Here is a 137,760-nt window from a genome sequence, read left to right on the forward strand (position 1 = left end):
ACCGTCTGCCAGCCCTGGGGTCCTGCCTTCTGTAAGTCATGTGTTAGAGGAACCTTCTGCTGTCCTCCTACAAGTGAGCACGAAAGTATCAGGGTGAGTTTAGTGTCAGTGGTGGCTGTTGCTAAGGACCCTGGCTGCAGCGGAAGGAGTCCAGCAAGATGGATCCCTCGGTCCTAAGAAAGATTCACGCTGCAATTTCCACTCCATGGAGCGCCTTTTCATTGGTGACTGACACCAAACCCCATGGCAACCGCCAGCAGTGTTGATTAAAGCGAATATCCCTGTGCCTGAGGTTGCTGAGCTCTGCTTACTCTAAAAGGATCTTTTTAAGAATTGCTAATGTTTCTCTTGTAGTATAAGTCACAGCCACTTTTTTTTTTTGCTACATTGTTTTAAAAACTATTTTTAAAATCACCTACAATTTCACCATCCAGGGAAAATCACTGTTACTTGGCTATGTGGTCTTCCAGATTCTTCTATGCAATTATCCATTTTTTTTTTCATATTGGGAATGAACTCATGATCATGCTCACTAAGCAAGCACTTATACCACTGAGCTAAATCCTGGGCCCATTATCCGTGTTTGTGATGGGATCAAATTGTGCATGCTGTATTATGACTTTCTCACTCAACAGTACAACTATCCCACTGTGTCATACATGCCACCTTTTATTAAACTACTGTTGAGGCTCCGGTGGCCCAGGACAGGAGCCACTAGCATTTACTGAGACTCGTGCCATGCCAGGACCTGGAGCACCGGGAAAACAAGCAACACTCCCCCTCTGCCGGTTTTGTTTTGCTGAAAGTCAATATACATGAAAGTATGGACAGCTATTTGAAGAGAATGAGAGACTCTACCACAGCCATTAGTGACTTCCTATTGTCTGGTTTTAAAGACCTAAAATGCCTTCCTCATTCTGTTCGGATCAGTTTTATACTATGTTGTTTTGCATGAATTCTTTGTATGCGAAGACATGGACAACTATTTGGAAGAAAACAAGAGACAATATGATAGATAGTGAAGATCTTAGGTTGTCTAGCTTTGAAATTTATATCCCTTACATTGCTTTCTTATGTCCTATTTTGTTCTGTTTTGTTGTGTTTAATTTTACCTCCTTTAAAATAAAAAAAATAATAAACTGTTGAATTTTTAGGTTTCCACTAATGAAGTGCTTTAAAGAAAATTTTCTTCAAAAAGTGAAGCCAAAATAAAAATAACCCTACATAAAAATTGAAAATAATTCTGAAACTGTCTAATGAGAACTATTTCTTGCTCAACATTAATTTTGCCAAATGTTAACTTGGATTCATGAGTGAGAATGAAAGTACCAGGAACGGCAAATGTGTATGTGTGTGAAGACTAGTGTGTGCAGTTATACAACAAGGACGCCTGGATGTGGTCTGCGTGCCACCCAGGACCCCTGTGTCAGAGGCTGGGATCCCCACCAGTGGTGCTGGAAGATGGTGGAAGATGGCCTTGGGCCCTGCTGGCATTGTGCTCTGGAAAGGGACCAACAGCGCCTCCTTGCCCCTGGTAGTTCTCTGGAGAGGGTTACCACAGAAGGAGCACCCTGGTCCTTCCAGGATCTCAGCATGAACGTCCCTCCTCCTGCTCTACGTGCAATGTACGCCATGATGGAATGGCACCCACCACCACCCACAGCCACTCGTGAGCCTGCCCGATCTTGGACTTCAATCTTCAAAACTGTGAGCTAAACACACCTCTTTTCTTTATTAGTGAGCCTGTGTCAGGTATTTCATTATAGTGTCAAGAAGGTAATGTATGCAGTATATAAGACAATAACATTATGGGAGAAGGAGGCAGGAAGTGGATGCATATTGGGGTAAAGTTGTATGGTTTACCAGAATTAAATCAGCATTAACTTTAAGTGGGTTGTGGTAAGTTAAAAAACACTTTATTTATTTATTTTTACGTTTTTGAAACAGAGTTTCACTACGCAGTTCAGGCTGGCCTTAAATTTACTTTGTAGCCCAGGCTGGCCTTGAACTCACAGAAATCCTCGTGCCTTAGCCTCCCAAGTGCTGAGATTGCAGGCACGTGCCACCACACCTGGCTTAAAAACACACTGAATGCCTACAGCAACCACTGGAAGGAATCTTTTTTAAAAAGCCAGAAAACCATTAGGATAGTTAGAATGATACAGCAGAATAAATTTGTTCAACACAAAGTAAGATGGTAAGGGAGAAATAGAGGAGCAAAAGGCCATGACACGACCAAAAACACATGGTACCAATAAATAAATAAATAATGAAAGAAAGAAAGCCAGACAGCCAGACAGCCAGGTGTGGTGGTGCACACCTGTAATCCCAGTACTCAGGAGGCTGAGGCAAGAGGATTGCTGTAAGTTCGAGGCCAGCCTGGGCTACAAAGCGAGTCAAGGACTAGCCTGAACTATATGGCAAGACCTTGTATTGGGAAAAAAAAGTGTGTGGAAAGAAAAACTTTGGCAACCTAGCAATTATATACCCAGCAAAAATACTGTCCCCAAAACAAGGCAGATTTCTCAGCACATAAAAGCTGAGAGAAATCACCAGCAAAACTTGCTGTACTTAAAATGGTAAATGAAGTCTGTGATACAGAAAATAGGATACCAGATGAAAAACTGGATCTATATAAAAACATAAAACACTATAAATTGCTAATAATTGGGTATAAAAAATACTGTAAAATTTAATAGTCTTAAAAGAAAATCAAAGTGCTTAAAGCAAAATGAAAGTATCACGGGTTTAATAAACATGGACATCACAGGCAGGGTGACAATCTCATCCAACAGACAGTTTTGGGGGAGCCCTGCAGTGAGTCTCCAATTTTTTTTTTTTTTTTTGTCTTTTTGAGACAGGGTCTCACTGTACAGTTCAGGCTGGCCTTGTGCTCACTTTGTAGCCCAGGATGGTCTCGAACTCACAATGATCCTCCTGCCTCAGCCTCCTGAGTGCTGGGATTGCAGGCGTGAGCCACCATGCCCGGCTAAATCTCCAGTTTTCTGCAAGGTATCATGGCTGAGGAAGAAAGAGTAAGAGACAAACAGCAATGCAAAGGGGATGTGGGATGGCCCAGTGCTCACAGGGAATAAAAGGCCACGAAGCAGCCAGAACCCTGGTATTTAATGATCACAGGAGACCGGTGAGGGGATTACGGCTGGATGTTGTGGACAAGTGGTTAGGCAGGCAAGGCTCGTAACTGCTGGAAGAGAGTGTTCTTGCAAAAGTGAAGCAATGGCCAGATGGAGGCTGTGGTTAACGAGTAACCTGCTTTTTAGCCAGTTCTGAGAAGGAATTTTCTCTGGGGTCTCGTAGGCCTCAGTGGAGACCTTATCTCCTATCTTAGCCCCACAGTCTCACGGGCTCAACTGTAGCCACTGGCAAGGTGCCACCCCCACCCAATGCCACCGGCTTGCTGTGATGGAGACTCGTACACAGCCTTGGCCAGACTCACTGTTCACACCAAAAGCCAATTCAGGGAGTGGCCTCCAGATAGCCCACATTGCATGGGAGCAGGCACAGTCAAACTCCCGTCTGGGAGGATGGTGTGGTGTCCCCCACGGGAGCACAGTTCCATAGCTGCAGTGTTCTGTGTGAAACGGTGCAGTACTGTGAAGGGTGGGCTTACAGATGGAGACTCCAAGCCCCTCCCCGAGCGCTACCAGCCTGTGTCACACACAGACAGCTCCCCTTCCTGCTCAGGAAACAGAGATACAGATCTGGGGGTCTGTTCCTCCCCAGCTAAGTTACTCCTGGGAGCACAGCCCCACATTTCAGTACATCATGTGTGATGCTCTTTGTCTCATGCTTCGTTTAGCTTTGAGATGGCCTCTCACTCTGCAGTTCAGGCTGGCCTTGAATGCGTGCTCGCCCAGTGAAGATGAGGAGGCTCTGGACAGTGCTGTGGCCAGGAGGAGGTGAGCAGTGACCACATGTGACCCATCCATCCTACAGGCTGTAGAAGATGATCTGGGCACTGCTTCTGGAATGCAGAACGACGGCTTCGGCTTTAGTTAGAGTGAGTCCTGTCTCCATGTCCTGAGACACACAGAGCTAGCTATGCCATTTCCTTCTATCGTCAATTGGCTCTAAGCAATGCAAGTAAGGCTCGCTGAGGTACTGATATGCAATCCTCAATACTAGCCAATGCATCATGTTCCCTGTAAGTGGTTGAGCACAATGGAAAGACAGAGCCAAACAGCTCCAGGAATGTCCACTGGGTATAAGCCTCAAAATAAGAGACTATGACTTCTCAGGGCACAAACGTTTATGTATCAGCAACTGAAGCAACAGCCTCCTAAATTCTTCTATGCAATCCCAGCTGAGTTATGCAGCCTGGTCTTTCTGCACAAACCTTTCCCTGCATATTGTAGAGGTACATTCCTCTTCACTTGGCCAGCTCAGCTCACGTTGCTCATATAGTTCCTACCTCACTGAGTGTCACCCATCCTTGGGCCACTCCCTTCTTCTCGAGATAATAAATTCTAGATGAGACTTTGGATCAAGGCTTTTGTTCCATGTATCCTCTCCTGGACTGGACTCAGGACCCCTTGACTGCTCTAACTAGAAATATATCTCAGTGTCTTTATTCTCACCATGGGTTGCCCTGGAGGTGGTAGATTGGAATTAATTCACCAGGATTACAATAATGTATCAATGGAATTAAAAGTACAACTTTCTGGACAGCAAGGTGAATGGGAAAGGGATGGTGGTATTTGAATTACAGAACTGTAAGAGATGACAACAGACAGCAGTACTCCGGGGCCTGGGGAGATGCTCCCGAGGAGGAGCTATGTGACTCAGACTCTGTCCTGTTCATGGACAGGAAACCATGGGGCCAGATCACATGGGGTGCACAGGCATGACTGACCCTCCCCAGGGTGTCAGTGTCCCGAGATAGCATGTGGTGTGTTAACCTTGGGGTGAGGCGTGTGCATGGGAAAACCCAGGTCTTCGTCCGGTTGTGTTGTTTTGTTTTTCTTTTTGGTGCCAGGGATCAAACTCACGACCTCGTGTTTGCCAAGCAGGCAGTTACACTGTTGAGCTAAACCCCCCGCCTTTTGTTTTTGTTTTGAGGCAGGTTCTCAATATGTAACCGAGGTTGGCCTTGAACTCACAGCAATCCTTTTGCTTTAGCCTCCTGAGTCAGGGTAATCGCAGGTAAGAACCGCCGCACCCGGCTCCTATAGCATGTTTTGTTGAGACAGGGTTTTACTATGCAGTTCAGGATGGCCTTAAATTCACTTTGTAGCCCAAACTGGTCTTGAACACACAGCAATCCTCCTGCCTCAGCCTCCCAAGTACTGGGATTATAGGTGTGTGCCACCACATCTGTAGCACTAATTTTTTTTGGGGGGGGGATGTTTTTGAGGTAGGGTCTCATTGTGCAGTTCAGGCTGCCCTTGAACTGACTTTGTAGCCCAGATTAGTCTAGAATTTACAACAATCCTTCTGGAACCTCAACCTCCCAAATGCTGGGACTACAGGGGTGTGCCACCATGTTCGGCTTGTAGCACCAATCTCAACAGTTCGGGTAACGGTAAAAACACTGTTTAACACCCCAGAGCATGTAGATCTGCGATACTATGAAGGCCCACATTAACAAAATGCTCATTTATAAAAGCTCTAAACAGAGGTAAAGCAACAGTGATTTGTTTTCCTCAAATTTGGGAATTAGATGCCTTTTTTTTTTCCTTTTTATCTTTTTCCTTTTTATTGGTACTGGGGATCGAACTCACAACTGCCTGCTTGCAAGGCAGGCGCTTATGCCGCGGAGCTAAATCCCCAGCCTAGATGCCTTGTTATTAGGCTTCTTACTAAACTCTAACTGGGCTTGAATAGCCTGAAGTCAGTACTCAGTGTGTCTCTGGTGATCAGCTTTGCTACACAAACCAGCAGCTAGCTCCCACAGGTTAGCAGTGGTGATTCTTTCTCCCAGCAGCTTTTTGAAACGTCATTTACCTGCCATATAATCCATCCCTAAGAGCACGGCTCAGGGGTTTCCGGTCTACTTACAGAGCTGTCCCATTTCACTGAAGGTGACAGCCAGGACACAGGGAAAGACGGAACTGGAGGAGTGGGGAGCACAGAATGACCTCTTCCAAGCCTCAGCCCATGCTGGAGCCCAGCACCTCCACACGTCCCATTGTGATGGACCCATCCTGGGTTAGCACCATGTCCAATCACCTTCCAAAGCCCCACACTGAACACACAAGCTTTTGGGAACATTTTGGATCCAAGCCATAAGAATATACAAAGATGGGCAGGATATGGTGACAGAGGTTATTGGCTTTTCAGTTCTGCTTTTTATTTATTATTTATCTATTTATTTACTTGTCTTTTTGAGACAAGGTTTCACTATAGAATTTGGGCTGGCCTTGAATTCACTGTAGTGCAGGCTGTAGTGCAAACTCTGCAGGATCCTCCCGCCTCAGCCTCTGAAGTGCATGGATTACAGGTGTGTACCACCATGTATGCTTTATTTTTCAATTTCAGTGTTATGGTTTGAGTCTGGATGTCCCTCCAAAGCCTGACTGGGTTGCAGGGGAAAGGCTTCTAGTTGGTGACTGATTCGTGGTCCAATGCTGGGATTATGGTGTGAGTGTTACACCCAAGGGTATGTGGTCCACATACAACAGAAGGGACACAAAGAAGTTTAGCATATGCTCCTCCCTTCTTTGTTCTTGTTGCTTTTGCTGTCATGAACTGTTGCCCCAGTGCCACACTACCATACCTTGGAGCTAGTGTACTATGGACTAAAACCTCAACAAACTGTGAGCTAAATAAACCCCTCCTTCCTTCATTTCGGGTGTCAGATATTTTATTCCTTCCAAGGGAGGAAGTCACTGTAAATTTACAGGAAGTTACAAAAATAAAAGCAAAAAAACAAAGGTCACCTGTATATTTTTTTTAACTTGGATTCACCTGCTACCATTTTACACCCAACACACACACACACACACACACACACACACACAGTTTTCCTTCTAACCCATCTGAGAGAGTCATATGCACCATGGCAACTCACTCCCAATGCTTCTGGGCACTTCTAAAGCATGGAGGCCTTTATTACATCAGCAGGGCACAGCCTGCACCTGGAGCCCATTAGAACAGCACCAAGTCTGTTTATGGTCCCTAGAGGATTCAAGTAGATGGTAGAGACACAAGGAAATTCCCCAGAGACTCATATCTAAATAAACTGTGGAGGGGGCTGGGGTATAGCTCAGTAGAATGTCACCTACCTGGCAGGTGCGAAGTCCTGAGCTTGATTCCTGGTTCCAGAATAAATAAATTAACTTACTAGATCAAAATGGAAGTCACAAGAGAATATTTTGACAGTATTGTGCCTACCAAGTCTTTTTTTTTTTTGGTACCGGGGATGGAACTCATGACCTCGAGTTTGCCAGGCAAGCACTTATACGCTGAGCTAAATCCCCGGCACCTTTGACAGTATTGTGAATTCTACAATGTTAAGCAATTAAATAGCCAGATGCAGTGTGGTGGTGCATGCTTGTAATCCCAGCAATCAGCTGAGGCAGGACCACCCAGAGTTTGAGGCCAGCCTGAGTGACGTAGTGAATTCAAGGTCAATACATAGCAAGACTCTGTCTGAAAAAAACAAATGATAATGCCTAACTCTGGCAGTTTTGAGGTGAGGCCCCCCCAATACATTTGTGATGATACTGGCAACAACAGAAGAGGATGAAAATGATCCCATCTTCTGACCTAAGAGTTCCACTTTTGGGGATCTATCCAGAAAATAAAACAGAATGCTGTCCACAGTGAAAATTTTATAACAGTGGGTTTGGTGGTACACACCTATAGTCTCAGCACTCAGAAGGCTGAGGCAGGAGAATCGCCATGAGTTTGAGGCCAGCCTGGCTACAAAGAAAGACCCTGTCCCAGAAGAAACGTCACTACATTCTGGATCAGAGCTGAGCATGGGTGGTGCAGCCCTGGGTCAGCGCCAGGCATGATGGGGGCCGCGGTTGCACCATCCTCAGTCTACACATGAATGAAAGTGTTCAGACCTTACAAACATGAACCTAGGAGTTGGGGAGCACAGGCACAGCCTCACATCCAGGGGGTGAAGACTCTCAAGACACTTGTAGCAACCAAGTCAACCTCCATGGGCACGGTTGCTGGCTCGCTGCTGGGCTCTGGATTTTATTTTTTGGCTCGAACAAAAACTAAAAAGCCGAAAACCTGGAAGAAGGGAGAGGGAGAAACAAAGAGCCAGGGGATGGCACACGAGGGACACGGGGCCCAGGCTGTTGCCAGTGCCAGGGTGACCCTCACCTGCCAGCCATATGGCTGTGCTTCTACTCAGGGTGCAGGCCTCCACTGACCCTGCACTCACACCAGTGTGGACTGTACTTCTAGAAGTAACAGACTTCTAGAAATGCTCCTAGGGTACACACCTCCCCTGCCCTGGCACTGCGATGCAGGTCCTCAGATAGGGCCACCCTGGCCTCCACCTGCTCTCCTGGGAAAGCAGAAGCCCACTTGGCCGCTCGGCTCCCAAGATGGCTTCCAACACAGGGAGAAGGAACCCTTGGGTCCTCACCAAGGCCAAGTTAAGAATGCAGACAGGGAAAGCAACATGGACATTTATTCTTTCAGGCTGTGACCAAGGTCAGCAAAAGAGATACAGGACTCCAGGGTCCTGGAAGCCTCCAGGACTCAGTGACAACATAGCATCTATTAAGGACAGGTCAGCAGCCACTTCTGGACCCACCTGTTACTGGGGCAACTGGGTACCTCTTGGCCACCACTTTCACCCTGGATGGGAAAAGGTGGGCTCTGTCTGAGCGCCTGGGGATGGCAGCCACTTGCAGCAGCACCGCTGATGGAGGTGACATTTGGCTGGCGAAGCCACCCCAGAGAGGATGGAGTGATGGTGGTGAGGCCGCCCCACTGCTGCCTCAGGGGCTGCACCCATGGGGTACACTGGTCACTTGTGGGTTCTTATGCAGAGCTGTCCCCACACACGTATACAGGGAGCGCTGCATCAGCGCCGCAGCCGCAGGAAGAAGGCGTGCTTGCACTCGGTGCTCTCTAGTGGGTAGTACTTATCGTAGAAGTCCAGCACATACTCCTCGGTCTTGAACCCGAACTTCTGGTACAGCAGCATGGCAGGGTTGCTTGCAGAGACATGCAGGGTCACGTCCTTGCCCATGCAGGTCTGCAGGGGAGGGCGAGCACATGAGTGAGCCAGAGCAGCCCTTCCCCAGCAGGAACTTGGTGTACACACAGGGAGACCTAGCGCCTCTCAAGCCACAGGACGCTTTGCTGTGATCTATGCGTCCTGAGACCTGGGCATCGCTCCCCCGTCTAAGGCAAAGGACCAAGAGGCACGTTTAGTCAATTTCACTGTTTGACTGTAATTCAATCGCACTCTACCTGAGGCCTCTAAGTCATCAGGGTTCTGGCGCAGGTCACTGACAGGGTCCTTTCTCCACCCCCTCCCACCCAAAGGCATTTGTGCTCTAGGATGAAAGACAGAATACCAGCCTATACCAGGATCACCACCCACCAGCCTGGGCTCCATAGCAAGCTCAAGGCCAACCTGAACTAGACAGCAGCACCCTGTTACGGTTTGTGTCTGGATGTCCCCCTAAAACCTCACGTAGTCACAGGAGGCAGGCTTTGCGGAGGTGGCTAAGCTTAGAGTTTGTGACTGATTCACAGCCCAATGCTGGGAGTAACGGTGTGAGGGCTGCTTTAGGGCAGGTGGCCTGTGTACAATATAAGGGATGGAAAGAGGCTCTCCCTTCCCTCTCCTCTGGTTGCTTTCGCTGTCTTCCTCTGCCATGACCTGCTGTCCCTCTGCTGTAACACTCTGCCTTGGAGCCAGCTGATTATGGAGTGAAACCTTCAAAAAAACTGTAAGCTACATAGACCTTGCCTTCCTTCATTTTGGGCGTCAAGTATTTGGTCTCACTAATGAGAAAAGTAACTAAGACAGACACTGTCTCAAAAAAACAAAATAAATAAACAAAATAAAGTGAATCTTGCCCACCTCAGGACTCTACAGAATCCTCCATAGCTATCAGCTCCTAAGTCAAAGTTTCCAGAAAAGTTCTAGGGAGCAAATTTCCCCACACTGTTTTACATTAGTAACAAACACACAGCATGTTTTCTCCACAGGTGAAAGGCAGAGGTTGAAGGACAAGCTCGGTCTTAGAACTCAGCCTCAGCAAGGTCACACCTACACTCATGAAGGTGAAAACAGGAACCCAGCTCAGCTCAGCTCTGAGTGGCAGACTGGGGCCACAGTGGGCAGCAGGCCCAGCGCACCCCTGTCAGCATCGTGGAACACAGGTGTTCTGGAACTGCTCTCCCTGCACCCTGGGCCGAACAGCAACCTCACCATGGGGTTGGAGCCCCACAGTGTTGACCACTGCCCCCCTTTTTGCCCCCAGGCTCTACCCTGCCAATGCTTGGAAGGACTAGCTAGGCCTCTTGGCCTCCTTTAAGCCCCCAGGCGCCCCAAGAGGTAAGTGCACAGCCCATGCGAAGGCACGTGCGAAGCCAACTCGCCTGGATCAGGTGATAGATCATGAAGGTTGCAATGCCTGCTCTTCTCCATTCGGGGTGGACGAGCAGGAACGAAATGTAAGCTTCATTGTACTTCACGTCGGGAACCATGAAGCCAAAGGCGATGATGACTTTCTTATAGAGGACCACCACGCTGAAGTCAGGGTACTGTAGGCACTCGGACAGGTCAATGCCTGAGAGAAGGGAGGACAGAGATGGAGGCTTGCTCTCTCCAGGACTCAGCAAGGCCAAGTCTGCACTTAGAGCAAAAAAATCCCCAAACCGATGCTGCCATAAATTCCACAAAGATATTGCCACAGACACCACACACTCAACTCATCACAAGAACTTCAGGAAATATCATAGTCAGCAGCCTCTTCCAAGCACATGCCTTGGCAAGAGAGGCAGGGCTGCAAGGCAGCAGTGCACTTGGGGCCTCTGGCCTCTCCACTGCATGTGACAGGGCCACTGAGAATGTCTTGGGGCGTCGTGCCTGCACACCCCGCCACAGACAGTGCAGAAGGCCCTCAGCAGGAAGCCCCTAGCTCACAACAGAGCAGCGACAAAAACACATCCTGGTGAAAAGCAAGAAATATGCTGGGCAAAAAGGCAGAGGTCACAGGTGTTCCCAGAATCCCACTCTGGGCCCCAGAACCAGTCAGTCCAGAGGAGAATGTCCAGCTGCTACCACTCTGCCATCACACAACTACAGATAGATGGCATGATGCGCCTCTGCGGGGCTCACCCTGGACGTCTGAGGAAGAGAGCTATTCCTCCTCAGGTTCCTAAGCACCCAGCAGAAACCTGTTCTGCTCAGCACAAAACCTGTGCCTTTAGCTGATGGCCTGGGAGACAGCTAAAATAGCAAAGCCCACGGTCTTATCCTATCTGCAATCTGGGATCAGCGGATTTGCCTTTTTAAAAATGCCCTTGGGCTGTGCTGCCGATAGGGATCAGGAAAACACACAGAGCATATGGAGTTGTTAAGATACACCCCAGTGTCCGTACATGCCCAAGCTGCCAGTCTGTGCTCTGTGGTAGACACACATCACCTCATTCTTACACAAGGGCAGAAGCAGGGCAGGAGAACCTTTTATGCTGGAAGCAGGAACAACCGGGAAGAGGAACAACAAGGACGCTGTTTATTACTGTAACTCTGGGCTTCCTCTCCATCTCAGGATAGTGAGAATCATTTAATTTCACTATTTCTACGTCAGCAGAGACAAACTGCATGAAATCACAGGAGGAAGCTGGGTGTGGTGGGGCACACCTGTAATCCTAGCACTTGGGAGACTGAAGCAGGAAGACTGCTGTGAGTGCAAGGCCAGCCTGCGCTACAGAGCAAGACTGTCTCAAAAAGGAAAAAGGGGTCGAGGATAGAGGTCAGTGGCACAGCACCTGCCTGGTAAGTGCAAGATCCTGAGCTCGATTCCTGGTACCCTCCCCCTCCAAAAAAAATCCCATGAGGAAAGGTTGTAAGGATCGGTCACATGGCATACACTGATTTAAAAACTTCCAGGGTGAAGTCTACTAAAATCCATCTGCCTGGGTTTGAGGGAGAACATACCAGGCCAGAAAAATTCCTGGCACATGGAGTTGATTGTTGGGATGTGATTTGGCCGGACATAGCAGTAATCAAGGGGTGCATCAGGCTCAGGTGTCCAGTGAGGGTCACTTCTGTGCAGGTAGGAACGAATCTGGGATAGAAGCTGTAGCTTGGGTGGCTTTGTCTCATAGTCACGCCTACAGAACATAGAAAATAAACAAAGTCAAGAAAACCCCCAGGGTTATTTCCAGTTAGATGACTGAAATACACTTTGATATATCCGAAATCTTAAACTAATTTGCACCACTTTCTGTGGTAACTAGTGTGATTACAGTTAGAACACTTCTTTGGCACGAAACCTGAAATTCATGGGCCAAACCCCTCATTGCCCTCTGGGGGCGGCATGAGGCAAAGAAATGCAACAGCTCAAGGTTCGCTCCCCATGTTGGCGAGCTCACCACAGGTCTGTCAGGAAGCAGGGCTAAGTAGGGAGGACCAGGGCCCACAGACACTGGGCCTACGCCACAGTGCCAGCACCATGCACTGTGGGCCTCTCCAGGGAGTTCTGCTTCCAGTTTATTGCCTGGACCCATGCTTAGAGAGGTCCCAACGTCCAGGCCAGATACTGAGACACTGTTCCTGCTTTACTCCATTCCACAGAGTAATAAATATATACAACTTTAATATTTAAAACAAATGATAAATTATGATAATCACAAAGAAACATCAAGTTAACATGTTTTTGTATGTCTTTCAAAGGATCATCTTGTCTGTAACTGGGTTTGAGCACTAATGCCCCCACCAGCACATACCCTGGCTCTCTTGTCCTCCTGCAGGCACACCCTGACCAAGAATGGCCTCGCATTCTCTCTTCGTACCTGATGTAGGGCTTCAGGATCCGGGAAGTATAGGGGCTGACAATGCTCTGGTCCAAAGCCAAGTCCTCCGAGCCCACCAAGCGATACAAGAATTTGCTGGTCTGGTGCCGAAAGCCCTTTCTGGATGGCAAGGCCGTCTACTCAAGGAAACAGCGGTTACAGAAAGATCAGCTCCATATGGAAGTGACGCTTATCACCATTCTATGTAGCAGGAAGTAGGCCTTTTGGCCTTACCGGGACAATTCAAATTTTAATGCAAACCTTGCAGGCACCTTGACCTAAAGTGAGATATAGAAACCTATCCCTGGTTTTAAAAGTTTAAAGGCAAAATATTTTTTAAAACTCTAAAGTTATTTATAAATCCTGTCATTTCAATGAGTGAAACACAGGACTCGTGGCCTCTCCTGGCTCCTGTTGGCCATGTCAGGCACCTTCCACCGCTTGCTAATAGCCACCGACACCAGGCCTAAGGAGCTCACAGCCCAGGTCCCACTACAGGACCACCTTGTTATCCTGAGAGCAGGAGCAACTACAGCTGTCCGTGTGTCTGGATTTTTAAAAATACTTTTCATCAATAAGAGTCACACAGAGGTGGCTGTTGGTAGGGACTATACCTGGGGCTGTAGCTGTGCACTAACAGAATGTGTACATAATATCAGCGTTTTATAGCAGAGGGTGCAGACAGGAGATGAAGAGGCGCATTCATGCAGTCATTCAGTGCCAAGAGGTAAATGATGTTTACAAACCCGAGTTCTTTTTGTAGAATCAGTTTGCTCTTAGCTTAGAAAATAACTTTGTTGAAAGAAGAGCAAGATTTCTTCCTTTGTTCTCATACTTTCTCAACCTGGACACCAACATTTTCAAAGGCCAACCCTGAAATCCTTCCAGGGCTTAGAGCTTCAAAGTAATAGTTAAAACAGTGGTGAAGGTTTCCAAACACACCCACAAAGGATGCCTCCCAGCCCTAGAGGAGGGAGCGGCTCCCCAGGTCCAGGGCAGAGAGGATCTCTCCACCTCAGGAGTCTGGATGGCTTTGTGAACGGCTGTGACCCATCAGAGAAACCAGCAGGAGCAATGGCCTGGGACAGGAGCCACTGGCATCCAAGACCCAAGAGACCCAGCTGTGGCCAGTCTGCCACAGCTGCTGAGGAAACTGTAAACTCACCAAGCTCCAGGTGGTTCCTGACATAGCACAGGACACTGGAAGCCCAGCCACAAACCACAGGGCCACAGAATATGCTCAGCACCTGCTTAGTCTCTCCATGAGACCTCTGGGCCCATGCTTGTCCCCTGCACTAAGCTATCCTTCCCTCTGCCTGGCCACCACTGTGGCTGCCTGCTGTCCATCTCTGCACCATCACCTCACATGACCACAGAGGCATGCATTCGTGCTGGGCGTGGGGGGTGTACCTGGAACCTCAACATTTGGAAGGCTGAGGCAGGAGGATCACTGTAAGTTGGAGGCCAGCCTGGGTTACACATACGTAATAAGACCCTATATCAAAATTCCAAAATTAATAACAAAATACAAACTTACACACATCTGTTCCACAGGCCCTGACACCTCTGCAGCTCCTCTGGAGCTTGCTGGGTCCTGCAGGACCAGGTGCTGCCACCCCCTTTCTCTGCCATCCCCGTGTCCTCACCACACCAGCCTCATTGTTCCTGGCTGACTCCTGGCTGTCTCAGTTAAAAGCAGCCCTCAGAGCATCCAGCTGCCCAGCCTAGCCCCATTAGGCCGGGAGACCTGGGGCACAGTGAGCTATCACTGCTACCTCCCTCCCTAGGTGTCAGCGCCAGGGGCACAAGGATCCTACCAAGCAGAGTGCTTGATACGGACTAAGGAGCCAATCTACACTCGCTGAATAACAAGTTGATGGGGACAAACTAAAGGCAGGAGCCTGGGTCCTGACATGGTGGAGGAGAGGGCAGCCAGGCTCCTTCCTGGACCTGCTGGGAAGCTGGGATGCAATATGGAGAAGCGGCACTTCTCTGGGGAAGCAAGAGTTGATGTAGCTGCTGAGTGGATGCCAGAGGCAACATGAGCGCAGGTGAGGGGACACCACTGCGACAGCTGAGCCATCACTGGCAGTGACAGAGCCTCTGGGAGAAAAGGCCATGCCAGAGCCAGCAGTCACAGTGACACAGGAGGCAGTGGCCCACACCCCTGCGTCTTACCAGGAGGGGCTCCGACAGGCGAAGGAAGACCAAGGGGCAGAGCAGGGTGCACTCCCAGGAAAAATCAAGACACATAAATGAGCGCAAGGGAAAAAATGGTGCCCACATAAACTCTGGTCCAGGAAGGCAGGATGATCCACCGAACAGACAAGAATGCTCAAAGGCAGGACACACAGCCCTCAGGGAAGCTCTGACCCCAACTGCTGGATGACTGCACTACACACCAATGGTGCTATCACCAGAGAGAGTGATACAGGGGGCACAGGCACCAGAGCCCCACAATGTGCTGCGGTGGGCACAGCCTGGCTGGCTTTCTGGGTGTTTACCAGCAGGACCCTGACTCAGGAAGCCCCTTCCCCAGCTAAAGCAGCATCACTCCCAATGGTCACAGACAAGAGACAATGCGCATTCACCTAACAGGGACTGTGTGTGCTGAGGAGGGTTACTGGGTCACACTTGGTGTGCTTGTGGAGTCACAAGCACAAACAGCAGGGCAGCACCATGAAGTGAGCTGCAACATGGGCGGATGCTGCTATCTTCATGCCTTGGGGAATATGTGGACCAGAAAAGACCTTGAGTCATTGATGCACAAGGCCAGGGGAGACAGGCCTGAGAGGGAGGTGAGCGGGTGGTCCGATGGGCTCAGGCTTCCAAGTTAGGAAGCCCTGAGTAGTGTGGATGCTGCTCTGATACTTGAGGGGCCGCTAAGCTGTAAGCTTTCAGGGGTGAATTATTTGGTAAATGAATTGCATCCCAGTGAGAAAACACCTGACAAACAGGCCCCAGGGTCAGGAGAAAGCTGGGCAGGAAGGAGTTGGGGGCGTCTCTTCCTCATGACTGAACGCTACATACTCAGTGTTGGGGACGGAAACTAAGTGTGCAGCAGCTGTGAGGGAGGCTAAGGGCTTCCTGGGAAAGCCAAAGGCAACACTGGCTAGAACAAAGGACGGCAGTGAGCACAGTATGAACCCCGAAGGAGAGGTAGAAGGTACAGAGGGGTTAGTATGTTTAAGAGAATGCAACGAGGGTATCTGGGATTCAAGCAGCACATCTGAGGATGCCTGGTTTCCAGTCTGGATGCAAGGAGTCACTCTGTCCTAGCTAGCACAACCGGAACAGCTGGGCGTGATGGCACATGCCTGTAATCCTAGAACTCGGGAGGCTGAGGTAGGGGGATCACCATGAGTTCAAGGCCAGCCTGGGATGCATAGTGAGTTTCAAGGCCAGCCTGCATTATATAGCAAGACCCTGCCTCAAAAAACCAAAACAATAAAAAAGCTGAACAAACTGCAAAAGGCTATCTTCCAGACCTGGACCAGAGTGGAGGGACAGAGAGGATAGAGAGAAAGGTGACCCACTGGAGGACCAGTGGAACCAGTTCCCACCTAGTCCCAGAGCACTTCCATCTTTGGTCGGGGGAAGCAGGGTGCCAGAGCCCTGGCAGGCAGCCTCATACCCTTCCCTGGGCTCCCTTCCCAGCCAGGGCTCCTTCCCCTCCTCCACCCCACACCCCCAACCCCCCAGTCTTCCCAGCAGGGCAGGAGACAAAAGGCTCAGGTAGGACGGAGCACTTTCCAGTCCTCCAGAAAAGCTTCCCTAGTGCTGTTGTCTTCAGGGACAGGAGCCCCACCCCAGCCCACTGTCACTCTCCAAGTCACTCTCCCACCTGGGCTGAAGGGAGACAGAGTGATAGGCTCCCAGGTCCCAGGACTAAGCACCCAGCCCCACATGACCCAGCCCATCGCACCACAGCAACAGAGGGCAACAGAGGGCAAGGGAGCTGGGCTGAGGCAGACGGTGTGGCCTCTCCCTGCCCACGCGATACCTTCTTTGGGGTACGCAGCGCTTTCAGCTCCTCCTAAGGAACCATTTCACGCCTCTTTTTTAAAAATCAGTTTGAGGAAACAGAACAAGTCTCAGAAGGATGCCTTGACTCAGAGATGTTGAGACCACTAGGCGGGAATTTAAAATAACTGTGACTCATATGTTAAGCATGCAATGGGCAAAGGAGACGATGGGCAAAAAGACAAAACACACACACACACACAAAACAATAGGCATTTTTTTTTCTTTTCTTTTGGTTTTTTGAGACAGTCTTAGTTCATACTGAGTCCAAGGCCAGCCTGCACTACAAAGCAAAATCCTGTCTCAAAAAAGAAAGAAAAGGAATCAATTAAACAAATCACCAAAGGATAGCTTAAAACTCACACATATCCAAAAGCAAAAAAAAAAAAAAGAAGCACTAAGCCTTGAGTTAAGGAAACAAGGAGGAAAATGACAGAGCAGAGGGCGCTTCCCTCCCCAGGATACTGAAGTCCCCAGGAGTAGATGGCGGTGCACCTGCCCAGGACCTAAGCCCTGCCTGCCACGCACCCCAGATCATGACTAAGGCACTGCTAAGGCCTGCTCGGCAGGCTGGGCTTCTCAGGACTTGCCACGTGGTCTCCAGGGCACAGAGCCGAGGCATCAGTGTAGGGGCAGTGCGGGGGCCCCCATTGTGCAGTGTGCCATGCCCTCTTTCAATGTTGGAATAAAGAATTTTAAAAGGGAACTTTGTTACTGCTACACGTGAATCATCTTACATACTTTACATGCAGCCCAAGGCAATTCCTCTGCAACATGGCCCAGTAAGCCAAAGGCTGGTCAGCTGTGGCTTAGAGAATAAGAAAAAGCCCGCACACGTTCACAGCTTCCCTCAGTACATTTGATTTGTGGTTTTCTAGGTTATACCTGGAATGTCTAATATAAAGAAAACATTTAGCTATATTAAGAGGTATTTATACTCAACAGTTTGAAAACATATTCCTCCCAAAATTTTGATTTTTTTTCTTTTTTTTTTGTCTTTTTCCTTTTTATCGGTGCTGGTGATCGAACTCACGACTGCCTGCTTGCCAGGCAGGGGCTTATGCCGCTGAGCTAAATCCTCAGCCCCAAAATTTTGATTTTTTTGAGACATGGTTTTGCTATGCAATTTACCCTGGCCTCAAACTTGAAAGGATCCTCCCGCCTCAGCCTCCCAAAAGCTGGGACTACAGGTGTGGGCCATCATGCCCGGTTAAAACTGCTGATGACTTCAATACTCTCAGCATCACAGCATCCACTGTGCGATGCCCATCTCTCCACACAGCCCCCAACAGCTCACCTGGTAGCGGTCAAGGATTCTAAAATCCTGGCAGGTGGTCCGGTAGGTGGCCTGTCCAGCCGGGAGCCGGGACAGGCCCCCATCCTTAGCTCCATAGATTCCATCCACAAGCAGCAGGGCAGCGCTGACCATCTGGTCCAGGTCGAAGAGTGGCAGCCCCCGGTCCCGCTTGGCCTGCCGGACGAGGAGCTTGCGCTTCAGCCTGCGTGCCTCGGGTGTCATGGCCACAGCGCCGGGACAGGCCTCCAGCCGGCGCAGCAGCAGCTTCTCCTCATAGATGCTGGCGGGCATGCACCGGGGTCCCTGGGGCCGCGTGTCCTTCTGAAGGGGTGGCCTCCGCTTGTCCCGCACCCGGGGCTGCAGGGATGCGCTGGAGTCCGTGTCCTCACTGTCCAGATCGGCCCTGTCTGGCTTCTCCTCCTCACTGTCCACCTCCTGCTTGATGTGCTCGGGGGCTCGCACCTTCTTCCTGCCTGCGGACCCCTGGCCCAAAGCCACGGGCCCCAGGGATGGCGGCGGGTCCTCTACTCCAGGGTCAATGTCACCATCGCCATCCAGCTCGTCATCATCTGCACATGGCACAAGCAGTGTCACCAAGGCCCACAGATACCCCTGCCCTGGAAAGGCTGGCCGTGCCCCCTTACCATGGAACAATGCCTGCGGGGGCATAGCATCAGGAATCAGGTCGGCCTCCGACAGCAGGCTTGGTGTGGCTGAGTGCGATGCCGGTGTCCCAGGCGCAGAGAAGTCCAGCGAGGGAGATGGCGAGGGGCTGGTCAGCGGCGTGCGGTCTGAGGAGCTCAGCGATGCGAAGTCAATCACCTCGCCCCGCTCCAGGACCACATCCGGCCGGCGGGCCCGGCTTGCAAACTTGACTGGGGTGGATGCTGGGCTGCGGTCCAGAAAGCTGGCCGCTTCCTTCTGGGCCCGCCGGATGTCCTTGGCCTCCTGCGTGCGAGAGCGCTTCTCCTTCAGCTCCATGGCTGACTCCACAGGGTTCCGGCCAGCTCGCTTCCTGAGCCCCTCCACTGTGATGATGGGGTCCAGCACAGGCTTTGAGGCTGCCGCAAAAGCACAGGGGCAATGTCTTAGAACGCCATTCCCCCCAACTCTCTTCCCAGGAGTGCCACCATGTGTCACACCGGGCTCTGCATGAAGAAATATCCCCCAAACACCCTAAACTACAGGCTTAGACATCGCTTAAGAGAACAGTTATAGGGCTAGGGGAATAGCTGGGGGGCACAGTGTCTGCCTGACATGTGCAAGGTCCTGAGCCTGATTCCCTGCACCAAAAAAAGAACAAAACAGTTACAAAGCAAATTTAAACTTCTAACTACTGTTGTTTTTCACCTATTGGAATTGGTAAAACGAGAGGTTTCGCAGTGGCCATTGTGGTAGCACAGACCTATAATCCCAGCACAGGGCAGGTCTGTGAGTTCCAGACCACCCTGGGCTACACCTCGAGGTACTGTCTCAAAATATAAAAAACAAAAACCCAGCGTTTGAGAATGATGAGCAAGAGTATGGGGAAAGGAGTGTTCTCATGACTTGTTACTGTGGTAGACATTTTATTACAGCTTTCAAAAGGGTAACTTGGCAAAAATAATAAAAATTTTGACTGAATATGCTGTTGGATATGGCACAACTGCTTCCAGAAATTTACAATTTGCACATGCATACAAATTTGAATAATTCTAGCACTGCATAAAATAACAGAAAAGGGCATAAGAATCAAAGTGCCCATGAACATAGAATCATTTAATATGCTACCAAAAATCTATGTAATGGGTAGGGCATATCCAGATGGATTAGAATGGGAAGATGAACAGATACATGAGGAAAAATGGGGAATATTAAGAGATTTTTAAAATGTTTTTTCTAAAAAACAAAAATAACAACAACAAAAAACCACTTAAAATGCAACCATCTCTAAAGCATGCATAAGTGGCAACAGCGGCCCCTCTGTGGAGTAAACTCCAGGAGGGAACAGGAGCAGGGACTTTCAAATTTCCTGTTTCTGAGTTTTCCAGTTAAGTATTTTTAAAATGCACAAGCTTGCCAGGGCCGGTGGTGTATGTCTGTATTCCCAGCACTTTGGGGATGACACAGATTCTAGACAAGTTGCCCAGCCTAGACGAGGACTTTTGCTCCTCCTGTCTCAGCATCCCAGCTAGGTAGGATTACAGGCATGCACCACCTCGACCTACTGAAAACTTCTTAGGAAAAGCATCAGGTCAGTGTGAGAAAACATGCTTACTGCTGATTTTTTAAGAATGTAAAACAGGGGCTGGGGATTTAGCTCAGTGGCATAAGTACCTGCCTTGTAAGCAGGGAGTCGTGAGTTTGATCCCTGGTACTGAAAGTTAAAAAAAAAAAAGAATGTAAAACAGCATGATGGTTAGGCTGTAAGAATGAAAGTATTTCTATCTCTTAGAAGATAACTACTAATTGGGCTGGGGATTTAGCTCAGTGGCTTAAGTGTCTGCACCTACTTGGCATGTGCAAGGTTGTGAGTTTGATTCCCCACAACAAACAAACAAAAAAAGGTAACTACTGAAAAATATTTAAGAAAAAAGTAGCCACTGAGGAGGTTGAAGCAGGATACTACAAATTCAAGGCCTGTCGGAACAGTTTATGGAGACTTGGAATAATCTGAGGGTGAGGAGCGGTGCCAGGCTGGGGGAAGATCCAGGAATGGAGACAAGTGAGACGGCTATACCCGGGAACTCAACACATCATTCTCCCTGCCTCTGCACTGCATGTTTTAAATTTCCCTAACAGAGCTAGGCATGGTGGCTCACCCTGTAATCCCAGCACTTGAGAGACTGAAGGAGGAGGATTGCTTGGAGTTTGAGGCCAACCTGGGCTACATAATGAAGTCAAGGCCAGCCTGAACTGCACAATGAGACCTTGTCTCAAAAAATTAAACTAAATCAGCCAGTGTGGTGATGCACTCCTATAATCCCAGCACTCAGGAGGCTGAGGCAGGTGGATTGTTGCAAGTTCAAGACCAGCCTGGGTTACAAAAGTGAGCCCAAGGCCAGCCTGAACTGCATAGCGAGACCCTGTCTCAAAAAGACCAAAAAAAAAAAAAAAAAAAAAAATTCCATAGTAATTTTTTAAAAATCAGATTGAAAATCTTGGCTCTTTCAAATGCCAGAGGAAATTTATAAACTGGTAACTTGATTAGGAAATAACAAATATGTTTCACTTACTACTTAGGACAGCTCACAAGGCAAATATGTCCCCAAGACATTGCCGTCTGGGACCGGCTTGGGAGGGCAGACCCCAGCTCTGCACCCCCGCCCAGCACTTCAGGGTGCCCCACACTACCTCTGGCCTTCAGCGAGGAGCTGGACAGCTTCTCCCCTTCGGGCTTCAGAGTGGGTGGCTTGTTGTGCACCAGTCTCCACCAGCCCGGCTCCCCGAACTCCTGTGCCCCCGAGCGGAAGTACATGGGGCTCCCCACACTTAGGCAGCCGGCCACAGTGCTCCACCAGGTGGAGGTCTTCTTCCTGGAGCCCGAGAAAAGCAAGTGGCACTCAATCCACTCTGTGTGGACACATGAAGGGCCCAACACCCTCTCTGACAGCAGGCTGTGGATGGAAAGGACACAGTGGAGGGATCCTGGGGCAAGCCTGGGTCTGCCTGGCTTCAAATCTTGGCTCCACCTCAGTTTCTTCCTCTCAGAGGCTGGAAGAGGAAGTAATTCAGGCAAAGCACACACGGCATCCCAGCACTCTGCCTCCCTGCCTCCCTCCCGGGGCCCTCCCTCTCCCTGCCCAGGAAGCACAGCTCTCAAGAAACACAAAGAACCAGAAACCCAACTCCAAGACCGCACATTTGAGTTTTGGTTTGTTGTTTGTTTGTCCCTCTATGTAGCCCAGGCTGGCCTCAGACTCACAGCAATCCTCCTGCCTCAGCCTCGAGAATGGTGGAATTATAGGCGTGTACCACCATACCCAGCAGGATTGCAAATTAAAAACTGGTCTGAACAAGGAGACCCTGTCTCCAAAAAAAGAAGGAGAATGGGGCTAGGAACAAGGCTCAGGGGAGAATGGGCCTGGCAGGCCCAGGCCTCTAGTTTGGCTCCCCCAGACCAGGGGAAAACAAAAGACAGACAGACAGACACACAGACAGATGGCCTTCCAGAGGTAACGAGAACGGACAGACTCCAAGAGAGCAATCTAAATGGGTGCCGCCAGCAGCAGCCATTACCTTTTCTCCTCTGACCTCCTGTAATCTACTTTCAAGGACACAGTTCTGTGTCTTCAATGAATTGCTCACCCACCCGCCCCTAGGGCCACCCTACTTAATCACACTCTTGCTCAATTTTTAACACTCTCTTCAAAAACACCATGCCACGCCTTCCTCTGGAAGGAGAAAATTATAGAAGCTGGGTGTGGTGGCATACACCTGAAATCCCAGCAGTTAGAAGGCTGAGCCAGGCAGATTGCAGGGAATCCAAACCAAACCTGGGCTACATAGTGAGTTCAAAGACAGCCCGAATTATAGTAAGACTTTGTCTCCAAAAAAACAAAATTACAAAAACTCACAATTTTGTAATATAAACTTGCATTCTAATTTTTCATTTTTTTTTTTTCCTTTTTGAGACAGGGTCTCACTGTACAGTTCAGACTGGCCTTGAGTTCACTCTGTAGCCCAGGCTGGACTTGAACTTGCAAAGATGCTCCTGCCTCAGCCTCCCAAGTGCTGGAATTACAATGCATGCTCTTTTTTAACTCTTAGTTTTAAAAAACTTGAATTCTTTCTAGGTTTAGAAAGCCACATAATGAAATCCTGTCTCAAAATATAAAGCAAAACAACAACAGAAAGTAAGAAAGCTGGAATTCAAAACTTTCAGTGACTGCCCCAAGTGAAGCCAGTCTCCCGCCATGCAAGGAGGCTGCAGACTGTGCTACCTGCTGCCCAGCAGGAAGGCCCAGTGCTTCTCGATGAAGGCGCAGATGTCCTCTTTCCAACGGAAGTAGCCCTGCCGCCCGCTGCCTTCCAGGGACAAATTGTACATAGCCAACATGACGACCTGAAACACATATAGAATGGGGCAGTCTTGGGGGCGGAGCTCAGTCCCATCTGAGTACAGCGGGGAGGGGCCAGGGTGGGAAGGGGCCAGGGCGTGGGGGTGTGGGGTGTGGGTCCTTCCCCGCAGTGCCTGTGAGCCGCATTCTAGCATTCTACGCTCAGTTCTGTACAGTTTCCCTGTCACCTACAGAGGCCTGCTGGCGTCTGAGGACATTAGGACTGAAGGTGGACCAGGCCACCATCACAACACACACACTCACGGCTTATGCGGCCTATAGGATGGCGCCCACCCTTTCAGTCTGCTCAGGGTCTGAGCTTCACCCATGCACACAGGATGTGAGGCTGGGGCTCCAGCTCCCCACCTGAGCCAGCACCTCTACTCCTTACAGGTAAGGGTTCAGAGCCCTATGTGGAGAGATGACCTCCTGAAATAACACACAGTCTTGCTGCAAAAGACTCTTAAAAACAGAAAAACAACAAAGGAGATGTAAAGATCACTCAACATCCACCATGGAGAAAAAACATTTTCTGGGTGTGATGGTGCACGCCTACAATCCCAGCACTCTGGGAGGCGGAGGCAGGATTGCAAATTTGAGGCCAGCCTGTGTAATTCGGTGACTTAGCAAACTCTGTTTCAAAATGAATAAACACACAGTTGGGGATGTAGCTCCATGCAGAGGCCTTAGGTTCAATCCCTAGTTCCAGAAGGACAAGCAGAAGAAGAAAGCAGAGACAGGAGAAAGAAACAAAAACAGAAGGAAAAGCTGGGGTTTAGCTCAGTGGCATAAGTGCCTGCTTGGCAAATGCAAAGTCATGAGTTCAATCCCCTGTACAAAAAAAAAAAGGAATAAAATAACTTTTAGCATTTTGATAATTGTCTTTGCATACATTTCTTTCCATCTGCATTTACATAGTTTTTTGGGCTTTGTTTTGGGCACTGAAGCTGAACCTTTGCACTAACTATGACCCTAAACGTTTTGAACTTTTATCCTGAGATAGGGTCTCACCAAGTTGTCCAAGCTGGATCTGAACTTCTGACCCTCCTGCCTCCACTTCCAGATGCTGGGATCACAGGTGTGCACCACCATGCCCAACTTCAGAGGATAATTCTTAAAAAGCTCTTCTTCTTCCAAGGAGTACCCCGAAGCTTTAAAAGTCTGCTAGGCTGCAAGGAATGTCCCTGGCACCTGTGTCACCAGCATTCAATCCCAGCGACCCTTGGGAAGGGCTGTGTCTATGCCGCATGGGTCCATTTGCCCCCTTAACCAGGGAACACGATCGGCTCCATGATCAGAGTTCTCAAAAGCACTGCTCTGTTTGTATCAGGTCCACAGAGGCCAACAGACATGACCCAGTGTGGGTGAAGCTAAGGACAGGAGGAGAAGCCCAAAGCTGGACTGCGGCACACAGTTACACACATGGTTAAGTATACAGAACACGGCTGCCCAACTGCCCCCCGAGTAATGGTGCAGTTCATGTGTATCATACTCAATTTAAAGAACAAGTCATCGCTCTTTTTTTTTTTTGAGACAGAGTCTTGTTTCATAGTTCAGGCTGGCTTTGAACTCCTGCCTCAGCCTCCAAGACTGCCAGGGTTACAGGCATGTGCTTCCACACCTGACTCTACCTATATTTATTTACAAATCAAAAAAAGACTTCCTGTGTCTACCACTGACAGAACTCATGAGTGGCCTGATAAAGTACTGATAATTAAGATAACAATAGGGGTTGCTATAGCCACTACAATTTACAAAAAACATCAGAGTGGCCAGAACAGCAAATCTAAAATTTTTCTCTTAACTGTTTTTTTTTTTTTTTTTTAAGTCACTAACTTGAAATAAATCTCTCAACTGTTTATGTTCTTCAAAGCATGGTGCACTATGAGTACTCACCATGTACACAGGTGCTGGCTACAGGCACTCAGTGTGGCTGCAGAACAGCACCCAGGTCGGGGTCTCCCAGGCCCCTGCCAACATCAGCAAGAGCTGAGTGTGAGCCCCAGCACAAAACCCACAAAAACCAAGGGAGTCTGCATAACTCAGCTTTTTCAGGACTTTAAGACTATAGGATTGTTTTTCTTTTTTTTCTTTTTTTTATGGATTTCTTGACATGGTCTCACTGTGTATCCCAGGCTAGTCTGCCACTGGCAGTGATCTACCAGCCTCAGCTTCCATAGTGCAGGGATTATAGGTGTGGGCCACTAGGCCCAGCTCACATATAAATACTGATATAGTCGGGGATTTAGCTTAGCTGTATAAGCGCCTGCCTGGCAAGCTTAAGGTCGTGAGTTCAATTCCCGGTACTAAATAAATAAATACTGATATAAAAACAAAGCCAAAAATATTAATACAACCAAGAAGTCAGTGGGAAGCTGCTGCTGAGAGCACAGTTGGCTCAGACTTGTGTGGGCACCAGAGGCAGAAGTGGATTTAAGTATTCTCCAAGGAAAAAATACTCAAACATCTAAGTTGAAACAAAGCAGGCTGAGCTCCACATACTCTCACTCTCAACACATATTTGGCTCACATCTAGTTTCAGTGTGATGTTGTGTGGTTTATTCTAAAGTGGCTGCCAAAACATGTGAACTTCATTTCCTATTTGCTGTCCATGGCGGGTGAACACCTGTAATCCCAGCTTCTGGGAGGCTGAGGCAAAAAGGTCACATGTTCAATTTTGGCCTGGGCAATTAAAAAGAAAAATTAGAACTGGAGATGTAGCTCAGAGTGACAGCCCTGAGTTCAAACTCCAACATGGCAAAAATTAATTCACTAATTAAAATCAGAATTTGGCATTACATATTAACAAAGCATATGAGATTTCCAAGAATCTCAAACCCAGTTCACTGGGTTAGCAGTTGAGTACTTTTTCCAAAAACATATCTCCAAATATTCCATATTGTCTTTTCACTGTGAAATAAAGTCCCCAGTCAGGTGTGGTGGCACAGACTTGTAATCCCAGCACTCGGGAGGCTGAGGCAAGAGAATAGCCTTGAATTTGAGGCCAGCCTTGCCTATGCAGGGAGTTAACAACCACCCTGAAGTACATAGTGAGACCTCCGCTCTAACAAACGACAGTCAATCCAAAAGCTCCCACAGGCCCCTCCAACCTGAACCCCTCTGCTTACCTGCTGCCATGTCAGCTTCAGCCGCTCGTACTGCTCCTTGCCATCTGCAGAGCAGTCAGCACAAGTGAACCTGAAAAAGTTATCACCCTTAAGGTAACTGAGCTGTTCCCTCAGCTGACCTAGGAGAAAAACAGAAGTCACATCACAGGCGGCTCCAGAGTGGCTGCTACCCAAACGCTGCTGCTCAGCCCTTATAGGGCCATCCAGTGCACATGCCCAGGGACTCCTTTGTTCAGAGGCTGTGGCTCCACTAAGGCCAGACCTATAGGAGAATGGGGTGTCCCCACTGCTCTGTCCTGGGCCGACACAGGGGAAAACAAGCCACATTACACCCTGCGGTTTTCGGACACCTGGAACCACTGGGACAGGGACTCTGCTCCAGTGGAGCCTGGAGTGCCCGCACAGAACCACAGGGTCTAAGGGGAGCTTGGCAGTGGCCAGAAGCGAAAGGGGCAGAATGAAGGCCTAGGAGCTGGATACCCACCCCAAAGGAGGGAGACAGGAGAAGCAGGGGACATGGGTGAGTGGCAATCAATGGGGAGCAGGGTCCAAGGAGGGCGGGGTAGCCTTGGGGGCCAGAGAGATGTAGCTGCAGGGAATACACAGGGTGCGGAGACCCGGGCTGAGAGTGGCTTTGCATCTGTGTAGGGACAGAGGTCAGCAGGTACCAGGCCACACAGGGCAGGTGAACATTGACCCTGGGAGGATGGAGGGACAACCGCTGAGACTGGGCAGAACCTCTCACAGACTCAGGCACAGGCTACCCAGAAACAGGAAGCAGTCCATCCCATGCTTTCTGGGAAAACATTACTCTTTCTTTCTTTGGATTTTTTTTTTTTTTTGAGACAGGGTCTCATTCTGTGGTTCAGGCTGGCCTTGAACTCATGGAGATCCTCCTGCCTCCGCTGGAATTATAGGCATGCACCACTATGCCCAGCCTTAGTCTTACATTAGTCTTTTTTTTTTTTTTTTTTTTTTGTCTTTTTCGTTTTTATCGGTACCAGGGATCGAACTCACGACTGCCTGCTTGCAAGGCAGGCACTTATGCCGCTGAGCTAAATCCCCAGCCCCTCTTACATTAGTCTTACTAAATTAGTATTAATCTGATTAGTTGAACGCACTTCACCAAAAACGTCTACAGAAAACATCCCATTTCATACAGCTCTGTTCTCTCTGAGGAATCCTCTGGCACAAAGCACTTCCCATAGCCCTTGCTATTCTTGCCTGGAGAGAGCCTGAGCTGCTGGCGATCACATGGCGGCTGGCAAAGCAAGCTCGAGGGCTAAGCAGGGGTAGCTGGAAACTCCAGAGGGTGATTCTTGTCACCAGGTAAGGGAGGACACACACACCACACCACACCCCCCAACCCTGAGTGGGAAACAAGAGGGGCCCCCCAGGCAGGGCTTCAACATCTTTAAGCAAATTCCAACCCTGGCTCAACAGACTGTGGGATTTCCCACATGAGCTGAGTGGAGCAGGGGAATTTTTTTTTTTTTTCCTTTTGTCAGGGTCTCACTCTGCAGTTCAGGCTGGTCTTGAGCTCACTTTGTAGCCCAGGCTGGTCTTGAACTTACTACAATTCTCCTGCCTCAGCCTCCCAAGTGCTGGGATTACAGGCATGGGCCACCATGCCCAGCTCAAAATGCAGGAATCTTTAAGAGCTTTAATTCTAAACTGGGGCTAGAATTCGGCCCCCAATCTATAAAATACTCTTGCTAAGAAAAATGTGGTCGGGGCTGGGGATTTAGCTCAGCGGCATAAGTGCCTGCCTTGCAAGTGTACAGTCGTGAGTTCGATCCCCGGTTCCAAAAAAAAAATAAAAGAAAAATGCGGTTAATTCCTTAAGTAACACAGGATTTCGAATTTTCTAATTTTTATTGGGTTACCATCAGGAATGTTAATTTAACAATGGGATAGAGATTGACAATAATTTTTATCAGTACAAATGTATCTTATAGAAACTTGAATTTGATCAACTAAACTAACAATGAATATAAAGCCGACTGTTTCATTTGGGTCTAGTGGACACCCACGTTTCCTTTATGGCTGGAAGAGCAAACCTTCACCCAGGGACTGACAGAACAAAGGACTGAGAAGCTCCTTACTGGCTGGGATCCACTTTTGGCACTTGTCACAGAAGTAGGACAGCTGCTCCTCCAGCCACGACACGTCGCCCTCGTCGCTGTTGAGAGAGTCCCCGCTCTGGTCGTGTGACAAGTCCACAGAGGCCTGATCCTCTGACTCGACGATGAGGAGGGTCTCACCTTCCACCTCGCCCTCCTCTAGCCCTTCGGAGGTGGATGTCCTGGTGGCCTCGTCATCATGGCGGCTCAGCAGGCCGCTCAGGTGGACGCTGCTCTCCATCACACTGGGCAGAAGTACAGGGAGCAGCTGGGGGCCTCCTCCCTTGGACAGCAGCCTGCACGGAGCATCCACCTCGCAGTCTCCCCGCTCAGACGCACGGGTTCTTAAAGGAGGGCCCGAAGACACAGGGTCCCCTGCTTCACTCCATCAAGCCTAAAAGGACAGTGAGGAAAGGAGGGCAGGGGTCCCACAGAGCTCCTCTGCCCTGATACACACACTCGATTCACAGAGCAGTCTGTCCCAGAAACAGGTCACGCTCACTAAAAATCACGTTTTCTGAGATCCTTTTTCTAACAAGATCTTCTTTCTTTCTGCTTCAAGTTGCTCAGTCAAAATAATCTGCTCGCCTAAAAGACGAATGTTTTCCTTTTTCCGGTTTTGCCTCTCAATGTCTCGGATCACTCCGTCACGAAGTCTCTAAAAGCGTAAGAAACAGATTTCAGTAACGCCCTGAGCAGGTGGTTCCCATCCTGTGCCATTCAACTCCAAATACCAGCACTACCAAAATACACTTCAGATGCCCGGATTCCAAATACCCGATTACTATTTCAACTCTCTGTCCAAATGTGAAATGTAATAAAGAAACCAGAAGGCAAATGTGGTTGTGTGCTATGTTATCACCGAGATGACTTCTTAGCACAGCTTAAGAAATTCCTGAACATGGAATATAGAAAACATCACAGGAAATAACAAAAAGGAAAAAAAAAAAAAAAAACTGGCCCTACATTGAATTTCAAAACCTTTAACTGCTGGTGCACAGCTGCAGGCCCAATACTTTGGGAGGTTGAGGGAGGAGGATCAAAAGTTCCAGTCCTGCCATGGCAACCTGATGAAACTCTATCCCTAAGAAACAGGGACACAGTGAAGGATTTGGCTTTGATCCACATTGCTGCATGTGGCAGCAGCACAGGTATGTGTGTGTAAAAATACTATAGTAAAACTGTGAACTATTTTCCTGTTAGCAGTTACCGGAGATGAATAAACATCAACTGTAGGCACGATGGTGCACACCTGTAATCCCAGCAACCTGGGAGGCTGAGGCAGGAAAATCACAAGTTTGAGCCCAGCTTGAACAATTTAGTGATTTAGCAGAACTCTGTTTGAAGATATAACAAAACAGGCTGGAGGAACCAAGATATATCCTTTTTTTTTTTTTTTTTTTTAAATCAGTATCAGGGATTGAACTCCCCACCGTGCTCTTGCAAGGCAGGTGCTTATGCCACTGAGCTAAATCCCCAGCCCCAGGACATATCATCTATAGGTGCAAATTCCTTATGATGAATGTGATCAGTGTATACCTAAATTGTACCAATAAACTTAATTAGAAAAAATAAAGTAAAAAGGGCTGGGGATGTAGCTCAGTATGATAGCCTTCAGTTCAATCCCTAGTGTGCAAAATAACAACTATTAAATAATAAAGATAGAGTGCATGGCAGGAAAAAATTACCGAAATCTTAAAAACTATTAAGAATACAAGAAAATAAGCCAGAAAATAAGTCAGGAATGGTGGCACACACCTGTAATCCCAGCACTCAGGAAGCTAAGGCAGGAGGATCACTCCTGAGTTCGAGGCCACCTAGGCTACAAAATAAGTTCAAAGCCTGGCTGAACTACATAGCAAGACCCTGCCTTAACAACAACAAAAATTACAAACAAGCCAGGCATGGTGGCTCATGCCTATAATCCCAGCACTCAGGAGGCTGAAGCAGAAGGATCATTGCGAGTTCGAAACCAGCCTGGGCTACAAAGTGAGGTCAAGGACAGCCTGAACTGCACAGAGATACCCTATCTAAAAAAAAAAAAAAAAATTTACAAACAAAACTCACTGATCAGTCACAAACAGAACATGAGACTACTAGTAGCAGAGGGAAAATATGACCCATCAAATTATCTTGACAGGCACTATAAGACGGAAGTTCAGAACAGTGGCCTGATAATGAGAAATACCAACTCAGTCTTTAGGGGTAACTGACATGTTATCTTTCACAGAATTAAGCTTTTAACAACAGCCTCAGCAGGCAGAATTAATGGGGGTGGGCCCTGAGGTCTGGGTATGTTTGCTTTAAAACTTTTTAATATTTTTTTTGTGTGTGTGTGTGTGGAACCATCCTAAGTTGAGATCCATCTGTACTTGGTTTCTTTAGGGTTGGATGGGCTAAAAGGGAGGTAAACAAAGAGCTTACCACTGTGCCTGGTGGGTGGCAGCCAGTCAGGAAATAATGGTCATTAAAAGATTTTGTGCCATCTTTCAAACCTCTGGACACTCGTGGTGCCAATCTCATCCCACCTTTTGCTTTTGGGAAAGGAAGTCCCTAAGGAAGGTCTACAGGTGACATAAACGCTGGTTACACTAGTCAACCTTTTCTTCATTTCCAATCACCAAACTACTAAACCTTTCTGTTTTCTATTTTCCCAGTCTCTAACAGTGATTCCCAACCCTGACTATGTGCGCATCCTCTAGGATTTGGATACAGATCCACACCACATGGAGCCCCCATACTCAACACATCTTAGTTTAATGGGAGGCGTCTTAGTCACACTGTTGCAAACTTCGCAGGACACAGGATTTGGAGCCAGGGCTCTTCACACAACTCCAGTCCACCCCTACCAAAATCACTGACTTTAGAACTGCGCCCAAATCCGCTCTCTACTTCAAGCTTCCGCGGGACTAGGACCTCCTCCTCCTCCTCCTTTAGGCAGGGAATCTTCCTCCATTCCTAAAACTGAACCCCCTCAAATCTCTCATTCTTTTTTTTTTTTTTTTTAAGTCTTTTTCCTTTTTATCGGTACCGGGGATCAAACTCACGACTGCCTGCTTGCAAGGCAGGCGATTATGTCGCTGAGCTAAATCCCCAGCCCAAAATCTCTCATTCTTGCTCTTGATCCTAACTTCAAATCTCTGGTCTCAGCTTGCTCTCGACTCCTCCCATTCATTATTTTCCCTCTTCCGCAAACCAGGTTCAACCCCTACACCTGAGGAGGTGTCCCGTCGCGGCTCGAGGACGACACGCTCTCTACACTACCACTGCCGCGGGCTACAGGCGCAGGGCGGCCCCGGTCCCATTCCCGTACCGACTCCCAGGCTGCCCCGCGCCAGCCGCTCACGCCCGGCCCCACACGCCGCCGGGCTCGACGGAGAACGCGGGCTCGGGGCGCACGGTTGGACGCCGATCGCCAAGAAAAGCATATTTCCGCAAACACGAGTGCCCTGGGGCAAACCTTGAACGGAACCCTGACCCTCCAGAACCTGCGACCTGTACGGTGCAGGAGCCGACAGCGACCTCTGCCAAGGACCCCGGCTGCAGCGAGGGCTGCGAGCAGCGGACCCGGAATTCGGGGCGGGGGCCCTGACACAACGCATCCCGGAACCCCGCTCTACTTCACAGGAGACCGAACCCCGAGAACGCGCTCAGGGCCGGGAAAGACCCACGGGACCTCAGGCCCAGGCCCGACGAGGGCGGGCCCGGCGGGGGCAGCCATGCGCCACAGACCTGCCGGTCCTGCCGCTGCCTGAGGTGCACGCCAGCCACTGTGGCCGCGGTGAGCAGCACGGACAGGCCCAGCGCCACCTTGGAGGCCCGCGACATCCCGCGCCACCACGTCCCCACCTGCCGAGGTCATGGAGCATGCGCAAATGCCGCCAGGCGGGACCCTTCGAGCGCAGAGCCCTCGAGCCACAGACGCGCCAAGTGCGAGCAATCGAGAGCCGAACACCGAACGCCCTGCCTATTCCACAGGCAGGTAGACCCCTCCAGTTCTAAAGTGCTCCACAGCTGAGCCGAGTGTGCCCGCCGTCCCGTCCGCACCTCGATACCTCCAGGGTGAAAATTGGCAAATTCAAGCCCAACCTGGGCATTTTACTGACTCAACGAGATCCTGCCATAAGATAAATTTTATGGGTGAAATTTTAAGGGCAGGTGAAGTTGCACAGTGCAGAGACCGTAGGTTCAATCACCATTATTGCAGGAGAAGGAGATCGAAATCCTTCCAGTTAAAAAGCAGACTGCTGAAAGTGGGTCTCATTGTGTTACCCAGGCTGGCCTCTAACTCCTGGTTTCGAGGGATTCTCCTGTCACAGCCTCCTGAATTTCCCACTGCCGAGATTACAGGTGCACACCACCGCGCCCCCCTCGCCTGTGTACTTCACCTCCTTTGGTCCTGGGAATGGAACTTTGCACCTTCTACAGGCCATGCAATCTGCCACCACTGAGCTATGCTCCCAGCCCCTACCCAGGCAAACTTCAAGAGGTGCCTTTGTAGCCTTAGAGCCTCAGTTTCTGCACCAGTAATGCAGGATTCCTTACCCTATTACCTAAAAAAAGAAATGATAGGCGGGATCAGTGCATTGTGTGAGGTGTCACACTGTGCAGGGTGTCACCGTGAGCATAAGTGCTATGAGGCAAATATTACTCTTAAGAAATGCAATAAAATAAGCCAGGCGTGGTGGTGCACACCTGTAAACCCAGCGCTTGGGTAGCCTGAGACAAGAGGATCGATGCAAGTTTCAGGCCATCTGGGGCTGCGTGGTGCTTTTCACCACTTGATGGTATGCTGATACTTTCACAACTCAGTAACCTCTGCAACCATAATCATATAAAATCATAAAAATATCCCACTTAAGCTTATGAATGTTTAAACAGATATTCCACCTTTTAAAAAATCTGACACAGTTAACACATGGAAGATTTTTTAAAAGTAGAATACACTTCAAGAAGATGAGCTGAAAAATTAGTCATAGTAGGAAAACGGCCCTCTAACTCCCTGATGTGCATTCTAAAGACTCGAGTCTGGAAAGTCACCCCTGTACAGTGATAAAAATACCTGGTGCCTGCCACAAGTAAAAAGCAGTCTAATATAATTGTTGTTTCTGTAAAGAAATATGCAAATAAGCCCTGATTGCTTCTTATTTCAAAGTTCTATTTAGGGCTGGCACTCTTTTCCAATTCAATGACCCGTCCTCTTCAGGACACAAACAAATGCTGTAAATTGGAATGACACTTGGAAAAATTTCTTCTTTTTTATTTTATTACTTTCCTTTGTTTGACATGTTTGTAGCCTCTATGTTAATTTATTTGTTTTTTGTTTTGTTTTTTGAAGACCTCACTATGTTGCCTAGGCTGGGTTCTAACTCCTAGTCTCAAGGGATCCTCCTGTCTCAGCCTTCTGAATTTCCCACTGCCAGGATTACAGGCGCACACCAACCTGCTCCACTTGCTTGTGCACTTCACCCTTTTCAGAATTGGGGATGGAACTTTGCATGGGCCATGCAATCTACAACCACTGAGCTATGCTCCCAGCCCCTACCCTGACTACCTGTGTAGCCCAAAATGCCCTTGAATTCGTGGTGATCTTCTTGCCTCAGCCTCCAGTGTGCTGGGATTACAGGAATATGCCACCACACCCAGCTGTCAGAACATTTTTAGGCATGTACAGTGTCTTAGAATAACAGCAATTTTCTGGGACAGCTTGAAGAGTTTCTACTAATGAACACATTTTCAAAAAGGAAATTCAAGACTTGCCAGTCAGTTTTTTTCTGGTGTGGATCAGGCTGATCATTCCAGTAAACCTTGAGGATTCAGAGTAACTCTCCGCCCCTCAAACCAGCCCCAAGAAGGGAGACAGACTGTTATGTCCATCCACCGCTATGAAAAAGGCAAGAGCAACTGTTGACAAGTATCAAATGCTTTGTGTCTTCTAGAATTCATGTGTTTTGAATGCTCTGTAGAATGGCATTCCAAAAATGACTGCTGTTAGGGTTTCTGTCGAGATTTCCAGTCTCATGCAGGGATGTGCTCATAGGCAGGGGCTCTGGGAGATGACTAGATCCTGGGGGCCTGATATTCACCCATGCATCAGTCCACTGATGGGCATATAGCAGGCTGTGGTGCTGGGAGGCAAAGCCTGGTGGAAGAGGGGGTTTCTGGAGGCATAACAGGAAGGGTTTTCTCTCTTCTCCCTTGACCCTTCTCTCTGCTTCCCACTACCGCTCCATGAGCTGCTTCTCCTCTACCATGTACCACCCTGCCTTGGAGCCGGCTGATCATGGACTGAAAGCTCTATAAACTGAGCTAAATAAACCTTTCCCCTTTTAACATTGGGTGTGGGATACTTTGTCTCAACAATGAGAGAGAAGTAACTTTCATGAAGAGAAGTAACTGTTGGTGAATTTAAATCCAGCTAAATTGCATCAGTATGGTGCTGAGCATGGATGGCTCACCTGAGGACAGTTGCCAGCATAAAAAGATGTGGCAAGAAAGAGAGAGATGTTGTGAGTTTTCCTAAGTGTTGTTGTTCGGAGCTGTTGGTTCTCCTGGAGGAGCTTGTCATGCTGGCCTCCCTGATAGGAACTCAGCTGTTATCATCTCAGGAGCTCAGGACCTGTTGCTGAGGATGGCTGTGGTACTTTTTGGGGGAGCCCTGGTCCTTATTTTGAGCATTGTTTCTTGGCTCCAGTGTAGAACCCTCAATGTACTGGCACAGATCCTTCACCCGACTAGGGTAGAGTTTTTTAGCGTCTGCCACTGACCTTTGGGCCTTACCAGCACAGATCTGTAAAACACACTTGTATGAGTCCTTGTCGTGGGCTCTAGGCTTCCAGCTGGACTCATGGGAGGCACTGTCATGGGCTCTAGGTCTTCAGTGGGACTCATAAAGGATATTGCTGTGGGATTCAGGCCCTTGGCTAGATTTTCTAGGTCTTTAGCATTGTGGACAGATTTCCGGAACTTTGTTGTGCTTAACTCTGGTTGACCATCATAAAATAGCATTATAAATTCTGTGTCCTGTATATAATGGTTCTCCTTACAACCCCTGACTACAATAGTAACAAACACAGAATTTGGTACCAGAGAAATGGGGTCATTTCTGTGACTGTATCTGACCATGTGGTCCAAGAGCCTTTGAAAATGTCTTATGGGAGGAGTTGGGAAAGGTTCAAAGATGTCACCTGAAAGTATAAAGTAAAACCCTTAGATTGTTCTGTATGAGAGATTCTGGTCAGAGCTCAGAAAACCAGTAAACACCAGGCTCAGAAGGTTTCTGCTGAGAAGGACTGCATTGGCTGTTGGAGTCCAGACAATGTGTGTTATGGCTTAGCAGAAAGGTTCTGCATTTTGCATGTGTCCAGAGATTAAGGTGAGTGGTATAATTAAACTGGTAGAAGAAATTTCAAGGCTGTCTAATATTGAGGCTGTGGCATGATTGCTGTTGGGGGTTTTTAGCCAGATTTTGTGTTGAGAATCAAGAGCAAAAAGCCCAGCAGATGATTCAGAACATTGTGTTGGGGCTGGGGATTTAGCTCAGCGGCATAAGACCTGCCTTGCAAGCAGGCAGTCATGAGTTCGATCCCTGGTACCTATAAAAAGGAAAAAACAAAAAAAGAACATTGTAAATTTGGCCAGAAAAGAAGCTCTAGCAAAGATGTGGACTGCAAAATTAGAGCAGAGGAGATCATGATTGCTGAAAAGGAACAGGAGAATAGGACAGATGGCCTGAAGGCATCACAAAAATCTACAGGACTCTATCCTTTGTAGCCTTAAAACTGCAAAAGTGAGACTGCTTTGAGAAAAAAGCCCTAGAGCACCATATTCCAGAATGGTTGCAGCACAGAGAATTTGTTCCCCAGAATTAGATTCAGAGTGCTCAGTGATCCAGGTGCTTGACCCCTACAGCTAATATAAAAAGAAGCTTGGCTACTACTCCAGTTGGTAGCAGACCTTGGCATTATCCACATGGCACAAGCTGAAGGTTTCCACCCAGATTTCAGAAGGCCTGGGAGACAGGGAGTGTGCCCCTAAGAGGGCAGTGTGTGAAGCTGTGAGTGTGAAGCCAAATGTGCACTGGAGACCCTAAAAGTTTAGAGAAGCCAGGAACATGGATTTTCTGAGGAAAAGTGAAAGGAAGGAGCTGAGTGGGCCCAACACAGAAGCCATGGGAGTTACAGTCACAGCAGCCTTAGTGGTGGAGCCATCTGAGCCCTTTGGAGCTCACAATTTGCTATGGATTGTCTTTGATGCTGCATATGGAACCACAGGACATCGCATTTGCCCTGCTGGAATTTGGACTTGCTTTGGTCCCATTCATTTGTACGCCACTGTTTGTAATGTCTATCTTGTGCTATTGAATGCCAGAAGTGTTTAACTTTCTTTTCATTTCATTTGCACAGGGTCTCACAGCTAAGAGCTTACCTTAAATCTCAGAGACTTGGGACTTGGGCCCTTCTGCAATGCTGAAACTATTAGGACTTCACCAACTCTTAGAAATAGACTACATGCAGAAAGGAATTTATATGAGTCTTTGCGGGGCCAGCGGTGGAATGTATATGGTTTGTATCTAGATGTCTCCACAAAGCCTCATGCCATCTGGAGGCAGGCTTCTAGAGATTGCTTCATGGTCCAGTGCTGGGATTAAGGGTGTCAGTGTTATGCCTACGGTGGAGTGGGAAACTTGCACGCAGTACAAGGGACAGAAAGGGCTGATCTCTGTCTCTGTCTCTGTCTCTGATTCTGTCTCCCTCCCTTCCTTCCTCCTTCCCTTTCTCTCTCTCATTGCTTTTGCTGTCTTCCAATACCATGAGCTGTTGCCCCTGTCAAGTGCCACCCTTCCTTGGAACCAGTAGATTACGGACTGAAACCTCTACAAACTGTGAACTAAGTAAACCTTTCCTCAAAATAAATTAAAATAAAGTAAAATAAAATAAAACCTGCTGGACTTCTTGAGAGAAGTGCACATGCAGGGTTTGTGTCCAGGATTTTGTAATTAACAGGTCACACCTATTTCCTCAGCCAGATTTTCAATGCCCTAATCCCCTATGTCAGTGTGTGTGTGTGTGTGTGTGTGTGTGTGTGTGTGTGTGTGTGTGTATTTAGTGCTGGGTAATGAACCCAGAGTCCCAGAACTAAGCTACATCCAACCCAGTTTTTTCACTTTAATATAGGCTCTCACTAAATCTCTAGGTTGGGCTCTAACTTGTCCTCCTGCCTCAGCCTCCAAAGTGGTAGGCTAAACAACTTTTTTATGCTTATTAACTATTCATATATTTTATTTGGGGAACATTTGAGGGTTTGTTTGTTTGTTTTGTCTTTTTTGAGACAAGATCTCACTATGCAGTTAAGGCTACCTTGAACTCACTTTGTAGCCCAGACTGACCTCAAACTCACAGTGATCCTCCTGCTTCAGCCTCCCAAGTGCTGGGTCATTTTTTGTTTGTTTGGTATTTTGAGACAGGGTCTTGATAGGGTAGTTCAGGCTGGCCTTGAACTGACTATTGTAGCTCAGGCTGGCCTCAGGTAGCAATCCTCCTGAGGTGACCATATGCCACCATGCCCTGAGTTCCTTTCTAACTGTTGTAGGAATTCATATTTATATATTCTGTATATTAATCTTATCAGATACATGGTTTGCAAACATTTTCTTTCATTCTATGGGCTTTTTTTTATTTTTCTTTTTTTGTTTGGTTGATTGAGTGTTTGTTTGTTTGTTTGTTTTGGCTGATTTTTGAGACAACTCTCACTATGTAGTCCAAGCAGGCACTGAACTCGCAATGATCCTCCTGCCTCAACCTCCTTAATGCTGGGATAATAGTCATGTGATACCACACCTATCCCTTGAGCTGTTTCATTCTCAATCCACAAGAGAGTTTAATTTTTTGTTTGTAGTTTTTCTGAGACAGGTTCTCGATGCATGGTTCACACTGGGTTTGAACTCATGGAAAGGGAACTCAACAGGCCTTTTACCAAAGAAAACATACACTTAGCCAGTAAGAATATGAAATGATGCTCTTTTTCCTTCAGGGAAGTACAAACTACTACAAAAATAATTTTCCAATACACACATGCTATGGTGGCCCAAGTACACATCCCCGGTCCACTGAGTGCCTTGAGGACGGAGCCACAGGAGCATCCTGCTTTGAGGCAAGAAGGGAGTTTGGATCCCAGCATTGCATTAAGGCTCCTCCTGAGTCCGATGCCCCCAAGGCAGGATCCCTGGCCCTACACAGCTGGGGGAGAATGGCCAGGGGCCAAGGCTCTGACTCTTCCCTTACCCAGATGTGGGAAACTTGCCCTTCTTTTATTCCCTGCTGCAAATGTTTCCACCAAGGCCACTCCACTGCATATCCCATCTCACTGCTGCTTCCTGCAAACTGATATTGACAGATGGGGTCTCTGTTCCCTTCTGCCAACCCAGGTGAGCAAGAGAACACCGCAGAATGATGCCCTGTGGCCTCCTGGCTGGACTGCGGGCAGCAGACTGGCTTCATCATGGTCCCATCTTGGTTCTGAAGAGCTCACAGGGAGCCTGGCCTGAGGATCCCAGGACATGTGGAGAAGTCACAGTGAGTGTCCTGGTCACCCCAGCTTGGGTTCTAGGCAACAGCCAGTGTCAACACCAGACCTGTGCAAATGAGCCTTCACCTGAACCCACCCTCACCTCTGAGTTGAGACATGACAGGGCAGAAACTAAGCATTTTCAAGAGCCCTGTACAAGTTCTTATCCCACACAATCAGGACAATGTCACATTTGTTTTAAGTCACTACGCTTTGGAGTAATTTGTTATGCAGCAATAGGTAACTAATACATCCTGATCTCCAGTAGGCTCTGGGGTCTCTGTTCTTCAAGCTTTTTCACTATTTTGCTGCAAAAATCCATTTCCTTCATTTGCTCCCTGTCCACCGCAACCTTTGGACTCCCCCTTCCCCAATCTATGACGTCTGCTGCTGCTGTCACCATGCACTGTCTTCTGAACTGCGTGGGCGCCTTTCATCCACACATCATCACTTTTGTTCTCTGTGTTCCAATATGCTTTGCTTATATTGTTTTCAATGCTGTGTTGTTATTTTTGTAGACTCAGGGACTCATAAGAATGAATGCATGTGCTTAATTTGTTATTTTTCCCAGGCATGGTGCACACATCTATAAACCCAGCACTCAGGAGGCTGAGACAGGTGGTTTGCTGAGTTTGAGGACAGCCTGGGCTACATAAGTGAGTTCAAGGCAATATAGTGAGATCCTACCTTAAAACAAACAAAAACTAATAATTGTCATTTTTCCTATATAGTCAAGATGACTTAGTCCTATGAAATAATTTTGTGGCAAAAAATAGAAATGACCTTTAGCTTATTTATAGACACACACATACATGAAGCACTCTGTGGTTCTCAAATAATTGAAGGAGCTCTGGAATGACCAAGTCATGAGAAGGGGAAGAAGATAGACAACATTAACCAAATAGCTACTCCTATTCTGGAGCTCTCCAAGAGACAGAGGTGAGCTACAGACATCATTTTACATCTTCTAGAAGATATTCAAAAAGAAAGAAAAGGAAATGAAAGAAAAGGGAGGAGAGTCTGGGCATGATAGTGCATGCCTACTATCTAGCACTTGGAAGCTGAGGCAGGAGGATTGCCATGAGTTGGAAGCCAGCCTGGGTTACATAGCAAGACCCTGTCTGAAGATGAAAGAAAGAAAAAGAAAAAGAGAAACAAAGAAAGAAAGAAGAAAAGAAGTGAGAGGAAGAGAAACAGGGAAGGGGAAGGGAAGAAAAAGGAAAGGAAGAAAAAAAGGGGAAGGGATGGGGAGGAAAGGTTAAATGCATTTTCATATATTTTATCTTACCCAATATACTCAGAATAACCTTTCAATGTATAATCAATTTAATTTGGGGGCTGGGAATATAGTGCAAGGTCTGAGTTTCATTCCCAGTACCAAATTTTTTTTTTAACTTATTAATGAGGTTTGGGGCTGGGGATTTAGCTCAGTGGCATAAGTGCTTGCCTTGCAAGTATGTGGTCGTGAGTTCGATCCCAGGTACCGATAAAAAAAAAAAAGAAAAAGACCAAAAAAACCGCAAAAAACTTATGAATGAGATTTGTCTTGATTTTTGAGATTGGGTTTCACTACTTAGCTCAGATTGCTCTTGAACTCACGCTGTAACCGAGGCTGGCCTCTAACTCATGGTGATCCTCCTGCCTCAGCCTCCCAGGTGCAGGGGTTACGTTATAGGTGTGTGCTACTATCCCTGATGAGATTTTTTTTTTGTTTTTAGTACTGGGGACTGAACCTGGGGCCTTGTGCACACTGAACAAGGGCTGTGCTGCTGAGCCACATCCCCAGCCATTTATTAATATTTCACATCTTGTTCTCACTTTTCAGAATAGTGTGTTGTTCATACTCACAGCACACCTCAGGTCAGACTAGCCGTGTTTCAAAGGCTCAGTGGCCACGTGTGCTTCATGGCACCACATTGGACAGTCAGATGTAGAAAACAATCGCCACTGCCCCGAAGAAACTCAGTCCCCTCACCAAATTTCCATTGTTATTCTGTTTTGCCTCTGTCTTATGTTGCAAGCATTCAGGCCTGCAGGAGAGAGAAATCCCATTGGTCCATCTTGAGCCTCACCTGGGCCACAGCCAAAAGCCACCATCCAACACTGAAGACCAGGCTACAGCTGTGACCTCCCATTCTGAGCTGAGAAGCTGCTCACCAAGCAGCCACCCCTAGCTAATGGTTAATCATTCTGTGTGTAGTATCATGTTAATTCTGCATTTCCTGGTTCTTAGATCTCTTGAAGGCCTGGCTAGTGTGGGGAGATGGCCCCGCCCAGGCCTGGCCAGTACAGAAAGCCAGTGAAGGACTGGCCTGCAAAGGTCCCCTTGTGTGCCAGCCGCCCCAGGCCCCTCCTCTATCAGGCTGTCCCCGCCCTATTCACCAAGCATGGCCCCCAGGTCCTGGAGCCCACTGCAATCACTCTACTGAGTCAGTCCTACGCCTGCTCGGCCTGCCTCACCCATCCGTCCCAGGGAAATGTCAGTAAGACTGTCTGTGCTCTCACCCTGCTGGGCTTTTGACCAGCCCTGGAGCTTATGGGGGTCCCTGTATGGCCTGCTGTGTCCCCTAGACCTGCAGTCCAACCATTTGGCCAGGGACCAGTTCCATGGAAGACAGTTTGCCGGGGGTGGGATTGGGGGTTGGGAGGATAATTTTGAGCTTAGATTCGCACGAGAATCCCACAACCTACATTCCTGGCCTGGCAGCTACCAGCACATTTTGAGCTCCTATGAGAATCAAACTCCAATGCTGATCCAACGACACAGATAGGGCTCAGGTGGTGATGGGAGTCCAGGAACAACTGCAAGTGCACACAGCTCGCATTGCTGGCCTCCTGCCGTGTGGCCTGGACCCTCGAGGGCCCCAGACCTGTTCCAGGCCCTGGTCCAGAGCATGAAGAATCCCTCTACCTGGGCTTCCCAGGTGTCCCTGGTTTCACTGGTTTCTGGGACCCATGTGTATAATAAGCTTCTTCCTTCATGATTTTTCACTTCTGGCTCATTTCACCACACCCAGTTAAACAAATGCTAGGCATGCTTTAAGATAAAGATTGTATCCATCCCAAGGGTACCAGGTACCAGACGGTTCTCAGGGACAACTCCTTTCCTGCACCCTGTCCAGGATAACCCCTGCTTGGTTTCCCATGGATCTTTCTAGGGTTTCTTTACCTTTAAGCAAACAGAAATATTTTCTCTCTCTACACGGAAAGGGCAGCACAATATACCAACTGCAATGCTTTCAATCCTGTGGCTTCTACTGGTGTCATTGTTCCTATTCTCAAGGTCTTTTTTATTTTTTTAAGACAAGGTCTCACCATGTAGTTGAAGCTGCCTTCACAGTGACCTCTTGCCTGGCTGGCCTGGAACTCATGGTGACTCTCCTGCCTCAGCCTTCCAAGCGCTGGGATTACAAATGTATGCCACCTTGCCTGGCTTCACACCATATTTAAATCAACATACACTTGACTCAGGTTCTGTTTGGAGTGCTTCTTGGCATTTTAAGTATGGCTTAGAGTATCTTGAAAGCTTGGAAAAAGAGTAAAAATTCAAAGCAGAAGTTTATTCGGACCTAATATGTAAATCACTTCCTTGAATACATGAATGAAGCTCTTGTTTTGTGTTGTTGCTTTTTTATCTTTTATCAAAACTTTACTTATGAGAAGTAACACTAATTGAAATGGAAAGAGGCCTGACACAGAAAGAGGAGAGAAGGGAGGGAGGACAGTGCTGTTCACAGAAATGGGCTTCCAGTGTTATCTGGAGATGGAGAAACATGAGGGCACCAAACAGGAATAAGAAGGCTTGTGAGGCAGGGCAAGGGCAGCCTGTTTCAGAAGGCAGAGCCAGGCACAGCAGCCAGCCGCTCTGAGGTCGCTGTCGTGGTCGTGCCCTGCTTTTCCGCTTTCCGGTGGATGTGCCGCGTGGCCGGGAGGGGTGGGGTCTGCACCTCTCCCCATGCTGCGGCAGGGTCTAGGGGCCTCGGGAAACCCACGTTGTTCTCGGCGTTGTGAAGTCTCACCCCGAAGCCACTAGATTCCAAGGGCCGTCACCCTGTTGTCACCAGCGCAGGGAGGGACTGCGTCTTTGTTCTCGTGGTCCTGGGCTCAGCACTGTGCCCTGTCTATCGGGTGGGTATAGGTCAGCAGTATGCTGAAAAGAAACGAGTCACCCACTGGGATTTGGGGCCCTTTATGCAACATTTCCTAAACATGCACGAATCAGAGGAAAATAATTTATATTTGTAAGCATTTTAAAGCACTGAGATATTATTTATACAAGTAAAAGTACAAATCTTAAGTGCATAGCTTAGTAAACTTTTTTGCTTTGTTTTGTTTCTTTTGAGATGGGGTCTCACTATGTAGCCCAGGCTGGCCTCAAACTCAAGGCGATACTCCTGTCTCAGCCTCCCAAATTATAGGCATGTAGTGCCACATCTGGCTGAACAAACTACAATCTGCGTGTCTATTCTGTGGTAATGAATGTTTGGAAAGTTCTCAGTTTAGGAAGTCATAAATAAAGCTGCTAAAATATTCAAATCCATATCTTTTTGAAAAAAAAATTTTTGAGACAGGGTCTCACTATGTAGTTCAGAGTGGCCATAAACTCACTGTGTAGCCCAAGATGGCCTTAAATTCAGAGATCCTCCAGTCTCAGCCTCCCAAGTGCTGGGATTACAAGCATTTGTCACCACTGGCTAATTTCTTTTCCTTTTTTTTTGGTTCGGTTTTATTGTTTTCTGAGGGTCTTACTCTGTAATTCAGAGACTAGTATTGAACTTACTATGTGGCCAAGGTGGGTCCTGAACTTGAGGTGATCCTCCTGCCTCAGCTTCCCAGGGCTCTGCCATTATACTACACCTGGCCACATTCCTTTCTTACTGCTGCTCGTGTGGGACACAGATGTCCACTTCCATTGGGTGTGCTGGCTGGCAGGGAGCTGCCTCTGCATGGGGACTGCAGAGACTGGCCTCTAGCAGGACACTCTGGTCAAGTTCCAGGGTGGTGGAGCTGGTGACACTGGGGGTCCATGTGGTGGGTCATCCTCTGGTGTCAGAGGTATTTCGGTGAGTGTGTGTGTGACATTCCAGCCTCTCTTGTAGGTGCCAATGTAAATGAGGTTGCCAGGTTTGTCCTAGCTCAGGGGAGGAATTAGTCATCATCTGTGGGGTTAGGGTTATGCCTGGTCCCCAGGGAACCTTTCACTCCCACAGCTGGCACCAAGACTCACACCTGCTCCTCACACCTGCACTTCCACCTGTACTTGGCCTCAAGTAACAGAAACTGTGTGTGTGTGTGTGCATGTGTGTAGCTTACTAGGAGGGCTGCAGCAGGCCCAGCTGGCTGTCACAGGGTGTAAAAGCTTGTCCCCAAGCTGACAGACCCAGGGTTGCAGTTTGTTGCTCAGAGCTCCCCTCAGTTGGGCTGGCTGAGACAGGGCCACCCGAGGGGTGGCTCTGCCCCCTGGTCCTCCTGCGCCCCCACCGCGAGGCTCTCTGGCCACCACCCTCATCCCTGCCCCAATGCCTGTGCCACCCCAGGGTCCTGACCCACGAGATCTGCAGAGCCAGAATGCTTGTGAGCTTTGCCAAGTGGATGCACAGCTCCCTCTCCAGCCCTTCCACACCCAGCTTGCTGAGCTGTACAGCAGTTCCAGGCTCCAGGCAGGATAGGGATCAAGGGAGTGTGCCCTTTGACCTTCCTCATGACCTCTGGGGTTTCCCAAAACACATGCACACAGTGGCTAGTCTTCCAGACAGGAGAGACTGTCCCACCACAGCCCCCTTCCTGGGGGCTGCTCTTCGGTCTCAACACTAGAATCTGCCTGTTGCTGCCCCCTCTCTGTTTGGCTGAGGATGGAGGAACCCTCTGGCTGGGACGTACTGCCTTCATGCACCTGGCCACATCCTTCTTTACAGATCCTCTCCCAGGTGGGTGTGGTGGTGCATGCCTGTAATTCTAGCATCCAGGAGGCTGAGGCAGGAGAATCGATACAAGTTTGAGGCCAGCCTGGGCTACACGGTGAGACCCTGTCTCAGAAAAAGCAAATGCCTCTAGCAGGACCTCTGCAGCCAGACCACAGGGACTCCTGAGCAGCTGGCCAGGTCCTGTTGATGTTCTGATGAAACCTCCTCCTAGTCTCCATGTCCCCTCTTGGAGAGTGACAGTGTCTGTGCACCTGTGCAGGACATCTGTGCATGTGGCAACCGGCCCAGGGCTTCCCAGGGGCTGTGCACACCACGATCCTTCCCTGTGTGATTTTGGGCTTATCTTGGACTCACCTGGTCACAGGCAGATGGCGCCAGCTGCAGCTGGTCAGGCACCTGTCGGCCTGCCTGTCTGTCTATCTCCTTTTAGCTTGGGCTTCTTTGCAGGCTTCTCAGGCTTACTCTGAGACAGGAAGTGAGCTGTCTGCTGTGGTGTATGCCTCCAATCCCAGCACTCTGGTGGCTGAGGCAGTAGCATTGCCTGGAATTCCAGGCCAGCATGGGCTACTCAGTGAGACAGCCAGAGCCTGTCCCGTCATCCTGTCCCTGACATGTGGCGACACTGTCACAGACCCTGCAGAGGTCACAAAGGAGAGAACCTGGTGGGAAGTCCAGCAATATCTGCTTTTTCATTATTTATTTACTGTCAGGGTCTTGCTATACAGTCCAGGCTGGTTTTGAACTCATCATACAACTGGGGCTGGTCTTGAACTCAAAGAATTCCTCCTGCCTCAGCCTCCCAAATCCTGGAATTATAGGTGTGTGCCACCATGCCTGGTTGAAATCCTGACTTTTTTTTTCCAGTACTGGGAATCCAACTCATGACCTGACGCTTGTCTGTGCTGCTGAGCTATATTTCTGGCCCCCTGCATTTTTAAGGAAAAAAATTAGGAAATAAAGTATTTAGGCATTCCTGGTATTTACATGCATGTGTAGAAGTTAAGTACATACATGTACATAACTAATAAATGTTGAAACTGCTTGGAGCTAAAAGCTCTCCATCTCTCCCTCTCCCACATTGTCCCCCAAAGTCAGGTAGCTCAGAGCCTCACAACTATCAGCACATGGGGCACTCAGGGGCAAAAAGCACCACTGGCCTAAACCATAGATGCTGTTTTTCTCTCACTCTACAGAGTTTGAGACCAGGCCTTGGCAGGCCATGTCTCAGCAGTTTTTGGTCAGTCCCGAGGGCCCACCCTTCTTTCAGCTCTACCACCATTAGCCTCTGGGCTTTAGCATCCTGCTGAGGTCCTCACGGTCACAAGGTGGCTGCCACACCTGCAGACCCTAGCTGAGCAGGGTTCCGCATAGCACATGACTCATTGGATGAAGCAATATCACACAGCACAACTTGCTGGAGGGGATGGGGATGGGTAAATCAGTTTGCCAAGTAAAATTGGAGTTCTTGGTTAAGGGCAGTGGGGAGTGCATGTTCCATGGGCAGAAAACTATTTGCCACTCATGTCAGGCACATGTCTATGAGTAGCACATTGGTCGGTCCTGGGTAGGAGAAGGATACACGTTTGGGGGTGGCCACCTTTGAGGGCTGGGAAGTCAGATCTCAAAATCACCTCTGCTAGCTGGACTCAGTGGTGCATTCCTGTAATCCCAGCACTCAGGAGGCTGAGGCAGGAGGATTGCCATGAGTTCAAGGACAGCCTGGGCTACATAGTGAGACCCTGTCTTAAGAAATCAAAATGGACAAATGCAACCCCCCCACACACACACACAAAGTAGAAACAAAGGAAAAGACACAAAAGAAGAGAAAAAGGGAGGGGAAAGGGGGAAGAGATCTGTCTAGGCTGCCTTCCAGAGGCTACTACAACAAATTATACAGACCTGGTGGCTCAAGTTGCCTGAGCCCAGTCTCTCGGGGTTCTGGAGAGGAAGCATCAACATGAGCTTGCTAGGGTAGACCCAGACGGGGTGGGGTTACACACTCTCTCAAGTATCTGGGCAATTGCTTGGCCTTCTGGTGGTCACATGGCCTCCTCCCTTTGTCTGTGTGATCTCCTGTCTTGGTGTATCTGTCTCTCTGTCTCTTTTCTGAGACAGGGTCTCACTGTGTAGTTAACACTGGCCTTGAACTCACTATGTAGCCCAGGCTGACCTCAAAATCACAGCAATCTCCTGAGCTCTGGGATCACAAGTGTATGCCACCATGCCCAGCTTTTTTTGTCTCATGACACTGACAACTGCACCTAGGATTCTCAGAGAATCCAAAATCATCTCATCAGGAAGCCCAGGGATTTAGCTCAGTGGCAGTAAGTGCCTGCCTGGCAAATACAGGGTCATGAGTTCGATCCCTGGTACCAGAAAGTAAGAAAGAAAGAAAAAAACAAAGAAAGAAAAAAAGGTGCATTGTGACAGAGTATGCAAAACCCAATGCTGATACAAAATCATCTCATCTCAGAGTACTTAACTCAATTTCATATGCAAAGAGTCTTCTTCCAAATACGGTCACACAGTGTCTGGGAATCAGACTGTGGACATCTTTCTGAGGGGCGAGGAAGGAGTGAAGTTTTCCTCCTACCCCAGGGAGAGGGTCAGGAGGCAAAGTGCAGACACTGTTACCTTCCCTGCTTGAGGGTTGCCAGGCTGGGGGTGTAGCTCAAGGGCAGAGCAATTGTCTGGACCTGTGTTAACCCAATTTATCTCTTTGATGTTGTCTCCAAAGTTTAGCTCTGTGGATGCCTCCCCAGCTGCAACATGGCAGCCTTGTGAATGTGCCACTCACAAGTATGGTGACAGGCTAGGGTCTCAGCCACTGAGGAAAGAACTGGTTTCCAGGGTCACTCCAGACAGTGCCTGAGCTCAGTCAGGCATTGGCCAGCTATATCACTGTCACTCTGTGAGACCAAAGTTACTTTAAGGAGAAGATGGTTTTAGTTCATGGTTTCAGTCCCTGGCTGAAGCCAGACATGGTAGCACATGGCTGGCTTCCCGGCACCCAGAAGGATGATGTAGGAGCCTTGCTGACTTCGAGGCCAGCCTGGGCTTCATAGCCCTTGGACTTACTATAGAGCCCAGACTGGTCTTAAACTCAATGATCCTCCTTGCCTCAGCTTCTCTGTGCAGAGAGGCCGAGAATGGAAACAGAGGCTCATCCAAAGAGCAATCAGGGTCCTACTAGGGAACCTGACCTAGATGGGAAGGAGTTGAGAAAGGGCTTTGGTGACAAAGCCACACAACATAGGATGTGCCTGGAGTGTCAGACTGAAGAAAATAAAATGCGCTGGTCTTACTCACAAACCTGAGTTCACAAACACCAAGCCTATCGAATGGGCAAATCCCACAGGGACAGTCCACACAGTGACTGTCACACTTTCAGTGCCCAGATATCACAGATCTGTGCTCCATGCATATCCACCATCTAGTGAGCTCAAAGCTCAGTCTCGGAAGGGTCGGCCGAACTGTCTCTGTGGCCTGCGTCCTAGGAGAAGCAGCTGTGGCTCATTAGCAAGGGACATGGCCTTCTCTAAGTCACTGCGGAAACAGAAGAGAGCATGTGTCATTAGTGAGGGGGCTACAGAGGAACAGAAGCAACAGAGGGCAAGTGTATAATTTCACAAGGTTTTGTCATGTAGCAGACAAGATTGAGGTGGACAGTCAATGAACGCCCATACTGGAGAGCTAGGGGAATCCTGGAGTTGCTCATCCCAGGCAGATGGAAGCCACAGAATAGGAGCGATCAAAGATGCAGGGCCAGTTCCAGGTGAATGTCTGGAAGCTCGCGTAAAATCCCCCAGTGCAAGACCCCTGGGAGGCTGAAGAAACTGGAAACCAGGTCCGAAAAATAAAGACTGGAGCACTTCCAAAATGGCCACACTTCCTTCTCTCTCTTTTTTTAAAAAATTTCTTCAGGAGTACAAGGCTATTGGTCAGTACCAACCACATCTGGGGTGGGGCTTTCCTCCCAGTTGGCTGTTTTCATGTCAATCATTCTTCTAGCTCTGTGCTTGGCTCATCTGCTGAGTGGGTTTTAGTCTTTTTGAGATTGATCCAGCGAGATTAGCTGTCATGTGGCAAAAAGGGAGAAAGTACTTTTCCAGCTGGGTAGATAGGGGTAGACAGGGGAATAGAGGGACAGGGACAGGGGCAGGGTGAGGGAAGAGGATAGGAGTTGTTTGACATCTTCAGCATCCCAAGGAGTCATTTTTGCCTTCTCCGATCTCTTGGCCTCGTGGTCCTCTCTCAGCTCCTTCTCAAGGGCTGCTGGCAGCAGAAGCGGCCAGCTGTCCCAGGCCGTGTCACAGCTTCTCCTGGACATAGGGAAAGGAATAGCCACCTGCCCTTGAAGCCATCAATGAGGGTGTGGACAGGGCTCTTAGCGTCAGGCTGAAAGGAGTCACTGGTCTAGAAACAGAAGCTGAGGATGCAAGGAGCAGGGTACACTGTGGGGACACTGCAGACGCGAAGAGATACCACGGACACCAGACTGCAGGGCAAGTAGTGGGCATCTTAGCTGGACGATTCCAGGCAGCAAAGCTTCTCTGCTGCCCTTCCGGACTAGGAAGACCTGGACAATTCCCTCCAGGCTAAAGGGGACAACCCCACCACAAAACCCAGCACAGGCTGGGGGCAGTGTCAGTGGAGCTCAGGATGTTTGAACTCTTCTTTCATGAACATTTTTGAACAAGTACAAGTTTATGGGATCCTGCAGAAAGTCATTTTTCCAGGTTTGTTTTGAGACAGGGTCTTGCTTGATAGGTCAGGCTGGTCTTTAACTCACTATGTTGCCCAGGCTGGCTTTGGATACATGTGATCTTCCAGCCTCAGCTTCCGAAAAGCCTGGGATTACAGTTGCATGCCACCATGCCTGGCTCAAATTTTGTTTTGTTTTGTTTGTTTGTTGAGACAGAGTCTCTCTTTGTAGTGCATTCTACCTCAGCCTCCCGGGTGCTGGAATTATAGGCCTGCACCACCAGGCTTGGCCTTTCCAAGTATTTTAAAAAATTAAATCTACAAAGCTAGGTATTGTGGAACACACCTATAATCCTAGACTCAGGAAGCTAAAATGAGAATCCCTGTGAGTTTGAGGCCAGTCTGGGCTGCATAGAGAGACCTTGTCTCAACAACAACAACAATAATAATATAAGAATCCACAGAAGAATTTGGGAATTTTGGGCTTTTTGTTGTTGTTGAGACTTAGTCCTCTGATATGGACAAACTTTCCACTGATTAGTGTCTTCTCTAATGTCCAATAAAAATTTTTTTTAAGTTCATCTGCAATGAGAGTGACAACTTTCCTCCCTCCATCCCTCCCCTCTTTCCTTTCTTTTGCAATGCTGGAATGAAGGGCTTCAAGCCTTCTGGTGAGCTGGCTGCTGCTGAGCTACACCAAAGCCAATGTTTGTAAACATTTATTTCTAGAAGCTTTGTATTTTTGTTGGTGTCGAAAATGAATTTTATTGTACTGTTTATTTTCCTGGCATTTGGAAATGTGATTGCTACATGTGCTCATTCCCACCCAATGGTGTATGCCATAACCTTGCTGAATTCTCTTATTAATTCTAATAATTTTGAAAGTTTTTTTTTTTTTTTTTGTCTTTTTCCTTTTTATTGGTACCAGGGATCAAACTCACGACTGCCTGCTTGTAAGGCAGGAGCTTATGCCGTTGAGCTAAATCCCCAGCCCCTAATTCTAATAATTTTGAGTTTCCTCAATTGTACGGACTAAGGATTATGGTAGTCTCTGTTCTTCCTTTATAATCCTCTACCTCCGTTTCTTCTGTTTTGTCCTTTGGCACCTGCAGGATATCGACTTAATCTTGGATGGAGCTGTGCACGAAGCTCTATGGGGAATTCGGCTGCAAAATGTATATCAGGCTCTGTGACTTTGACCTGTCCACTTTCCTAGTTCTGTGCTTCAATAACAACCTTGCAAAATAATTTTAGGAATATTTCCTCAACATCCTAACCTCTTGTGACTGTTTGCACCTGTTTTTTCCTCATAGTATGCTGCAAGAGTGTTTCTTCCTGTTTTTTAAAATTCTTATTAGTACACATGTGTAGCACATAACACTTACGTTCCCTGTGTAGAATGAGCATGTGTTCCTAACACATCTTAATTTCGTTTTTTTTTTTTTACCTCTCTCTCTCTATCTCTCTCTTCTCTCCCCTTGGTTCATCTCTTCATCCTCTTCCCATTTCAGAAATATCTGTTTTGCTACTTTCTATTATCTATCTTATTTTGCTCTTGATACTTTGATTTCTCATGTAAGAAAAACCCTGTGCTACTTCAGCTTGTGTGACTGATTTATTTCACTTAGTGTTATGGTCACAAGGTGCACCCATTTTCCTGCAGATGACTCTTGGTGGCAGAGTAGTGCTCCTTTGTGTGCAGACACCTCATTTTCTGTATCCACTCATCTGGTGATGGACATACAGCCTGCTTCCAGTATTTAGCTATTAAGAATTGTGAACTAGGGGCTGGAGATTTAGCTCAAATGCCATAAGCGCCTCCTGACAAGTGCAAGGTCCTGAGTTCGATCCCTGGTACAAAAAAAAAAAAAAAAAAAAAAAAAAAAGAATTGTGAACTAGGACTGGGGATTTAGGTCAGTGGCACAAGCACCTGCCTGGCAAGCTTGAGGCTGTGAGTTCAATCCTTGGTAAAAAAAAAAAAAAAAAAAAATTGTGCTGCTAACCAGGTGTGGTGGCTCATGCCTATAACCCCAGCATTCAAGAGGCTGAGGCAAAAAGATAGCTATGAGATCAAGGCCAGCCTGCATTACATAGTGGGACCCTGCCTCAAAAAGTAAAATACATAAATAAAAAATAACCAAACCAATCCAAAAAACATTGTGCTTCTGAGACAGATGACTCCTCCTAAGAGGTGGAGATCTGTGGGGGAGGAGTGCGGGCATGGTCTGGGCAGCTCCCGGAGAAGTGAGGCCCAAGCACAGGACAGCAGAGCTCCACAAAGGAGAAAAGTGCAAGGTCAGCCTGACCAATCAGAGAATAAGCTGCTGTTTGAAATAGTGAGCTCCCCAGCAGCGGCACTGAAAGTATTCAAGCATGCTGGCTACGCATTCCACCGAGGCTACACAGGACCCTTAGCCCCACTATGGGGCGGAACCTGGATGTGTCCTGTCTCTAGTCCTGCCCAACTTCACGTTGGAGGTTTTGGGTTCATTTCACACTCAGTGTTGGAGGCGTCAAGGAAGACGAAGCCGGTTCTTTTTATATGTTAATAATCTTGATAGAAGACTTTAAGTGCTTGCTTTATTTCCTACTGACCAGACAACTAGAACTATCTGCATTATCTAGGCAGCAGAGAGTTTTTATTATTTTTGCCTAAAGATATCTCTTTAGAAAATGACAAGGTTTTTTTTTAAAGCCTGGCTTTTCTCAATACACTTTTAAAGGTTTTTAAATTGATTCAAGCTGACATTTTTAAGAGCTTCATTTTTAATTTGTATGAAAAGTTTTACAATTTGGTTTTTTCAAAAAAGTCAACAAGGGCCGGGGATGTAGTTCAGCAGCACAGCACCTGCCTGGCAAGGTGAGTTTGATTCTCAGTACAGAAAAAAAGTCAACAATCTGCGAGCACATGTTAGTAAACGTCTTAAATAATAATTTAAAAGTCTTGAAAACCCTTATTGAGTCTGATAAAAAAAAATGAAGTGCATTAGAATTTACTTCTCTCAAAGAAACAGCCAGCAAATACCACAGTCAAGCATGGTGGCATGGGCCTGTAATCCAGTCCTCGGGAGGCTCAGGCAGGAGGACTGCCATGAGTTCGAGGCCAGCCTGGGCTACACAGTGAGTTCAGAATCAGCCTGACCTGCATAGCAAGATCGTCTTTTAAAAAAGAAAAAAAAAAAAAAATCACAGTTGGTGCTTTTCAATGGTTTAAAATAAAAGCATAGTGATTGTGTTATTCTTCATCGTCAAGCCTTTAAATTTTGCATTGCTGAGGTTTCTCACTACTTGAGCCAGTGTGCTATAATCTCTTCAAATAACAGAAACCTATGAGGGATCCAGGTACCCATGGATTTAGAATCCAAAAATCCTGGGGAGAGGGTTAGAAATGGGATCGCCTGTCTTATAAAACAAAGTATTTTTAATGAAGTCTTGAAGACTTTGAAACATTAAGGATAATGGAGCGATTTCATAGCTGTACTATATTTTTACTCTTTCATTCAACCGAGCCCTTTCCTTCTAGAGACTCCATTTCCTTGGCAGATAAAAATACATCCGAGGATTCTCCCAGAAGCTGCACCACGAGCCTGCGAGCCAAGAAAGCAACCTCCTCTCTGCGCACCGCGAAGGAGATGTCCTCCTCCTGGCGAACCGGGATCAAAGTCTTTGTCTTTCTTAGGGGGCTTTTCTCCGACTAAACCCGAGGTTGAGTTCAGTCCGGAGGGGGTGAACCCTCCGGGCAGAGCTCGGGCCCTGGCGCTCTTCCCAGGCAGCCAGCCAGGCTGCGCCCCCAGTGCATCCGCCCGCCCATCCGAAACCCGTTACCAGGCTGCGGCCCTGAAGGCAGACGCCGGGCAAACGAGCCCAAGAGCTCCCCGTGGCCGTGTGGGTTCCCAGCCCGTGGGCTGGGCGCGCGGCGGGTCGGGTTACAGACAGGTGAGGCGGCTGCGGGGTTAGCCGCGGACACCCGGGCGCCTCAGGCCACACGCGCCCCGCACTCGCCCCTGGCGGGAGTCCGAGTGGCCCTCGAGGGGGCGCGCGCCGCACCAGGCTGTGCCTGGGGCCTGGGGTGCACGGGGGAACACGGGAAGATAGAGAATAAAAAATAAAACCAAACACCAGGCTTCCCCGCCACTTGGCCGGCCGAGCGAACGAGCGAGGGGTGCCTCCGACCCTCCAGGGCGGGCAGGCTTTGGGAGAGTATGTCCCGGCCTTGCGATGCAGGGCCCGAATAATGGGAGTGGGCGAGGCGTGGAGGCTTCGCTTCGGAGAAGCTATGTTTGCAAAACGCGCACTTGGCTTTTGTTCCCATTGTGTGACTGTTTGAGGGTGAGGGGCTCCTGTGTGGAAGCTGCTTTGGAGTGACAAGTTTTGTTTTTCTTAGGTTGACACGAATCAGTAAAACATGTTCTAAACGTACCAAACAAATGTATTATCCCTATAGTTATTTGGGGAGCTTACGCCACCAAATGACCAGCGAAGAGTCCTCAGGCGGCTTCTAGCAGTCTCCTTCTTCGGGCCACTGAGATTGTAGCACTCTCAGGGAACGACCCGCGAGGTCCAGAGGAAGAGCCCTTTTCTGGCTTGCTCGTCATGAACAGATACACTTGTGTGTGTGTGTTGGGGGGGGGGGGTAATTCGGGAGCTCCCACTTGCCGGAGAGGGATCCCAGGAAATGGACATGGGGTTTACCTTAGAGAGTTGGTCCCGAGGCGCCTGGAATGGGGGGAGGGGGCGAGGGTCGATTAAAAAATGTTCACTTTTTTTAAAAAAAAAGAGGAGGGGGAGCTGAGACGTTAAATTATTTTGCAAACATTCATGCCGCGGGAAGGGCTGGGACAGGCCGCGCGGCTGCCGGAACCGGTCGAACAGGTAGCGAGCTTGTTGACACCGTTATGTTGCAGGGCGCATGCTCGCTCCCAAGTTTCCTGGTGCCTTTTCTATTCCACCTTAGGAAACTTTTTTCTCCCGGCGTGGTCTCAGCCTCGATTTAAGGCACCAGAGTCGGCGAGCCGGGAGTAGTGGGCGCGTGGGGCGCAGGGAGGGCGGGGTCGCGGGGAGGAGCGGGGACGCGGCCGGGGACCCAGCGCCTAGCGGAGCAAGGCGGCGCGGGGGCCTCGCCATGCCCAAAGCCTTCCTGGTGAAGCGCAAGAGCACAGGGGCCGCGGCGCGCAGCTGGGCTGCGCTCCCGGACGAGAACCGCGCAGACGCCTACATCCCAGGTGGGCACCCGGGATAGGGAAAGGGCGGAGGGTCCTCTCAAGGAAGGGGCTAGGGTCCCTCCCCATGTCTCCTCCCGGTCGCCGGGAGTCTTTCAGAGTGGGAGAGCGGGAATAGAGGCCGGGAAGCCGAGGTGCCCCTTGCTCCTCCCCGTTGCGAACCTCTCCTTGCCCGGCCGGCTGGACCGTTGGCTGCGTGCTATCGTGGTGGCCCGGGGACGGGGCTGAAGGCCCGCAGCGGTACCCTGCCCCCAAGGGAGGGTATAAAAACCCCCTACCCCCCCCCCAGGAGATAGAGGAGGAGGAGGGAGACCAGACCAGCCTTCCTCGGCGAGAAGGAACTTAGCGTGCGCGTCTTGCGCAGCGCGTGGCTCTCAGTCCCTCGTGGGCGCCACGGTCGGGTCTGAGGGTGGGACCTTGGCACACCGGCTAGTGCGAGGCCGCGAGTCCCTGCTCCCTCGCCCACCTCCGCGCCGCCGCCCGCTTGGCGAGATGCCCGGGTCCGGGGCGGCGGGTTCTTGCCGCGGGCGCCCGGGCCTGACGCCGCTTGTGTCTCGGGGCACCGCCTCTACCCGCCCCTCCCCCTGCAGTGGCCCTGGGCCGCCTGCTCCACAGTCCTGAAGACAGTCGCAGCGACGGCGGTAGCAGCAGCAGCGCCGGCGAGCCCGGAGGCGCCGAGAGCAGCTCGTCCCCGCGCGCCCCGGACCGCGACACCCCCGAGTCCCGAGACAACGAGGGCGCAGATGGGCACCTGGCGCCGAAACAGCGCGTGGTTGCCAGGTCGAAAATCAAGGTAGGATGTCGACTCTGCCCTCGCCGCCACCTGCGCCACGCCCTGGCGTCGGGCTCCCAGGCCGGCGCCCTCCCCGCCCTCCTGTACCTGTCCCTGGGCGCCCGCCAGCCTCCTCCGCGCGCCCGGCCTGCGCCCGGGTCCCCACGCCCGCTCTGCGACGCCGAGCCTCGCGGAGGACCAGCATAGCCGCCTGCCTTCCGAGTCGCGGCGTGCTTAGCGGGACGCGTGCCAGAGACCCGGCGTCGTGAAGGAGACGGTGGCGACATCTTGGCACAGCCTGCGCCCCTCGTGATCCTGACCGTGGCCCGGGCCGGCTCCGGAGCGCGGGCGACACGGAGTCAGCGTGGGCGCTTTGGAGGTGTTTTCATCACACCTTAGTGAGTCAGCTTGGTAGGTAGAGATATTCACCAAGGTTAGCCAATGAATGAAGTATCGGTCGGCTCTGCGGTCGCGGTCGGCGCCCGGTTGAGAATTCTAAAATTGTCGGCGGCCGCTGCATGCGTTCTCCACCTGCGCTTCCGGGGTAGAAGTTCCAGCATTATCTGGGGGGTCGGAGGGATCAGCCACTCGCGGGTGAAGGAACCCCGTTCCGCCGCCCCACCCTTTCCCCTGGCAGCTAGAGTTTGTGGTGGGGATTTGAGTCGCGCGACCCCAGTGTCTTGCTTGGTGGGCGAGAGTGCGACCTGGAGAGCCAGGCCAGGATTCCCGGGCCACAAGGCGGAGGTTGGGGTGAGGTGGGGCGGAGAAGAAACTTCACTGCGACTGGGGAAGGCGGCCGTTACTTTCTGCACATTCCTGGCTTCTCGGCTGGCCTCTGGGTGGGCTGGGCACATTTGGTTATGAATTGTGGTTGGAAGCCCGAGCTGGCACTTTAAAGGATGTTGTCAATTGCCCCTGCGATTTACCAGTTAGGAGTGTGACTGAGGGCTGGAGTCACCTGGCCCCAGGCGGTTCTGGGCCAGGTAGGGTTAAGTAGGAGGAGACGGTTTGCTGGGGCTGGTGGCGCGCTCTGCCCTTGGGGAAATTCTACAAAGTGCCCTACTTGCATGTTTATCACCAGGCGGGAAGGACAATTGGAACGTTGTTTTGGGAGCCGCCGTAGCCAGTTTGCCCCTCAGTCCCCTACCTCCAGCCTAGATTTCCTTGGAGAGCAAGTGGCCTGGGGCGAGAGCCAGCCCCTAACCAACCCAGGGGGACGTTTTTCCTGCAGCGGGCGGATAGCGCTATTGGAACCCCGCCCTGAGGGGAGAAACTCGCTGATCGGCTCCAACCTCCGGCGAGCGGGGGAGGGGCGCTGCGCTCTCGGCGAAGGACCGTTATTGAAGCGCGTTCTCGCCGCCGCTTGCCTGGCTCTCTGCTTCTACTCCAAAAATGGAGGCATCTTGGTGTGAATGTGTTCCAACCAGCCAGCTGGGCTGCCTACGCATGACTGTGATCCCAGCGCTCTGGGAGGCTGAGGCAGGAGGATCACAAGTTCTACCTCAGTCTGGGCAACTTAGTGACTTGAAAAGACACTCCTGAAAATAATAAAATAAAATAAAAAGAGCTAGAGGTGTAGCTCAGCGCTGAGTCTCTGGACTGAGGTTGGGGTGTTGGCAGTTTTCATGAGCCCAATCAAGGCAGTGGAACTCTTACAGTTTCCCTAAGAGTTAGTGTCCTTACTGGAGGAGGGACAAAGTCCCCAAGCATGAGGCCTAGTCATGATGAGTGACATTGCCGTTTTCTTCTTTTTCTTTTTTTGCAGTGCTGGTCCTGAATGTGGGACCTGACCTCATGCATGCTAGGTGGGGCCAACCACTGAGCTACCTCTTCTCAGGGCGTTGCTTTAATGACTTGGTTGTTAAGATCCTCACTGGGTAGCAGGCTCTTGGCACCAGAGCAGGCTTGAGCAGGTGCCCATGGGATGGCAGCAAGTCATCCTCCTTGGGGCTCCCTGCTGAGGGCAGGCCAGGGAGATGAGCCTCTAGCAGTGGCAGTTAAGCTCTGTCAGCTGCTTAGCCTTGTGACTTTAAGCTGACTGTTCGATCCTCGGGGCCTCGGTTGCCATAGCTGTAGAATGGAGATAATGACAATCATTTCCTGATAGAGCCGAGAGGATGGAGGATATCAGGGTGGACCAAGATATGCATTCATGTAGCTGTTACCTGGGCTGGTAGAGAGACACAACTATTGTTAACTCTTCCAACCAGGAGCCCAAGCAAGGATGCAACCCTGTCCCACAGAGGCTGTGGAGACTGGAGAGGGTGAGCTCTAGGTTCTGGGGGCAGCTTGGGTGAGGAAACAACTCAGAGAGCTGGGACTGCGCTCAGAGCATCACAGGGCCATGCCGGGAAGTACGGGGGCGAGGGTGCTGCTGCGGGTGCAGAGGGGCTGCATGCCAGATGCACTTGTGCATCTGTAGTCTCCTTGGGGCCTCAGTCCTGCAGCTGTAAAATGGGAAGAGGATAGAGTGGGCCTCAGGAGTGTCAGGTAGGCTAAATAAGTAATGGATGGTGGTTAGCACTTTCGTGGATACCAAGTGTGGCCCAGCAGGAAGTCGACCAGGCAGTGACCATGACAGGTATGGATGCCCCATCCCATGTCCTCCAGCAGCCACCTGGCTTCAGGGTGGTGAGTGGGTCTGAGGAGAAGCTCTGGGGCAGCTTGGAGGCAGCCAGCCCTGCCCACCCCAGCCCTGCCACCACCTTGGACAGTGGGCCTCCCAGCAGGTTGTAAAAGGGGCCCATGATTTACAGAACAGATAGGAGAAAGACGATGCTATGTTCCAGAAAGGTTCTGTGCCACGTCCCCTGTGTGGCCCTTCTGCAATAGCAAGAGCTGCATTTGCAGATCTCTAGCTGCAGGGTGGAGGGGCCCTAGGAGTGCTGACTTCTGTCCCTCAGAGCCTGCCCAGAAATGAGGTCCAGAGCTGACTTGAGGCTGGCAGCACCCAGGGCAGGACAGCCTGGCCGGACAGCCTGGCGGTGCCTGTGCCTGCCTTCTCTGACCCCCACACCACTCTCGCTCTCCTCCCGTGGGTTCCTCAGAAGAAAGCACATTTGGATCCCCTGAAGCACTCTCTGCCTCTTACCTCTTCTCTGGTCAAGATGAGTGAACTTGGGTGGCCTCCCTGCAGTAGAGTCCAGAGGTGGCACAGTAGGCATCTGTCACCTGCCCAGTCACTTTTGCTTGCAGCCAGTCCTGTCCATCCGCACCTGCTCTGCTTTCCTGACTGCATCATGCATCTCAGAAGCATGGGCCATACACGTGGTGGTGGTCCCCGAAGATGCTCCCTCTGCCCGCACAGCACTTGTGTAAGCAGCTCCATGATGTCCTCACCATGGACCGAGGAGACACTGTGTGCTGTCAACACCCAGTGTGCACGACTATTTCAGTGCATGTCTCGGGGGCTAAGATTGAAGGGTGTGATTGCACCCGTGTGAACAGTGGCGTCCTCTTTGCTGACCACCTCACCAATCCCTACCACCTGCAGTTTGCTCAGTTGTCCCATCTGGTGTTCTAATTGATTTACTGGTTTTTCAGTTTCTGGGCCTCTGCCTTCCCTTTCTGTTCTGTGGCAGAGCAAGTTGATTTGTTTTGCAGTTAGAACCAGTCTGGGTTTGGCTGGACACCCTGCCACTGCGCTGAGCGTTCCTTGGGCACTGCATCTACTCCTGTGAGTGGTCAGGGTTATGCTGCATTGTCCATTGTGTTTCCCACAGGCACAGTGACTTTTTATTAGGATGGGAAAGTGAGCTCCTTGGGCTTGGGTGTGGCTCAGCGGTAGAGCACTTGCCTGTTGTACACAGGTCTAGGGTTCAAGTCTCAAAACCAGAAAAACAATTTCCAGTGAAGAGTGACTGTGTGCTCAGTGGCTCTTGTCCTGGACACACAGGACAGCACTGCTCTATGTGCTTGGTGAAATGGTATCATTTTGGCTGGAATATTTCACAGCGGAGATGTGTTTCCATCAAGAGGGACTGGATGTTATCTCTTTTTGTGTGATGCCAGCATCTGTGATGTTGAGAGTCTAAATGCTTTGGATTATTCAGTATTGTAAAATAGTGCTATTAAGCCAGACATAGTGGCTCTCACCTGTAATCCCAGCACTTGGGAGGATGAGGCAGGGAGATTGCTGCAAGCTGGCCCGGCTATATAGAGTAGAAGGCCAACCTGGAGTACTTTGCATGTGTATTGAGAAGGGAGGGACAGACAGTATTAGTGCTGCATTTCTCTTTTTTTGCTGATGTATATTTCCTTTCTGTTTTCATTTCTGGGGCGAGAATGCAGGACCTTGCTTGCGCTAAGCACATTTTCTGCCACTGAGCCACATACCACAGCCTGGGTGACATATAGTTCTATAGAGAGGTGCTTTTTTCACCTACCGTTTGATTCCCAGTGGGAAAGTTTATTTGGGAAAGTCAGAAGAATTGTTAATTCCCTGGGTTTACCTTTATTTATGAATGAAGATAATCAATGGATTGATCAGGATTCTCCATTGATGGCCAAAGAGTTTTTTCATTTGTTGTTAATTAGGGTTTTTTTGGGGGGTGGTACCAGGAATTAAACTCAGGACCACAAACTTGCCAGGCAGGTGCTACACCACTAGCTGTATCCCCAGCCCCCTAAATAGTTATTTCTAGGCATTGTTGTGAATTGTGACTTTTCCCCTGATACTGAGGATTGAACCCACAGTCTCAGCAGGCTTCATATGTGTTGTACCTCTAAGCTACTTCTCTAGCCTTCCCTCCACTTTTTAAAGTTTTCATTTGAGACAGGGTCTCACTAAGCTCCTGAGGCTGGCTTTGAACTTCTGACTTTCCCACTTTAGCCTCTGAGTGGCTGGGATGACAGGTGTGCACCATAGTACCTGGCTTTGTGAATTATGATTTTAAGTAGATTTTTTTTTTAAAAAGTGTTCATGTGACGTTTAGAAGGGAACAGAAGTCCTTACCTCTTGTTTCCTGTCTCCTGAGGCAAAATTAAATTCCCTCCTCTCCTCCGCAGTGAAACTTGCTGCCCACCCCGCTGTGTGTTTGGCCAACCAAACTCCACGTGAAGTGCTCCTGCCACAGCCAGAGAGCACTCCCTGTAGGGCTGCAAGACCCGTACTCGGTAGAACTGTGTCTCACAGGGGACACAAGTCCACACAGAGTAAGAATGCAGGCAGAAGAGAAGGCACAGGTGCTAGACACGCGTGAAGGAATGCCCAGGAAATGGGAAAAGCAAGATCTGGAGAGTTGCTTAAATGTGTGTGCTGGATAAAAGTTAACCTAACTAGCTGAGTGTCATGGTGCACGTCTGTAATCCTGGCAGTTGGGAGGCTGAGGCAGGAAGATCATTGTGAGTTCAAGATCAGCCTGGGCAGCTGGACGTGGTGGCGCAGCTGGACATGGTGGCTCATGCCTATAATCCCAGCACTCAGGAGGCTGAGGCAGGAGGATTGTTGCAAGTTCTAGACCAGCCTGGGCTACAAAGTAAGCTCAAAGCCAGCCTGAACTGCATAGTGAGACCCTGTCTCAAAAAGACAAAGAAAAAATAAGTTAACCTAATAGGAAGAAAAGGAGGAGTAGGAGAACACTGTATTAATAATGGCAGATTGACTGATTGATTGATTGATTACAGTTCTGGAGACTGAACCAAGGGCCTTAACCAAACTAGGGCAATGCTCCACAAGGCTGAGCGTGGAATACTCAGTAGGGGACCACTGAGTCACCTGCCCAACTCCTTGTACCAGCTTGGTGGTTGTTGTTGTTTGTGCTTTGAGACAAGTTCTTGCCCTTCTGTAGCCCGGGCTGGCTTGAACCTGCTGCAGTCCCTTGCCTTTGCCTCTCCAGCCCTAGAATAACAGACATGTACCGCCCTGTACCAATTTGAAATTTGAATCCTGGGGAGAAGGGTTTTTACTGTTGGAAGGGACCACATGGGTTTGGTTGCAGACAACAGAATCGATGGCAGCTATTTTAAGCAAAGAATGGCTGATTATGTGGGACCAGATGAACTAAGGAACCACCAAGCCCAGCTCCAGGCTGACTCAGAGCCACCTGGGTGGGTAGCCAGGAAGCCACTGCCTCCCTGGGGCCCCTGCATGCCTCTCAGGGCTTCTGCTAATGTGGGGTGTAAGGCTGCCGCCTCCCGCTGGCTTCTGCACAGTTAACTGAGGGCCTCCCTGGAGTCTCCTGACAACGTGTGTGGTTGGAAGCACAGGCCTGGGCCTCGGTTTAACCCCTGCTACAGGGGAGTCTGGATGCTACTGTTCATTGTTCTTAGCCATCTGGCAGCAGCCCTTCCTGGGCCTTTGAAGTTGGCCAGGTCTTCTGTGTTCAAGGTGCATCCTTCGTACCAGAGACCAAACCAAGGATCCAGCACGGGAATGGAAATTTAGAGGTGATTTTCACTGAGGCTCTCAGTTGTTTAGTGGCAAAGCCCAGCCCAAGGATCTTTGGTGTTGGCGTAGCATACTGTGCGACATCGGTGCATCTGATACGGTGGTCCTGTCATTGTACAGCTATGATGCTTTGGCCATACTGTGGGTGTGATAACTTGTGAGCCCCATCTTTGAGCCTCCATCTTTGGACTCACCAGATACATTCCCTTCCTCATCTCTACATTAAAAAGGGGAGCTGCGAAGCCTTGGGAAGTGGTCCATGGGGGGTCTGAATCCCAGAGGAAGTAGGAGATGTCCTAGGTGCCAGGGGAGAGCTTGTCCACGGGTGCTTTGGACCTAGCGTGCCCACCCACAGGACATGGACCTGCACTTGCTGCCCTGGTGCTGGCAGCAGTTATAGGAGCTCGGGGCTTGACCCCGTTTTCTGGGGGCTTCTTTCTTTCGGCGCTCTGACAGGTAAGTGATCCCAGACAGCTTTGAAGTTGGTCACAGAGGCCACCGAGGTCCCTGTTCCTCGGATGCTCCTGACCCTTGTGGCAGCCCAGGTACAATGCTGGGTTTGTTCTGCGGCAGGGATCTGGGTTTTAGCAGCGCTGGAGGAGGACTCTTAGTGTCTTCTAAAGGGCAAGCCAAGATCCTGCAGAGAAGCGCCAGGCTGGCTGCAGGAATCGCTTCCTCCAGTCTTTGTCTCCTGCCGTTGTTATTTCAGCACTGATGTTGTTTCCCATCCTCTGTGGTGGTCTCCCCACTTCATTTATAAGCTTTCGAAAAGTGTTACTTTTGGATGAAGGGGAAGACCAGACCTTTTTGGAAGGCTCCCTGCAGGGCAATGCAGAGATTTCTGTACAGAAACACACACATGCCACCGCCACCGCCACCGCCACCGCCACCAGGGATGAAGTCTGCATCTTCCTGCACTGACTCCAGGGCGTCTCACTGGCAGATATTTGGGGTACAGAGGCACTGGCAAAAGGCTAGGCTTGGACTCACACCAGAAGTTCCTGCTCTTTGCCTTGCATCACAGAGCAACTCAAAAGCAAACCGACAAACGGGATTCTGGTCCATTTGGCTTTACCTAGGATCCCAGAATTTTGAAGGTGGTCTAATCATGGTAAGATTACTGGTGCTGGGTCCTTTAAAGTAGGGCTTTTCTTTTCTTTTTATTTATTTTGAAGATAAAACAGAATAAAACAATCAAAACAAACCAGTGTAAGACACAGGCCTAAAAACATTAATGAAATCAACACTACTTATCATGATGCCTTTTGATGTCTTCAAAATAGCTGCAAGATAACTTCAGATATAGTAAAAATCAAACAGAACAGAATAGAATAGAGACAATAAAAACAAGACAATGAATGCAATAAAGGATTTCAAAACAAGCCAATAGTAAATCCAAAATTGCTACCATAAATCTTGCTATCTTTGAAATAGCTGCTCTTACCATCAGATTTGACATAATCAAACAAAACAAAAAACAATAAAACCCAACGCAACAAAACAATGAAAATGATATAGGTCTTCCAAAACCAAACCACAGGGATCAACAATGGCTACAACTCCCAAAAGGAAATCCCCCCAAAGTAGCTTTTCTTTTTTTTTCTTTTTTGACATAAGGTCTCACTATGTAGTATAGACTGGCCTTGAGCTAGCTTTGACCTTGAACTCATGATGATCCTCCTGCTTCAGCCTCCCAGGGTGCTGGCAGGGATAGGTGTGCGCCATCATGCCCAGATTAAATAGCTTTTCTTCCTGAGTGTTTGACTTATTCCCAAGAGGCAGGTATCATTATCCATATTTTACAGGTGTGAGATGGAGACTTGTAAAGCTCAGTGACTTGCTTCTGACCCCTCAGATGAGTCTTGGTGGAGCAGGAACTGTACTCCAACTCTGGGCTGCTCGTGTGGTAGACAGTGCTGTTGTAGGTAGGGGCATTGTGACGCAGGGGTGTTAGATGACATCCAGCACCACACAGCCAGGCTGGGTTTCTGTTCCATTCTTCAGGGTTTCCTTTTGTATTTCTTTGGTTTGCTTTATGATCCTTTTGTTTCATTTTGAGGCAGAACCTTGCTGTATTGCACAAGTTGGGCCTTGAATTCACAGCGATCTTCCTGCCTCAGCCTCCTGAGTGCTGAGATCATGGGTCTGACTACCATACCAGGCTTCTTCAGCATTCCTTTTCTTTTTGTCTTTTTTTTTTTTTTTATCGGTACCGGAGATCGAACTCACGACTGCCTGCTTGCAAGGCAGGTGCTTATGCCACTGAGCTAAATCCCTAGCCCATTTTTGTCTTTTTGAGACAGGGTCTCACTATGAAGTTCAATCTGGCCTCAAGCTCATTTTGAAGCCTAGGCTGGTCTCAAACTTGCAACCATCCTCCTGCCTTAGCCTCCCGAATGCTGGGATTACAGGCGTGAGCCACCAGGGGCTACATTGTGGCTGTGGGGTAGCTCTGCCTGCCTCCAGCGATATGGAGTGAAGGGTGGCTGCCACTCTTTTTGAACGTTTAGGTGGCTAAGTTAGGGACAAACCTGTGGATAAAGGTGGCTCAGCCATGGACTCGCACCTGGGCCCATGCAATGTCCTTCCAGGAGCCAGATGTGTCTCCCATGTTGTCACCCACTCTGGGACAGGACACTGAACTGGGGAGACCAGGCAGGGCACCATGCAGTGGCACATGGGAAGTCGGACTGAAGACCCCGGGGGTGGTGGTGGACGCCGTGATCCCAACACTCAGGAGGCTGAGGCAGGAGGATTTTAAGTTTGAGCCCAGCCTGGGAAACAGGAACCTACCATGACCCTGTCTGGAAAATAAAAATAAAAAGGCCCGGGATGTAGTTCAGTATGAAGGCCCCTGGTTCAGTTTCCAGCCCTATACATAGACGGGAAGGGAGGAGGCAGATCCAGGGTTACGTGGAGAACGGGACAAGTTTCTTGCTGTTCCAGTTGGGTCTGTGCCTGGAGTACTGTCACCCGACACTGAATAGGTGGAAAGCGTTGACCCCATCTTCTCTCCTTTGTGAGCGACTGGGCCACTGTCCCTGCTGTTGCATTGGAAAGGGTGGTGATGCTGAACCTCCAGGAGTCTGCCCTGGGCTGGGCACTGGGCAGCTCCTGGCTGCAGTGCCACTGGCTGGTTCCCAGCTGCTCTGTTGTCCCTGTTCTTCCACTGTCATTCAGTTTGCTTTGCTTTTTTTTTTTTTTTTTGAGACAGGGTCTGGCTGTGGAGCCCAGGCTCACAGCAAACTCATAGTGGTTTTCCTGCCTCAGCCTTCTGGGTGCTGGGATCATGGATATGATCCCACGCCAAGCTTGGTGCAGTTTGGGGTGAGGTCCCTAAATGAGTCGGTGGTGACTCGGTTACAGCACTGTGAAATGGGATGGAGAGGCGACAGAGTAATGAAAACGGCTCTGTGAAGGGCCAGCTTGGAGAATTTCTGCTTCTGGACCAAGAAGACCCGAGAGAAGGTTGCCTGGGATGGAGAGGCCCTTGGGCTCCAGCGCCTCCTCTGTACCCTCCTGCCCTGCCCGCTGCTCTGGTGCTCTCCCTCGCTTCTCCTTGGTGCCTCTTGAGTTGTTGCTAAGAGCCCTTGTCTGTGCCCTTCTGGAGTTTACTCTTTTCCAACAAATAGTGCCGGTGATTTGAGCTTTTCCTTCAGGATAGCAGTAGAAGCTCTCTGCCACAGTCCACGTGGAGCACTTTAAAAAATAAGCATTTACTAAAAAGACTAAACTCTGCACCAGAGCTCAGGTTTTATGGCCAGAAATGGTGGCGCACACCTGTTATCCCAGCACTTGGAAGGCTGAGGCAGGAGTATCACTGTGAGTTTGAGGTCAACGTGGGCTGCATAGTGAGTTCAAGGCCAATCTGGACTTTTCATTGAGACCCTGTCTCAATCAATCAATCAATCAATCAATCAATCAATCAGAAAGAGTTCAGGTTTTAATTGCAGTTGGCAATGCTTTCAAAGGCCGCCAGCCTGGAAATCTTTACCAGGAGTCACAGGCTGTGTTTCTCCTTCATCCTTCTCCCTCGATAATTTGCCCATGATCTTTACCTTGTGTAGAGCTGACCTTGAGGCGTGCAGGGCACTTAGTGGCCACATATAGTTTTTCCCTGTCCCCTCAGGGGAGGTAGGGACCAGGAGGGTGGCTGGACAGCAAGGGACCTGGGGACCTTGGGCCAGTGGGGATGAGGGTGCCCACCTGGATTGGGCCACTGGCCTGGCTGCTCTGGCTGTCCCCTGCTCTCCAGGGTCCGTCTCACGTCTGATTATCTCAGCTCCATTAGGATCCCAAAGGTCTCTCTGAGAGGACCTCCGCTGTGGTGTCCTTCCCTTGCCCCGTATGGAACCCCATGCTGGTCCCCATATCCCTGGCCTTGCCTGAGGTCTCCATTGCCCCCTCCTCCCTGGCCACCTCAGGGCAGGTGACCCTTGGGGTGCTGTGCCCCCACTGGTTGGGGCCCCAGTCTGGCACCTGTCTCTGTCCCTGGACTGTGGTGGTCTCGTGGGGACAGTTGTCCGGGTAACTGGGCTTTCTTAAGGCTGGGACACCGCTTCTGGGCCACACTTGGTGACACCAGGGCTTTGGGCTGGGGGAGCCAAAACCCCTCAGAAGTTTTTGGAAAGAGAGGGGTGTCATTGGCCCTCCACGCACTTGACTCCTGTCTGAGGATTTGATCCCCTGTGGAGTGAACCCGTCCCCAAAGCTGTGTCTGTATGGGACCTGGGCTCTCTTCCTGTCATCGTTCCCTGTGGCTTAGCAACTGTGTGTGTGTGTGTTTGCGTGTGCGTGCGGCATGCGTGTCAATGTGTGTCCACACTGAGGATTGAACCCAGGGCCTTCATGCTGAGCTGTCTCCAGCCCTTCTATTTTTTATATTTTTTTATTTTGAGACTGGGCTAGACCTTGTGATCCTCCTGCCTCGGCCTCTCTAGTACTGGGATGACCAGCCTGCATCACCGTGCCTGGCCCTGGTATCGTCATTGTTGGAGATTTTGTGAGTCAGGAGCAGGGCACTGTTGAACTCTATCTCATCTGCTAGTCAAGGGGTCGTAGTCCAGCCTATACCTGGGGAAAGAAGCAATGCTCAGCTCCTGATGACGGGCATCATGCACCGCAGGAAGGAGCACTAGTGGCCCTCTGTGGGGACTGTCTAGGACAGGACCAGACTCCTCCTTCTGCCCTATCATCTTCAGTGCTGGTCTGTGCCTCATGTTGCAAGGTGGCTGCTGGCTCTCAACATCAGGAGCCACTCCGCCCTGCAAGGAAGGTTCCTTTCCATCAGCCAGAGGCCCTTTGGTCCAGGAACTAGCAGTCTGATCTGCAGGAGGAAGAAGATCACCTTCCCTGCAGCCAAGCCCCCGTGGGTCCCTGCATGAGTCCCAGGCTCTCATGGCCCCTCTCTGTTCCAGTTCACCACAGGCACATGCAGTGACTCGGCGATGCACAGCTGCGAGCTCTGCGGCAAGGGCTTCCGCTTACAGCGCATGCTCAACCGCCACCTCAAGTGCCACAGCCAGGTGAAGCGGCACCTGTGCACCTTCTGCGGCAAGGGCTTCAATGACACCTTCGACCTGAAGCGGCACGTGCGCACCCACACAGGTGAGGCCACGGGCGGTGGGCGTCCTGGACAGTACTTCTGGCCCATTCCAACCCGTGGAAGAGGGTTCTCAGTCCAGACTTGGGGAGCAGGGTCTGAAGAATTGGGGTGCTTGACACACGTGGGGTGGGACCTTAAGTCAGTGCCCCAGTCACAGCCGGCAGGGTGCGGCTCTGAGACGCTTTCCAGCACTGTGTTTTGTTTCTGGGAAGGAGGCCCCCTTAAACGCCGGGACAGAAGGCGCAGTGACCACTTGTGACTCATGTTTTCACAGTAGAGCATGTGGCCGCGCACCCTTCCTGGGAACCCACTCCTACCACCATCCTGGCCATGTCCTGCAGCAGCTTCGGAGCCTCTGTTTTGTGGGGCTCTGTGAGGCACAGTCCTGCATGCGATGGGTGCAGGTGCTGAGGGCATCTAGGGGAAGACAGACTGTTGAAAACAGGATGCTCTGTCCCCATCCACTGGTCTGTGACTTCTGGTTCTTCCCCGGTCAGAATGACCATGACTGACTTTCTAGTTGATTCTGGGCATTGAGGCAGCTGTGAAAGCAGGACCAGGCCTCAGGAAAGAGAGCTTCAGAGCTGCTGCCAAAGCTACCAAGAATAGTGGGATGAGTGCATTTGAAAGCTGGGCAGCTGCTGGGCATGGTAGCCCATACCTGTGATCCTAGAACTTGGGAGGCTGAAGCAGGAGGATTGCAGTAAGTTCAAGGCCAGCGGGGACAAGAACCTGTCTCAAAAAAAATTCAGAAATGAAATCTGAGTGTGGTAGGGCAGTCTATGCTGAGGCTGTGGCCTAGAGAGACCCTGTCTCAAAAAACAAAACAAAACAAAAAAAAAACCTTTTCTTTTTAAAAAGGGCCAGAGAGAGCCAGGGATTTAGCTCAGTGGCATAAGTGCCTACCTGGCAAGATGCAAGGTTGTAATTTGATCCCCAGTACCAAAAATTAAAAAAAAAAAAAAAGGACCAGAGAGATAATCTCAGAGAGAAGGCCCTGGGGTTCAATCCCCAGTGTCAAAAAGTTGCTTAAAACCTGGGTCTGGAATGTAGCTCAGCGGTGCACTGCCTACTTGGCAAGTGCAAGATCCTGAGTTTGATTCTTGGTACCCACCAAAAAAAAAAAAATCATTTAAAATCTACTAATGCAGTCTTGTCATCTGATCCCCACTCTGCCCCACAGCATCATCCCAACAGCCCCCTAGGAAAATCCCCCCCGTCCTGAGCCTTTCCAGTGGCTCACTATCCAGTCCTGCCCTATTTCATCAAACTATCCCTTCCTAATGCCTCTCTCCACACCCAGGCTGCCACCCACCCTCCACAGCCTCCTGAGGACCCTGTGCAAACCCTGGATCCTCAGCCTCTTCAGCATTTAGAGTCCCCACGTCTGGGGAGCTCCTCACCCCCATGGTGCCTGGTTTAGGGCCGCTGTATTCTATTTTCTTTTCTAGTTCTGATCATGCTTTATTGTCCTTCGGGTGCCAGCCTGGCCTTGCAGAGTGGGCCGCTAACAGAAACCTTGTTTTCTCTTTCAAAATATTTCCCTAAGTGAACTTTTCATGGAGGATAACATATATCCAAAAAAAGCACACAAGTCACAAGGACCTAAATCCATAGATGGAGGGAGTTCCCAAAGTGAACACACCATGCAACTAATGCTGGGACAAGAACCAGAATATTGCTGGGTGCAGTGGCACATGCCTGTCTTTCTAGCACCCAGGAGGCTGAAGTAGGATTATTGTCTTTAAATAAAAAAAAAAAAAAAACAGAAGAAGAAGAAGAAGAAGAAGAAGAAGAATTGGAAGATTTCCAGCCTCCTGAAGTCACTACAAGTGAGAAAGAGGGCAGCCCAGGCCCGAGCCCCAGGCTGGTGCTCACATCTTCTCCTCTCCTGTTCCTCAGAGGTGACCCGCTGGTGACCCTCACAAGATTGGGACCAGCTGGAGTGGCACTCGAGGCTGCTGCTTGGGGGATCTCATGCTGACTCACCAACTGGCTGTGTTGGCTGCTGAACCCCAGAATTAGGGCTGAGCAAACTGAATGTGGCCAGGCATAAAATCAGCCAGGCTCAGTGACACATGCCTGCCATTCCAGCACTCAGGAGGCTGAGGCAGGAGGATGGCATTGTGTTCCAGGCCAGCCTGGGCTCCAGAGTGAGACCCTATCTCAAGAAAACAAAAACCAAATTCGAAAAGAAGCCAGGCATTGTGGTTTATTTCTATAATCTCAACACTTAGGAGGCTGAGGCAGGAGGGTTTTGGGTTTAAGCACAGCCTGTCTCTCAGTAAAACCCTCTCTCAACAAAGTAAGACTAAGGATCTTTTTCTTTCTTTTCTTTTTCCTTTTTCTTTTTGATTTTTGAGGCAGGGTCTTGCTCTGTAATCCAGGTTGGCCTTAAACTCACAGCCTCCCAAATGCTGGGGTTGCAGGTGGACACCACTGCACCCAGCTAAAGATCCACTCTGCTGTGTCCCTGTTTGGTGCCTTGTGGCAGCTTCTGTGCCTGGGGCGTTTTCCCAGTAGGGACATAACACATTCACTGTGCTTCACTGGCCGGGTGATGTTGTGTGAGGACACTGTTCCAGGCAGCCTCGCTGGCAGGGCACCATAAGAGATGACATGTTTTTGAAGTGACTGGAAGAGAAATGGATATGATTTGGCTCGTTGGGGGATTTCCCGATTTTGAGCAGGAAATTGTCAAGCAGAGCAGCTGGGAACCCTCCCCAACCTGCGTGGGGACAAAGACACTTGGCCCCGTGGAGGGTGCCGGGCCTGGTGCTTCGGGATCTGTGGCACTGTCCTCGGGGTTCTGTACAGGAGGGGTCAAGGCCGAGCTCTGCAGCCCAGGCTGGCCTCCAACTCACGGCGACCTCCTCTGCTGCCCTGGATTGCATCTTGTCCTTGTCCTTATGCTGCAGTTGGGGTTGCTTTGGGGCTGTGAGTCTCTGTCTCTGTCTCTGCCTGCCTCTCTGCTCCTCAGTGCTGGGTGCTGAATCCAGGGCCTTTGCACTGAGCCCCATCCTCACCCACTTTTTATTTGTTATTTATTTTGAGACAGAATCTGTCTGAGACACAATAAGTTGCCAGGCCGGGCCCAACTTTGGACTCTCCTGCCTTAGCCTCCTGGACACCGGGTGGCAGGTGTGGGCTCCAGTTTCCTTTGCCATGCTTGGCTGAGAACACAAAGGCCCATGAAGTAGGGTAGACAAGGTCTCCCTCTTGTGGGTGGGGCCTCAGGGACGTTGCCCTCTAGACAGTCCCCACGTCCTGCCCGTCCCCATTCACGGTGATCTTTGCTGGCGAGGTGGCCAGCCGGGAGCTGGTGACCCGGCAGTGACACACCTGTCACTGATTCCTGCAGGCATCCGGCCCTACAAGTGTGACGTGTGCCACAAGGCCTTCACACAGCGCTGCTCACTAGAGTCCCACCTGAAGAAGATCCATGGTGTGCACCAGCAGTATGCCTACAAGCAGCGGCGAGACAAGCTGTACGTGTGTGAGGACTGCGGCCACACGGGGCCCTCGCAGGAGGACCTATACCTGCACGTACACCATGCACACCCAGGCAGTGCCCTACTGCAAAAGACTTCCAAGAAGCTGGCGGCACTGCTGCAGAGCAAGCTGGCAGCTGGGCACCCCGGGGGTACCAGCCCAAGTGAGGAGGAGGCCCATGAGTGAGGGCCCCGCCCTCAGCCGCTGCCTGTATCCTTTCCCTGTCCTGGGTGTTGAACCCGGGGCCTTTGCACGGAGCTACGTTCTCAGCCTTTGGTTTTTTATTTTGAGACAGGCTCTCAGTAAATGGCTTGGGCTGAGCTCCAACTTGGAACCCTCCTGCCTCAGCCTCTCTGAATGCTGAAGTCACAGGTGTATTCACCATTGCTGGCGCTCACTTGCCCTTCTTTGTCACAAGGGTCAGGTTTGTCTTTGTCTACTCAGGATGGCAGCATATCCCTTCCTAGGTGACCATCTCCTGTGTGACATCGAGCTCTGTCCCCCTTGGCCAGGTCCTTTTTCTGTGCTGCCAATGCTGGGTCCCCCACAAGATCTTAATAGGATTTTCGAATGTGGAGGAAGGGCTGCACTTAGAGAGACCATAGTTTTATGGTGCCTTGAAATACTTCTCAAGACTGGAAAGTGAATTTTATTATTTTGAGAGTTTACAGAAATTATTTTAATAAATGAAATGTTCGTGTGAAACTTTCAAAAACAAAATTGGCAGTTGAGTTCTAGCTCTGCTGCAGGAGGCTGGTGATTTGGAGGAGTTGGTGGTTTTACATCGGTGGGAGGGGCTGGAGAGCAAATCTTTTTATTTTTCTGAGACTGGGTTTCTCTGTGTGGCTCAGGCTGGCCTTGAACTCCTGGCCATCTTGCCTAAGCCTCTGGGGTTGGATTATAGGGTGAGCCTCTGGCCGTCTGGCTGGCAGGTGTCATTTTCACTGGGGTGGTGTTAAGACAGGGTCTAGCTTTGCAGTTCAAGCTGGCCTTGAACTCACTATGCAGCCCCTGGGTCTTGTGGCAATCCTGCCTCAGCCTCCCAAGTGCTAGGAACCCAGGTGTGTACCGCCACACTGGACTGGGGCAGCCAGCACTTGGAGCCGGCTGTGATGTCACGCTGGGGGCAGACAGACCACTGGCAATTCCCGAGGCCTCACTGGGTCCTTGTGCCTGGAGTGTGCAGTGGGAGATGCCTGCCCAGCCAGCCCGGGCGCTCCATCCCCTCCTGGGCATTCTGTCCCCTCCTCTCCTATCGCTGTCCCTGTGTCCCCCTCTGCTGCTCTGGGCCTGGCTCTCTGCTGATATCTGGGTGTTGTCAGCTTGAGCCCCCATTTCCCTCCTGAGCGGGAGGAAGGAAGCAGCCTTTGGTGAGGCCTCTTTGATGTGTAGGTGGTTGAGTCACTGCAGGGCTGTCAGGTAAGAGCCCTCTGCTGCCCTTTCCCTGGCCTCCCTTACACAGAAAGGAGCCCAGCACTCGGAAGGCCGAGTTAGGAGGATCTTACTGAATTTTGGGTTTGCCTGGATTACATAGCAAGACCCCGACTCAAAGAAACAAGACCCCGACTCAAAGAAACAAGACCCCGACTCAAAGAAACAAAACAGAACAGAAGAAGTCTTCAGGTTCAACTACAGGACCCAGATGGCTTTGGGGACTCCCCCGCCCCCCCAGCTCCTGGTGACTCTGTCTGAGCCACCTCACCTGGAGTCCTGGGCATGTGTTGTGGTCTGCACGGCCACATTCAGGTGCTGTTGGTGGGGCAGGGCTGGATATGGGTTCTGGGTGGCCCTGGGGGCAGCCTCCAGGGACAGAGCCAGTGACAGGAATAGCTGTGACCCCAGAGGACATGCAGCCAACACCTGTGTCTCCCAGCTGTGGCCACAGAGCAAGGCCAAAAGGGGCGGGGTCTGGGGACTGCAGATCCCAGCATGAGCCAGGCAGGGCATCCTTGTAGTTAACCAGGTGGCCTGTGGCCCATTTCAGAGTGCTGACGAAGCACTCTGGGTAGTAAATGATAGAAACCCAGTTCAAAATTACTTTTTGGGAGGCCGAGGCATGAGAATCTGGATTTGAGGGCCATCTGGGCTGCATGGCAAATCCTTGTCTCAAAAATAAGAAAAAAAGAGATTTGAGATCCACTGAAATCTAGCTGCAGCCTCATCCTGGAGCATGACCTCCAGCTTGAGCAAGAGGCCTGGAAAGAAGTGACTGATGCCTAGCGCACAGCATTGAGCTCTGCAGGAGCCAGGTTCCAAGCCTGCAGGCCACCAGGTGGGAGAGAAGTCACCTGGGCTTCCGAGGATGGAAACACTGAGGTCTTGGCCCTGCAGCCTCTCCCAGGTCAGCTTTGCAGCTGAGTCAATCAGTCTCACAGATTTTGTAGTGTTTGGGAAGGAAATTTCGGGGTTTTTTTTCCTTTTTTTCGGTACCAGGAATCAAACTCAGGACATTGTGCTTGCAAGACAGGCGCTTCTGTCACTGAGCTATATCCTGGTGCCTTCTTTGGTTTTCTAAGGCAGCATTTCCCAGTGACATTCAGGCTGGCCTTGAACTTGGTGTGCAGCCCAGGCTGGCCTTGAGTTCATGAGGATCCTCCTGCCTCAGCCTCCTAATGGGGAGAAAATTGTGTAAGTACTTATGTAATAACTTCTGTAAAGAAAAGTCACTCTGAACTGGTCCCTCACCTGCAGTCTCTGTGGTCCTCAGCCACTGTCACCAGCTCTCTAACCTTACCCATACAGCAGCAAGCTGTGAGCTGTATATTCTCTCCTGTCACTGTTGCCTTCCAGTATGAATTAGCAGAGGGTATATTATGCACACTATGTGGTACTTGGCACTTTTCTTTTAATAATACATCAAGTAGTTCATTCCAGAGCAGTTCTATATCTCTTTGTGTTTCTTTTGAGGGGTGGCAGCTTGAGACAGGATATCGATGTGTATTTCAGGCTGGCCTGGAACTCATTACACAGCCCAAGCCAGCTTCACACTCCTGGTGAGTTTCCTGCCTCAGCCTTCAGAGTGCCAGGATCACAGGCTTCCGTCACTAGGTACGCCCAGCATTGGTCTTTTTTTCCAACTTCTTTTTTCAGTTAAAAAACCTTTGGTCTGTGGTTCTGGAGCCCAGCCACGGCTGTGAGTGCCACGCAGAGCTGCCTGCCAGCCCCTCTGCCGCCTTCTGGAGTAGAGTCAGCCTGGTGATCGAGCCCTGGCATAGTTGTCTTCCACGGGGACCCTGCCAACTTGTGGCGGGTGGCTGCAGGGCCCGTGTCTGGGCCCACGCCGTGTTGTTTGGTCCCCAGCCAATCTGATAGGGAAGCGGCCTCCAGCAGTTCGGCTGCCTTCGTCTTCCGGGGTGGATGGGGCTGGTGGCCATGGTGGCTGGGAACAGCACTGTGTCTGCTTTACCCCGGCCCTGCCTGACCTCTGCACGCCCTGATTTCCTGGAGTGCGAGCTCATCTGCATGAACACAGCATCAGATGCCATTTACGTTGCTGGCTGTCCTCCCGGATGTCGCTTAGCTTTGGCTTCTTTCTTGGCCCAGGGGAAGCTTGGTTGTTCCGTGGTCTTTTCCCTGGCTGCCTCCTGCCCACTTTCCAGGACTCCACGAGGACTTCTGATCTTGATCCACTCCAGACATGATCTGCAGGCCACTTCCCAGGGTGAGGGTCTAAGACACCGAGGACACCAGCTACTGTCAGGGAAGAGCCACAGGCCTTGGGGAGGGTGCTGCGAGCTGGAGTTAGGAGGGTTTTTCCTGTACCACAACACACTTCTCTAGTGCCTGTGGCTGACCAGGGGCCCTTCTAGACATTAAGGGAACAAAAAGAGTCCCCAGGCCCTGCTGTAACGACCACAGCCTCTTAGGGAGGGGCAGACAATAAACAAGTAGATAAATGTACAACTCACTGAAGCTGGTTGGGGTGGTGAATGTCTGTAATCCCAGCACTCAGGAGGCTGAGGCAGGAGGATGGCCGGGAGTTCAAGGCCAGCCTGGGCTACATAGTGAGTGTAAGGCCAGCCTGAACTGCATAGTGGGACCTTGTTTCAACAAACAAACAAACCTAGCAGAAACTGTCTACAGCAGATGCTACAGAGAGGGTTGTTTTTTTTTTTTTTTCATTTTTATCGGTACCGGGGATCAAACTCATGACTGCCTGCTTGCAAGGCAGGTGCTTATGCCGCTGAGCTAAATCCCCAGCCCCACAGACAGGGTTTTGTTTTGTTTTTTCAGCACTGTGGACTGAACCTGGGCCTCAGGTATGCTAGGGAAAGGCTGTATCACTAAGGTCTATCTCTAGCCCTTTAAAAATATTTCAAGTTGCTCTGGCCTGGAACTTATAACCCTCTGCCTTAGCCTCTTCTAGCTGGGATTCCAGGCCGAGCACTGAGCAGAGGACCAACCTGCTCTGGGTGATGTGTACTCGGGGCTGAGAGTGCAGAACTGGGTGAGTGAGGCGGTGGCAGGAGCAGGGAGACCAATAAAAAAGCAGGGCGTGAGGATTCCTGGCCATGTCAGTGCGGAGGAGGCAGAGAGCAGTGGCTGTGCTGGGTGGGTTTAAAATAGAGCCAGGCTGGCTGCAGGTTTGGTGTGGGCTGGTGCAGACCCACGTCTGCTTGTCCATCTGTGATGGTCCTGGCTTCTGCAATGAGGAACGGGGTCATCCTGGCTGCAGGGGACACAGAGGAGCTTGGCACCACCTGAGGCTTTGCTGGAGCCACTGGCAGCAGGAGGTGGGGTGGCAGCCACCAGTCTCATCACCCAGTCACGGTCATGGGGACCCAAGGTGTGCTAGAGGGTAGACATGGAGAGAGGGAAGGGCAGGTTGAATATGGCATCCAGCCTGCATCACTGCCACAGAGGATCTGACCCTGTGTGGTGGTGCACACCTATCATTCCAGCCCTTGGAGGCTGTGGCAAGGAGGATCACAAGGTTGAGCCAGCCTGGGCACCTTAGCAACTTGGTGAGGCCCTGTCTCCAAATAAAAATAAAATATAGGATATAGTGGGTGCAGCTCAGCACAAAGGGTCTGGGTTCAGTCTGCTGGGTTAGGGATAGGGTTAGGGTTAGGGCACTACCCCAAGCCTAGGACAGAGAGCTAGGCAGGGTGACGGCAGTGCAGCTGAGAGCGCAGCGCTCTTGTGTTGCTTCTGCCTGGCTGAAGGCAGCTTTCCTTGCTGTGTGCTTCATGGTCTCACCTGGCACAGCTCAGCATGGGCTCTCCTTTGCTGAGACTGCATCTTGCTGCATAGTCCAGGCTGGCCTTGAACTCAGAGATCCCCCTGCTTCAGCCTCCTGAGTGCTGAGTGCACACCACACCCAGTTTCTCCATTCTTGTTGGTGCAAAGGCTGGTTCCCACAGGGCTCGGATGGCCAGGCACCAAGGAGGAGTGCAGGGAGCCCCAGAGGTGCCCGTCCCCCGGGCCCTGTCCCCCGGGCTGATCTGTGCCGCTGCCGCCTGGCCCCTAGTTGCTATTTCGGGACCCTCCCTCCCGTGGGGCTGACATTTCCCAGCAGGTTCCGGGCCCAGTGCACTGTTTTAGCTGTCGTGGGTGAGCTGCTCGAGGACAGCAGATGGCTGGAATGACAAATAGGATGGGCACAGCTGAGCCCGCTTCCTCCCGGGCTGGAACCGTCGGCTGCTTGTGTCTCCGGCATGGTCTGGGTGTGCGCGTGGGGACAGCGGCCCATGGCTTCTGCCTCCGGGGCACATCCCGGTGTCCAGCTGACCGACAGAGTGACATGCTGGCCTGGGCTCTGTGAGAGGCCCAGGAATGGGGCTGAGGCCGTGAGGCTGAGGGGCTGGGAAAGAGGCCACAAGGTGCAGTTGGGTGAGTGGGCACCACAGGGTGACCATGGAGCACTGCCCGGCCTGCGCCTGAAGGGCTGTTTCCCCAATCTCGGCTGGTTAAAAGTTGTCCAAGCCTGGCATGGTGGTACACACCTGTGAGCCTAACCTGAGAGAAGCTGAGACAGAACGATCTCAAATTTGAGGCCAGCCTGGACTACACTGAGTTCAGAGGTCAGTCTGAACTTCATAGCTAGACTTTGTCTCAAAAAACCTCCCAATCCCTCCACCCCACACACACGAAAAAGAAAACTAAACGCACCTGTGCAAAGGGCTGAGACCCCGGCACACAAGACCTTCACATGCCTCAGTGGGGCTCTGTCCCAGTGTTCCCTCTCCACTGCACAGTAGTCAAGGCAAGATTTTGGGGTGCAGAGGGGTGCAGGCTGGTGGGATGCTCCACCGCTTTTCTGTGGAGGGTGAGGGAGTCAGTCTGGCTTCCCAATTGCCAGTGAAGCTTGCAAATCTTGGAGATGCCAGCTGGCTGCAGGAACAGGGCTGCTGGATGCAGGAAGGATGTGGGGCGAGCCCCCAGTGTGGGGGGCAGGAGGCGCTGTTCGGACGTGCAGGACTACAGTGGGAGGTGACCTGGCGCTGGGATGACAGGCGTGCGTCTCGCGTCCAGCCTCTCTCGAGATCAGCAACGCAGATGCAGACGCGTGTGCAGGCTCCAGGGCTCTGCACAGCCCACAGCGCGTCCTCTGTCGCTGTGGACAGGGCCCGCCCGGGCCGGTAGGAGGGCGTGCACCGGGCGTTCCGGCTCAGCCCGCGCTGCAGTGCGCTTTTACCGCCACCAGGCGGCAGCCCATCCCGGAGCAGAACGCAGCTCCAGGGGCTCCCAGTGGCTCCCAGGCTGGGCTCTCTGCGGTCACCACGGTCACCACGAGGCAGCGGTGTGGTGGGCATGCGGTGGGAAGGTGAGTTACAAGTCATCATCGGCCAGGAGAGGGGAATCTGGCTATCACGTTCATGCTGGGACCCAGTGCCGTGTCTGGTCATTTTTTTTCTAAGAAGTCTCAATAAATAAATACCTAGCTCTCCCCAGGTAGCCAGGCTGGCCTCAAATGTGGTGACACTCCTGCCTCAGCCTCCGTGCTGGGGTGACGTGTGCGCCCCCAGCCCGGCTTCAGTTCTGGCCATGACTGAGGTCAGTGTATGACAGAGTGGCAGGTGCTGACCCCAGCTCTTACTGTATTTGGTCCTTCAGCCCTAAGTGCCTCTGTCTCGCGCAGTGTGAGAATGCAGGACAGAGGCCAGGCCAGGTGAGCCGCCAGGGTCCCCACCCACACCTGTGTCCTATTCGGTTCTGCCCCCTGGCACCAGTAGAGACGCAGGACAGGCATCCACCACAGCATGACCCACAGCATCAAAGCATGCTGGACCTGATGTTCCACCAGGGGATAGGGAAAGGCAGGGAGCAAGCCTGACACCCAGCCATTCCAGAGGCTGAGGCAGGAGGATCTTGGCCCTCACCCTTGGGAACTCAATGACAGATTGTCTCAAAATAAACTTACTATTTAATTTTTCAAATCCATTTTATTTCAAGGAAAAGAAGAAAAAATACAACAGACCGGGGATATAGCTCATTGGCAAAAAGCACTTGCCTGGTAAGTACAAGGTTGAGTTCGATCCTTGGTATCAGAAAAAACAAAACAACTAAAAATTTCAAACCACATCAATCAAAGGCAACAACAGTGCATATATTGCACATTGTCATCCCCAAAAAATTCACTCACAGCACAGACATTTGCTTACAATTGTCCGACCAATATCAGCACAACTCCTCTTCAGTGAACTCGGAAATCAGTGGTATGACTATCTTATTTTTTTCAAATATATTTTATTCAAAGATAAAAGAAAAAAACAATAAAATTTCAAAGCATATCAGTCAGGGTGCAACAGTGGTACATACACTGTACACTGTCATCCCCAAATCATTCATCCAGGGCAAAAGACATCTGCATCCAATTGTCTGAACAACAGTGGCACACATGCTTTTCTTCAGTGAACTCAGAAAAATCGGTAATGTATCTTAACTTTTTTATATACATAGACATGTTGTTACTTTCAGCTTCTCATACTGAGACAATGTTTACATAGTTTGCTAATGAGTATGATCTCAAGGTGCATCCATTTACCTGTAAATCCCATTTATCATTCTTTATGGCTATGTAACATTCCATTACATAAAATATTACAACTTGGGGCTGAGGATTTAGCTCAGCGGCATAAGTGTCTGCCTTGCAAGCAGGCAGTCGTGAGTTCGATCCCAGGTACGAATGAAAAGGAAAAAGACAAAAGAAAAAAAAGTATTACAACTTTTTATCCATTCCTCAGTCAGTGGGCATTTTCAAGATCCAGCTATTACAAATTCTGCTGCTATAAACATATGTGCACATATATTACTGTGGTATGATGTTTTTTTTCTAGGAAGATACCCAGAAGGGGAATAGCTGGGTTAAATGGGACCTCCAAACCTAGTTTGTTGAGGAACCTCCACACTGATTTCCACAGTGATTGTACAGTCTGTATTTCCACCAGCAGTGAAAAAGGGTTCCTTTTTCCCCACAGCGCCTTCAGCACTTGTTACTGATTTCTTGATAGTTGCCATTCTTTCTGGGGTGAGAGAAAATCTCAGTGTTCTCTTGAATGGCCGGTGATGTTGAACGTTTTTTCGCATTTATTTGCTGCTGGTATTTATCTGAGAAGTGTGTATTCATCATAGATGCTCATCTTTGGATTGGATTTTAAAATCTGGGAGGATTGATTTTTTTTTTTCCCCTTGAGTTCTTTATATGTTTTCCATTAAACTTTTAGTTTTTTGAGAAAGGGTCTCACAATGTAGCCTTAAACTTAGTGAGCCTCCTCCCTCAGCTTCCCGAGTGCTAGGATGACAGGCGTGCACCACCACACTCAGCTCAATGGTCTAACTCTCTAGGCTTAGCAGATTGGAGTCCAGCAGCAGCAACACATTTCTGCTTGACGTCAGGCCTCTGGGGTTGAAGAAGAGTTGGTTCTGTTTTACTTAGCAACTGATCAGCCAATAAGTGTTCTTCTCTGGGGTCAGCTTGAAACTGGTGTCTGTAACACTCCCAGTTCCCTCTGCCCCGCTTTGCCCACCTGACCAGTGTAGGTTATGACCAGATGTCTCCTTCCTTGGCTGAATGCTCACAAGTTAAACAGGAACCCATGTTTCTCAGGGCCACAGGTGCAGGTTTCCCTGTCAACACAGCGCCAGCCCCCCTGAGCCCAGCCACCTTTCCAGGGCTCAGGTTTTCAGGTCCTCACAGCCAAGGGCTTGGAGGAGAGACCAGATCTTAAGGGGGGAAAAGGCATCAGTCTTTGTTAGGAATCAGTAAAAATGAACAGAAGTAACAGGGCGTGGTGGCACATGCCTGTCATCTAGCACTTGGGAGGCTGAGAGGCAGGAGGATTACCCACTTCAAAGCCAGCCAGGGCTACACAGTGAGACCAAGTCTTACTGTGTAGCCACCACCACCACCACCAAAAGTGAAGTGTGTGGACATTGGGAGTCACAGATTTGGGAGCCAGTAGTCTGCCTTAAAACCAGACTCGTAGGCTGGGGATGTAGCTCAGTGGAGCAGACTCTGCCTGGCAAGTGTAAGGCCCCCGAGTTTGGTTCCCAGTACCAAAATCAACCAGACTCCAAGCCACATCTACAAGGGCATGGGGGAGCCTCCACACAGCTCCCCATAACTAAAATTTCTTTTTTTTCTCAGTTAGGGTCTTGCTATAAAGTTTAGGCTGGTCCTGAACTGTGTAGCCCAGGCTTGCTTTGAACCCAGTGATCCTCCTGCCCAAGCCTCCCAAGTGCTAGTATGACAGGTATGCCACCACGCCTGGCCTTTTTATAAATGGCTGGGAGGCAGTGACTGACAGCTCTCACATGGTGGACGTGGGCCGCTGCAGCACTTAGAACCTTCTCAAGCACGGGGCAGCTTGTAATTAATGCCTAGCAGACTCGGAAACAAGACTGGCTTTATTAGTGTTCCCACAGCTGAAGACTCCCCCAAACAGTAAGTTTCCTGCTCTGTTCAGAAACAGCCACTGAACCCACATGGTGAGCATCTCCATGCCAGGGGCACGGCTGTGCCATGGGACACTGCCAGTGCCCGAACTGGATAGCAGCGCTTCTCCCAGGGCAGACACAGGAACACAGCTCAGCACTCGGAAGGCTGAGGCAGGAGTATCACCGAGGGGGTTTGAGGCCAGCCTGGGCTGTAGAGTTCGTTCAGGTCCAGCTTGAATTACACAGCCAGACTCTGCCTCAAAAAACAAAGCAAAGCAAAACAAAGAAGAGCTTATTTCCCTAACAGAAACACAGGGGTCTATATGACACGCTGTAGGGAGGCATGGGGTGGTGGCTGGCTAGTGTGGCCCTCAGCCCTCCCATCTTCTCTTGAACTTTGGGCACTGTGATAAAGGCAGAGAAGTCCTGAGGGGTCCTGGGAGGCACCTGCGCCTGCTGCCTACCCTCCATCGGGTCAAGAGTCGTGAGGGTGGCAGCACTGGTATCCAGGCTGATGTCCAGCTCCTGAAATCTGGACGCATCTGGCCTCTCCTAGTCTTGTCGGCAGTAGCACAGTTCAACAAAGGAACCTCCTGCTTCTGCTGATGTGGCCGCTCAGCTTTCAGCAGGCGGGAGGTGGTGACCCGTTGGTCCCTGCAGGGAGATCTGCACCTGCACCCAGCTCCTGGCCAGCTGGGCTCTTGTCTTTCTTCGAGTATTCCTCCAGGCGCAGCAGCCACTTGGCCCAGTAGTGGGAGCAGAGCTCCGGGTCCAGGAAGTGGGCGTGCGCAGGGGAACCATCCTTGTAGGCCACGGCAATCAGGCCACACTGCACCTGTGCAGAGACGGGCAGTAGCAAGGATCCCATTAGCTGAGAGCTGAGGTCTGTGACTTCAGGACCACGCCACCTCCACGAGTGTCTCCTAACGACAGGAACAGCTACCCCCGAGGTGCTGGCTAAAGACTGCACACGGTTCTGAGCATCATAGTGTGTGTCTATGATCCCACTCAGGTGGCTGACGTAGGGGGATCACCGAGTTCAAGGCCAGCCTGGGCTACTAGGGGGAGCCCCAGACCAGTCTGAGCTCCATACAGAGATCCTACGCAAAAAGCCATAACGAAATAAAGACCACACCCAAGACTCGGGACACCCAGATGATAGGCGGGACACTGAAGTGTGGGCCACGAGCAAGAGGAGCAGGAGAGGAGCCTGGGAGAAAGAAATGGCGCTTCCTGGGCCAGAGGCTACAGCCTGGCATTGAGGGCCACGTGGCCGAGCGCAGCCTCACCTGAAAGCTGTAGTTGGCGTCATAGTTCAGGGCACCCACGTAGGCCGCCACCTGCAGCGGGTTGTCGTAGGTGTCCCGTAGGGAGGGTTTTGGCTTCTCGGATGTCTTCCAGTCAATGACGCACAGCTCGCCCCTGTGGGAGACGAGAGAAGAGAGAGGGACCTTGAGGTGGGCTCAGGCCAGAATCTTCCAGTCTCATGCGGTCCCCGCCCACACCCCACAATGTGGCTTCCAGTCTCTGCTTTCTGTCCCCACCCTCTTTTTCAAAAAAACTTCTGGTACTGGGGATTGAACCTAGGGCCTTCACAGCGTGACATCCACAGCCCATTTTTCACTTTATGAGACAGGGTCTCACTAAATCACCAAGTTGTCCAGGATGGGCTTGAACTGGTGATCCTCCTGCGTTAGCCTTCCAGAGTGCTAGAACTACAGGTATACGTGCTGCTCTGGCTCAAAGAACAGAAACCAGACAGCAGTGCTGTGGGCAAGTTTTATAACCTGTGTGCAAAGCATCTGATGTTGGGGACACCCTATAGGCTGCAGGTGGAAGGGACTGACTGGGCCTCTCTCGGGAGTCTACAGGGAGCCAGAAATAGCTGTCATATTTCTGGACATGTGGGACTCTTCTCAGAGACCAGGTTGCAACGCCACACAACTGTCACGTGCACCACAGTTCTAGACCCCAGTCTGCTGCCCTTGGTTTCTATGGTGCTAGAGATGGAACCTGAGGGCCTACGCATGGCTGGGTGCATCCCTGCCACTGAGTTTAACAAAGCACCAGGTGGACACGGGTGTGTTGCCCTAGCCTGTCAGGGCTCTCTGTGCTGTGTGGGAAGAGGTCCCTGCTGGTTGGTCTCCCTGGGAATCTGGTGATAATATGGCAACAGTCTAAAAGGAGCAGCAAGGTTGGCCACGGTGGCTCGAGCCTGTAATCCCAACACTCAGGAGGCTGGGGCAGGAGGATTGCCAGGAGTTCCAGGCCAGCCTAAGCCACACATTGAGTCCAGGGCCAGTCTGAACTACACAGAGAGACCGTGCCTCGAAAAAAACAAAACAAAACAAAATGCAGCCGGCAGCAGAGAGGCTGAACTCCTATCCCACAGCAGCTGCCTGGAAGCCAGGACGAGGCAACTTTCAGGGCCAAAGGATCATGGTATAGTCTCAGGAAAACAAGACACAGAAAGAGGGCCAAAAATAGACCTCGGTGGCACAGTGCATGCCTGGCAAACAAAAGGTCCTGAGTTCAATTACGGGTACCAAAAAATAAGGAAAAAAAAAAAAGAAAAAGAAAAATTAGGGAAAAAGATAAACAAAAATAGAATTCTGAGAAGCAGGAAACAATGCTGGACTCTAACTGGCGCTTAGAGCTGATATCTAACTTTGGGGGAAGGAGATCAGCTGGAAACCAGGCCAATCCAGGGACAGTGGAACCCATGCAGATGTGGAACGCTGACTGACCAGGACAATATGGCTCTAAATACTGCATCTGCCCTCCTGCCCAACACTCAGTCTTCCACTTCTCATGTAGGTATAGGTTAAACTTATTTTTTACATTTTGAGCCAGAGTCGTGCTGTGTTATTTACTTGTCCAGTCTGGGCTCAAACTTGCCACCTTCCTGCCTCAGCCTCACAGAATGCTGGAATTCTGGTGTGTGCCACCTCTATATCCAGCCTTGTCTGACTTTCAAGAGGCAGAGGCTATGTATAGTACCTGGATCGAGAGGAAAAGAATCTCTCTTGCCAGAGAATGGCTCCCTGCCACTCACCGGTACTCAGCAACGCAGTCCAGCAGCCCCGCGTAGTTCAGGGCATGGTGCTGCACGGCGCTCTCCAGAGCTCGCACGCCGCACACATCTTTGAGGAGGTGCTGCACACTCCTGACGTAGCCGCAGCCCAGCAGACTTTCATCCCCCTTGTTTCCGCTCCCCCGGCCGGAGAGTAGGCTTTCCACGGCCTCATGGAAGCGTCTCCCTTGTTGAAAGAGGTCTAGAAAGAAAACCAGAAAAGGAAAACAAAAATTTGTGCTAAAATCCTAATGCTCAGAAAAATCTCTGATACTAAGTTTAAAAAAAGACATAGGGGGGCTGGGGATTTAGCTCAGTGGCATAAGCGCCTGCCTTGCAAGCAGGCAGTTGTGAGTTCGATCCCCGGTACCGATAAAAAGACAAAAGACAAAAAAAAAAGTCACAGAAACTTACCTTTTAAACGGCAAGCCTTGAAACATCAAATTTTAGCTTATGAAAACTAAGAATGCATTTTCAAAAACCAAAGGAATCAGAGTAGTTTACAAATGAAACACATTAAAAGAAAGTTATTTCTCATGGAATTAGGCCCAACCTAAACTGCAGATCGAGGAATGAGAGGAGTGCATCCATTATCTGTGAACATCTAATTTCATAGGTTAAATAGCTTTCTGAAATAATCATTAGAGATTTAGGTTTGCCTCTCTCTAGTTCTTTTTACATATGAATGTAATTAATCGATGGAATCCTTCAGTTAATAGGATTAGTGACCGTGAGATGTAAAAATCAAGTCATGGGGAGGGGGGCACAAATGCCTGCCTGGCAAGCAGGAAGTCATGAGTTCAGTTCCTGGTACCAAAAAAAAAAAAAAAATCAAGTCACACATACATAAAAATGAGGAGCTGTGGGGGATCTGGAAGGAGAGGGGACGCAGTGTCCTGGTAAAATCTGAGGCAGCTGCTGCACCCTGGTTAATTCTCCTCAGGTTTCCAGGCTAAGAGACACAAACAGGCTTACTAAGTGCAAGAAGTACTGTGTAGTCACTGGCCTGGTGGTAAGGAGAAGAGCCACAGAAAGAAGGGAAGGGGACCTATGCAGGGCCGCAATGCTTCTGGAGTGTTCACTTTCAAGCAAGGATCAAACCCCTAGGAACAAAGCCCTGGTGGCCCTGCTGCTGCTGTCAATATGCTCGAAGCAAAAGCTGTACTGGCACCCCAGCCTCCGCAGCGAGTGTTCAACTCAAGCTCCCCAGGGAAGCAGATCAGGACACACGTGGGTGACGGGGGATGGCAGTGGAGAAGAGGGCAGCAGTCTCGCCCAGGGGGGAAACCCAAGGGCCACATCCCACCTGCAAGGAGCAGTCCATGGGCTCTGAGAAGTCAGTTCCACAGCCTGCAAAAACACGGAACCGCTCTGGGGAAACCAAGCTCTATTGGAGCTAAATTCTGCTCCACACTTGGCTCCGTGAAAGGATGCTACATGAAAGGCCCGAGGAAGCTTACGACTCACAGAATTAACATCTAAAGAAAACTGGAGCATGCATCTATCGGCTCAGTGACCCCAAAGATGAACCAAACCTGCTGGAAATGGGAACAGCTGGGGCTTCTCAGTGCCAGCACTTGGTACCACACCCCCAAAAAACAACCAGCCTGGCAGAGATGATTCATTCCCAAGCCCATCTGACCCTGGCCACATGCTTCACATAGTGGCTGCAAACACAGGAATCTAGGTTTTAGGCTCAGGATATTAAATATGCTTTCATTTATGAAAATAAAACATGACCCAAGAAGACTTATTACAAATAGGATCAGGTTAGAGTACTCAGCCAAAAAATTAAAAGAAATGAGATGTTTTCAATTCTCAATGCGACTGCGTTTAAAAAAAATCATGCTCCCTCCACATCTTGATGCTGAATTGGCAAGAGGCCTGGCTGGCACTGTGTGTGCGGTGGGGGTTAGAGACCGGAGCTCACCATGGAGCCAAGGCCAGCCTGCCTGGAGGGGTGACAGGTGTGCACTATTATGCCTGGCATGGTGACTGATTTTAAAAAATAAACACTGAAAAATAAAAATTAAAAAACAAATTTCAGCCCTTTCCACCATGATCAATACTTATGCCACTCGGAGCCGTCACTGCTCCCGCCCCCTCCCCCGTGGCACCTGGTGCCACCCCTTTCTCCTTCCTCCCACCCTCTGTCCTGCGCCTGATCTATGCATGGTTCCCCCTGTGAAACAGGTAACTTGCTCCTGCTTCAGGTTTACAGGGAGCTCAAGAGACTCACAGCAGGGTGCTAACAAAGCTAACCACAGGAAAGTCCCTACAGGGTCCCATCCACATTCCAAACTGAAACTCCCCTCCTGTGCCTTTTACTTTTTTGGTTTTGGGTCTTGTTATGTAGTGCACGTTGGCTCTGAACTACATAGCCAGGCTGACCTCAAACCTACAGTGATCCTCCTACCTCAGCCTCCTGAGTGCGGAGATAACGGGTGTGTGCCACCACACTCAGCATCCCCTCCAGTGTCAAGGGCTCAGCCACCTGCCTTACTCTGCCCAGAGCTACAGACTCTGGACTTCCTATGACTAGGAGGTTTTTACCTCTAGCTCCTTATCAGTCATTTCAGGGTTCTGGAAAGCCGCTATAGTCCTGGCCTAAGGAAAACGAACTCCTTGTGAGGAAAGCATCAATTCTAAATTTTAGTGGCACAAATAAAGAACTGAACTGATGATGCCACTAACAGATTTGTATGCTACGTGCTCAGAGAGCAAAACAGTTTGGCAGTCATCACCAACTAACCATACTAAGCAGCAGCCCCCAAAAACTGTCCTCAACCCTCACCGCAGAAATGTTTCAAGGGGCAAGGGCCTTGACCACAACCTAGTGCCACCCAGAGTTAATTTCCTTTGAAATGTAAGTGACTACATAGTGTGTTAGCAAATCAATGGGTTAACACACTTACACTGTTTCTTTTCTTTTTTCAGGATTGGGGGTTGAATCTGGGGCTTTATATGGAGCAACAGCTGTATCTCTTGGTTAGGATCAAACTTGTGATCCTCCTGCTTCAGCCTCCCAGAATGCTGGGAGAATTGCACAGGTGTGCCATCGTGCTCTGTTTTTTCTAACATGCCTGAAGACAAGTACACGTACATGCCTCTTAAAACAAAAGTGGTTGTGTTCTAGCAGGGCAATGCTCTTGAGAAAGCAAGTGTCAGAGACACTTACGTTATCCCCACGGACCAGCTAATTGACCTGGGTCAACAGCCTGGTTCTGACTGGAGTATGCTTTAAGGAAGCTATTCTTCTTGTTTGTCTGGGGTAGAACTTAATGGTTAAAGTTTATTACCTCTCAGTTCTTATATCTTTTTTTTTTTTTTTTTTTTTTGGTGTTTTTCCTTTTTATCGGTACTGGGAATTGAACTCAGGACTGCCTGCTTGCAAGGCAGGTGCTTATACTGCTGAGCTAAATCCCCAGCCCCTACCTCTCAGTTCTTAAACAAGAGCACCTGACTAGGCCAGCTGACCAAGATGCAACACATCACTGGTGTTCTTGCTTGGTGTCCAGATTTTTAAACTCACCATTAGTTCACATTGATAAGTAGAACTAGCAAGTGGGCATTTCCTCTATTTTGAACAGAATGCTTACCAAACAACCAGAACCCTGCCAGCAAGCAACTGACTTCCATCAAGAAAAACAAGCAACTCTGATATTGCTTGTAGTTTACAAAACAAATGCATTCTACATATTTAGTCGGATCCCTTGACCTGCTTCATTTGCATCAGTAAAATAAAGATAATACACCTATGCTTCCTGGGATTGTCCTACAAACTGAGCTCATACACAAGAAGCACTAGCTAATGCTAATTATTTGAAAGTAGTGTAGTTCCTTTCTAGTAAAGCTTTTCTAAGGAGCCTCATTTGTCACTAATGCTCTATATTCTACAAAGTACAGAGGCCAGAGAACCAGAGTTAAGAGAATTACTTGAAGTGTATTCTGTAAAGCCGTCTTCTCCCAGCTGCAGAATCATTCGCTGTCTCCACCTCTCCAGGTGGAAAATCTGGGCTGCAGTCATCGTCCGCTGCAGGATCCGGGTCACGCTGGGCAAGGCATTCCTCTGCAGAGGGAGTTTCAAAGGCACTGAAGGCTCCCTCGTGTTTGGACTCTGGTTTCGCTCTGGATTGAAGATGGGAAACCATTTCCCGGGAGCTTGGGTCTCCTCCTGCGCTGGGAGTTTGGCCTTACTCACAGGTCCGTAGAGTAAAGCATCTTCTTCCAGCAGCGATTCTGGAGTCCGGACCGGGCCTCGGGAGGTCAAGACGGATTTTACTAACCGAGAGTATCTGGCCTGGTCCACTTCTTCGTAAGGCTTTTTCTTCTTCGGGCCGCATGAATAGGAGGAAGTGGAGAAACCGGCAAGGTGGGCTGGTTCTATAGAAAACCCCTCGACACTCCTGAGCTGTCTGAAAATGGTCTGAAATGCCTTCATCTTCAGCTCTCTTCCACCTCTCTAGTCTGTTTGCAACGTCGCGTGCCTTTTAGTTTGGATTTCTATTAAAATATGAAGAGAAAAACAGCGTAAGGTACAGACACACTGTATTTGAGCCACCGAAGCTGCACTGGAACAATCTTGCTACCGGAACTGTACCCAAGATAATTTCTGGGTACACTGGGAGAAAGCTGCTTCCCAAGTGACTCCAGAAGGGTCGCCACTTATTCAATGACAACAGGTGGGAGGGAGCCAGGCAAGGCGCTCCGATCTTCAATCCGAAGGAAAGGGAGGCCGGGCCCGGCACAGCGACGCCCCCGACGCCGAGTCCTCGGGGACACATCTGCAAGGGCACCCTCATTCCCTCCTCACGCCCTCGAGGCAGGTCTGCTAGTGAGCTCATTGCAGACGTGGATCAAGGTGTCTCGGTGCGGCCACAACCGCGTCCCCAATTCCTTGCAGGTGCGGACATGCCCGGGTCAGCGCGCCAACGGTTTCCCTCTGGCGGGAGCTGGGAATTGGGAAGAACCAAGACTGTATGGTTACCACAGGGGCAGAACTACCTGGGAGGTCACTACGTTGGGTTTAACTCAGCGGACTGCCAAGAGCCCCCGCAATCCGCACTTTTATCATTCCCGCGCTTTAGCTCGCCGGCGTCAGGTCCCGCCGCAGGGAAACGGCCCCAGCATGCACTGAGGCGCTACGCCCGCCCCCTTACGCCAGGTCTGCATGTATTTGAGATCCGTGGGTATCCCGCCCCTGAAGCGGAGGCGCGGGTCCTCCAAATCGCGCGCCTTAGTTCTCGCGAGATTGTGTACGTCACACCTGATCGCCATATTGGAGTCGGGTTGAGCCATAAATTCCCACCGCGCCCTAGCGCGTTCTCTTCCTTGAGGCACCCATGCCGTTACAGTGAGTGTCGTAGCAGTTCCCCGTCGTGGTCCTTCGGTCGGTGCTTCTCGCGTGGTGCGGAGCGAGGGTAGGCCCTGCGTTGCTTTTTTGCCCGGCTCCAAGATGGATGGCAGCGGGAACGAGCGAGGCCGCTCTAGAGGAGCACGTGGCGTGTCGCTCGCCTGTTCACGGGGCTTCTGGGACGGTGGCTGACCGCTAAGCAGCCAGCCGCCGTCGGGCAGGGAGGCCGGCGGAGGCGGGGCCGCGGCCGCCCCCGGGAGGCTCTCGGGCGGCGGCGGCCCAGCCTCTCATTTCCTCGCACAGCCAGGCGGCCTCTGCTCGAGGCCTGTGTCGCCATGGCCGCGGTTCCCGAGTCCCTGCAGCCGCCGGAGGAAGACCGCGGCAAGGTGAGGGAAGGCAGGCCCCGCGACTCCGGGCGCCCACTCCGCGTCCTGCTCCCGGGGTGCCACTCCGGCGACAGACAGGGACTCCCGATCTTCCCACTGGGGAGGGGCCGGGCTCGCGGGACCTTCCGGTGGTCCCCGCCCGAGCCTGATGCCCAGCAGACCTCTGGCCAGGCTCGGGTCGAGCGTGGTAGTGTATAGCCTTGGTCCTGCCACTCAGTAGGGTGAGACCAGAGGATCGTCATGAGTTCAGAACCAGTCTAAACTACATAGTGAAGCCTCTTTCGGTCTCTGGTAATTGGAAGATGAGCCTGAACCCTATTTTAATATGCAAGATAGGCGATGATTTTGTTGTCTCTAAATGCTCTCTCGGTATCCTTTGGAAAAGGCTGCTTTGGACCCAAGCATGGGCTGGGGAAATTCCATCAAGTTACACATCTGTAGCGTGTTGCTTACGACTCAGTAAAATACTAAGTGTATCCTTGTGGGAATTGTGTGATTTTTTTTTTTAGCCGATTTGGCATTTTGAGATAGGTAGGCTTTCCTTGTGTAGTCCAGGCTGCCCTCCAGCACGTGGCAATCCTGCCTCAGCCTCCCGAATGCGTGTGCCACCATGCTGGGCTCTCGCCTTTATTTTTAAGTTCTGTGTAATATCCAGAGAAGCAGCCTGTATTTTGAGCTTATTACTGGTACAATAAGCTAAGGTTACTGTTGTCAAGTTACGGGGGTGTCTTCATTTTTACAGCTTCTTGGAATTTGAGCCACTAGCTTAGCGTTGCACACAGGTTGTGAAGCCAGAGTCTTATACACAGAATCATCCTTAAAGGAAATCTGAAAACACGGTGCTGTCAAGTTTAAGAATCCAGAATCATGTTGAAAACTGACTTTAGAGGTATCTTTGTATGAAGCAATCATTTAGAAAGCAAATTCCAAAGCTGTGCGCTAGGCCAATGGATTGTGCCACCAGGAAAGGAGTAAAAGCTGTGCACTGGGAGGGTTTTGATCAGATGTTTATTCCTTTGAAAGTTGATCTGGCTGTATGTGGTGGTGTATGCCTGCAACCCCAGCGCTCAGAAGACTGAGATGGGATTGCCATGAATGAGTTTGAGGCCAGCCTGAATCACAGAGCAAGACTGTCTCAAAAAACAAAAAAAAAACATCGAGAGGCCACTGTGTTCCCTCTTGCAGGGCAGCCACCTACGCTGTGAGGCATGCTTCTTTTCCTAATTGTGCTTGGCCCAACTTATTTCACAGAGCCTGATTCTTACATTTAATAGAATTTTTGTACCTTTAATAAACTTTGCTACCATTAAAAAAAATTGGGAGATTGTATTTTTGGTTGAACAAAATGAGAACATGAAAACTTATTCTCCCTAAACTGTACTGGATAGAAAGTTTGGAAGTCATTTGTGTTTTGTTTTTTCCTCCTGGTACAGTGTCTTTCCTTTTTGTTTTCTTGGTCAGTGTCAGGACTGAGTGCCCAGCATCCCACCTTATTAGATAGGTGAGAGTGGTGTTTTAAAAACAGTTACCTTAAAAAATAAATAAATAAATACAGTTACCTACTATCTTAGTCTTGCAGGGCTGGAGGAGTGATAACTGTATCACTGCCTCCTGGCTTTCCTATTAAGAAAAAAATTACACAGTCCTGTTTTCTCCTTTTTTTAGCTATAGGAAGGAGGTGAGGGAAGAACCTAGCATGCCTTCGTTTTGCTGCCTGGCCTGTGCAGATTGGTGCTGGGCAGTGATGGGCACGAGTTAAGCGGAGTTTGTGGTTTGTGGCCCTGTGAGATAGTGACCCGGAAGCCATCTAGAGCAGACTTTCAGCATAATACATTTTAGTGGCGAACTGAGGTGTTTACAATTTTTGTTTGTTTTTCCTTGATTATCATATATTCTGATCATTTGGTCTGGAATTTTTCCTGGGGTTAAAATAATAGGGAATGTAATCCTTGAAAATTTTGAACACTAATAGGGTACTCATTTGGCAGACTTAAGCAAGAACCAGAAGGGAGTTTTGAGCTGTGTCTGGTGCTTAGATAACACATTTTTGTTGTTTTTGTCTGTGTTTTGAGACAAAGCCTCACTCCTGCCTCAGCCTCATGCATCACACAGCTTGCCACAATACCGGTTTTCACATGTGTTCTAGCTGAAAGTGTTGGTTTGTGGCCTTCTTTGAATAGCAGGGTTCAGCGGGAAAATTACATGGTTAATTGTGCTCTTAATTCACTGCACCCCTTGAAAAGACCAGGGTTTTGGCCCAACCAGTGTGGGAGCTGAGGAAACGGTGCTGCCCACCCCTCACACTGCCTGGAGGGGAGTTCTCAGATGTTTGGAAATTTTAGCAGGTAGGAGGAAATTGGGGATTATGCAGAAAGAACAAACCTTTCATAAAAGTAAATTGCCCTACTCCAGTTGTGTTCACCTTCTAGATTCTCCAGGCCAAAAAAAGAGCTGTGTACTGACTGAGTTTAGATGCCTCCCTTTCACACATGGTCCCTGAGTACCTTGGAGGTCTGGAGGGTGGCACCAGGGGCACTGGTGGGTGTGAGATCTGACCCCCGAGTTGTGATTCTGAAAAGCCCCAGGCTTCTCAGATTGTGAATGTGCCTTTCCTCTTGGGAGCCTTGACCGAATCTCTTGGTCTGAACTCTCTTCAGTGGGTTCTGTGGGTTTGGGCAGGTGTAGTCTCCACTGCTTGCCTCCATGGTTCTTGGGCGTAGTCTTCCAGGTGCTGGAACAGGAGGGGCCTGCAGTTTGTTCAGGGTCGTCCTGCACTTTGCCCAGTGCTGCTCCATACTTAACCAGTTGTGAAGTTTGCAGATTTTTTCAGCACATTCATGTGACTTCTCTTTTCTTTATATTCAGGAAGTTCAGCTTATCGCATCTACCCACACTTAGTTCTGGATGAGTGATTGCACACACTGTCCTTGGTCCATGTTTGCGACTGCTTATCAGGTCAAGATGTGCTCAGTCTTTCTGATTACAGGAAGCAGTGGGCAACAGGCTCCTAGAGAATTTTCTGGATCTGCCTGCTTGCTCAACACCTCGTGACTGATCACCCTTAGTTTAAGCTAGGCGTTTGCAACTTGGGCACTGCTGTTGCTCCCACAGTCTTGGGGAAGTGGCCCTAGGCCAGTAGGTGTTCGGCAACATTCCCAGCCTCTCCCTGTGACAGCAGCCTCCTGCCCTCCAGGCCTGACATTGCAGAATACCTGCAGGTGCAGCCAGGTAACCCCAGGACTGGGTCAGGCTGCCCCTGGGGCCCTACTGGCTGGTGACAAGGTTTTTCCCTTTTAGTGGTTGGTGTTTTCTGTAGCCTTCTGCTGGTTTTCCATTAGGATTTCTGAGTTAGGAGAACCTTAGAGATGGTGCAGCTTTGCAAACTGATGTGGAAATTGTTGACACCTGATAATCAAGTGATTCTCTTGACATGAGTGAGTTATTTAATGCAGTAACACAAGGTCTTTTGCAGGGCTCACAGCTTTGTGAAGTGATGATTCAGTTTATCCATTCGCTGAGTGCACCCCACTACCTTCTTCAAGCCCCGTTCCTGTTCTAGGGACTCAGGGCTCTGCGGCCCCCAGTGCCTTGCGGCCTGCAGCGTTCTGCTGCAGGTGCGTGGTGCAGGGGGCTGTGGGAGGGTGGACGGAGGCAGCACGAAGATGAGTGGTGGAATCTGATCACTTGCTGTGGCCCTTGTGCTTTCTGTTGAGCTTGTGCCTCTTCCATGGTTGTTGCCTGTTAGTGGTCTGAGGTCAGAGCCTTGCACTGGTAACTCTGAGGACACAGGTAGCCTTGGTTATAGGAAGATATAGCCAGTGAGGGCAGGGATGAGACCCAGTGACCTGCTGGAGCTGGGTGCACTTCTCATGTACCATTGCCACAGCAAGGTGTCAGGAGACTAAGTGGTGGGAAAAACAGCAATATTCATAGACGGTACTAAAACATTTTAGCTTTTTGTGTGTGTGTATGTGTACTTGAAGCTGGCCTCGAGCTCCTGGAGATCCTCCTGCCATAGCCTCCCCAGTGTTGGGATTTACAGAACTGTGTGCAAAGAGCTGACAGTCCAGCCATAGTCTAGGAACAGGTTATTTGGAGCTTGCTTTTGTCCTTGCAGGTGTGTGGCACCAGGCTAGGCCAGTGTCTGGGTTCCGAATTGCAATCTTGGCTTCTGTGTTGTCTGGTTAGCCAATGAACAGAATCAAGTGAGATTTGGGCACAGAGTAGGTGCTGGCCCGGGTCAGTAGCAGCAGCAGCTGAGGCCAACAGGTATCTTCAGCTGTTGCCTGATGCTGGACTGGAAGTGCACTGCCTCTTCCCCAAACCAGCTGGATCCAGGCTTTCTAAGCGCAGCAGCACTACACTCCTCTATTTTTCCTGCAGTGAGAAAGCAGTCTGAGACACGGGGTGTGGGCTGTGGGGATCTCTTAAGGAAGTCTGCAGGAGTCAGATATCAACCAAATTCCATGATTCTCTGCAGACTTGGGCAGGATGAGAGAGACAGGAGGACCGGAACTGAGGTGATCCTTCCCTGCTGGCTTAGATTAATAGTGGCCACTCAGGCAGGACAGTCAGGGGTCTGGGTTGGCAGCAGAGCTGAGTAGTGGCCCACTCTGAGCAAGAGGAGCAAGACAGTGCCTCTGGAGCCTGGTGACTTCTTTGTCAAGGACTGTACTGCAGAACAGGGTGAGAGGATCGTGGTTTCCTTGACTGAGCATAAGGAGGAACGCTGAACCAGGGGCTCACCCTCGGTTCTGCCAAGGGAGGGTTCACATACTGATCCAGCAACTAAGCATTTCATAGTGTCCCCCCCCCCCACGAGATCTTAAGTAGTCTAAGCTGGCCTTAAACTTGGGCTCTTCATGGGGGCTTGCTGTCCTATCTGGGTCTTTCAACTTGGTGCTGGAGGGTGCCCGTGGTCACCTGGGGAACTTTGCCAGTAACCTGTGAGAACATACTCTTGGTTTATTTTTAATGTTCTGTTAGTGCTTAATTATTTTACAAGTACTGTTGGAGTTCTGCATGGTGTTTGCTGTGTGTGTGCATTCTGCTCAGCTCCCCCACCCATCCCAGACAACCCTTGGTGAATCTCCCCACCCCCACCCCCATGTTATCTTCTTAGATTCCACGCAGCAGAGAAACATGCCCTACTCATCTTTCCCAGTCTGGTCTGTTTCACCTAACCTGCTGGCTTTTGCTTCCTGCAGATGATGTGATTCCACCCTTTGTTGCATTGTGCGGGCCCCATTGTCTTCATGCCTTCGTCCATTCATGACACCTAGGCTGCTGCTGAGTCTCTTCCCTGTAAACATGGTGTAGATCTCGTTTGTGGTCCCAGTCCTGTGGCTGCCATGCTGATTGATTGTGTGACACTAGAGGCTGTCACATCCAGTGCTGGGCCACAGATGCTGCCAGAGGGGCAGTTTTCAAAAAAAAAAAAAAAAAAAACCTTTGGTTTTTGGTACCTGGGATTGAACTGATGACTTTGCACTTACCAGACAAGTGCTTGAGCCACTGAGCTAAATCCCTGACCCTTTTAGTTAACTTCTGTTTTTTTAAAAAAAAAAAACTTTTTTGTATATTTGGTGTTAGGGATCAAGCCCCAGGCCTCATGCACCCTAGACAAGCAGCACCGCAGCCTTAACTGTGGTACCAGAATGAACTCCATTTATTTACTTGATTGTATCCTCTTTAGGTTCTGGACCCCGAATTTTGTGTTCACTCTCATAGTCAGCAGAGTGGAACTGCTTGCATACTGAGGTGGAGGTCAGGGCTGTGACTTCCTGAGGAAGTGAATCCAGAGAGTTCAAGCTCTTCGTCTGGCTGCCCTCCAGGAAGCACATCTCCTCCCCACTCCATCTGGCTGGCTCTGCAGTTGGCCTCCCGCCCCTGAGAGCACAGGATAGGTGGTGTCACCAGGCTTCCGGTGCCTGGCATGGTCACGTTGCATCTGTGTTGGTTTTTATTTCTCAGGAAGAAAGAAGTTTTTATCAGGACTCCATGAGAGCCAGGGTCACATGTGATACAATGAAGTGTCCCTTTTTTTTTTTTTTTGAGGGTCTCAGATGTAGTCCAGACTGGCCTTGAACTCTGGTGATCTGCCTTAGCCTCCCCAGTGCTGGGACTGCAAGCATGTACCACCACCCCCAGCCATCAAGCTTTATTTTTGTGCAGAGGTGTCAGGACTATGTGAGCCATAAACCAAAGCGCAGTGGCTTGTACCTGTTGTTACAAAGGCACTGGGAGGAAAAGGCACCTGGGCTGAGGTTTGGGGATTGGAATTGATTTATCATGATCTCATTAGTAATGGGTACTACAATCAGTGTTCTGTTGAAAGCTATCCAAGGGCTATGGCTAGTGTATTTTTTATAATTTGGAGAAAAATATGTTGACATCACAGTGTTCAAAGAAAAGGGAAGTGCTTTGAAGGGTGCCCAGAGAGAAAGAGAAGAATATGTCTAAGTCTCTGTTAGTGGTCTGTGCAACTTCACCTCAGCAATGGGAACAGAAAGAGGAATGGGGAAGCCGCACCCTGGCCAGCTGGCTTCAGGCCCTCACCTGGTTTTAAACTGAGCCGGAGAACCATTCAGTCATGTTTTCCTGTGCTGCTTGTGTTACTCTGAAGAAAAGTGTTTAAATTGAGAAAAGTAGAGTCCCATGGTTTTCCCTCTGAACTTCTAGCTCACAGAGGGGTGGGGCTCCCACCAGTGCTTCCCTCTGCAGAGGGCATTGTGTTTAGCCCTTTCTGTCTTGACGTCTCAGCAATTGGGAGCAGTCTGAATACTGACAGGTTCATTTATCTGTCCAGCCTACCAGGCAGTTCTGCATGTTCCTGGGGAGGTTTTCCTGGGCTCTGGAGTCTTTCAGATCCTCGAGTGTCCCCATAACTCCAGTGTAGGAGGCTGAGACATGAGGACCACACAAGTTTGACAACAATTCAGTGAGACCTTGTCTTAAAACTAAAAATTTAAAGAAGGGCTGGTAGTGTGGTTCAATCCTCAGTACTAGAAAAAACATCTTTGCGTAGTGTGATGAACACTTCTGAATATTTGCATACTTGAGGGTTTGTGGGAGAAGTCAAGCATTTATTCCCACGTAGGTAAACCTTAGTGCTTGGCAGGCCTGTGAGTAAATGCATTTCTCCTGAGCTGGGCCTCCCGCTAGGATTACACAGTGGCTTTGTTCAGGTGACAGGATTGTTTCAGACACTCAGGCTGAAGAACACGCTTCCCTCCAATGTAGATACATCTCTGTGGGACTTCACCCTAAGTGATCTAGCTATGCACTGCTTCTCAGGGGCCACCTTGTTTATTTGAAAGGTGCTTTGGGGACTAAAGTGAATCAGGCTAATAACTGAAATTCTGTTTCAGCTGCGATCTGTATCTGTGGACCTAAATGTCGACCCTTCGCTGCAGATCGACATACCTGATGCACTAAGTGAGCGAGACAAGGTCAAGTTCACAGTGCACACCAAGGTAAGCGAGGGTGGGGGTTCAGTCCCTTGTGAGCACAGGCTGCTGCTGCGCTGGGGCAGTGGTGTAGTTCTCACCCAACCCATAGATTCTAACTTGCTGGAATTTTTTTCTTTTATTGGTATATTGTCCCTTCAGTTGGATGTTCATGGCAAGTTTTAGAAGAGAGACTTCATGTTAAAAAGACTGCATCCTTAACAGTCAGTTCTGAGTATTGGCTGCTAACATTCTTGGTGGAGAGATGCAGTAGTAGTGCTCTTTTTTGAGACACAGCCTTGCTATGCAGTTCAAGCTATTCTTGAATTCTCTTTGTAGCTCAGGCTGTCCTCAAACTCACAGTGATCCTCCTGCCTCAGCCTCCCAAGTACTGGGTGCTTTGTCCTCGAAGGGCTCTGACTGAGATGTTTTCAGCAGAATTTTGCCACAGTGCTGTCTAGGGCACCCCATAAGGTGCTACATATCAGTCAGCAGCTTCCTTGTCTCTGCAGACCACACTGCCCACGTTTCAGAGTCCAGAGTTTTCTGTCACGAGGCAACATGAAGACTTTGTGTGGCTGCACGACACCCTCATTGAAACGCCAGACTACGCTGGGCTTATTGTGAGTAAGGGAAACAAAGCCCATGGGTAAAGTGAAAGTGCAGAGAGCAGTGCGTGGGGCTCAGGTCATGCTGCGTGCTGTGAGAGGGCTGGCAGCCTTGGGGTTCAGATCTTGGCTACCTTTTGGTTTGGTTTTTCTCTTTTCTCTGACTTCAATAGGATTGGTTTCTAGGAAGCCTTAGTGTTGTTGAGGGTGTGCATTGAGATTTCCCTGGTGCCACAGGGCTATCAGTCAGCCCTTGCTTGCAGGAATGGGGCTTGGATGAGGAGCAGGTACGTCCCAAGCTTCGGGGAGAGCAGAAACCTGCCAGATGCTGGTTTCTTAATAACACAAGTTGTGAAACAAAATCAGTGCTTGACGCCTGTGTAGAAAAGTAGCTTTTGTTCTAAATGACACTCTTGATGACCCTCTGGGATTAGAAAGAGATTCCTTCAGATGCTGGCATCTAACTCTGTCGAGGTGTTGGGAAAAGATGTTTTGCCCCCAGGTGTAGCTGAGCACGGCCTTTGTCCAGCAGGGTGGACAGCGATATGCTCATGGTCCCCATTCCTGCTGCAGATCCCTCCCGCTCCTACGAAGCCAGACTTTGACAGCCCTCGTGAGAAGATGCAGAAGCTGGGAGAGGGGGAAGGGTCCATGACCAAAGAGGAATTCGCCAAGATGAAGCAGGAGTTGGAGGCGTGAGTGCACTCACCGGGTAGCATTGGGCGCGGTGCGGGAGGAGCAGCAGCAAGGCTGTGTTGGGGATCAAACTCATGACCTCCCAGTTGCCGGACAGGCACTTGTGCAGCTGAGCCATAGCCCCAGCTGTTGGATTTTTTAGTGTGTCCAGGTAACTTAGTTGCCTGCTCCTCGGCGATCACTAACCTGGTACAGGCTGCTTTTGCCTCCTGAAAGGTGGTACCTGTTAGGGTGGGGCCTGAACAATGCAGAAAGAAACAATGCAGTTTTTGTTGTTTTGTTTTGAGGCAGTGGCTTTCTGCCAGTATGTATCCCAGTCTGGCCTCAAACTCATGGCAGCCTCCTCGGTTCTGGGGTTGCAAGTATGTAGCATCACACCGGGTTCTTTATACATTTTCAGGCTGCTGATACCAAGATTATTTACCCTTGAAGTCTGGTTATTAGACCTATGAGTGAAACTGCGTGCAGAGAGTGCTGCTGGGCCCTTCCACATAGCAGCTCTGATGGTGCCTAGGAGGGGTCCTAGACAGATCATCTGAATGGGTGGTCATTTTTGAGCAAAAATGGATTCTTTGTCATAGTTGTAGGCTTGCATTCTCAAGATGTTCTTTAAAACTAGTATTTGGCTTTAAAGCAAAAGTCTGACAAATCAAATGTGAACTCTGAAACCATAGACAAAACTTTTAAATGTATGAAAGGTAGGAAAATCCTGTATTCTGAGTCTTTTACTCAGCAGGTGTGAGGTGAGCTTCAGGCCTGGGTTTTCCTGCCCCCTGCTCTTAGCTCAGAAGCTCCCTGTAGCTCCTGCCTGTCCAGCCAGGCCCGAACCACATCACTCCTCCACACTGGGTCCCTCTGTCTTCAGTACCCGACTGGATTCCCAAGCGGGATCAGGGTGCTGCGCCACTGTCACTGTGGTCCTGTTTCCACCGTGACAGCAGAGCAGCCCCATGGTGGGGGATGAGGGAGCATGCCAGCGGGTGCCGTGTGTCTTTGCAGGGAGTACCTTGCTGTCTTTAAGAAGACCGTGTCCTCCCATGAGGTCTTCCTGCAGCGGCTGTCCTCTCACCCTGTCCTCAGTAAAGACCGCAACTTCCACGTGTTCCTGGAGTACGACCAGGATGTAAGGCACTGGATTTCTTATCTGGTCCTTTGAGTTAAAGTATGTAGGTAGGCCGGTGAGGTGACATATGCCTGTCAGTGCAGCTGACACAGGAGGACTGCAAGTTTGAGCCTACCCAGGGCAACTGAAAACTTTGTTGTCAGAGTTGGTTGAGTTGTGTGAGGTGAGCCCTGACATGGGCGTTTCTTCAGTGTCTCCTGCCACTGGGAGCCTGGTAGGCAATGTGTGCTAAAGCAGCACGGTGGTGGCTCCATGGACCAAGAAGCCAAACACCTGGTACCCGCGCGGCTGCACTTGGGCTCTGGGAGGCCCTACCCATCCTGGCCTGGTGAGGCTGGTGCCCCTGTGTTATCAGAACAATGTTGGGGATGCTGGGGGGCCAGCATGGGAGCCCCAGGAGACCATGAAGGATAACTCATCTTTTGGGATTTCCTTCTTTTGTAGCTCAGCGTCAGGCGGAAGAACACCAAAGAGGTGTTTGGTGGGTTTTTCAAGAGCGTGGTGAAGAGTGCCGACGAGGTTCTCTTTTCTGGAGTTAAGGTACAGGGAGGGGGCTTTCGGTGGGGAAGTTCTCCATCTTGGGGAATGTGGTCTTAAGGGTCCTTGTGATGTGGTTGGCAACCTTTCAGACTAGGTTCTCTTGGTTATGGGGCACAACCATGACCCAGGCTTAGAGGAGTGGTTACAGTACCCTTGTTCAGCTTCAAGGTGCTCACCTGCCTCCACACAGCACCCCTGCCTGGCCTGCCCTACATCCAAGGCTTCAGGGGCTGCCCAGCTGTAGCAGCACAGGCTGTCCCCGCCAATGGCTGTCACCTCCCCAGAACAGCCTTGTCCTCTTCAAGGCTGGCTGAACTGGGCAACAATCAGGACAGTAATGGTGCATGCATTGGGGTTGCCTCCCCCAGCTCAGTCACCCAGAGCATAAGACATCTGTGTTGAGTTGTCTGAACTGTACTAGAACAGCAGATCTTTCTCTTCAGTGAACTCGGATCATAGCCTGTCTTACCTATATTTTATATGCATAGCATCTTCCAGCTCCTCACACTAGAGAAACAGTATGGTGCTTGCACATGTGTATCTGATGGGTCAGGGAAATGTCACAGTTCTCATGTCCTTGTGGGCAGTGCTGGGCCCGGGTGTCAGGCAGTACCTTCAGATGTAGAAGTCTCCAGACACATGCTTACGTGTTGAGGTTCTGCTTATTTCTTCTTTCCTCCCCTCAGGAAGTGGATGACTTCTTCGAGCAGGAGAAGAACTTCCTGGTGAACTATTACAACAGGATCAAGGACTCCTGTGGCAAAGCCGACAAGATGACCAGGGCACACAAAAGTAAGTGCCTACCCTGCACGGCCCTGGGCCCTGCCACACTCGTGCCCCTCTCTGCAGAGGGCCGTGCCTGTCTCTGCAGGTGTCGCCGATGACTACATCCACACAGCAGCCTGCCTGCAGAGCCTGGCCCTGGAGGAGCCCACCGTCATCAAGAAGTGAGTGTTCGACAAGCTCGTTACCAGTGGGTAAGGGACAGTGTAGAAACAGTGGGTGTCCTGTCGGCAGTTGAGCAATCTGGAGCACCTTGGGGAGGATTCCAGCTCACATCCTCAGGCAGTTGGCTCTTGCTGTTTGGCTTGGTGGTGCCCTAGTTTCTTGAAGGGCTTTGTCATGAGTATTTCCAGTAGGAGACAGTCACATGTAAGTGTATTGATAAGGTCATATCACATCACTTTGCAGGACTTTAAATGGCAGCTTTGTCTTGTGTACATTTTCAGGTACCTATTGAAGGTTGCTGAGCTATTTGAAAAACTTCGGGTAAGATTTTTGTGTCCTTGATGATACAGATTTAATAGTTTGTAGACATCTGCCTTGATAGTGACTGCTCCATTACTTAACCAGAAAGTGGAGGGTCGCGTGTCGTCAGACGAAGACCTGAAGCTGACGGAGCTGCTCCGGTACTACATGCTCAACATTGAGGCGGCCAAGGTGAGCGGGCTGGGCAGGCATCCTCGCCTCGTGTCCTCCGGCTGCGCTTCTTCCCACAGTTGGAGCAGGCTTTGTGCATGCTACTTGCTGTCATCCAGGAGATTTAGGATTTAGACCAAGGATTTATGGTACTTTCTCTAGTTTGACAGGATAAGAGTTTAATATTTTTTGCATGTATGTAAAAGTTGAGATCATAATGTCGGTGAGCTTCAGCAGTTCTCAGTATTGAACATACTGGAGATTGCACAGTCCGTGTCACGTCGTAACTGCCTGCTGTTAGTGCTGTGGGAACTCCTGCTTCCCTGTCAGAGGCAAGGGGACCACAGTGTGGGGTCCCTGAAGCAGGGTTGATATGGCAGCTTTGTCCCCCCGACTCCCCCAGCAGTAGTTTAGTGTTTTGCCTTCATTCTGGACTTTTTCATCTGAGCTGTATGAAATCTCTGGACAGCTCTGAGATACTGGCTGTGCACTGCTTCTGCTTCTATGAACCTCTAGACTGACTTGGAAGGAGGTGAGGGGCTCCTGTGTTGTCCAGAGGTTTTATGCTGTCCCTGACCTTTCCTCCCAGGACCTCCTATACAGGCGAACCAAAGCCCTCATTGACTACGAGAACTCGAACAAAGCCCTGGACAAGGCCCGACTAAAGAGCCGTGATGTGAAGACCGCTGAGGCGCACCAGCAGCAGTGCTGTCAGAAGTTTGAGCAGCTCTCAGAGTCCGCGAAGGAAGGTTGAGCACAGCCACTCTTGGGGCCTTTTGTGTTCAATGTGGGCATCGTTCCAGGCTTTCAGAGAGGGACCAGTTGTACACAAGTGCGGACATACATGTGGCTGCTGCCGGGCACTAGTCATCAACATCTGCCCCAGTCTTTGTCACTTGCACACCCTTGCCTTCACAGGCCTATTGATGAGCACATGCCTGGCTTTTTGGGGCTGCACAGGATTTGGCTGTATGCGTGACCTTCCATCCCACATCCTGCCTGAGCCTCCATATGAGGGCCTTCTTTGCCCTGGAACAGTGTTTGCTGTGTACCTTGGCCATGGTGACTGTCCCAAAGATCATCTCTCACAAATAGGCGGTCCCTGGACTTGGCAGTCTGTTTCCTTATGCTTAGACATGACTAGGTGGTGTGGCATGTGGCCCTCCTTGTGAAGTGGGGTGTCCAGCTTCCCTGCGTGTAGAAGGTACCCCCCGCCCCCCAGGCCACCTACAAGCTGCCCTTCCTGCTCCTTGACCCACTCCCTGCTGGAAACAGCTGCTCCCTGCAGTAAAGGTCTCACTGAGTCATTAAGTTGTGTAAGCTGGGCTCAGATTTCTGATCCCACTGCCTCAGCCTCCCAGAGTGCCGAGGTTACTGCTAGGCACCCCCCACGCTGGCCTGTACGGGTTGGATCTGAAGCAAACCCAGCCACCCAGGAAAGCCAGCAGTTCTCACAATTTCCTTCCTTACATTTAAAAAAGTGAGTCCTTAGCATCTGCAGGTGCTGACTACCTACAGAGCACAGCGTGAGGTCTCATGTCTGCTCCTTTATGAGTGCCAGTGAGGTTGTGGGCACAGATCCTCCTGGGTACTTGCTGAGTGGTCTGTGCTGCTTCAGATCACGGTGACCCTAACACATCTGTGCCTGCCCCAGTTCATTAAAAACTGAGCAAGAGGACTTTGCGGGTCTGTTGTGGGAATGATGATGGCTGGAGTCACAGCTGCTCAGGAGCTGTGAGGCAGGAGGACCCCAGCAAGCTCAATGCCAGCCTGGCAACTTCATGACGCCCTGTCTCAGATAAAATGGGCTGAGGGGTTGCTCCAGGAAGGGTGTTTGTCTGCCATGTGAGGCTCTGGGCTCCATCCCCAGTGCTGCCAGGATGGTCTGGCTCTGTGAGCTTGGCTTGGTAAACACTGCACTTCTTTCTGTAGAACTGGTGAACTTCAAACGGAAGAGAGTGGCTGCATTTAGGAAGAATCTGATCGAGATGTCAGAGCTGGAAATCAAGCATGCAAGAGTAAGCGTTGCTGCAGGTGGTGGGGGCGCCAGCCTCGTGCTTGGTACCCTGCAGTGTGTTCAGTGGTGACTCAGCTACTGCAAGCTGAACCCCTGATCCTAAAGTGCCTCTGGAGGAGTGTTCTTGGGAGGCCCTGGCCCCTGCAGTGAGGGTCCTTGCAGGCCACAGAGCAAATGAGCCTGCCAGAGGTTGTATCTGCAGGCTCCTCTGCGCCCTGGCTGTCCTGGAACGCTGCTGCTTTAGGAGAACCCTCTCTTGCGGTTGTCTTCCAGCACCACTCTCTGGTTTTAGAGGAAGCCAAGCCTGTGTTTTGCCTATGCAGCTTGGTCCAGCATAGGAATGAGGGAGTGGCCTCTGCTGGGCCTGGCAGATCCACTGGGGTCTTGAGGTGCTACAGTCTACAGCCCTCGGGGCACTGTCCAGGGTGGCCTCTAACTCAGCCAAGCTCCCAGTGTCCCCTGCCATGGAGCAGGCAGTGCCTGCCTGTGGCTTGGTGAGACGTGGTCTTGGGCAGGGCATGGGAAGCTAGCTCTTCCTTAGATTTCTTAGGTCAGCCCTGTGGAGTTGCAGGGCATCACCTTATGGAAGGGATGGGGCATTAATTGGAATTCGCATGTGTTCCTAACATGTCCCTTTCTCATTTGCCAAAGAGATGTCTATAGAAAGAGCTGGGTGATGACTTTTACAGTCATTAGGATTTTTATTGATCGTGGCACCCGTGGCTTGGGCCTGCCAGTCCTGGGCATGGAACTGGGGCCAGGGCAGCTACACAGTGTGCACCTCTGAGGCAGAGGCTCCCTTCTCCCATACCTGTTGAGTGCTTGCGTGTCTTACTGTGGGATGAACCCTGGTGGTTCTTAGGTACCCGCAGGAGCTGCCTTGACTGTGGTGTGGTTTCCTTTCCAGAACAACGTCTCTCTCCTGCAGAGCTGCATCGACTTGTTCAAGAGCAACTGACCACTTGGCCCTTGCCTGCCTCGGGGGAGGAGAGTTGCACTTCTGTCACTGCTGTAGAGCATTAGCTTTGACTTTAGCCTCCAATTATGTGAATAAATACTCTGATTTCTAAAAATCTTTTAACACTTAACCATGTTGGTTCAAACATTTTTATTGCATGCTACTTGGATATGACTAATGTTTCCTCCTACATTAATACCTCGGTGTGGCAGCCCCCAAACACTGGACTCTCCTGTCCCCCAGGAGGTGGGGAGCTGTGGGCGCACAGGTGCAGTCCCCAGCCCGCATGCCCCAGTCGAGTCCATGCTGCAGGAGGTGCTTCCCACACCCACCAGTCGGCTTCATGGTGGAGATGGCCGGAGGGAGAGCCCTCCCTGGTGGCGGGAACTGTGTGTCTGGGCTGCTGTTTTTTTATACAGTGTAAAATAAAACAAGAAATCCTGCTGCTGCTGAGTGGTTTTGTGACAGCAAGGTTGAATGTGTCCAGAAACATGGTTTCAGGTGGCCTTCATCGTCATTCTAATGGTGCTATCTTTTTTTTTTTTTTTTTTTTTTTTTTTTCTTTTTCCTCGGTACCGGGGATCGAACTCACAACTGCCTGCTTGCAAGGCAGATGCTATAGCTAAACCTCCAGCCCCTTCTAATGGTGCTATCTTTAAAAGCTGTTGACCAATCCTTTATTAGAGGTTGTGGGGCAGAGCAGATGACGGGGACCACATAAGGTCACTTGGGGTCTGGCAGCTCTGAGTGAGTGGTATCCACCTAAAGCCCTAGCCAGGTCTGCTCTGGCTTCCACTCCTTTCACCTCTGTTTTTGGGGTGAGATTACTGTACCTTTTTGGCTTTTCTCCTAACTGATACCCAGCTGGGCACTGCCCAGACTGCAGTGTAGCCACTGAGGGAGCATTGCCAGTAGCTGGAATAGGCATCTGGCCACTCGGTGGCAGAAGTGTCAGCCCTGCCTATGGGGCCTCCTGTAGTCGCTGCAATTTGCAGTGATCCAGCCCATCTGGTATTTGGCTGGGGGACACCCCTGAGTGTTCCAGTGACAGAAGCTGCTTTCTTAAGCTACAGGCCACTGTCCTGGGGGTCTCAGTGGTTCAGGTTCAATTCATACTTCAGAGATCGGACTGCTGCTTGACAGCTGTTCACCTGGGCCTAACTGGCCTCGCGCCTGCAGGCTCCACCTCAGACCTGCTCTGGTACAACTGGGCAGTGGCACAGAACCACTAAGTCTGTGCCTCTGTGCTCACCTCTGGCAGGACAATGGCACATGCAATGTGAAGGCATCACAGTGTCAGTGCATTTCCTCAAGAGGTGGAACCTCACTGCCCAGTGTGAGCAGGGAGTGAAAGTGGGCGGGTAAGTTAGCGCCTTGCAATACAGCCTGCAAAGCCACTGGAGGGATTCGATGCTTTCCCTAGCAGAAACTGCCTTGGAAGGGCAAGTGCCTGGTCTGAGCCAGCTTGCACACTGCTTTCGCTGGGGCTGTTCTGTGTGTTCATGGAGGAGGCACTGAGTGCAGGCCTTAGCACCCCTGTGACAGCTGGAAGGGGTGGGGCTTGCTGAGGTCCAGTGCCAGAGCTATCCTGTCCACCCAGCCTTCCACATACAGTCCATATACGCTGCTGGCCAAGCTGGGCTCCCCAAAGTGATTACATGTTGGGAGTTTGGTTGCCATTTTTTTGGTTTTAATCTTTTTTTTTTTTTTTTTTTTTTTTTGTCTTTGAGATAGGGCTTCACTGTGCAGTTCAGGCTGGTCTTAAATTCACTTTATAGCCCAGGCTGGTCTCAAACTCGGTGATCTTTCTGCTTCAGCCTCCCAAACACTGTGGCCTGGTCCTTAGCTTCAACTATAAAGTAATCCATATTTGCCAAGCCTTGTAGTGCAGATGCCTATTTAGAATGTCAACCATGCCTGTTCTTCCTAAGGGAACGTACAGGGCTAGAGTCATTTCCTCTTTTCTGACACCCAGCCATACCTTTTCCACAGGCCTGGCCTTGCCTGCCTGGAATATTTCTAACTCAGCTGTGTGTAATAAAGTGTTTGGCTGTGTGTGTTTGCTCCCCATCAGGCACTCTCCAGAAGGGAGGACAGGTTCATTGTCTCAGGTGGGCCTGAGATGATGAAGATAACTTGAGGCTCAGGAGGTGGTCTGGAAGGGAAAGAGCCCCCCTGCTTGTCCCTGTCACCTCCCAGTGAGGCCACAGATGATCTCATCCATGGATTCACTACTCAGAGCAGAGCCCTGGTGGTCTTATCTCTTAGCCAAAGCCTAGCAGCACCACCTGTGCATTTGGCATGAGTGTGGGAGACTCATGCCTAGTGCTCCTGGTCACACTGGGTTGATCACCCATCTTGCACCTTGTGAACTGGGAGTCTTCTGAGCCCCGGTTCACAGCTGAGGGGTGCCATGTGCAGAGAGGCCACATGGGAGCACCCATGCAGAGAAGTCCAGCCTTGCTGAGCCTTTGACTTTCCTGTGAGACCCGCTAATGAGAGGCTCCTTCAGCCAGCCCTTCTGCTCACCCTCTGTAATTTGCTCCTAGCCTCTAATTTTACTGCCTCTTCTGGGTCCCCAGGCACTGGTATTGTAGACAGATAAGTTAGGCAGAAATATCACAGGATAGGCAGGGCAGGGCCCTCCAGGAGCTGGAGCAGGAGATGAGATGCACTGCACCCATCTCCAGAGGCCAGACCTCTTGATATTTTAAGTAGCCAATCAATCACGGGGGTGTGTGTGTGTGTGACAGGAAGAGTCCCTGACCATGCCTCCAAGAAGTCATTCTTTCCCTGTACACTTGCTACACAAACTGCTTCCCCATTGGATCAGTGTTCCCTAAGCAACTGTGCTTGTAATCTTGTTGGCCATAGTTTTGTCCCGTTTTATATTCACCTTGTGATTTCCCATTGGATCAATATTACCTAAGCAGCTATCCCTGTAATCTTTTTGGCTGATCATGGTTTTGCTCTACCTTATACCTACCTTGTAATTTTGTTCTATAAAACTTCCCCCGAGAAGTGGGGTCCTGAGCAACCCATTTTGTGGGTTCCCTTCTGTCTCTCTTAGAAACTTTTTTTAGCCCGAAAAATAGTTCATGCTCTTAACCTTTGTTGTTTCTAGAACTCTTGCATATTAGGGCACACAAACTCCATGTATTGGAGAGCTAGCAGGGTGGGAGTGGTGACTGCGCAGAGCGGTGACCACCCATTGAGCACCATTCACAGGAAGTGTGCAACGCAGGGCCGCAGGGGCAGGGCCGGGTGACTCTGCCAGTCAGTGACAGCAGCAAGAACCCGAAAGCAAGTGCAGCTGGGATTGGTGGCGCACTCCCAGCATTTGGGAGGCTGAGGCAGGATTGTTGGGCTACACCGCAGACCCTGTCTCAAAAAAGCAAAGAAACAAAAAGGACCAAACTAAAATAAGAAAAACACAAAAACCACTGTGACTACAGCAGCAAGGGTCCAAGCAGGCCAACGAGTGGCTGTAGCGCTGGGCAGGGGTCACTGTAGGGAAGAGGTGAATTCACTCGCCCCGCTGAGCTCCGGACTGTGCTAGGCACTGGGGACCTGAGGTGGTGGCGGAAGGAAGGTCGGCAGCGTTGCCCTTGGGGGGGTCGCCTCTGTGTGCCTTGCCGAGGAGACAATCAACAAATCAAGTCCAGGAGTGGGAGCCACAGAGCAGCTTTTCATTCGGGATGGATGCAGGTGCACGGTGTGGGGGGCCGGGAGATGATATCATCCTGTGACCTTGTGGCATTTTGTTTGTTTGTGTCCCTGCCTTGGGGTCACCAGAATGACATCATGAACAGCGCAGATCCCAGCACGCCCTGTTCAGCAAGGCTCCTCCAGTTTTTGTGTGGTTTGGGTTTTTGAGCTCCATCTGTTAGGAGAAAGGAATAAAGAAGCAGAGATTGGTGTTCAAGGGCACAGGTTTATCATGGAACAAGCCGGAGGACACACCAGCTGCCCCCACGGCTACAGGTCCTCTGCAGGGAGCAGGGATGGGGTTCCACCCAGGGCAAGGCTTGAGAGCACAGGATAGGGGATGCTTGGGGTCCTCTGGAGCGAGGGGGTGGTACAGGCCAGGTGGGCTCCACTGGGCTCGTCCTTCTCAGCCCTTGGGAAAGAGGCAGACACCAAGCTCACATTTCCACGGGAGGTGCTGTGAAGATGACGGCCTGTAGTTTGTCACCATCGAGGCCATGGCCACTGAGCAGCACAGGTGGCTTTCCCAGAGCAGTCTGCCTCTTGCTTGACCACTGAGAGTATTTGAGTGTGTGTGTGAGTGTGCATGTGTGAGAGAGAGAGAGTGTGTGTGTGTGTGTGTCTAGGCTGGGGTCCCATGCATGTGGATTAAGAGGCTGGAAGAGTAGCAGCTCGCTGGCCCTGACACAACAGTGACTTTATTTGCTCCCCAAGGTTTTCCACTTTAACATACAACTTGGGGGAAATGAAAAAGGTCATGCTAAGAAAATGAAGCTGGGGCCATGACACAAACCCCAGGTCCCAGGTACTCAGGCAGCTGAGGCAGTGGGCAGCAGAGTGGGCAGGTGTCCTGCACTTCACTTTTGCCTCCCAGGAGCAGCTGCACCAGGGCCTGATGGGAAATCCCAGTGGGGTGCCCAGGGTGGTGCTTGGGGGCACTGGAAGGGCAGCACAGGTTTCCACTGAACCTCTCAAGATGCGGCCACCAGCAGCTACAGCCGGGCTCAGCTTTCATTTCCTCCCTGCTTCCCAAGGCCGGGGATTTGCTTAAAGGGGCCTGGCTGCCCCGTCCCCCTCGCACCCCACTTCCTGCCTGGCTTTCTGGGGGCCCTTAGCTAAGCCCCCCTCTCCTCCCAAACCCCGTGCCAGAGCTGTGGCTCTGAGCGACACCTCCTTGGGTCCCAGCTGAGAGCGGGGGTCCAGGCCATCCCCGTATCCCCCCAAGACTCTGGCCCCAGTCCTGGGTCCCTGGGAGCAGCCACCACAACTGCACAGGTGGGACCTGGAAGATGGCAACACAGGCAGCACTGACTCGAGGGGTGCAGGCTTCAGGGGCCCAGGCTCCTCTGCCAGACCCCTGGGCTGGGACCTACCCAATGAGGCCTCCCTAGGGCCTGAGGGGCCAGGGTCAAGGAGAGGACGTCTCGGGCCTCCCTCTCTACCCTGCATTTCCAAAAGTTAGGTGGGCTGGCCAGGTTTTGAGCATTGTTTGATACAAGTGTGTGGGCATTGTTCTTTCTCTTAAAAGCACATTTTTTAAATACTCATTTTATTCATAGTCAATATAATAATTATTTTTTTAATTTAGGGTGTCAGCAAAGTGGCAGATCCATCTACCATCAATACTCCTAAAATACAGATTACCAGCAGAAATTTGGATGATAAGATCCCAGGAGTTCTGAAGTTGTCATTGTCCATAATTCAACTGGAGATAAAAGAATTGTGGACAGATGGAATGAGTGGACTAATCAGCAAATTCCTTTAAAAAGGGCTATCTCAAAGATGACAATCTCATTGAGTGACCTTAAGGAATATTATAGAAATCACCTGAAATTTCTTAAATAAAAATTTATTTAATGTCAAAACAAAAAACAAAAAAAAGCACGTCGCTGAAGAAGTGAGCCTTTGCTGCTGGTGACAGAGGAATGAAGCTCCTGACCTGTCCAGTATGAGTTTGTGGTGTTTTTTTTTTTCTTTTTTAGTACCAAGGATTGAACTCATGACCTGCAAGTTCATGTTCTTATTGAAGAGTGAATTTTACAAACAACAGTGGTTAAGAGCAAAATATATTTATTGGGTGAAAGAAAGCCTCTGTCCGAGACAGAAGGGGTCCCAAGTGGGTTGCCAAAGACTCTGTCTTTTCTAGGAACTTTTATAGAGTAAAAAAATCATGAGGTTAGATGAATCCAAGGTGGGGAAAATGCGAACTGGCAAGGTAGGTATAAGGCGGGAACAGAACTGTGGTCAACAATCAGATTAATTGCTCAGGTAAAATTGATTACATTAGGAGCAAATGGGGGAGCAAGGCACACAGTGAGCCGGCAGGCTGAACAGCAGTGACTCTTCCGTACCGTAGTGGGTGGGAGGCTGAGTCCTGGCTTCCTCAGGGTGACAGAGAACTATCTGGACTGTGGATCTTTAGGATGTAGGTGTATTTGCTTTGCCTTTTGTCTTGAGGCCTGGCCCACAGTGAGAAGTGTTTGTCTCCTCCAAGGTTACAAGGTACCTAGTCTTCTGCACTGGCTCCTTTGAGGGCCCAGCCCTGTCTGACTGCCTAGAATATTTCTAATGAACTCAGCTGCCTGTAACACCAGTCTGTTGCTTTTTTTTGAGATAGCTTCTCACTATGTAGTTCATAGTGAACTCCAAACTCACAGGAATCCTCATGCCTCAGCCTCCGCAGTGCTGGGATTACAGCTCATCTTTCTTTCTTTTTCTCTTTCGGGAACCGAAACTCACCACCTCATGTTTGGCAAGCAGGCACTTATGCCGCTGAGCTAAGCCCTCAGCTCCCTTTCATTTTTTTGAGACAGGTATCACCACGTACTGAAGGCTGGCCTTGATCTCACTGTGTAGTTCAGGCTGGCCTCAATCCACAGTGATCCTCCTGCCTCAGCCTCCACAGTGTTGATGGCCTGTTTCTTTTCTTCTGTGTTTCGTATCTTTTTTTTTTTTTTTTTGTGTGTGTGTGTGTGTGTGTGTGTGTTTCGTTTCTTGAGACTCACCCATGTTATACATATCTCTCCATCATCTCAGCCTTCTGGTCACTGTCCCTGCCTAGGGATGAGACAATGAGTGCTCACGTTTCTCAAGAGATGTGAAACATTTTCCTCTTTCAGCAAATATGATTAAAGGCACTATGCCCTTTTGTGTGTGTGATTTATTTTTTTAAGACTATTTTTATAGTACTAAGAATTGAACTCAGGGCCTTCACACTGAGCTACGTCCCTGGCCCTTTTCACAAATTTTCCTTTTGAGACAAATTCTTTCAAAGTTGCCCAAGCTGGGCTCTAACTGGGGATCTTCTTGCCTCAGCCTCCCAGGGTGCTGGAGTGACAGGCCTGTGTCACCATGCCTGGCCTGATAAGGTATTACTTTATTTTTTTATTCTATTTTTAAATTAGATTTTATTGATTATATTTTAGATATAAATAATGATCATATTCATCATAGAGAGTTTGTACTATACATGGTATATCTTGTTTTTTTCCCCCATCCCCGTCATCTTCCTTCAAACCCTCCCCCATTTACAAATCTTTGTTTCTGTGTTTTTTTTTCTCCCTCTTATTTTTACTTTCCCCTTCTTTCTTTTCTCTCCTTCCCTCTTCCTTTTCCCCTCCCCATTTGAATATTTTCTTCCTATTTCACAGCATCTACTACACATTTTGGTCCTTATTTACACTTTTGGTTTCTCACACTAGAGAAACAATTTGGTATTTACACGCATGTCTGATTTATTTCACTTAAGAATACAGACTCAAGGTGCATCCACTTTCCTAGGTCTGTCTCAGGCGTATCCTTCTTTATGGCAGAGTAGTACTCCAGTATATTAAAAAGCACATCTTTTTTATCCATTCCTTGATTGATGGGCACTGGGGTTGTTTCCCAAGATCTGGCTATTACAAACTATGCTGCTATAAACATGGGTGCACATATATTACTGTGGTATGATGCCTTTAATTCTTTTGGGAAGATACACATAAGGGGGATAGCTGGGTTGAATGGGACCTCTAGTCTTAGTTTTTTGAGGACTCTCCACACTGATTTCCACAGTGGTTGTACCAATATACTCTCCCACCAACAGTGGAGAAGGGTTCCTTTTTCCCCACAACCCTGCCAGCATTTGTTATTAGTTGATTTGATAGTAGCCTTCTTTCTGCCATGAGGGAAGGGGACTTCAGAGTGGGGTGATGGGGGTGCTGCCTGAGTCATGGAGGGCTCCCCAAGATCCGGTCCTCCTAAGCCCTGGGGTTGTATTGCTGTCTACACCCTAGCTGGGGTTTGCATCCAGTAGCATTGGTTTCCCAGCCCTGATGGCCCCAGGTCCTCAGAGCCCCAGCCCAGCCCCCCCAGGGTGGTCTCTGGGTTGGGGACAACCTTGGTGTGCCCTTCTGTGCAGGTCTCAGAGAGCGGCCCCTTCCACTCATCCCACAGCCCTATCAGGAGCCCTGGAATTGTCTGAGAAGTGAGGTCATCCACGGGTCACTCAGGGTCAGCCCCGCCTCCCGACCAGGTGGAGCATCTTTCATTCCCTCCATGCAGGTCACAGGAAGAAACCAGGGATATCTTTAGTGTTTTACAAGAAAGTCGAAAGTTTCAATGTCTTCTCATTCTTGATGATTGATTCATTTTTATTTATTTGTTTTGGTTTTTGGAGACAGGACCTGAATACATAGTTCAGGCTGGCCTCGAACTTGCAGTGATTCTCCTGCCTCAGCTTCCTCAGTCCTGGCTTTGATTATTGAACACTGTGGTGTCTGCAAAATTGTGTGACACAGTGAATCCCACGGCTGTGTAGATTTCGTAATGGTAGAGATGTATCCATTTGAAAAAAAAATTGTTAGAAAGGATAAAGAAATAGTGGTACATTTGGAACTCTCAGAATTAAGCATCTGGCTGATTCCCGGTGCTTCGTCCCTGAGCCCTCCTGGCCGCGCAGCTCCTCCAACTTGTGGGCCTCAGGGGCCTGAGTGGCTTCAGGACGCCCAGACTAGGTGGCGCTAGTGGCCAATCGAGCTAGGTTGCAATTCCCGTTGTGGCCAGTGGGTGCCGCCCTTGAACACCTGGTGTTGGGGTGATAAGGCCGCCAGCATAAAAAATGAATTCCTGAGTGTGAAGTTTTATTTTCTGTCTCTCTCTCTTTCTCCCTCTTTTCCTTCCTTCCTTCCATTTTTCTTCCTTTCATTTTCTTTTTTTTTTTTTTGTGTCTTTTTTTTTTTTTCACTTTTTATCAGTACCAGGGATCGAACTCACGACCACCTGCTTGCAAGGCAGGTGCTTATGCCGCTGAGCTAAATCCCCAGCCCCTCTTCCTTTCATTTTCTAACATTGAGTTTGAAAGTGCAATTTCTGTGCAGCGCTGCGCTCCTGAACTCTGCCGTGGTGGGAACGCTCTGTGGCCCAGCCATGGTCCCTGTGTCGGGCACGCTGGCTTGGGAACACTTTTCCTTTCTTTTTCTTTTCCCCTTGGCACCTGGGATCGAACTCATGACCTCATCTCATGCTTGCCTGTGGGCGCTGTGCCCCTGAGCTATATCTTCTACCCTCATTCTGTTTTCTGAGCCAGGGATACACATTATCCTGCTATCCCTGCTGGGGGAGATGTGAGGTGGCACATTCCTTAGGGCCAGCCACCATCTTGTTATTTTCCTCATTGCTGAGACAAAATACCTGACCCTCAAAGCTAAAGGCGGAGAGGTCCATTCTGGCTCACCTTTGCCGAGGGGTCAGTCGGTGGTTGTCCGGCTCCAAACAAGGGTGGCAGGCAGGGGGGCGTGGCAGCCAGAAGATCAGCAGCAGCAGTAAGCAACAAAGAGCCCTCCTTCTGGCCCTGGTATCTTATCCAGGCTCCCACTCTTGGGGTGGTGGTGTAGCACTCGCCCCTTAATCCTAGCATCACAACCTCTACCCAGCCACCTGCGAGAAGCCCTGCCCATGGCCCCAGGCTCCTGGAGATGCCCAGGCAGAGCCACGTTCTGGGCACAGCTCCCTGCTCAGGGGCCCCTGGGGGAGGACACGGCCTGAGGTCAGGGACACCAGGGTGGGGCCCTGGCCAGAGCCAGCGAGGACGTGGCTGTGTCAGCGTCACAAAACAGGACCACGGTCACAGGGCCTCTCAGCAGAAGGTCAGGGCGGGAACAAAGCACTGCTTTCACCTTTCGCCCCGAGTCCCCGAAGGTTCACGTACTCCGTTTGCCTCATGGCTGCGTTTCTCATTGTGCATAAATACTTAGATTTTCTAAATGACCTGGAAGCGAGTTGCAGCTGAGCCCTTTGTCCCCAAAGCGTCGGTGTCTGATCCCCAAACAGCAGAGGACCTGCTACGCCCTGCCCTGTGCTGGGGCTGCAGGCGGAAGCTGGTGGACCACACAGCTGCCTGATCTCCAACCTGGTCAGCTTCGATGTCACCAACTGCCGGTCACATCCTTGATGGCCAGACAGGATCCAGAAGGCACTGACCGCCTTTCCCTCCCTCCAAGAGGTAGCATCGAGCTCGTCTCCCCTGAGGTGTCTGTGGGAACACAGCAGTTGTTTGCGGGACGTCCCTCTGCGAGGTCTCAGCCCCGCACCTCCTTTCTGGCAGAGCCTGAGTCGACATCCCCATCCCGAGGAGACCCAGGAATGTTTGCACAGACTCCTCATGGGCTGGGGAGAATCAAGGTCCTGACTGGGGTACAGCGATGTCCATGGCAATTCTGGGGCAACCTCTGTGAGCTGGAGAAGGGGACCAGGACCAGGACCAGGACTAGGCTCACCCTGGAGCACCCCAACACCTGTTGAGGTCTTCGTGAAACTGAGGCTGCTTTCACAAGCCCAGGGCCGGGCTGATAGCTTACTGATTTTATTTAATTAAATTAATTAACATATTTGTGGTACTGGGAGTTGAATCCAGGGTCTTTATTTTTATTTTGAGACAAAGTCTTCCTAAATTGCCTGGGCTGACCTTGCATTTGAGGTCCTCCTGCCTCAGCTTTCTCAGCTGCAGGGCGTAGGTTATTGATTTTTTAAACTATAAAAGGAAGGTGCCTAAGGTGTTGGGTTACAGGAGCACGAGCTATGGACTGGCCCTCCACACTCTGGCTCCACTGTAGTGGCCTGGGGCTGGGCAGGGGCTGAATCTGGGGCTGAGCCCACCCAGGACAGAGAGCACAGGATGAGGTGTGCGCCCTTTTGGGTTCATTGGCTGCTCAGCACAGCCTCTGGTCTGGAGAGGGAGCTGAGTGGGCCTCAGGGGGTGGCATCGGGGCCATTCAGTGCCCGGGGGACAAAGCCAGGGCTAGAACCCGGGGCAGGGGAGGCTGGGCAGCAGCACGTGTGAAAAGGAGCTCAAGGCTTCAGTGTGGTACAGGAGTTTGTAAGAAGAACATAATTTGGAGAACTTTGTCTCATTTTAAACACCCTTCTGTGGTTTGGTTTTGTTTTGAGACAGGGTCTCACTATGCAGTTCAAGTTGTCCTTTAACTCACTGTGTAGTCCAGGGTTGCCTTGAACTTGAGGTAATCCTCCTGATTCAGCTTCTTGAGCACTGGGTTGACAGCTGGAATCACCATGCCTGGATGCAGGTTTTTTTTTCTTCAGTACCAGGGATTGAACGAGGGCCTCTGCAATGAGCTATACTGCAGTCCTTTTCAGTTCTAATTTCCATTTTCTTTTTCTTTTTTTTTTTTTTCGGTACCGGGGATCGAACTCATGACCTAGCACTTGCCAGGCAGGCGCTTATGCCACATAACTAAATCTCTCAGTTCTAATTTGAGACAATGTCTTGCTGCATTGTTAAGTAGCTCAAGCTGAACTTGAACTTGCCATCCTCCTGCGTCAGCCTCCCAGAGTGCTGGAATTAGGGGTTTCTCCCACCTCCAGTGAGAGAGGCAGTCAGTAGGGGATCCAGTAGGGGATCCAGAACAGTAGGGGATCCAGAACAGTAGGGGATCCAGAAAGCAGTGTTCTGGACTGGTTACTGCCCCTGGGACTTCACCACCAGAGTGTCAGCATTGCAGCACCATGACAGTGCATCCTGCAGAACCAATGCAGGACCAAGATGATGATGGTCATCTGTATCCACCAGGGCTCTGCGGGTCAGGATCCAGTCTGGCTCAGCAAGGCAGTCTGGCTCCAGAGCTTCCCAGCTAGATGTCCTTGGCCCCTCAACTGGCCAAGGTGGGGACCCAGGTCTGCAGGTCACCTGGGAGGAGGTCCCAGGCCTCTGCCTGCAACGGCAAACAGGAACACTGAACACCAAAATGGCACCCAGGATATGGAGGCAGATTTATTTATGTAATAGCACTGATTGGGATCGTTCCCAGAGTACCAGGCCCAGATCTCTGGTGGTCCAGGGCTTACATGGGATAAGTGAGCAGGAAGTACAGAGGCGGAATGACTTGTCCAGTGGGGATTGGTTTATAAAACGTGCAACACAGTGACAGCCGTTTCTAGGAGACAGAAGCAACCAGAACTGAAACAGGAACTATCACCTGGGCAAATGAAGTGTATTGCAGGGCGGGGCCCCTGCTACATGGCCACCACCCTTTCTATGGTGCTGTTGGATGTTTACCCAGTGTGGCCACCAACTCAGCCCAGAGTACAGGAGCCCAGAGAGGGACATGCAAGCCACAGGTCCTCGGGGACCTGGTCACACCCTGCCATTTCTGCCTCGAGGGACTGGGTCCCCTGATCATGCAGGGAAGGAGCCATGCAGGGGGCAAGTGAGGTCAGCAATGGGGCCCAAGTGGCCATGAGGTGATGGAGATGGTGGGGGGTGGCAGTGTGAGAGGTCCTCGCTTACACAGGGTAGCTGGATGTGGCTGCAGTTCTGGGCTTCGAGATCCCCTCCCACCCTATTGCAGCCCCAGGACTGTGACCTTGTGGAGCAGACCTGAACCTGTGATGCTTCATGGAGAAGGAACTGGGCCCTTGGCCTGGACTATGTCTCCACTGAGACCACCCAAGTGGTGCCAGTGTCTGACTGCCACCTGGAAACCACAGGCACCAGATGTGATAGCATGAAAGGATCTGCTGGGCCTCCTGGAGGTGGCCAGGGACAAAGCTGTGATGTTCATTGAGGCCTCGCCCCTGGCCGAGGGGAAGGGGCCAGGCCAGGTGTGGAGGAGATGACTTCCAGGCCTGCTCAACACACAGACTGTCTGTCCCCATCTCTGTCCTGTGGTTCCCGGGTCCCTCAGGGCTGGTGCAGGTGGTCTGCCAGTGGGAAACTCTTGGGTGGGCCCCTCAGGGTGGGGGATGGGCTGCAAGGCTGAACCCGGGGGTTCAGCCTCCTTGGAGCCTCTGTGAAATTATCATCTTGAGGGTGCAGCTTGGTCAGAACATCTTGTATTTTGTTTTGTTTTTGTTTTTGGAGACAGTCTTGCTGTGTGACCTTAAACCCACTATATATCTGAGGTCAGCCTTGAGCCTGTGACTATCCTCCTGCCCCAGCCTCTGGGGAGCAGAGGGCCCAGGGGTGGTAAAGGTCCCTCACTTGCTGTTCCCACTCTCCTGTAGGGCGTATGACCAGTTGCATCTGGGGGAAGTGCAGGCCTTTGATCCCACCCCACTCTGGTCAGGGACAGGTGGCAGGAGGTGAGCTGGCCCTGCAGTGTCAGCTGAAGCTCCGCCCTCCTTTGTCCTTGCCTCCTGCTGTCTCCTCTGTGCAGATCAGGAGGAGGAGGATTAGGGCACTGGAGATGGAATCCAGTGCCTTCACACTAGCTACAACCCCGTCCTTTTCAAATCCTTTTTTTTTTTTGGTTCCAGGGATCAAACTCAGGACCTTGCACTTGCCAGGAAGGCACTTTGCAGCTGAGCCCAACTCCTGGCTGTGTTTGTATTTTTATTTTGAGATGGGGTCCCAAGAAGTTGTCCAGACGGTGCTCAAACTTGGAATCCTCCTGTGTCAGCCTCCCAGAGTCTTGGGACAGATACGTGCTGCCACACCTACCTGCCCCAGCCTGACTGGAGACAGGGACGCTGCTCTAACAGAGCCAGGCTGGGTATAGGACCCTCGTGCAAGGGGTTTCTTTGTGGCCATGAGAGAGGAGGTGCAGAGAGGGAGGGGTGGGGACTGTTTGTGTTTCCCAGCACTGGGATGCAGCTTTTCCAAGGTGGGGCTTGTCGTGCACACCCAGGCAGTGGGACTCACTCCCTGGGCAGCCCGGTGGCCCCAGGTGGCCCAGGGTGTGGCAAGGTTTATTGGGGGGACCCTGAGGGGACAGAGGCTGGGCTCCAGCAGTGACTTCTGAGCCTGGGCACTGCACACGCCACAGGGAGCCCTGGGCTCAACCAGCGTCAGCCCACCAGCATCAGCCCGGAGCACACAGCTTCTTTGTCCGGCTGGCAGGGACATAGGGCTCTTTGTGGCACCTAGGAGCTGGGTGCTTGGTGGGCAGAAGGCATCTGGCGGGCTGGGAGGCCCCTGGGGTAGGTGTCAGGGTGGCCTAGCTAACAGCAGCCTCTGGTCCAGGGCTCAAAGGTGTTGGTCAGTTGGAGGAGGCGCAGCCTTGAGGGGGCTGTGCTCCCTGCCCACTGCCTCTGCTCCTGGCTGTTGGGGTCCCCCAGGCAGGGCCAGCACAGGCTCAGGACCAGGGCTGTCTCATGGGGCCACCTCAAAGGCCCAGGCCTGGCTCAGGCTCAAGGTGTCATCCTAAAATTCCTCTCTTCCTTCTTTCCTGTTTTTTTTGTCTTTTTCCTTTTTATCGGTACCAGGGATCAATCTCACGACTGCCTGCTTGCAACGCAGGCGCTTATGCCGCTGAGCTAAATCCCCAGCCCCTCCTTTCTGTTGTTTTAAGACAGGATCTCTCGGGGCTGGGGATTTAGCTCAGCGGCATAAGTGCCTGCCTTCCAAGCAGGCAGTTGCGAGTTCGATCCCCGGTACCGATAAAAAAAGAAAAAGACAAAAAAAAATAAAAAAAAAAAAAAAAAAAAAAAAAAAAAAGACAGGATCTCTCTGTGGAGCTCAGGCTGGCCTGAAACTCACCAAGAACTTCCTGCCTCAGCCACCCAAGGGCTAGGATCTCAGGTGTGTGTCACCATGCCCAGCTGCACTAAGTTTCATCCTCACAATAATCCTGTGAGGGAGCCCTGCTCCCACCAACTGTTTTCCAAATGGAGAAACTGAGGACCAGAGGGATAAAGTAGCCCAAAGCCACACCACTGGCAAGCCACAGAGCAGGGATTTGAACCCAGACCCTTCTGACTGCTCTCTAAGGGGTAAGGAGAGAGGCAGGGAGTGGGGTGCAGAGGGAGGGGAGGGGAGGGGCTGTGTGAGTGTGTCAGTGCACACGCCTGTGGTGTGCAGGAGTAATGGCTGTGGGATAGCAGCTGGGAGCCAGGCGGTGGCTAGGGGTGGGCTATGGCCCCAAGGTCATGCTACATCCTGGCCTCGGTCTTGAGGCCAGTGTGAAGCAGACATCAGAGTGGGCAGTGGGGCCTGGGCTGCCTTTGCCAGTGGCGTCCTTGGCCAGCCTGCAGCTGGACATAGCTCCTGAGCCTCAGTGCCTTCGTCATAGGGCTTCAAACACTGGTGTGGCCAGGCACAGTGGTGTTTGCTTGTGGTCTCAGCCTTTGGGAGGCTGAGGCAGGAAGATCTGTTTGATCTCAAAACCAGCCTGAGCCATACAGCCAAGACCTTGTCTCAAAAACACAAAGTAAATAAATAATAAACACCTAAACGCCAGCAATGTTGCTGGATGATCCCACGGGACCCACAGAGAAGTTGGCCACATAGTAGGGGTCCCTCTCCCTGCTCCCCTAGCTGTGACAGGGAGATGGGGTGATTGATGCAGGTGTGTGAGGCCACCCTGTGGTGGCCAGTGACCTTGTCTTGCAGCCCAGGCAGAAGCGGGGGAACTTGGGCCCTGCATGCAGCCACTGCGTGACTTCAGCATTGGACCTCGGGGCCTGGGCAGCTTTGCCTCCTGGAGCTCCCACCTTGGTGCTCCGAGGTGGGCGATGAGGGCTCTCAAGGATACAGAGACCTTGCCCCGCTTCTCAGGCGCTCAGCAGAGGCCACTGGAGGGCGCTCTAGGGAGAAGGTGCTGCTGCTGCCCACCTGGCTGCAGAGCAGGCTGCCAGGATGGGGCCACTCAGCTGGCCCTGTCTCCCTGAGGATGTCCTGGGTGCTCTGAGCCTGCTGCCTCCATCACAAACCCGATTTTCTGGGGCCCTGCCAGCAGGCAGTGCCAGGATTCTGTTCCCACTTGCCCTCTCCTCCTCCCCTCCTTACTTCACAGCTCTCTGGGCCTTCTGGTGGCCCTGCGATCCCAGCATGCTGGGAGGCTGAGGCAGGAGGATTGCAAGTTTGAGTTTCACCCAGGAAACTTAGTGATGTAGAGAGACCTGTGGAGTTCTTTGACCTGAGAGAATGTGCTCCTTCATAATATGATAAGGAGAAATTTTAGTTTTTATAAACTTTATAATTTTGCATATTTTCCAAAAACTTGTTTTTTGGGGGCCTCACTGTGTAGTTCAGGTTGACTTTGAACTCGCTTATGCTGCCCAGGCTGGCCTTAAACTTATGGTGATCCTATTGCCTCAGCTTCCAGAGTGCTGGGTGTGCACCACCACATCTGGCTGGACCGAGGTGAGTTTGAGACCGGTCTAAGCTGCACAGTGAGACTCTGTCTCAAGAAACCAAGGTTGCATTTCCTGTTAGGCCACACACAAATCCTTCGGGTGCTGGGAAGCAGGGACTAGTTGTATTTGTGCTGCACTGGATTTAGCTGCTGGCGGCATCCTTCTGGGAGTCTGAGTCCCAGCTCCCATCGTGACTTTGCCCCTCAGCTCCCTGCAGCTGCTGTGACACCCCTGGGACAGCTTTAGTGCCACTGGTGGGCTCCCTGGTGGCCCTGCTCTGCATGTCCCCACGAGTTCTCTCTGGGTGACACCCCCCAGTCGTATTTGAGGTCCCTACTGCCCCCCTTCGCTGCTCCTCCTGGTGATTCCAGATCACCTTGAACACAGAGGGCTGCCCTGCCTCACTGTGTGCCCGGGGTCCTCTGGGACAGCACCAGATCATGGTCACCTTATGATTTCCACAGGGGCCAAGAAGAAGAGGCTATGGGAGTCAGGCCTGGCAATCCGAGGTCACTTCAGCTCAGGAGACTCCACTGTCCACATGTCACAGAGACCTCAAAATGATCTCTCTCACTGGGTGTGGGGGTGCACTCAAGAGGCTGAGGCAGGAGGGTCACGAGGAGTTGGAGGCCAGCCTGGGCCACACAGGGAGATGCTCTCAGAAAACAAATAAAAACAGAAGTGAGGTCCTCTCTCCTTCCCTTCCTCTCTCTCTCCCTTCTCAGTTATATGCTTGAGCAGTGAAGCCCAAAATTGGCTCATCCGCAGCAATTAAAAGCTTCCTTGCAGACCCTGGGGATTTCTCTCTGATCAATCAGAAAACACTGCAGGTGGGAAACATCGAAAGCCAGGATTGCAGCCAGCAGGTCTGCGCTGCTCACATGCGCTAGAGTATCATTTGAGTGAGATTTTAAGAGCTTTCATTTTCCAACACAGCGCGCACGCCTTCTGTGTGTGTCTGTGTCCACAGTGCAATGCTCTTATACAGAGGACCAGACTTTTCACTTATCTTTCATGACGCTAGGAGGAAGCCGCTGTTATTCTCGCTCCTACTGTTGCAACTCTGGGCTGAGTGATCTGTCTGGGGTCACACAGCCAGAAAGTGGCAGCCAGCAGTTTCTTCACAGGCCGGGGCCAGAGACACTTGTCTGTTCCCTCAGGGAGAAAGCCTCCCACCCTCCACCACCGGCATTTTGATTGCATGTGTTCTAGCAAGTCTATTGCCGAAGCACTTTTTAAAATCATTTCGAGAGAGGCTCTCACTATGTAGTTCAGGCTGGCCTTGAGCTCACTTTGTAGCTCAAACTGGTCTTGAACTTGCAATGATCCTCCTGCCTCAGCCTCCTGAGTGCGGGGATTACAGGTGCGTGCCACCATGCCCGGCTTGCTGAAGCATCTTTTAAATGTACTCACTCACTCACTCATTCATTCAGCGGGGATTTTATGAGCACACCCTGTACCTGGGCACTGTTCCGGAGGTGCAGGAGTACTGGACGGTCCTTGAGTGCTGCAGAGGAGGAAAGTCGGTTGTTGACAACCCAAGAACACACAAAGCACAGGGCAGCCCGCGCTGTAACACAGTTGGCTGCACCTTGCACCATGCAGTGTGAGGATGGGTGGCCATTTTGTGCCGGGTGTAGAGCAAGAGCCCAGGTGACCTTTGAATGGAGACCAAAGGTGAGGCTGGGTCCTCCTCTGCCCCACCTGGCCCTTCCCACTTGTCCCCGTTTGGTGACTTCCTGCCCCCAGAGGACAAAGTTCAAGCTCCTGGCTGTAGTGCCCCAGGGCTTTCTCAGGCCACTCCTTTCCTGCTATTGCAAGGGGAGCCGGATGCCAGGGTGGCACTGAGGTCACCTGCGTCACCCTCTGTGCTAAAGCATGGGTCAAACCTGTTTCCCGTAAGAAGCAACACCCGAGGAAGTCCTAGGAGACTCAATTTTCACTGCCACAGAGAGGGTGCAAAGGGCCGTGGTCCCCAGGAGCTGGGGGTGGGGTAGCCTCTGTCTCGGCCAGGGAGAAGCTGGGGCACAGAAAGGAGCCCCTGGTGATCTCAAAGCAGGCTGCTCCCCACCATGCTTAGGTGGGTCACAGCACCACTTGCCCTTGCTCAGCATGGAGAACCAGCCCGGCCCGGACCCTGATCCTGACCCTTCGACACTGTGATCCTGCACAGGAGGACTCAGGGCCCTGCCTGTGGGCTAGGTTGTTACATGGCGAGAGGATGCCAGCCCTTCGAGTCCCCTGAAAGTCCTCAGGTGCCCCTGCGCGTTCTGCTGTGAATGCACATCTCTGACTTTGCATTTCCTCTGTGAGGAAATCAAATTCATCCTACAAAGACCCACCCCTTCCATACCTCCCCTCTCTACTCCCTGCTCTGTCTATACATCTCTATATTTATTTTTCTTTTGAGACAGGGTTTTACTATGTAGCCTGGGCTGGCCTTGAATTATGTAGTCTAGGCTGGCCTGGAAACTCACAGCAATCATTCTGCCTCAGCTTCACGAGTGCTGGGCTGACAGGTGTGCACCACTACAAGAGCTTTCTGTACATGGTGCACGCGGTTCACTACTTTTCCTGGACCCATCCCTTCTTCAGACCCTCAAAGAGGCTGCAGGTCCAGGCTGAGCAGGGAGTCACACAAGAAGCCACTTGAATTAAAACCACTGGGCCATGGCCAGGAAGGGGACACTCTGTTTTAGTCTTGCTGCTAACTGTAGTTTTGTAAGAGGAATTGGAGCTTCTGTTTTGTAGGTGAGAGGCTGTTCTGACATCTGTAGAAGCCCCAGCTCCAGCCAGGACACAGAGTGGTCCTTGTGGGGATACAGGGGCAGGGAGCCCAGGACACCTCACCGAGAAGACAGGACATGGAGGGCCCAGGAGGCCAGCTGACCCTGGCTGCTCCTTTAATAACGCCAGGTACTCTGGGCCCCTGTCCCCAGGGCTACCCCGGGATCTGGGGTATTTTTAGCCATGGCAAGTGGAACAAGGCCAGGGGAGGCACAGCTTGCTGGCTGTGGGAACTTGCTGGGGAGCTTTCTGAGAAGGTGGCCCTCAAACTGCAGTGGCTCTGGGGTTCAGCTCCCCGCTTCCTGCAGGGTTCTCTTCCCTGAGGCCTGGACAGGGAGGACTGTCCCCATCAGCTGCCCAGGGACTGGGGACCTGTGCCAGGGTGGGTGGGAGACAAGACAGTGAGCTGGCCTTGTGCATGGCGCCAGGACCCCCCTGGGGAAGAAGTGACTGTCCCAGGAAGCTCTGGGAGAACCAGGGGGCCACTGACTCCAGCCAGGAAATACCCATAATCCCCAAAGATCAAGGGAAGGCAGGAGGGGAGAGTAGTACCAACCATTTCCTGATGGCCCCTGGGGACACTGAAGTCAACCCTGAGAGTCCATCTGCAAAACACCTGCAGGGGCCACCAATCCAGGGACACTCCACCTGCCTCCCCCAGCAGTGGTCTTCGGGCCCCCTGCCCTGGATGTGGCTGCAGGAGTGGGCAGTGGGCCAGGCGGGCACTGGGGCAGAGCCAGCCAACTCTGGACAATTTGTTGAAGTGGCTACAGCAGTGAAGCGGTCACAGCACAGCCACCCAAGGGGCAGAAAGGTCAAGTTGCCTGAGCCTTCCTGCCATTGCTGCAGTGCCACACTGAACAGGCTGAGCCTGGAAGCTGAGCAGGACCAGTCCCGGGGACGGGAGGCTGCTGGGAAAAGAGGCTGCTGCAGGTTTCCAGGAACAGGAGTGACAGCTGGCTCATTTGAGGGCTGGGCTGTCCGATGGAGCAGTCCCTCTGGCTGTGGCAGTCCACAGTCTCCTTCAAGGCCCAGGTAAAAGACCACCTTCTCCTCTATGCCTCCCCAGCCTCCACCGCCTGGGAATGCTGTGTTTTCTTCTCCCTTTAAGTCTCCAGAGTAACTTCTTGTGCTGAAATTGTCACACTGACTGCTTTGCAATCTTGCATCTCCTCCTAGATTGGAAGAGGTGGGGTGTGTTTGGTCAGCCACTGTCAGCCAGCTCTCCGGAGGTGGAAGCACTGCTCTGAGGGGCTCCCTGTTCCTGCAGTGTAAGGATCTCTTCGTGCCTTTCAAGCATGAGAGTTTACATTGTGCTCACGGAATCCTTGAGCATCTGCGGCTGTGCTCCTGGGGGACCTGTCGGATTGAGCTCTGACCACTGAGTCTGCCTGCGGTTCACACTCAGACTGCAGACCCACCGAGGTGGGGAGAGAAATGGCTGTGTCTGAAAAAAAAAAAAAAAAGTGATTTTCCACTTTTAACTCAAGAGTAAAACCAACAGCCTGTGAAGATGTGAAAACCAAACCCACTCCACCTGGCCCTCTGGGTTTGAACCATTGAAACTCTGAAACTTGAGGGCAGCCACAGTAGGAGAGGTAACAGGCTGAGAAACAGGCTCTAGCTGCACACTGGCAGGCATGGCTTCCACCTTGGGCAAACTGCCGGCTCCTCAGGGACTATGCATGACGTGGCAGGACTGGAGCTCTACAGATTCTTCGTGATGTGACATTTTCATTAGGAAAGGCAGACAGACATCTGCCCTGGGCTTTCCTCTTGCGGTGTGCTAACTCAGCTTGTGATGACAAGACACTGGTGCCACTTGGATGATACTCAGGGTTGTTCAGACACCAGGAGCAGGCACAATCCACACTGGTTGTTCCATCTTAGGAAATAGCTCATCAACAAGCTGTGTGACCCAGGGTAGGTCACTCTACCTCTCTGAACTGCCATTTCTTCCCCTGCAATACAATGCCATGTGAAATTCTTATAATCCTGAATCCTGGGAATTATTAAATGAAAGCAGGTACAGTGGTGATGTATGATTTTGTACACAGCAGATGTACTGAAGTATTGTTTGTTTTTCTCTTTTTGAGACTGGGTCTTGCTATGCAGTTCAGGCTGGTCTCAAGCTCACTTTGTAGCCCAGGCCAGTCTTGAATTTGCAATTATCCTTCTGCTTCAGCCTCCCGAGTGCTGAGTTTACAGGCAAGCACCACCATACCCAACTCCGGAACCCCACCTGGAAATGATGGGGGCCTGAAGGTCTAATTTAGCTCGAAGCAGGTTCCCCGAAAACCAGACTTTCTGGAGGTTCTCAGTTCTCAGTTTCAGGGCTTTGACTTGGTTCCATTATGGGTAGACACCTGGGGTACCCTGTTTTGGGCCATAACTTTTTTGGGTTTTCTGGGAACCCCTGGGCACTGGCTTGTATTGGGGGGGGGGGCTGGGCGGAGCTGAGCAAGGAGCAAGAGAGGCCTGAGGCAAAAGCCTGGTGGCAGGAGCAGGGACGCGGGCCACACGGGCGGGGTGGCTGTCGCCTCCCTACGGGGCAGGACCTCCACTCTGGCTCACCAGGAGCCTGAGTTCCACTCGGGCGGCAGGGCCCCGAGAACGCAAGGTCAAGAGTGAGGACCCAGGGCGCAGGTCCTCATCGCCCGGTCCCCTCCAGCTGGGAACAGGGCGGCAGAACCTCCCTCACCACTCCCCCTCTACTGCTGTGCAGATCAAGCCGAAGCCTTCGGGTAGAACCGGGAGTCCGAGCCGCGCAGCACCCACGGAAGCGAGCCTGGCATTTCCCGGCTGCCACGCTGCAGCCGAGCTCGGGACTGCATTTCCCAGGCTGCCCCGCGCCAACTTCCGGCGGGGCCGGCCAATGGGAAGCCCTGACCCGAGCCGGCGGGGAGGAAGGGAGCCGTCCCGTGTCCTTGTCCCTGTTGATGCAGGCTGGCGTCATCTCCGTTCATCTGCCCCTCGCAGTGCTTTCCCTTCCTCGTCCCAACCCCCTAGAGAAGCTGCGGTTGCTGGAGGCTTCTAAGCTCTGGGCTGCTAAATCCAGCCCTGTTTAGGCTCCCAGGTCTTTGCCCCCTCTGCACCTAGTTTCTTGGCCATAGGAAGACACCTAGGTGTCCAGTGGGCCCGGAGCCCCGGGGGTGTCGCATTCCCAGACTCCACCAGCCGCAGACAGAAAATAAATATGCGCCCGCAGACAACACGTTTACTGTTTTCTTCTCGTTACTCCTTAAACACAGCATAACAGCTACTTGTGCGGCGCTGACACTGCTTTGCTGTTAGTCATCTGCAGATTGGACACGTGTGGGAGGGTGTGTGGAGGTTACACACATCAGTGCCCATGCACAAGGACCAGGGCGTTCACAGAGTTGGTATCCGTGTGGGGAGTCCTGAAGACCCCCATAGACACCGAGGTACAAATATTCCTGAACACTCTTACCGTGTAACTTCCGGTGGCAATGACTTTTCGGGTTTTAGTGGGACCTTCTGGGCAGCCAGGCCTGTCCCATAGAGTGAATACCTACGCTCCCTGTGCTAGGTTGCTATTAATGTTGGCCACACTCAGTTCCCTCTGTGTGTCACACCTCAAGGTGACTTTGCTATCCCTCCCAGGAAGAGATGGGGTCTCTCTCCTCCCCAGTGACTCCACACTGGCCTTGTGATGTGGACAGTAAAAGGTAGCAGAATCAGGCCTGTGCCATATGGGGAATGGGATCCACCCAGCCACAGTGGGGACAAGCCTAGGCCAGCCTTCCGGAGGATTCAGGAATGTGGGTGAAGGAAGGAGCCATTCTAGCGACAGCATCTGGGACCAAGTGATCCCCAGGCAAGCCAGTGGCTTCCTCAGACCCAGCAGGGGAAGCCCCAGAGGAGGCGAGCTGAGCTATCTCTGGAAGTGCTCACTTTTCGGTGGCTTGTGGCAGCAATAGCTGGTTCATCCCAAAAGTAGGGGCAAGAGGACAGGAGAGAGCTCCACTGCCACTCCTGTGAGCTCCTGGTTCCTAACACGCTCTATGTCCCAGTCCCAACCTGGGTGCTGTGAGTGGAGTGGCACATAAGGGCAGGGCTCAGGGTGGGGCCACCCTCTCCACTTGATACCTTCCCCTCACAGAGCAACAATGCAAACAAAGACTGTCAGGTGGCTGCACCAATCCGTTCCCATTTTGCCAGTCCCAGGGCCCTGTGTTACTAGATGTCATCTATTTGATCCTCCTGGCTTCCCTGCATGACCAGGCAGGCAAGCTGAGAACAGAAGGCACATGATGGCATCTGGGCCCAGGTAGGAGAGGTTCCTTGGTGCCTGCCCTTCCCTCCCTCCTCCAGGGACCCATCCTGCTCTTCTGCCCTCAGGCTCAGGAGTGCTGCCCAGAGCCTTCTGGAAGGGTAACAAGACTTCTGCTACCAGGGCCAAGGGGCAGCACCTTGCTGAGTGCCCAGGGTCTCTGCAGAGCTGTCTACTGTGGATCTCAGTGGTGCTTTAGTACTCAGTGGGGCTTCCTTTTCTCCTTGAGCCCCTGGAAGTTTGTCTGCTTGTCTAAAGAATGCCAAGTTCTGGTCACCCCAGGTCAATTTCTTGTTCCCTTGCATCCTGTGACAAGGATTTGCTTTAAAGAAGAAAAGCCCCAGCCAGACATGGTGGCTCCTGCTTGTAATCCCAGCACTCTGGGATGCTGAGGGAGGAAGATGGCAAGTTTAAGCCCAGCCTGGGCAATTTAGAAACTTGGGAAACATCTCAAAATAAAAAACAAAAAAGGCTCAGGAGGCTGAGACAGGAGGACTGTGGTGAGTTCAAGACCAGCCTATGCTACAAAGTGGGCTCAGGGTCAGCCTAAACTGCGTAGAGAGACCCTGTCTCAAAAAGACAAAAAAAAAGTGGGGGGGGGGCTGGGGATGTGCTGAGTGCAAAGGCACTACATTCAAGGGAAAAAAAAAAAAAAAGGCTAGAGTTCTGTGACCAGCCTGACCTGTTCGTGTGACCCTGTCCCTGCACCTGCACTGTGTCTGTCATGACTTCCTGTTCCAGAACCTGGTGGCTCCAGCTGTCCCTCCCCTCCCCTCTCAGGCCGGCTGCCTGAGCAGGTGTTTTTGAGGACCCATTGGGGTGTGGCTGAGTGGGACGGATGCTGATGGCTGCACATGTGGGGCACCCCCCGCATCCTCAATACGTGTCCTGACTGTGAGGATCAGGCCATTGGTTACGTTGGCTCAGGTGTTCGGGTGCAATGCCCCTCTAGCTGCCTGGGTGTCAGGAGGAACCGTTTACAGTATCACTAGGAGCCCTGGAGGACTCCACCTGGTGCAGTTCAGAGGGACCCTGGGTAGCCCATGGGGGGCCAAGCGGCCCTCAGCCCTTCCAGCTCCACACCCCACAGTTCAGATCTGCAAAACAAGCTCCTGTCTTCACCTCTGGTGGAGAGACCTCATGTGGTTCTGGTTCTGTGCTGGGCTTCCATAAATGCAAAAAACACACAGCTGGCAGCGTCTCACCTGCAGAGGTTCTGAGTGGTCTGTAGTTGTGGTCCTTAACGAGCTGGGGCAACTTTACCAGCTGTCCCTCCTTCCAGGGGAGAGATCAGGAGTCCTGGCTCATCTGCCTCTCCCTCCCTCTCTTTTTCTTATCACAGCACTGAGTTACATCCCTGAATCTTTTAATTTTGCTAAGTCACTAAATTGCCCAGGGTAAGCTCAAACTTTCAGTCCTCCTGCCTCAGCCTCCCAGAGTTCTGGGTCTTTAAACCTGGGTAGGAAATGTTCTCTGGTTTTGAATCTCAGATTGCCATTAGAGCTGGGTGACCCTTGAGCCAGTTAAGCCAACTCAGCAGCTTGGGGGGGGGGGCTGTAGCTTAGTAGTGAAGCTTGAGGTTAGTGTGCACAAGGCTGTGCATGGGAACAAAACCACAGTAACTCAGGGGCCCTCTCCAGAGCCAAGCAAAGATAGCTGTGGTGGTGCATGCTTGTAATCCCAGCTCTCAGGAGGCAGAGGCAGGAGGATTAATGCAAATTTGAGTCCAGCCTGGGTTACATAGTGAGTTCAAGGCCAGTCTGAACTGCACAGTGAGTCTCTCTCTCTCTCTCTCTCTCTCTCTCACACACACACACACACACACACACACGTGTGCCTGCATATGCACACAACCAGGTGACAAGAAGGCTACCACGGGGTGGTGCACGGTGGGTGGCAGGCATGTTGGCTGTTGGCATGGAGCTTAACCTGCCACCTTCCTAGCAGAACTCAGCTGGGGCTTGGGCTGTGAGCCCAGAGTTTGCCAGGAAGAGTGGTCACACTTCCACAAAGATTAGGAGTCCCCAAAAGAGCCAACTGACAGCCTAAAACCTTTCCTTTCTTTTCTTTTTCTTCTTCTTCTTCTTCTTTTTTTTTTTTTTTTGTACCAGGATCGAACTCAGGACTTCGTGCTTGCAAGGCAGGCGCTTATGCCGCTGAGCTAAATTCCTAGTTTCTTTTCTTTCCACACTGGCTTTGAAGCATGGTGGGAGGAGATCATTACCCCAGGGAGGGGACCCAGTCACGATGACACCCCACCCTAGCTGGGTCTTGATGAGCACAGCCAGGGGCGGGGCACTGGAGCAGGGCCAAGCAGGTGAAGCCAGCCGCGCCCGGGGGGCGGGCGGGGGGGGGGCACCAGTCTGCTTCTCCTCCGAGAGAGACTTGGACAGCAGGGTTGCCGGGACAGCAGGGATCTTCCTCTCCCGGGGCCACACATGGGTCCTCACATCATATCTTTTCTTGTCTTATTCAGCCAGAAAACCCATCCTTCAGTGACCACCGACCTCCCGGGCCCTCAGCTTGCGCCTGCTTCTGCAGCGGCCCTGGCACAGCAGTGTGCCCCTCTCGGGGCGCTGTCATCCCCGCAGCAGCGGCGGCAGGGGTGGGGATCTGGGGCCTCGGCCTGGCACGGCGCCCCCGGCCTGCTTGCCCTGCCCGCGAGCGAGGGCGGCCGCTGGGTGTCGTCAGGGTCCTTCCCGGCGGGCGCTGGGTGGCGGCGTGGCGCCTCCTCGCCCGGCCACGTCATCTTCCGCCCCAGCCCGGAGAAAAGGAAGCGGCTGGCAGCTCCCGCGGCAGGCGCTCACTCACCTTAGCCTTGACCTTGGCGTGTGGCGGGGGTGGGGGTGGGACGCATAGCTGGGGTGCCACCCCCGATGTCGCGGGACCCCAAGTCGCCCGCGCGGGGCCCAACTGAGTCCGTGCCTGGCTTCCTCTTTGGGAGGCGTAGGGAGGGGAGGGCGGAGATGTGGGCAGGGAGAGGCAGGGACAGGCGACCCTGGCTGTTGCAGAGGTCTGGTCCCCTTTGCAGCGATCCGGACCGCAGGGAAGACTTCTGGCACACACACCCCTACCCCTACTCCCGCAGAACGAAGTCCTCCCGCCTCTGCCCCTTCCCTCATCTTCCCTGGGCATTGCCCCACAACCACAAACTAACTCCTGTAGACACCTGCATAGGCCTGGGACCCCTGCCAGGCAGTGTTACCCAGTGTCACCTGCCTACTGGAGAGCAGTTTTATCTGTATGTCAGACAAAATCCAGGGCGCTGGCAAAATCTTAATTTCAGACCTGCAATGATAGCATTTGGTGCACGCCTATCCCATGCTGCATTTGATAGAAAGTGTCCAAAATATTACATGGGAGACACCTAAGAACTAGACGGTTACTCAGTTTGTCTGAAACTCACATGGCCATGGCTACCCCTTATTTCTAGCTGCTAAGCGCTTGCATTGCCCTTTCCTCCTCCATTCATTCTAACCCCAGAATCCTCTCCTTCCCCAGAGCCCCTTCACAGCTGCCAGTCTCCTCCTTTTACCTTTAGAAGAGACTGGTTTCTCCAATACCTGTTTTCTTTTTAATTTACCCCACCTTGGGCTTTATTTACTTGAGCTAAGTCACCTGGGGCCTCCATTTCAAAAGCTTTGATGTTTTTACTGCAGACTGGGGTTGGCGCAGCAAAGGTCTGGAGGTTAGAAAGAGGTTTCTTCAGGACATAGGAGAGAAATGCAGCCTTGGGAAATATACTTCATGCTTTTCTTTCTTTCTAAAAAGAAAGTCTGTCAGTTGGCTTGGAGCACTGACCGAGAAGGCCAAAGAGCTCCTTTCTCCAGCATTGCCAGCTGCAGCCAGGGGTGACAGTACTCCAGCTGTGCCAGCCGATTCTTGGGCCCAAAGGGCCTTGAACTCCTGGCTCCCAGGAACTGAGAAATCGGCCAGCACAGGCCTTCCTGGGTGCCTGGGCAACAGATCAGTTTGGAAGTCTTTACCAGCACCCTGCTCAGGCAGGTGGTAGGACTCAGGTGGTGTTGATTTGGTCTTTTTGAGATAGGCTTTCACTATGCAGCTCAGGCTGGCCTTGAACTCACTTTGTAGCCCAGGATGGTTTCAAACTCAGCGATCCTTCTGCCTCAGCCTCTCAAGTACTGGGATTACAGGCATGTGCCACCACACCTGGCTGTGACTTATTTCTTATTCATTTTTTGGATACAGAATCTTTCTGTATAGTTCAGGCTGGGCTTGAACTCACTATGTAGCCCAGGCTTGCCTTAAACTCATAGCCATCCTCCTGCCTCAGCCTCCTGGGGCCTGGGATTACAGGCATGTGTTATCACGCCCACCCTAAAAGGTGTTATACTTTCAACAAAATAGACGACAACTCTTTAGAAGATTCTAGTTTGCAGCCTAGCGAACCAGAGTGGTATTCCCAGTGGCTGCTGGGAGCAATGTCACCACACCTGCTCTCTTCCTGTTAGTTGCTTGGGACAACTGTGAGGTGCATGTGACCTTCTTCTCTTGTTGGGTCTGTCTCTGGTTGCCAATCTTCCTGCAGCAGTGGCCTCCTCTCTTCCCCACTCCTCCTCCTTCAGCCCCTCGGTGGGGTCCCCAGTGTCACCTCCCAAGCCACTCTCTTGCACTCGAATCCTGCTGTTGGGAATGGCAGGAGCCCTCGTGTGCACAGTTCTGCAGCTCAGGTCCTGTGACTTACTGTGAGGAGGCAGCATCACACCTTCATGGTAAGACCTGGCTTGCTGCTATCCAGGCTGAGGTTCACCACCTCGGCCTTGGGGCCCACTGTGGCTGCCGGCGTGTTTGGAAAAGGGTGGAGTAAACCAGCGGCTGTGAAATGTGGAACTGCTGGGCCCTATGCCCACTTCCTGGTGGTGGGACCAGGGTCACACACCCATACCTGCTTGTGCCTTAGCTGTGTGGCTTGCTGTGGTCCATCGGATGTGACAGAGGTTATCTTTGAGGCTTCCTCTTGCATCTTTTCATGGTATGGATCATCCTGAGATAGCTGCTGGTCAAAGATGTATGCAGGACACACGCTGAGCAGATCCCAACCCACTGGGGGCTGCAGCCAAGTGAGCTGAGCACGGCTTGTGTCTGCCAACCTTCATGTAACCCCTGATGTTGTCCTGTGTTGCCAAACCATGCTGCACAGTGTCCTGGGTGCTTTCTTGCTCTGAACACCTCTGGGGGCCTTTGGTGACATTCCCGGCACCATGAAGATATCCCTCCCTAGTTTCTCAAGCTTGTGTGTGCCTTTGCTGTGCACTGAGCACAGTCTCTTTAGTGCCACCTAAGTCCCTCTGTGCTTTCCTGTTAGGACACTGTCATTGCCCTGCAGTAGCAGCAGCAGAGATAAGGAGACTCGGTGACCTAGGGCTGGAGGTGCAGCCTCTGACAGCTTTGAGGGACAGAGGTTCACTTGGGATTTCAGTTTGTGGTCAGCTGGTTAAAAGGCAGGATGGCAGGGCACAAGAGGACCAGGGAGAACAGGTGCTCACCTCATGGTGGCCAAGCAACAGAGAGAAGGGAGGAGCCAAGCAGGTAGACAAACCCTTTCAGGCTCACCCCAGTGACTGGGCTCTTCCTACGGGACTCCCCTTGCAGTAGCAAACCAGCTACAAAATCCATCACCCAGTCACTTTCCCAAGAGCCCAGGCATGCGAGGCTTTGGGCGACATCCAGGTATCAACCATATTATGTGGGGGAAATGGCAAACACGTAGGCCAGGGCCTGGCACCCTGTAAAGGTCCATACACCCCTTCCTGCCTCTCCCCATCACATATTGAAGATGGGAGCCATCTCCTTGGTCCTTGTCCCACCCTGACTTTCCAGCAGGACCTGGCGGTGAGACAGGGTTGGTAATGGCGGCCTCTGTCACAGTGACAGTGTTTATATATATATATATATATATATATATATATATATTTTACTTTTTTTTTATCGGTACCAGGGATCGAACTCATGACCACCTGCTTGCAAGGCAGATACTTATGCCACTGAGCTAAATCCCCAGCCCCTGTGACAGTGTTTTGATTGGAGCCCTCTCAAAGCAAGCACAAGCCCATCTCTTCCTGAGCTCTCCCAGAGGCCTGACCCAAAAGCCCTCCCCACGCCTGTCTCTCATCCACTCTCCTTTCCTCTCAAAGCTCTCAGCATCACCTATTGTCTGTCTCCTCCCATTCACTTTCCCTGGTCTTCAGCAATGGTAATTCTAATGTAATAGTTTTAAATTCATTTGCATATCAGACACCATCGGTGGACCTCAATAGTTGATTAAAAGTCAACACGCCTAAGGATTTATAACACATCTAATGATTTTGAGTTTTATGTCTGTGAATCAGTGTTTCAAAAGTCTGATTAGTTATAAAAATGTATTGTTATTTTTTTAAAAAGTCAGCACATTTTTAGGATGTCAGTGGTGGAGTTATCCCCATTTTATTTATAAGAAAACCAGCACCAATGGTAGAGGGCATCTCCAGACCTGGGTTCATCGGACCCTAATGCTCAGCCTTTGCACCCATTTTGTGCAGCCAGCTTGGTGTCCAGTGCGACTGTGAGCTCCTCAAGCACAGAGGACATAATGCATGCACTTGGGGGCATTGCACAGTGTCCCAGGCCATCCATGTTGGTGGCAGGTGTCCTCTCATTGAAGCACCCTGCTCCCAACTGCTCTCAGAACCCACATCATAATCCACCTGGGGCCAGCATGTCCCTCTGTACTTTTGTGCAGTCTTGGGAGTTCTGTGAGCTCCAGAAAACCACACCCTGTCTCCAAGAATCCTGGCGCACTTCAAGGCATCTTTGGTTGCAAGCAACAGAAATGCAATGTGGGCTCTGCCTTCGATTCTCTGGCCTGCCTTCTTCCAAAATCCACGTCATTTTCAGCTGGCTTCTCCCAGGCTCCAAGCCTCCGTGGAATCCAGATTGCATCTGTGTTTCCAGTTTCAGGATTCCTAAATCCCACAGGTGACTTCCACCTGGGTTCCTCCCAGCAGCTGAGTGGCAGTGGGGCTGGGCCTTCTGAGTCTGACTTACCCCCGGGAGGACCTTAGGCACGCCTCAAGGCCGCCTCCCTCCACCCCAGGAGTGGGAGGAGCAGGGACTGTGGGAGGGACCTGGGACCCTAAACCGTCCGGGACAGTGTCTGCTCCTGCTTGCTCTGCTAGGCCAGGAGCTGTCCTTCTGGCCTTGGCTGAGTCCAAGGGCGTTTTTCCAGAACAGATCCCGGACGCTGGACTCGTGAGCCTATGATTTATGACGGAAGTGCTCCCGGGAAGGCCAGGATGTGAATGAAGCAGGCCAGACAGTGAGGGAGACGTAGGAAGCGAACCCCAGGCACAAATCCCTCAGGGTGGCTTCTGCTTTACCTCAAGGCAGGAGATCTGGGGTACCTAGACACCTCAGAGTTGCCTCATGCGAGGTCAGGGACTGCAGGTCTTGGGGAAAATGCATGTCCCAGGCGCCTGGGCCTCGTCCCTCCCTGGGGAACTCTGGCCCCCCAACAACCCAGGTGCCCTTTGCAGAAACAAAGGACCTCAAAGTAGAAGGGGTTGGTATGTGCAGAAGGAAGAAGGGCCTCAGGTGCAGCGTGGAGAGCCGACACTGGCTGGGTAACCAGGATGGAGCACAACTGTCCACGCTGACCCACCGTTCAGAGGCTTTGAATTCCGCCCCCAGCTCCGAGTTCACCCACAGTCATATTTTGCTTGGGCCACGCTGTGCTGACTGCTAAATGTGTCAAAGCTTGAGTTCACTGCCAGCACTGAAATCACGGGTGTTTTTGTATAAAAATCCAGATCTCTAGCTCCTCTTGAAAAGAAGTCACATCTGCCATCAGAGACCTAGCTGTCCACAAGGCCGCAGTTGGTCACAGAGTCTGCTGACCCCAGCCGGGTCCTGGGGCTGTCACCACAGGTCCCACCGTGCTCTGCAGTGTCCTAAACACGCGTCGGGAGCAGAGTAGCAAGAAGTATTTTCAGCCCGAGTCTAGTGAGCCCATATCTGAGCACGGCTCATCGGGACACGCACTGCACCTAGAGTCCGAGGCGCCTCCGCGGCCCAACTGTTCCGCGCCCCTCCGCCCCTCGGATGTCTGTCCTTTAAGGCAGCTGTTTTCCCGCTTCCAGCTCAGCAAGTGCTGATTTCATCTCTTTCCCGACGAAAGTTTGGAGCCAGGGGAAAAAATGGCTTGGCAGGAAGTCAGCGAGCGGCGGGGGCCCGGGGACTCGGGGAGGGCGGAGCCCGGAGGCTGGGCCGGGCCGGGCCGGGCCGTGCCGAAGACCCCGAGAGGCGAGAGCCCTAGGTGGGGTCCGCTCCTGGGCTCCTCGGCTCCTCGCGGCCGCGTCAGGCTGGGGGCGCAGCGCTGGCTCAGGGTGCAGGGCGCCCAGGGCCGCGGGTTTCTGCCTGGTCCAGCTCCGCCCACAGCAGATTCGAGCGCCCAGGTTGTAGGGGTGCGATCAAAAAATACAGTGAATGTTCCCGCTACAAGACACACGGCCATGAGCCCGGGCAACGTTCTACCTTGCTGGGGTCCCCCTTGCTCGCCGCCGCCGCCAGCCTCGGTGGCCTCCCTCTTCTCCTCATCCACACCCTCCCTCTCCTCCTCCCCCCTCCCCTCCCCTCCCAGTCCAGCTGAGCCAACGTCTTCAACTGGGTTCTGGAAAAATTCCTTTCTCCTTCCCTTTGCCAAAAAAGGGTTGAGCGTTTCCAAAAGGAACACGACACTGCGAGGCGAGGGAACCAAGCACGGGAAAGCCGCCGCGGGCAGAGCCCAGATGTCTGGGCCCGGGGTGACCGCATGTCTGGGGGAGGTGGGCTTGGGGTGCGGCCAGGAGGAGAAAGTGTCTGTCCTGGAGTGGTCAGGCTGAGCCTCTGCACCCCTGCCCCCGCCTGAGGCTCCAGCAGCCCGGCCTCCTGCAGTGAGGAAGGCCTTAAGTATCCTTCTGAGCCTGTTTTTTTGGTACCTACAATTGAACTCAGGACCTTGTGCTTGCCAGGAAGGCACTTGTGTTGCTGAGCTATATCCCTGGACCCCGAACTTTATTAGAGGTCCAATCTCATATGTCCCCCTGTATTTTGAGGGTCCTAGAGGCAGAGACTTTGTAGAGTGGCTGGATCAAGGAGGTGCTGCTGGGACCTGGGCTGGGGCTGGAAGACGCCAGAGGTGTTCACTAAGGGCATGGTCTAGAAGAGCACATCTTCCTCCCTGGTTCCTCCTTTGACTCTGCTTTCTATCCCCCATGCCCTGAGCAGCTCTGCTCCCCCAGGCTCCTCTGATGTGCCTGTGCTGTGCTGTGTCCTGAAGCCAGCTGCCTCTGTACTGAAACTGCGAACTCTTTTTCGGTTGCAAGTGTTGGCACTGTGTCTTGGAGAAAGTGACTAAGACACCCATGTCCTGGAAGTCACTGGCTCCTGGCCCAAGATGGCCTGGGCCCCCGCCCCACACCCCTCCCCCTCCACCACTGCCAGCTCCCAAAGCCCCTTCCCAAGATCCAGCCTGGCTCTTCCCAGGAGCCCCACGCTCCTTGGAGCCCTCTCCAGGCTTGGCACAGACCCCTAGGTTACTCTGGTTCTGGATCTGAGTCACTTTGGGGTCCTCTTGGCATTTGACTTTTGATTATAGGGACTAACCTACCCAACTGGAAA

The 137,760-nt window shown here is 51.0% G+C and overlaps 6 protein-coding genes, 3 long non-coding RNA genes and 1 other non-coding gene across 20 annotated transcripts; 5 read left to right on the forward strand and 5 right to left on the reverse strand.

Annotated features, from left to right (window-relative positions):
* Positions 1-8,594: 8,594 nt before the first annotated feature.
* Positions 8,595-28,821, reverse strand: Kat14 (lysine acetyltransferase 14). 2 transcript variants are annotated; one of them, XM_003476507.5, is made up of 10 exons: positions 28,559-28,821; positions 26,454-26,572; positions 23,209-23,330; positions 21,620-21,801; positions 18,931-19,347; positions 18,287-18,855; positions 12,967-13,103; positions 12,110-12,285; positions 10,546-10,736; positions 8,595-9,187 (listed from the first exon to the last, which is right to left on the reverse strand). In XM_003476507.5, the coding sequence occupies exons 1-10, from the start codon at positions 28,815-28,817 to the stop codon at positions 9,014-9,016; spliced, it is 2,346 nt and encodes a 781-aa protein (XP_003476555.1). In that variant the 5' UTR covers positions 28,818-28,821; the 3' UTR covers positions 8,595-9,013. The 2 variants fall into 2 exon arrangements, with proteins under 2 accessions (XP_003476555.1, XP_013015318.1); XM_013159864.2 differs by having other exon boundaries at positions 26,454-26,523; positions 28,559-28,697.
* A 224-nt stretch (positions 28,822-29,045) lies between these two features.
* On the reverse strand, positions 29,046-32,468 carry LOC100726589 (protein PET117 homolog, mitochondrial). The gene is made up of 2 exons (XM_003476510.5): positions 32,309-32,468; positions 29,046-29,234 (listed from the first exon to the last, which is right to left on the reverse strand). The coding sequence occupies exons 1-2, from the start codon at positions 32,402-32,404 to the stop codon at positions 29,085-29,087; spliced, it is 246 nt and encodes an 81-aa protein (XP_003476558.1). The 5' UTR covers positions 32,405-32,468; the 3' UTR covers positions 29,046-29,084.
* An 89-nt stretch (positions 32,469-32,557) lies between these two features.
* On the forward strand, positions 32,558-42,771 carry LOC106029112 (uncharacterized). 2 transcript variants are annotated; one of them, XR_001202770.3, is made up of 3 exons: positions 32,558-37,140; positions 39,003-39,150; positions 42,446-42,771. It is a non-coding gene; the product is annotated as an uncharacterized LOC106029112 (long non-coding RNA). The 2 variants fall into 2 exon arrangements; XR_010047475.1 differs by having other exon boundaries at positions 41,164-42,718.
* On the reverse strand, positions 42,682-55,950 carry LOC134476041 (uncharacterized). 2 transcript variants are annotated; one of them, XR_010047476.1, is made up of 4 exons: positions 55,871-55,950; positions 48,380-48,612; positions 45,421-45,700; positions 42,682-43,263 (listed from the first exon to the last, which is right to left on the reverse strand). It is a non-coding gene; the product is annotated as an uncharacterized LOC134476041 (long non-coding RNA). The 2 variants fall into 2 exon arrangements; XR_010047477.1 differs by having other exon boundaries at positions 42,682-43,292.
* Ovol2 (ovo like zinc finger 2) lies at positions 54,628-71,967 on the forward strand. Of its 2 annotated transcripts, XM_003476380.4 has the most exons (4): positions 54,628-54,993; positions 55,581-55,783; positions 67,568-67,757; positions 71,117-71,967. In XM_003476380.4, exons 1-4 carry the CDS (start codon positions 54,894-54,896, stop codon positions 71,431-71,433), a joined length of 810 nt encoding a protein of 269 aa, XP_003476428.1. In that variant the 5' UTR covers positions 54,628-54,893; the 3' UTR covers positions 71,434-71,967. The 2 variants fall into 2 exon arrangements, with proteins under 2 accessions (XP_003476428.1, XP_063104720.1); XM_063248650.1 differs by lacking the exons at positions 54,628-54,993; positions 55,581-55,783 and adding an exon at positions 56,013-56,173.
* Positions 71,968-81,078: 9,111 nt separating this feature from the next.
* Mgme1 (mitochondrial genome maintenance exonuclease 1) lies at positions 81,079-89,642 on the reverse strand. Of its 4 annotated transcripts, none has more exons than XM_013159815.2 (5): positions 89,466-89,642; positions 88,136-89,151; positions 84,182-84,401; positions 82,416-82,548; positions 81,079-81,961 (listed from the first exon to the last, which is right to left on the reverse strand). In XM_013159815.2, exons 2-5 carry the CDS (start codon positions 88,638-88,640, stop codon positions 81,749-81,751), a joined length of 1,071 nt encoding a protein of 356 aa, XP_013015269.1. In that variant the 5' UTR covers positions 88,641-89,151; positions 89,466-89,642; the 3' UTR covers positions 81,079-81,748. The 4 variants fall into 4 exon arrangements, with proteins under 4 accessions (XP_013015269.1, XP_013015271.1, XP_013015270.1 ...); XM_013159817.2 differs by having other exon boundaries at positions 88,136-88,702; positions 89,466-89,641; XM_013159816.2 differs by lacking the exon at positions 89,466-89,642 and adding an exon at positions 89,204-89,455 and having other exon boundaries at positions 88,136-88,702.
* On the forward strand, positions 89,453-105,192 carry Snx5 (sorting nexin 5). Of its 4 annotated transcripts, none has more exons than XM_063248647.1 (13): positions 89,453-89,552; positions 97,309-97,413; positions 97,899-98,009; positions 98,568-98,689; positions 99,690-99,813; positions 100,258-100,353; positions 101,040-101,145; positions 101,225-101,300; positions 101,583-101,622; positions 101,707-101,793; positions 102,362-102,521; positions 103,705-103,790; positions 104,697-105,192. In XM_063248647.1, exons 4-13 carry the CDS (start codon positions 98,616-98,618, stop codon positions 104,745-104,747), a joined length of 900 nt encoding a protein of 299 aa, XP_063104717.1. In that variant the 5' UTR covers positions 89,453-89,552; positions 97,309-97,413; positions 97,899-98,009; positions 98,568-98,615; the 3' UTR covers positions 104,748-105,192. The 4 variants fall into 4 exon arrangements, with proteins under 4 accessions (XP_063104717.1, XP_063104719.1, XP_063104716.1 ...); XM_063248649.1 differs by having other exon boundaries at positions 89,477-89,619; positions 98,527-98,689; XM_063248646.1 differs by having other exon boundaries at positions 89,477-89,619.
* On the forward strand, positions 93,424-93,622 carry LOC111753492 (small nucleolar RNA SNORD17). The gene has a single exon (XR_002788281.1). It is a non-coding gene; the product is annotated as a small nucleolar RNA SNORD17 (small nucleolar RNA).
* Positions 105,193-113,573: 8,381 nt separating the features above from the next.
* On the reverse strand, positions 113,574-124,081 carry LOC134476042 (uncharacterized). Its single transcript, XR_010047478.1, has 2 exons — positions 122,486-124,081; positions 113,574-116,662 (listed from the first exon to the last, which is right to left on the reverse strand). It is a non-coding gene; the product is annotated as an uncharacterized LOC134476042 (long non-coding RNA).
* Positions 124,082-124,230: 149 nt separating this feature from the next.
* Positions 124,231-125,296, forward strand: LOC106029134 (uncharacterized). The gene is made up of 2 exons (XM_013160023.2): positions 124,231-124,847; positions 124,992-125,296. Exons 1-2 carry the CDS (start codon positions 124,231-124,233, stop codon positions 125,188-125,190), a joined length of 816 nt encoding a protein of 271 aa, XP_013015477.1. The 3' UTR covers positions 125,191-125,296.
* Positions 125,297-137,760: the final 12,464 nt, after the last annotated feature.

Source organism: Cavia porcellus, unplaced genomic scaffold (genome assembly GCF_034190915.1).
Source record: "Cavia porcellus strain 051 isolate PalLab524CR breed Dunkin Hartley unplaced genomic scaffold, mCavPor4.1 scaffold_5, whole genome shotgun sequence".
Lineage (NCBI taxonomy): Eukaryota > Metazoa > Chordata > Mammalia > Rodentia > Caviidae > Cavia > Cavia porcellus.

Coding starts and splice junctions, on each gene's coding strand:
- Kat14 (XM_003476507.5), bottom strand. CDS start 28,817: ATGGAGAGCAGCGTCCACCTGAGCGGCCTGCTGAGCCGCCATGATGAC. Junction 13,104..18,286: donor GAATCCTTGACCGCTACCAG/GTGAGCTGTTGG, acceptor TTCCTTGAGTAG/ACGGCCTTGCCATCCAGAAA. Junction 10,737..12,109: donor CCAGGAATTTTTCTGGCCTG/GTATGTTCTCCC, acceptor CCCTTCTCTCAG/GCATTGACCTGTCCGAGTGC.
- Mgme1 (XM_013159815.2), bottom strand. CDS start 88,640: ATGAAGGCATTTCAGACCATTTTCAGACAGCTCAGGAGTGTCGAGGGG. Junction 84,402..88,135: donor CTTTACAGAATACACTTCAA/GTAATTCTCTTA, acceptor TTTTCTTTCTAG/ACCTCTTTCAACAAGGGAGA. Junction 82,549..84,181: donor GACTGCGTTGCTGAGTACCG/GTGAGTGGCAGG, acceptor CGTCTCCCACAG/GGGCGAGCTGTGCGTCATTG.
- LOC106029134 (XM_013160023.2), top strand. CDS start 124,231: ATGGCGCCAGGACCCCCCTGGGGAAGAAGTGACTGTCCCAGGAAGCTC. Junction 124,848..124,991: donor CAGTCTCCTTCAAGGCCCAG/GTAAAAGACCAC, acceptor ATCTCCTCCTAG/ATTGGAAGAGGTGGGGTGTG.
- Ovol2 (XM_003476380.4), top strand. CDS start 54,894: ATGCCCAAAGCCTTCCTGGTGAAGCGCAAGAGCACAGGGGCCGCGGCG. Junction 55,784..67,567: donor TTGCCAGGTCGAAAATCAAG/GTAGGATGTCGA, acceptor TCTCTGTTCCAG/TTCACCACAGGCACATGCAG. Junction 67,758..71,116: donor GCACGTGCGCACCCACACAG/GTGAGGCCACGG, acceptor TGATTCCTGCAG/GCATCCGGCCCTACAAGTGT.
- LOC100726589 (XM_003476510.5), bottom strand. CDS start 32,404: ATGTCGCGGGCCTCCAAGGTGGCGCTGGGCCTGTCCGTGCTGCTCACC. Junction 29,235..32,308: donor GGCAGCGGCAGGACCGGCAG/GTCTGTGGCGCA, acceptor TTACGCTTTTAG/AGACTTCGTGACGGAGTGAT.
- Snx5 (XM_023560032.2), top strand. CDS start 89,888: ATGGCCGCGGTTCCCGAGTCCCTGCAGCCGCCGGAGGAAGACCGCGGC. Junction 98,010..98,567: donor CAGACTACGCTGGGCTTATT/GTGAGTAAGGGA, acceptor TTCCTGCTGCAG/ATCCCTCCCGCTCCTACGAA. Junction 98,690..99,689: donor ATGAAGCAGGAGTTGGAGGC/GTGAGTGCACTC, acceptor GTGTCTTTGCAG/GGAGTACCTTGCTGTCTTTA.